Here is a 144,179-nt window from a genome sequence, read left to right as displayed (position 1 = left end):
ATTAATACAAAAACACCCCTGCTAAGTGCTTTCATCTAGTAAATTCAGACTTCATCACAGCATGGGTGTTGAACAAAACAGTCTGTATTTTAAAAAAAGTCCCAACCAATCAAAATCATCCAAATCTGATTGATATTGTTAATTAAATAATTAGGTAATTAAAATACAAAGTCTTAAAGTAAAACAAAATACACTGGAAAAGCTGATTCAAAGCATATATAATTTCGACATTAACACTGAAAGGACTGTTGTTGTTGTGTCTTTCGGCTTTTCCCGGTTAGGGGTCGCCACAGCGGAACTCCGGTCCGCTAATGATTGGCAGCAGATATTTACGTGCCGAGTTGCTGGCCCTGACGCACAACCTTCAATGAAGGTACGCCCATTCGCGCATGTCTCCACACAGAAGACGCTCTGACTGAGAATCGAACAGGACAACGTCTTACTGTGAGGTAACAATGCTACCGCAGCACCACCACCGCAGTTGTCTGTAATGTTGGTAATCAAATAATTTGTGAATAATTGTTTGTCCTGTTCCACTTCTATATACACACAACATGGAATGACACTTGACGACCTTTATTGAACTTCCATAAAGATGATTGTTAACCAATAATTATACATTTCAACCAAAAACATGGCACAGGTGATAGCATCCATGAAAGAAAGACATAAAATTACCATAAAGGCAGCATAACCAACTCACCCTTGATAAGATGTGTCCCCCACTTGCTCACTTACCTTTGCACTAACAAGGCAGCATTACCCCGCTCACCTTCAATTTATTGAATTACTCCACCATCCAAATAGGCAGTTCAACTTGTTTATTAACTTATCCAAAAGAGCATCTGCTTACTTTCCTTCCCAACTTATTGAAATGCACATCCAACACCAGAGGGGGAACAGAAGAGGGCAAGCCTGCCCCTCTTCTCCACCCACCAGCCTGACCAGGCTGCCCACCCCTCTCTTTGACCAAACTTCCAGCAACCTAACCACCAGTAAGGCACTAGGTCATACATCATTCGGTGTACCCATCCTCCCTAACCCAGCTAGATCCAAAACATTACCTCCTAACCCTATACATAACCCACAAAAACAGTCGAGTACCTAAAACTGAAAACAAACCACTGACCCCTCACCTATGCTAAGGTAGCAAACCATAACCTCATCACCTATCATAACTACTGCCATGATGTAATTAAACCATACCACCCAACCACAGGAAGCCTCACAATGATACCAAAAATCCTTACCAGCCACTGGACCCACTACTATGCCCACCGCCACTGAAGTTATGCTGAGGCAACTGCATACCATCGTGCCACATTGCAACAGCATAGTACTGCCCAATGAAACAATTTTTTTTTTGCTGTCCACCGAATGTAATACCCATCTTAAATCTCTTCTAAATTCCATTAGTAAAATTCTAACATCACACCAACTACCCATTATAAACAGTAAGACACTTAAACCACCATCATGGCCAGTAGCAATTTGACACACAATAAATCAAACCAGGCAAAACTAATTCAACACAATATACCAACAAACTAGAGAATGCCTGATGCCACCAGATTAGAGAAGGTCCATGACACACTATTATTATCCAGGATGTAGTGAATAAACCCAGCCCAGTGCCTCCAGAAACTGCAGTAACTCAAAGCTGAATCATCCTATCAAATCCCCACATCTAGATTACTAGCCTAATTTACTTAATGCAACTCGCTAATCCCCTACCCCTGATGTCTGCCACACTATCTGACCCCTTCCAAAGAAGACCCCCACTACGCTAAAACAGTGTAAAATTCAACCCTGGTTCTCTCCACACAAGATCAAACCAAACAGCATTACCATGTGACAGCAGGTAAGAAAAAACATTAACAAACCAAACAGCTCCATATTCAGCTGCACTGCTGGCAACCCATGACCTTTCATACCGCTCCGTCAGCCAAATCCTTATCACCATCTACTCTCGCCTGTCGAGTCCACATTTCTTCAATCCCCCAAGCAATACCAACTCTGCAAATTCCCCATTTGCACTCAGTGATCTGTAAAAGAAAAGACTGTAAGTATTCCACACATGCATAATCCAATTTCTTAATGACCATTAAGTACCACCAGTGGCATATCTCATTCATCTGCCTAAAATGCAGACACTTACATGTGCAGCAACACCCCTGAAAATTAAGATGTCGTAATAAGATCCCCATAGAAAAACCTCCCAACTCACACAGTAACTTTACACATATATATGAAATAAAGCATTGCATAACAAGTCTTATTCAATAAATAAAATTATTGCTGTTCTACAACGAAAGAGTTCACAACAAAACAACAATTAAACAAAGAAAATTAAAGCCATCCCCACTCCTGCTACCACATACTGTCATCTCATGAACCTCCATTTCCCAAACCAACCCCCGCAACAAAAACTTATCTTTAACACCTCCCCAATCATCCTTCCTGACATCCCACAAACAGTAAACCAACCCCTGATTATGCTCCCTAACCCACACCTCCTGCCACATTTATAAACAAGTGCTAATCTCCCTGAACAAACCTATCCAAAACCCATCCCAAGGCACCACAATGGTAAACAATGTACCCACTTGTTAACTCTCACCCAAAAAGACCCAAACATCCAATCCCCCACAAGTATGCCCTGACCCACTCCTCCTGCCACACACTCACATACCTGCAATACTCATCAAGCCCTCCTACTTTGAAACCTGTACATATAACATATCACCTCCTATTAGTCCTAAGAAATAAATAATGAACAAACTAACTAAATGCCTTACATAAATCTTCTAGTACTGCATAGCAGACAAAGGACCCAGGTCCTCCAACCCACAATGCTCCATCAACCCCACCTACTTTAAAGTCATACATATGATCCAACACCTATTGTAATCAGTCCAAAGTGCAAGTCAAATGCCACACATGAGGGGCACGTTTGTCACAGATTTGATACAAACCACAAATACACCCCAGAGGTTCCTCAGATAACCCAGTAAACCAAATGCCATAGATCCTGTATGCAGCACTTGGCTAGCTTGTGAGAGCCCTAGAGCCAGTAGCATAGTAACTTCCTATGGTCATATGAATGTTGTGATTCCAGCCCACCTGTGGGAACCCCATACACCCCCTAAACAATCCCCAGCCCTGCTTTACTATGCCCTCAACATGCCTCCTCACTTGCCCCCAGACTACCCCAAGGTATCAACTCTGACATGCCTTATGAGCACCAAATAAAACAGGACTACCTGCGATCTCATTGTGCACACTCCAGCACCAAAAACATCTATCCCAACAGAATCTCTTACCTTTCAAAGCAACTTCCTTCAGGCCACTGACTGTTGCTCACTCTGCACTCTCCCATCTGTGGTCTCATTGGGATATCGACTGCAACAGCCTCCATCTCCTTTTGCCCACTTACTTCTGGTCATAGTCTGATGCATGCTCTGCACTTCCCCACCTTTGAAATGCACTTCTTTTGCTCCCTTTACACTCCTCTTTGCACACCTTTCTAGTGACCAGGACATCCACTGCAACAACCTCCATCCACCGTCTGCAACCTCACTGCGTAGCCCTGCGGCATCTGAAACACCCATCATAGTACCATCATCTGCAAAGAAAAAGGCAAATGTAAATCCCCAAAAATGTATTAGTCAAGGTTTCACCTTTCAACCATTTATTCCATATTATAGAGGCAACACTCCTTATCTTGACAATGGAAGGAGAAACGGTCAGGGCCACGGAAATTTAAACCATCCCTAATTCTGCCAATACAGCAGATCACAGAGCCTGTGACAGCATTCCTGTTAAAGTAGAGACTTACCTCACATAACACCCCATACCATTACCAGACGTCCAGCCCCATAACGATACCAGACTTCCAATGGTTTTCAGATGAGAATGAGAAGTGTGAACATAACGGCAGCACTCGCTGTTACAGAAAAGCCACCAACTTCTCCAACCACACAAAGACTCCAGGTACGCTGGTATAGTCAATGAAATATATAGTCACTAAAACTGCAACCTCCCCCCACCACCACCCAAAAACAGCCTGCCCCTCCTACTTTTGACCCAAGAAACCCCTCGACCTATAAACCCCAGACATCCATAATGGTGAAAGCTTGATATGAAACTACAGGCACGAGAAGCAAAGTCTAGTAAGATAAATTTGAGTTTGCTTTTATGTAATGCTTTTATATAGTGCCTTGATAGCATTGCATTAGCTACCAGGTCATTCAACTACCTTAATCATTCCTACAGTATCACCCCTGAATCAGATGTCCTCCTTCTTCAACAGCTTGCCTTCACAAATACCTTCATTTGCACTGTTTTCCATATATCATCAGACAAGTTTCCACAGTCTAAATCCAGTAATGTGGCTACAGCTTGACATATATTATGTCTAAGCTAACTCTACCGTCTAATTAGAATGGAATTTCAAAAATAACACTGCTAAGGATGTCATATAATCACATGGAAAACATACTTGTTTGATATATACAGCATTCCAAATAAAAGCCTACCATACCGCATATTTTCAAATAAGTAGATATACAATATATTATATGTTTGCTGTCCAATCAAAATACACATATGACCTACCAAAAGGGGTATGTTCAGTTTATTCAAGAAACCGTCAAATTTCAGAGTTTGCTTGTTCTGTCATGTATTATCTAAATAATTTTTTTTTGTCCTGTGACAAACCAACAGTGGAATTGTACTTGCCAGCTAGAAACCTGCTACGTCCCCACCCTGCACACAAATACTGATCAGCGTTTAACATCAGACAGCAAGATCATCTGATCGAATATGATGAACACACTTGGGCATTCTTCAGCATTCAACCTGTTTTTTTTCTTTTTTTGTAAATACCCACAATATTTAACTATTGATTCCAGGCGTGTATATGTAACTGCTGAAGGAGCAATTGCCAGCTTATAGTCCTGAGTATGCATGGCAAGAACCCATGGTAAGAAGGGGAAAACACAATCCATACCCTAAACAGAGGCAAAAGTCCTTCCAACACAGCTGTGAATGCACTAGAACTGGTAGACACAACCTCCCTCTTCCTCCTGCTCTCCACAACCGTGAAAGAGGAGCATGGCCAGCAATACCACTAACCTCCAGTGGAACGCAACAGGAGGCTTCACCTACCGAGATCCTTACCACCCTGAATTAAAAGTAACAAGGCAAGTGGACATATTCTACATGATAAGCAACACTTCAAGTAGTTACAGGAAGCGACTCCCGCTTCCCAAGGCCCCACTCTTGAACTGACTTGCATAACCTCATCTCAAAGCAATCCTGGGCCCTAAACACCAAGGATCACCACTCTAAAGGATTTCTAACTCTCCTGGCCCAAAATCTGAGCAACCAAATACAGGGAGGGGGGAAAATAAAAAGGATTTAAAGCATCCTACCAAACACAACCAGAACAAAGGTCTTCCGTTACCATGCATTTTTAAAGGATGAAAAGACTTGACTCTCAAAAACTCATCAACCATACCAGGAACCTAGTCTTCCCTGTCTTGGCACAATGCCAAAGTACCTTGCATGTCTTAAGTAACAAGACCAATAAAAAAAAAAAACACTCCTTACCCATAGACACAAGCCGACCAGCCACACACCAGCACCAGAAAACAATAAGCTCCTTACTCATAGCCGAGACAGAAATCACCCAAATCTAAACTCAACTATATGCCATTGTTTAACAGATGAAACAAACCCTTGCTGACAGTGCACATGCTTTAAACCTCCGCAACCTGGAACAAATTATCTTAAGCACTCAGCCCACGAAAGGAGGCACTGCTTGTGATTTAAACACCAAACCACCAATGGAACCAAAGGTGTACTCCATCCGAATTCAAAGCAGTGTATGCCCATCAAGAGAAAAAAAAAAGTTCACCCATGAGAAGGCACACCACTACTGCTCCCAGCACATGCTACATAACCACACAACACCCCTAACCAAGATCCAGACAAATTAACCATCCACCAACAAATTCCCTACAATTTCACCCACAAACTACCTAGCTAGTTACACCAACATAATAACCCATCAATCTCACTGTCCCCAGCCACCTCACACTGATCATGGCTACTTACCAACTTTAAGCATTCATTGATGTTACTCATCAGAACATGCACTTCTTATTAAATTTACTGCTTATAAACCACCTTCCTCAACATCCAAGGCCTACCTGCTCCAAAGTACCTACTGGTCATCATGGACATAACTTGCAGTAGCAAGTTTGCACCTAAAATGTGACACCTACCTCAGTTACACTTGATAGAACCCTCAAAGCCCCACACTACCCTCACCTCATTTCCTCCTAAACCATCCCTCCATCCAAATTAACCCTGTCCTCCCCTTATTCTCTTAATTCTTGATAACCTATGTATCTAGCCTCACTTGAAGATGTCCCAGGACAAAATGGTCTGTTCCAAACCTGATTTATAATATATAGTAAAATAAAATACTTCAAAGTTCAGCAGCCTTAATTTTCAAAACATTGATAATGGAAATCTTATTGAAACCTGGCTTTTGAGTTCAAATGCAACTTCCATTCTAACTCCTTACTATCTGAGTCTCCCAGTCACCACCTCTCAGGGATTTGTTAACTTTATCAATCACCCCAAATCTGCATTTAACCCCATCTTTGGTTGAACAGATTGTGGTACGTTTATATAAAGTATTTTTCATATTCTTCCATCTGAAATCATATAACTGTTCATAGACCCTGCTTTTTAAGTCACCTTCTGTCTTTTCACTATAAGAAATGGAACCTGAATCACATATGGCAATATAAACAACACCCTTGGAATCACAGTTAGCTCTAAAGGAAGAATGCAAGGGTCTACCTTTGTAAATAACGGGGAAGGTGTCCCCTTTCCACATACAACTTTTTAGTGGCAAGCTCCACATCACCAAGCACCTGGGGTCCTAGCATTGTTGCTCAAAGCTTTTTCTGAATATTCAAGAATGTTTTTTATATTGTAATACCTCTTGTATGTGAAGGAGAGTGTGCTTCCAAGACATTCCTCCAATCTTACATCTGTCTTAAAAATGTTCCAGTTGTTATGAATAACTTGTTTAATATCTCTGCTGATAGAGCTGTACCTTAAAATCATGGCCCTAGTGAAAGTCTTATCCCCCTGGAGCAGTGTTACTATTAACTAAAGGTGCTGCTTCTTTTCTACCCAAAAGAGGTGGACATCTGTCATTTCTTCCCAGTGACACCTCACATTTGATTTTTGTTACCATCTAAGGGGGGTATCCTCTGTCAAGAAACATGTTAGTTGGTTTGTCTATGTCTTTTGCAAAACAGAAGTTGTCCGATATCATTCAAGACAATCTAATGATCTGACCTTTAACCAGATTGTTTTTCAAAATTCTAGGATGGCTACTACTGTAATGCAAGTAGGAATCTGAAAAAGTAGGTTTTCTAAAGTTGTTAGAGAACCCCCACCTCTCAGATTTATATATACTAACATCCAAATAGTTGATAACGTTCACAGAGCAACTACTAGTAAAGTGAAGAAAGTCATTGGATTCCAATAATGTGTTGTTAAAAGTATTGAATGTTTCTTTATCTCTTGTCCAGAAAATACAAATGTCATACAAAGTTTCCCATTTCCACATAACTATGTTAGCATAGATGAGGGCACAAGCTGCCTCCATGGCTATGCCTGTAAGTTGTTTGAAATATTCCCCTTCAAAGAACATGAAATTATTGGTTAACATCAGTTCTATGAGATCCACTAATAAATGAATTTTCCTAATGTCTATGAATTCACAGGACATAAGAGGTTATCTAAACCACAATAAACCCTCATGGTGGGGTATACTGCTGAACAAATCCACCACTTCAATGGCAACTAAAGTTAAATCTTTGTGCCAAGATTCAGGAGAAACATTGGGTAAAAAGCTCCACGAGTCTTTGAGCAAGTGAGAACAGTAAGTAGAGAAAGGCTTCAAAGACCCATCTAAAAAGACAGCTAGGGGGTGTGTCTTGGACCCCTGAGCAAAGACAAATGAAGAATCGGAGGGGTCCTTATGAATTTTGGGGATCCCAAAGATGGGAGGTACTCTGGGGTGTTTAGTAAACAAAAAAAGTGTATTCTTCTCTTGTAAAGAGACCTTGTGTCAAAGGATCATATAAAAATAAATCAATTTTCTTGTAAGCAATGTGTATCTCATTCATAAAGGCTGCACTGTATTTAGTGTTATCATAAAGCAAATTCAGCATTTTCGCAGAGTATAAAGTACTGTCCATCAAAACAGTTCCCCCTCCCTTGTTTGGTTTCATAATTCGTAAAGATTTGTCATTAGACAGCTCTCTTAAAAGCACAAATTCATCTTATTCAAGTTGTAATATTTCCTATTATTGTTGGCACAAATTTTACGTGTCATTTTCACAAATCCTATCAAAAATGTTAATGGTGGGGTGCATAGAGGGATTGAATGTACTGGGAATGTGAAACACTTCATAAGGATGATTTCTGGGCTGGTCACAATTATTGAAAAACAAACCAAGATAAATTTCCTCACAAATAATTTCAATTCATTAAGCAAGTTTACAATATCAGTTTTTTGATAGAGAACACAAGAAAAACCTTTTTGAAACAGATGAAAATGATTGGAAGTAACCTTAAGACTGCTATAACTGAAAATATGATAGTCTCTGTAAGTCAGCAAAGTTCCATTCATACAAGTGGAAATCAAAGGTTACACTATCTCCTAGAACCTCTTCTTTTCCCCTGACCCTTTGTAGGTTTGTTTTTCACAATGTTCCGACCTTGAAAAACATTGTTGTTGGATATTTCTTGCTGCAAAGATAATTGGGTCAGGTTGTCATTCCAAAGACCTACTTCTGATCGTATCAAATGTTAGAAGTTGTTCCCTGATTAAAAAAAAAAAAATTGTCCTCTGTACCCTGGTTGTCAACAATATGGTCAACACGATCACTGCCACCAACAGGGGAATGAGCCATAATTTCACGCCCAGCATTTAAACTGTAGTTGTAAAATTTATAGGGCATCTATTACCCAAATAGGCATTAAACAACTCAGGGGGAAGAAGGTATGTCTTGCCACTGGTGTAATCTCTAGCATTTCTGTCTAACTTTTTTGGTTCCTAGAAGCTACTTTTTCCATGTAGCAATCCACTCTTTTAAAAATAGAATTGTATTTATCTAAATTAAACTCAAAAAGCAAATCCTTTCAAAAGTTATCTAAAATATCTGCCTCCTGAGTAATACAAGCAATCTTTGTTTCATTATTTTTTCACATTCATTTGTCAAAGGAAGGTAATGTCTACTTAACTTTTTAGACCTTTGAGAGGGCCAGCAGTTAAATGGATGAGGGGGAAAATGGTTCAGACCACACCTACCTAGCCCTGGCTAAGGTGTTCATTACAACATTCCACTCAGGAATTGTTGACAAACTCAAACAACTTTGTATAAATCCCTACATGACTTGCTGGAATGACAGCTAGCTCACAGATAGGATCTTAGAAGTCAGCCTTGGTGAGACCACCTCCACCACAATGTAGAAATTGCCTCATGTTTACTGACAACCAGTTAATTCTCAAACAAACTGATATGGTATGTGAGAGATGTATTTACACAATTTCACTGGAGGCAAACCTCTCACATAAAAGCACTTCTAATATCAATAAGGTTGTCAGTAGTACACATGCTGCACCCATCACACACAAATTGCTCGGAGAGCAAGACAGTGTGTGATTTTGAAGGCAGATTAGCTGCAAATCTAGCTACTTTATTGTAGGTGATTTCAAGCTTAGAAAGTAGTGAGGATTGTTAGTTAGGATTTGTGAGCTGCAAAAGAGGTTAAGGAGAAGGTAAGCTTGGGCAAGAGAGATTCTGTAGTTGGGTGTGAGGAGCTTTTTGTTTCTGTACAGCAGGCCCGAGCTTTTGGTGGATTTTCTTGACACAGTGATGTACATGAAGGTTGAATTTTAGATGGTCATTTATTATTGTTCCAAGGAGCTAATGTGGGTTTCAGCTGTGATAGTAGTGTTGTTAAGGGAAGAGATGGTGAATGAGGATTTGAGATAGTAGAGGGATTTAGGGAGGAAGAGAAGAAGTTTTGTCTTTTTTAGGGTTAAGTATGAGTTGGTTGTTAGTAAGCCATGTTTCAGTGAAGTTGAAAGATGCTTGTGTCAGATTGAGCAGGTCAGAGGCGTTATCAGCAATGGAGATTGTGGAGTCGTTTACACACTGTACTTGTAGCAGGATTAGCCCAGGAACTACTTTCAATGGATCAGTGGTTATTTTGAAATGCTGGGGGAGGGGTGTAAGAAGCAGCACTGGGTGAAGGTAACTAACATTGTTAAACAGGATGTGGAGATTTGAGGAGTTCAGGGGCATTTCTTTTTGGCAGGAGAACTGTGTCTGTAGAAGAGTTACAGTTGTTCAGTGATGTGGCTGAGAGTGTAGGCATGGAAGCAATGTTTAAGGAACACAGATTTGCCACCGTAGAGGCTGGCCAGAGGAGAGGAAGAATGGCACAGCCTAAGAATCTATGCCAATTAGGGCTGCTGTAGTAGTGCGGTTGAGGAATGAGAGAGCAGTATTTTATTTGGATAATGACACAGTGTTGCATGTGCTGCTGAAGAAGTCAGTAATGTCTGTTTTGTTAATATTGTTTGTGGAAGTTAGTTTTGCTTTGCTCATGGATTAATTTCTCATTTTCAACCAAACAGGTTCCAGGTAAAACTAACATATTAGCTGACAGCCTGTCTCATTTTCAGTTTGACAGCTTTCATTCAATGGCTCTGAATGTGGCATCTCAGCCAGTGGCAGTAACAGAAAAAGTATGGAACATTGGTAGTATGAAGCAGGATAGCTGTTTTCATAGTTTTGGTCTATAAGATGGGCTTACATTTCAGTGTTGTCAGCATTCATGGATCTCAGGCAGCAACTCCAAACAGATCAAAGAGCATGGTCTGTATATTTAGTGTGTCAGTATTCAGTTTATAGATGGGAGCAGGGTGAGGCAATGGCCACAATTAGGGTGCATATGGCAGCACTTAGCCAATGTCTCAATTGTTGGGTTTTTATATTGCAAAACGTGGAAAGTTTTATGAATGTTGAGAGGGTGAAGCCAGTGGATTTGAATAAAAGACTTCCATTGGGTAAATTATTGTTGTGAATTGTTTTATCAGGTTTTCGAATAGTTGTACTGTTTACAAAAGACTGTGTTTTCTGGTCAGTGTTGACTGTGTTTATGTAGCTGGCAGCCTTTTAGGTCAGTGAATTCTTGGGCAGTTTATACTGGCATGACATTTTTATCACCATTTGATACCGCAATAACTGTTTGGCTCCATAGGCCAAAGGCCAATCAGAGAGGAAAAGGTCAGCAAGTGGTTTTACAGATGATATGTGGTGATTTGTTGTGCCCAGACAGGAGGGCCATGTTATGGCCTAGAAAGAGTAATTCAAGGGATGGTTATTTGTTTTTTTCAAGATGTTGTGGGTAAGGCAATAACAGTTTGTTAGAGTGGTAAGGAAAGCCTTGACGAGTTATGGGATTAAGGCAGAGCACTTTTCAAGCCATTCCCTTTGGATAAGAAGAGCTTCAGACTTTGGGACTAGAAACTTCTTCCAACAAATGTTTAAAAAAATGAGGAGGTAATCTGATGCATTTTTAAATTATGTTAGATAAATGTGGTCAGTGTGCTTAGTTTGTTTTATTTTGATTGTTTTTCAGGGTGGAGCTATATTGTAATTTCTGGACATTCCTTTGTTTACCAGGTAGCTAAGTGGGCATTGATATTACATCATGGCAGTAGTATAGGTTTTGGCCCTTTGTAATGGGAAGGAATTTAGAATGGTTGTAGAAGTATGTAGTTGAATCAGTTGCTTAGCAAGGTTGATGTGAAATGGTAACAGGAAGGTAAGGTTAAATTACTGGTTATTCATTTAAGTGTTTTGCAGAAAAGAGTATTGGCACATATTTTAACAGATTTGGATTTGTTGAAGCAGAGGTTTCCTAGGGTTATAATTGTTTGGTTGGAGATAATACCCGGTTTGGTTTTGAGATAGGTTCATTCTTTTAAGGGTATTTATCTAGCTGGATGTTTTATTAATCATAGGGTGCCACAAGCTGTATCTTCTCTGGATATTAGAAGTTTGCCTCATTGGGAGTTTGCAGACAGGGACCCAACGTGGTTTAGATTTGATATGATACATTTCAGTGAGGTGGGACTTGATCTGTTTAATTTGAACATGTCTATGCTGATTAAAGATATTCTACTTAATTCAGATGCTGCTTGACTGAAGAAAGAAAGAGGGAACTGCCTGTGAGGACAGACAGGTAAGCTTTTAGAGGGGGTCTTAAGGGAGACCTCTATATTCCCTTTTCTTTCTGGAATGGTTTAAGTTCATTTAAAGTGGACAGTAACACTCTACCTCACAGGTTGCTACAGTGAGAGGTTTTTAAAGTTGCTGTTTAAGTGTTGGTTAGTGGCCCTTAATGTGTCAGCAAAATGCTATGAATGTTTGATTGGTTACCATGAAGTTGATATACTATAAGTACTGTTTTATATGTTAAATACACTGGACACACTGGCTTTCTTGGTCTTGTTTTTCTGTTTGGCAAGCTTATATGTACAAATACATGGTTTGCAAAATGAATAACTTTCCCGCAAACAGAGGAAATCTAGTTTTCTATGTGAAAGGAAGTTCCAATGCAAATTAATTTTAATATGTCCAAAAGAACAGTTTGCGCTTCCTCCTTCACCAGATTCATAATATGAATTTTATTACATTGTTACAACACCTTTACCTTAATAAACATAACTTCCTTAGACTGGTAAAAGCTAAAAATAAAATTTCATATAAGATCAGGTAAAAGCCACTTATTTAGTAACTATAACTGTAAGCATGTGCGCGCACACACACACACACACACACACACACACACACACACACACACACACACACACACACACACACACACACACACATATATATATGTATATATGTTTTGATATCTTGTTAGGAGGTCCCTAAATGATATTTGCTTATTAACAAGTAATGGGAGAAGGTACATTAAAATCCAAGATGCTCACCTTTAAAGTATGATGTTTATTCAGAAGGGGCCATCAGGTTTTCAACACTTAATGTTTATAGAAGTTCCTGCATAAATTGCCCACATTAAAATTTGGACTCCTCAAGCCATTCATTTAAAATTTCACTGAAAATGTTTTTAACATGAATGTATGCCTCCATATTTTGTACAAGGCCTGTTTTGGCTGCAGGCTGATATGAAGAAAATGACAGCTATTCTAGCAGAAATAAATTAAATTTCTTGTTATAGCTCATCAAATGATATTGTTCTATAATTACGGAGAGGAAGGAAAGTCCAGAAAAAGGAATCTGCTCTTTAAGCATGAGAGTTCCATAATTCAGACTAACTTAATTTACCTTCCTGGCATTATTAAACAAAATAACTTAAGCATGCAGCATGTAGACAAAAATTACATTTCAGCTGTTTTCCTTTATTATGAATGGTCATAAATTTTTATTATAACAGTACTCCCACCCCAGTGTTGAATAGTGTGAACAAGATTCATAATCCACTGATAATGGATGTTTTAATAATCAGTCTCAGACACTGCATGAAGTCACTTTTTGACAATTCGACCCTCCGGCCAAGTTCAAAGTTAGACACAAGCAACAATCAGTGCTAAATGAGCAGAGTCCATCTATAACATATGTTTTTATGTTTCTATTTGTATGTTTATTTATCTGTGTTTATTAATCTTGAAGTTTGGACTAGGCAGGAGACATTTTCAGTTACTACTTCAGAAGAAGATATTCAAATGTCACAAGATGCAAACAAAACTTCAAATAAAGCCTAAAGTAAAACTAAATTACTCAGGGGGACATTCATTAAATGTATATGTCAGCTATAGTGGACTGTTGTGACTAAGTGCGAACCAATAATTTCATGGTTAATTGTGAGTGACAGAACCACTAGGCATGAAAGTGTAAATAGCTTTCAACCCAAGCAGTCTGATCTTAGCACCTCCTATAGACTCAATCCATTAATCAAAATAGTAACAGATGCATACTAATTGAAATATTAAGTGGAGTGTATGGCTCATACTTGTGCAATAAAATTCTTAGTGCAACAGATTGTTCCACATACTGCATGCAACATTCTTTTGAACAGCTGTTGTAACTGCTTTGCACATTTGCAGAAAGTTTCAGCTTTCAGTATTCTTTACATAAGGTGGAATATTTTTATGCGACTTATCCACTTATAGGTCCTGCTGCTCAGATACCTACATATCTGGCAATATTGCCAAAATACCAAGTTGTAAGGGGCAAAAGTGCATCCTCTAAGCATACCTGTCAACAGTCCATATATTTGCCTCATATTTTTGGTACATTCCTCATTAAATTTGACGTTTTCTGGCAAATCAATGAGGACTAAAGTCACTAAATAATGAAATACATTTGAGTTTCAGACTTTATCTCCTTCAGAAAAATGCATCCTAACACAAATCTTGATATTTTTATAACTTTCTAAGTTTATAAGAGCAATATTTAAAATCTGTCCTTAGTTTTGGGCCTTTGCCCCGCATTATTTGCTCAAAACCAGGATAAACTATATTCCTAAATATTGAAGACATACCTTTTCATTCCTTATACCGCCTTACTTCCCCCCTTCTTCACTTACAGTACTTCCTTTCTGTTATCTGATTCTATTCCTTGACTTCATCTCTAAATATATCATAAGCCTGTTTTTACCTCACGTCATATTGCAATTCCTATTTGTATTGGACAAACTTACCTTTAATTTCCTTTGTTGATTCTTAACCAATGTTTTTATATTATGACTAATTTGTTATGGTTATTTAAACTGCCAGCGTTTTGCTTTATTTTTAAAGATTTTCAAAATTATTGTTTTTAAAATGTTTTGTAATAATTTGGAGCTTTTCTCCCTGGGCCTCCACTGAGAATGTATTTCTACCCAGTCGGACTTTCCCGGTAATCAAATGTCAATAAATAAATAAACAAACAATTATTTTAAGGTTTATCCAGATGTCTTGTGCTAAGAGTTTGAGAGGTATGACTTAAGGGAGGACTGACCGAAGCCAACCTGCCTCATAATGGTATATTGATCTCCTTAATTAATAATATATTAAATGATCCAAATTGAACTCTCATTGTAAATAACAAAATATGGCTAAAGGAAAGCAGTGGAGGCAGTCAGCCAATGCACAGCTGCAGCAAATTTCGGTAACCAGAATTAGACACTAATGCAAGCTACATTGTCAGTTTTATACATTATGCATATGTATATACATACATACATACACACACATGGGCATGGTTATAGAGTACTGGCATGATAACATGAAACTATTTGTTTTGTGAAGAAGAAAATTACATATGTGTTGATGATAGGTGTTATGAAACCCTTGAGAGACACAAAGAAGTAGATTTGAAGGGATAAGGGGAACAATAAGGGGAAATGAGCATATAAAAAAGTTTAAAAGGAATAGGAGAGAAGTCAGGTAGAAAAACACATAACACTTTAAAAGCAGAAACATTTGCGGGAGACTTGTGAAAAAGATGCCATGGGATATCAGATGATGACAATCTTGTAAGGCAACTACATGAGTAGGTGTGACTTAGCTGCTTGCTGGAAAGTGTTAATAACAAACATGAGGACTGCATGATTTGGAGAGGCAGTTTCTGAAAGAATTGCCAACATATGGAGGAAATACAGAGTCACTGCATTGTTGTTTTTTGTGTAAGTTTAGTTAACAGATTTTAGATGTATATGGCTTGTGTGTTAAGAGCTGGGGCATCCTGAAATGGGTTGACATCCTGTCCAAGACTGGCTATTGCATTTTCACCAGTGCATGCCAGACAGGACTCAAGCTTCCTTAGATCCTGAACAGGAAAAATAGGTAGCCAATGTGGATAAATAGGATGTATGAGCAGAGGACAGAAGTGGGGACATAACACTTAAAGAACCTTAGTGTCCCGGAGAAACTACTAATTCTTGGGATAGCTTGAGTAGAAGGGAAACAAGATAATATGTTGCCTCAAGCCGGCCTACACTGCAGAGATGTAAACATATTGACTGGAATGATGCAAACAATAAGTTTTATTATGTGCCATTTTCAGTCTGGGGTTTGACTGAAGGGTAGATTAGTAAAGATCTGTGAAGTACATAAAGGGCTCTAAAGAAGAATGACAAAGCAGTAATTGAGTATCTGTAGTCAATTATAAAAAAAAATGTTCTTTGCAGCATACCAAGTTTTTGATTCATCTTTGAGATAACTTTCTTAATTTATATGCCAGATCAGATTTCTGTGTGAACAACATTTCCCACCAACTACTACTTAATAAACTAGCTTCACACAATCTTAACTCAACATCCCTAACATGGTTTCACAGTTATCTGTCTAACCATCAACAGGCCACCAAATTGGATAACACTTTCTCCCCACTGTTGCCTGTATCTACCGGTGTACCCCAAGGATCCATACTTGGCCCCCTACTTTTCACCATTTTTACCAAGAATCTAAACTCATCAACCCAACATGCATCGATCATACAGTACGCAGACGACGCATCCCTTATCTTCTCCACCTCATCTCCACCTGAACTTCAAACTAAGATGCAAAAATCATTCCTAGAAATCGAAACTTATCTATCAAAGCACCAACTCATCCTTAACTCAAACAAGACCAAGCTAATTATCTTAGCCCACAAAACACGACTGCCCTCCCCTATGCATTACATCAACTAATGGCACTATAACTGAGCCCAGTAATCAGGTTAAACTCCTAGGTATGACAATTGATAACAGGCTAAAAGTTGATATTAACATCTCCCAAACTATTAAAAAAGTCCATGCAAAACTCGGTTCCCTATATGGGGCCAAACCCTACCTAACACCCCAAGCCAGATTATCCACAGCTAGATCACAGCTTCTGTCCACCCTTCTCTATGGCTCACACACACATACACCAAGCTACATCACTCTGACCTCCATCATCTTGAGTCCTGCTATAACAAAACAGCAAAGTTTGCCACCAATCTCTCCCAAAAGACTCATCATTGTACGGCTCTTCAACAACTAAAATGGCTAGAACTCACCAACCTATTAACCCTCAATCAACATACCTTCACCCATAATATCATCCACAGCCCCAAAAACTGCCCAGCCATATCAACACTAGTCCAACTACAGGTTAACAGCAGGTCCCTTAGGTCTTCAGATAAGCCATTACTCAAAAATCACTCAATCTCACAACTACCACGGAAACTCTCTATACTCTTAACAAAATAGTTAAGCTCTCGAATGCTCTCCCCGTAAACATTCAAAACACTCCCTGCCATCCTTCCTTCAAAACTAAACTAAAGGATCACCTCAGACAACTGGCTTTGCCCCTGCTGCTCACCAGGCTAAACCCAGACCGTTTCTAGTTCACCCCTCTCTTCATGCATGTATCATGTGTTTTACTGCTCAACTATCTTCCAAAACCACTACTACAAAGTCCATTTTTCTTTCTGCTCCTCTGTATGACTTTTTTTACTACGCATTCCAAGCCACACACCTCATGTACAAGATGCTCTGTTCTGTTTTTCAGGGTTCCAGAACCCTTGAGTCCAAAGTTTCCATACTGCCTCCTCTGTAGCAATATACCCTGCCTGTAGTATATGTAATAAGTTACCAATATGGTATCATGTATTATTTTGTAATAAGTTATATCAGTGTTTGTATGCTGACAATTATTGTATGACTTGGCAACTTTGTATTATGTAACCAAAGGGAGGAAGAACAGCAAAGTCCACTGTAGAAAACACTCCTTTATTAAATAAAACCACAGTAAAGCGCTTTCATCCCTCTCATATGGACTTCTTCAGAACAAGGCTCTAAATAAAAACTAGGCTCTAAATAAAAATCTGCCTAAGCAGCAGAGACCTCCAAAGCAGACACCCAAGCAACCGCTACCCCAAAACAAAACACGTGCAACACATAGCTCACAAAGCCAGTGTGCCGAACAGTCACAGCCCTTAAGGCTAAACAACACACCTGATGCACTTGTAATAGGTGACTCTATCGTCAGGCACACTGACGTCCCGCTCACCAGGCTGAACAAGGAGAAGGTCACGGTGAGCTGCCTGTCGGGCGCTAGGATCCGCCACATAACACAAGCACTCAGGTCACTCCAAGGCAAGTACAAATATGACTCAGTCATTGTCCATGCTGGTGTGAATGACCTGAGACGTACCTCCCTGGACTACATGAAAAGAGACATAGAGGAGCTCTCTGAGCATGTAGCCCAGGCCGGTATGACCCTGACCTTGAGTAGCATCTTACCCTCACCAAGAATGATGCCACAATATGAAGACAAGATGATCAATTTCAACAATTGGCTTAAGTGTTGGTGTCATTCAAAGGGGATCCAATGCCTGTCAGCCTGGGATGACATGCTCGACAAGCCACGATGCTTCGCTAGGGACGGCTTGCACCTGTCACCCTGGGCTTTCAGATATTGGCAAAGGCTCTTGCTACCCCCATAGTGCCTTTTTTAGGCAAGGCTCAAAAGACAAACCCACCTCCATAGGTATCACAAGGGATAAGAAACTAAGAGTAATGCTACTCAACGCCAGAAGTCTAAACCTCAAGATGCATGCACTCAAAACTCTCCTTAGCATGGAGAACATCGATATCTGTGCAGTAACAGAAACCTGGTTCAAGGCTCCCGAGAGCACCCCAGCACTACCAGGTTATACCTCATACCATGCTTTTCGGCCCCAAAATTTGGACCGAACCACAAAAGGAGGGAGTATCAATATTCACAAAGATACCCACACCTCCAGGTTGGTGGCACAGCACGAAGCATCAGAGACTATCCATGTGCAACTAACTGTGGGTAAAACTGCCTTCCAGTTTATAGCCTGCTACAGACCACCCTCCCAAACACAGGAACCCCACTTGGCCTTCCTGAGAATACTGGAAAATATGAAGGTCTCTCCAAACACCATTATATTGGGCGACTTCAACTACCCAAACATAGACTGGGAGCATTACTCTAGCTCCAACACCCTAGCCCAAAGGTTCCTAGAATTTATAAACTCAAATGCTATGGAACAACTTGTTACCACTCCCACAAGAGGGGAAAACATACTGGACCTGATCATCACCAACATGGGGACACTATGCTCCAGACCAGAAGTGTATCCCTCACTGTGGTAAGATCAGACCATAAACTAATCTCACTGGATATTCACATCCCGACCCCACCCCCTGCCCAGAAAACCACAGTGAAAAACTTCTCTAAAGCAAATTTCACATGCCTCAAAACCGAGGCGAAATCCTTCAAAGCCCCTGGGCCTGTGGAAAATACGGCCCAGACCGCGGAATCCTTTATAAACGCATTCTATGAACACCTTCAGGAATGCATGGATCATGCAATCCCAAATAAAACCAAGACCCAATCCTCCAAAGGCAGACGTCCTGTCTGGTGGACCCCAGCCATAAACAAACTATACAATAGAAGGAGGAAGCTACTACATGATAGAGCAAAATCCCAAAAAGGGAAGGCATCTCTGATCAGTATTAGCAAAAAACTACGGGCACTCATAAAATCGTCTAAGGCCAGCTTCGAGAGAAACATTGCACAGGACACTAAGGATAATCACAAGGCTTTCTTTAGTTATGTTAGGAACCTGGGTAGGAATTCCCAGATATGCTCAGAATTAGTCCAAAATGACAAAAAATACACCAAGCCCACAGACATTGCCAACATCCTAGCAGACAGGTGCAGTGCAAACTTCTCCCTCCTCTCCCCACCAAAAGGGCAAATATCTATCCCAACAGAGTGCTGCCCCCCTGACATCTCAGATGCTCAGGTAAGAGCCGCCCTCTCCAAAGCAAAAAACACAGCATCAATGGGACCAGATGGTGTCCCGGGCTGCGTCCTACATGAACTCCAAGAAGAGCTAAACCCAAACATAAAACTACTGTTCAGTCTTAGCCTTACTACAGGATATGTACCCAAAGAGTGGCGTACAGCAACAGTGGTCCATCTCCACAAAGGTGGTATCTCAACGGATCCTGGAAACTATCGCCCCATAAGCCTGACTAGCTTGGTCTGCAAAGCTATGGAAAGGATCATCATGGACCTCATAAATAAAGATATTGGGGACCTACAGTCACTTGATCCTATCCAGTTTGGCTTTGCTAAGGGCAGATCCTGCCTCTTAAACCTGGTTGATTTCTTTGAAACAGTCACCAAGGCCATTGATGAGGGGAAGGTGGTCCACACAGCCTACCTGGACCTCGCAAAAGCCTTCGATACAATACCCCACTCGGGCATTATAGATAAGCTCACCAGCTTAAATATAAACCCCTATGTCACTAGATGGGTTGCAAACTGGCTCAAGGACAGAACCCACATGGTTAGAATTGCTGGAGCGATGTCAGACTCCAAACCAGTTACAAGTGGCGTCCCACAAGGCTCAGTCCTGGGACCTCTCTTGTTCGGTATATATTTCTCGGTACAGGCCAACACGGAAGGACTGTGGCTGACCAAGTTCGCAGATGACTGCAAACTGGGCGCCATAATCAACTCTCCAGCCGACACAAGCATCCTCCAAAAGGGCCTCATAGAAACAGACAACTGGTGCCAGAGCCATGGCCTCAAGCTAAACGCCAAAAAGTGTATAGTCATCCCCTTTGGCAAAACAAAGTGCCCACAAATTACCACATAGGTGGTAATCCATTAAGTACAGAAGAAGTCATTAGGGACCTGGGGACCCAAGTTGATAGCAATCTCTCATTTGACAACCACGTGTGGTTAGAAAAACATTTTATATAGCTCACCTAATCATGAAGGGATTCACATCTAGATCAGGGGAGGTCATCGTGCCTCTTTACTCATCCCTCATCAGGCCCATAATTGAGTACAATGCCCCTTTTGGGATGTACCTTACCAGACACCTGCAGCAACTGGAAAGACCCCAAAAGTACCTCACCAAGAGGATCAAAGGGCTCAAACAGATGCCATATGCTGCCCGGTTAAAGAAACTCCAGCTCTACTCAGTGGCATACCGCCTGCTCAGAGGCGATCTGTGCCTGACGTATAAAGCCATGTCCAACCCGGAATTAATGGACATGCTGCACCTCAGAAAATCCAAATCCCATCGAGCTACGCACTCAAGAGACTTGAACCTCAGCACTGAAATAAATAGGACATGCTGGAGGGACAGATTCATAACCCAGAGCCTCCCTTCACTCTGGAATAAAATCCCAGTCCAGGTTAGGCAGAGTCCCACATTGACTCTCTTCAAGAGGAATCTTGATGAGTGGATGGGAGATCGTAGGTTTACCCCGGCTATCACTTCTGTGTCACTGTTAGACAGAGGCACAGTATACTAACCTCAAAAAAAGGCATAGCAAAATTAATTTAAATGGGTGGCGAAAGCCAAACACACTCTGGCTAGGCTTATAAATGCCCTAGGGCAGATAGCCTAGTATGAACCTATGAACCTATGAAAATTACCCAGCATTCCTATACATCTAACAATAAACCAATTAATACCTGTTAATTGCATTATTTAAAATTTACATTGTTAACAATTAAAAGAAACATACCCTTGTATTCATGCTATGTACGTATATATTATACAATAATGTTATTGAACTGTGTAACCTTGTTGAATAATAATGTTAACCCAAAATGTGATTCATTTTTAAAAAACTATTCAAATTCACCATTTCATTTATACCTGGAAACCTAGTGGCATCCAGAGTCAGTTGCCATTTTAATTCGCAAACATCTAAAAATTCATTTAGTGTCCCCCCTTGTTGATTCACTTTAATTTGTTGTATTATTAAAAACTTAAATGAATGGCCTACATTTTCCATAAGATGCCTACTCAAAGCATTTATATTCTTACTATGCCTTATGTCTTATAGATGGTTATAAATCCTGTTCCTAAACCGTCTACAAGTTTTCCCTATGTAGAATGTTGGACACAGGGAACATTTTGCAATATAAACTACATTCTTGGTTTGACAATTATAATGACCTCTTATGAATATTTTCTTACCATTTAGTTTAAAAATATCACCCATATAAATATATGGGAGCACCGGGAACACATCCCACATTTTAAGTGCTTTGAATCACATTTTGGGTTAACATTATTATTCAACAAGGTTACGCAGTCCAATGGCATTATTGTATACTATATATGTATATAGCATAAGTACAAGGGTATTTACCAGGATTTGCCAGGATACTTGAATAGCACATTCACTGTGAACATTCTTCCAGCTTCCATGATGTCTTTACTCTTAGTACTTCTAAAAAGAGCTATAGATGACATGCAACTTCAATAAGGTCTTAGCATATTTACCATTATACAACAACCCCCCATTAAGATTCCAAAACCTGCATGCTGATTGGTCAGCGTGCACATTGTAAATCAGAGTTATAGTAATGGAAAAAGGTCTGATTGCCCAGACTTTTTCCATTAGTATAACTCTTTTTTTTACAGCAATGGAGAACGCAAGACCTCCATTGCTTTTTACACACTGTCTAGCTATGTTAAACAAGTTTAACATAGCGAGACAGCTTTAAAAAAAGTAATGGAGATCTTCCTATCTCTGTTGCTTTTTATTTTAAAGGTGTCACGCTATATTATATGGGTTTAACATAGCGAGACAGCTTTAAAAAAAGCAAAGGAGATTCTCCGTTGCTTTTTTTAAAGCTCTCGCTATGTTAAACTCCTTTAACATAGCAAGACAGTGTGTAAAAAGCAACGGAGATCTTGCTTTCTCCGTTGCTTCTGCCCACAGCTCTGATGTACTGCATAAGCATACGCATGCGCAGTACATCAGAACTGCCAGAGAATACCAGACAGCTGCGGAAGGGCAGCAAGGAGGCATTATACAATGTCATTATTTAAGAAAAGTAATTTTTTTTTTTCTTAAATAATGTCGTTGTATAATAGCAATAACCCACTTCTGGGTGTGGGTAATGCTGGATTTACCCATGGTTGGCTTTGTTTGGCCACTTGGGCTTCACCCTCGTGACCAAACCACACCAACCATGGGTAAATCCAGCATTACCCACACCCAGGCGTGGGCTATTGCTATAATAGCCCATATAGCTGTCTAGATTCTTCATTGGTCTTCCAAACCTGAAATGTTTGATAGGTGTGTTCTCTCTGGACATCACGTTTTCATTTTGGATCAGTTCTTGCTCATGGAAACTTGACCTGGAGAAACAACTAGAAGAACCTTTCTGTGTGATGTATAACCAGTGAAGCTCTCTCCCGTTCTCTAGTCACACTACTGGCTGATCCTCTGCCTTGAATTTTGATGATTGCCTTACGCAGAGGTTTGCATGTCTGCAGTTCCTCCTAATCAGCTCATGAATAACCTAGGACTTTGGTTCAGATACTTTACAGACCACTCAGCTTCAGGTTTCAGGTGGCTTTTGTAGTCTTACTTTATCTTATACCTTTAAATCTGGCAGCACTCAGGCATTTCTTTCATAATCATGATACCAATTTGTTAACGAGGTAGGCCCCTGGACACAGAGTCCCTTTTCATGGGTGACCTAGGAGCAGATATCTGGTGAAGAGACTTGCTTGAGGTCACACAGTAAGCAAATAAGGGCATACGAGAATTTAGATTCTTCTGATTGTTTCTGGCATTTCCTTCATTTTATATTGTTTTACAGGCATTAATAATGTTAATAAAGTAGTTCCTTTGATTTTCAACCTTTTGTCCATTAACAGCTGAACATATATACAACTGAAAGATAATAACACATATAGCTAATACTATGGTTCTCCACATCCTTCTCATAGGTTCATAGGTTGGTACTAGGCTATCGGCCCTAGGGCCTATACAAGCCTAGCCATAACAATCCCCTGGCTATTTCTTCCCACAGTATGTATTCCCTGGACCCTGTCTAGCAGGGCGACTGACATGATCCCTAGGCTGAATTTCCTATTTCCCATCCAATCATCAAGCTTCCTTTTGAAGAGGGCCAAAGAGGTGCTCCGCTTGACATGCATGGGCAGTCTATTCCAGAGTCTGGGGAGTCTCTGGGTCAGGAACCCATTCCCAGTGGGTAACAAGGTATGTCTAGGTTTAAGAATACTGGCCACAGGTACCTTCTAAAGACCAACTAGGGATATCATGGGGGTTTCATGAGACATCAGCATCCAGGGTACTCCACCAGTTCCTGGATGCCATGACACCACACGCCATTGAGCACATTTATTTCCCCAACACCTGTGAAGCATATGCATCTCTTCCACCATATAGTAGAATTTTGTGACAGCGTGTGGGAATAAATATTTGGTATAACCAGTTTGTTTTTTCTTCACTCCATACCTACAGCTTTCTTTTGGATTAATAGTGACTTTTGAAAGCTTTCACTACATTTGGTCATATAGCAGAATACCCTGAGGTACTTGGTGCTATAGACTGCATGCACATCCACATCAAAGCACCACTGGGTGAGCGGGGTAGGGTCTACATAAACCACAAGGGCTTCCCCTCTATCAACTGCCAGGTCATGTGCAATGCCCAGGGCATTATCATGAATGTGTGTGCTGGCAGCCCTGGAAGCTATCACAACTCCCACATCTGGCATTGCTCACAGCTGTATCAGGCGTTTGCCAGTGGGGACATTCCATATGGCCATCTAGTGGGGGATGCTGACTATGCAATGGAGCCATGGCAGATGACACCCATCAGAAATGCACACACACCTGAACAAGAACACCATGATGCGGCACACACACAAACCAGGATCATTGTAGAGCATGTGTTTGGGATGCTCAAGTCACAGTTCCGCTGCCTTGACATATCCGGTGGAGCCTTGCAGTACTCTCCGGCTACATGTACACAAATGTTCATAGCATGTGCCATGCTACACAATATGATCCTGTGGAAACAGCTGCAGCAGGAACAGCACAGGGCAGGGCCACACAGCCCCTAATCATTTCCAGGGCCAGCACAGGTACTGAGGGACTCGGAGGAAGGAACATCCTGAGCCTGCCCCTGTAGGCAGAAGGAGGCATACCCAGTATTCCCAGGCCTTGGCAAAGAGGTAACGCATAGCACACACACTGCCACTGTAGGGACCCAGGGACTGATACCTCTCTTAGTGTACGAAATCTGGACAGAGCCTGACAAAATGGGGGGACAAATTTTAAATATTGCTCTTATAAACTTAGAAAGTTGCAGGAGTAACAGGGTTTATGCTAATATACATGTTCTATAGGATTTGAAGTAGGAAACTCAAAATAATGTCATTATTTATTGATTTCAATCCTCAGATCATCCCAGTGATTTGTCAGAAAAAACACACATTTTATGAGGAATAGACCATAAATATGAGGCAAAAATCTGGATAGTTGAGAGGTATGGCTCTCTCTGATATCATTATTCACTGTTATAGGTTTGTCCATAAATTTCTATGAAACATCACTTGCCTAATCACTGACAAAAAGAAAATCATGCCAATGGCTTCTAAAACTGAAAGTATCTCAAACTTAAACAGGTGAAATGCAAAGGGCTGTAAAACACACAATACACTTCTTTGTCTCCTGCACTCCCACATTGTGGGGGCATGCCCCCTCATCTCTTTAAAAATTAAGTGCAAGATCACATTATCTCAAAGAAAAGGGAAGAATGAAAAGAAATACACACTCATCTCATAATGCATATCAACATTCAGTGCTGGCTAGGTCAGCACTGATATTCCTTTACCTTGATGCTAAGTAACTACGATATTCCAGGTATGATTTTTCTGATCATCAGTGCAATAGGACTCAAAAATAGTTGGTTTCTCTATCCACTCAATCACTGTAGTAAAACTGGATGAATTCTATATCTCTGTATTTCCGCACATACATGAATCTTTTGAATCCCTGATGTTCCTGTTGCAGATCATTGTCAATCACAGTAGCACCTCCCTCAAGGATATAGGCCTTAATGCACAAATCACACTTATATTTGTTGTGTCTGCCATTTTGATCACTTCAGTAATTTATACGAGATACATGACTAGCTTAAAATGAAACAAATGTCTGCTTGCTTGGCTTCATGGATAATCTAGCATTAGGTACACTTTAACCTTTGCATCATTGTTATGATATAAACTACCCCTGGTGCAGTTCTGTATTACTTGTTCTATGAGTCTCTGTTGCTAGTACTTATCTTACTAAACCTTTACATCTGACTATACCAGGAAATTGCTCATAGATAGGAAATTCACCCCGGGGATCACTTCTGTGGCTCTGCTCAACAGGAGCACAGGAAAATAATTTTCTTGGGTGGCGAAAGCCAGGGTACCTTTTTGGATAGGCTTATATAGGCCCTAGGGCCAATAGCCTAGTACCTACCTATGAACCTATATATCCTCTCAAACATATGTCTTTCTAGTACATTAGGAATTCTTACTTTTTAACAGAGATTAAAATCCAGGAGGTTGGGAATGTCACAAAAATTATTACATGTCCCATGGTTTTAGAGTTCTTGGAAATTGTCAGGTATACTTTTGGATTCATTTGAGAAAATAGTTTCCTCATCAAAAACACAAGTTGCTTTTTATTCCAGTACCAGATTGTGTACTATTCTCCCAGTAAGCATCATCTTTGAGTCATGCTGTGAGTCAGAAAAAAACATAAAAACAAAAACATGTCAACAAGTTAAGGAAGAAGAAGAAATAATTGTCAAAAAAAAAGTCACCTGAACTAGCCTACCTTTGAAACACTACATCTTGGAAACAGCAAACACAATGCAGTACACCAGGCAGACCTATGAAAACTTATAGCTGAAAATGAATAATAGTCAGATAGTCTTAAAAAAAAGATAAATTGGAGAATGGGAAATCATGACATGGATGCATTTAACATCAGAATCTCACAACAAGAAGTATTTATGTCGATGAACCACTGTGGTGAACAGGATAATTTATAGGTATTCACTTATTTTTCTGGAGTAAGATTAATGAAGAAAAAACAGTTACTTGCTATTTCACTAGTGTTTTATTCTGCATTTATTAGTTGCTATCTTGTGGGTGCTTGCAGTCTGACTTTGCTACATCAGTGCATTGCTCTTTTTCTCTTCCGTCATTTCTTGCTGTCTGTTAGACGGAACCACATTGCTGTAACAGCTGACATTGCTGCCTCACACAGCTTGGCTCGATGAATTAGATCCAGGTTGGGGGATGCTTGAGTGGAGTCTGTGTCTTGTCTGTAATCATTCAGATTTTCACTCCTACAACCAAATTATATGCTAACAGTTTAAATTGCTCAGCCAACAAAGTTATCCTAAGTAGGCTGAGTAAGCAATTGTGTGCATATCTTGTGATGTATTAGCATTCCATTAGTTTCATGTCTTGCAATCACTGTCTTTAGCAATAGGGTTCATCTTCTATAGAACCCTGACCAGATTAAAGCGTACTCTAGAAGTGAATCAATGAAAGAAGAACAATTGAAACAATTAGGACCGAAGTATAAGCACGTAAGTAGCTTACAGGAAATGTCAGCTGATTTCATCATTTGTGCACTTACAATAATGCTCTCCTTTGACATTCAACACCTTTTGTTTAGCAGTTTCCTTACTATTCTACCTGATGTGTTAAAGAATGTATTGTATATGCATACAACAATGGCATAAAACTTGTTTTTTTAGGCCTGTATTAATTTTTTTGCTATCATTGCACTAATGACACAAATTAATTTTATAACACAGATGAAAGATGCTGTGCTACACTTTATATATTACTGAAAGCCGCCAAAGTAAGTATTAGATGCCCTTGTAGGCCAAGTTATGCCTAGCCAAGCTCCCTTAGTGTGAATCAAACCATGTACCTTTTCTCTGTGATGTAAACACCTTAACCCTTATGCCAACTCACTATAATCATTGTGCCAGACTCCTTTAATCGGAGGTAGTGAAGGGACATAAGTTCAGTAACATTAGAAGAGCTTGGCTAAACCCTTTAGAGGCATTTTGTTAGGGCCCCAGTCCACAAGCATTCTTCCATTATGGAAACACATTCCAAAGAGTGAGAGAGAAACTTCTGTGTAGAACTATTATGTGGAGAATGTAAAAACTAATTTTGCTTGTATGTAGTATATCATTTGAGAGAGAGAGAGTGTGTGTGTGTGTGTGTGTGTGTGTGTGTGTGTGTGTGTGTGTGTGTGTGTGTGTGTGTGTGTGTGTGTGCGTGTGTGCGTGTGTGCGTGTGTCCACATATGCATTTAATCAACATGTAAACTGCTGGGCAAAAGACTATTTGATTTCCAGATACAAGTCATTCAACATTCCTTTTATTTCATATTATTTGACAAAATGACTAACAATATTTATAGCTGACATTTATTGGTCCAGTGGCACATTAATTGTCATGGTATACTGATGGCCCCCGATAAAGACAAACTCTATCATCTGTTTGTCATGACTGGAGGGGTCTATGTTAAATCATCGAACACTTAAAAAAGTGAACGATGATTTACCGAACCCATGTAAGTGAAATCTTACAATCTCAAATGCTTAGAATAGCGTTTTTTTCCAAGGGAAAAAAATCACTGTTCCACAAAAAAAAAAATTTAAAACATTACATAAAGTGGGGGGCTTCGACTCCCACACCCCCCGATGTGGGGGGCTGTGCCCCCCACACCCCCATACTTAAATATACCAACTCTGAAATCACACTACAGTCATGAAAACTGAAAAGTAACAGAAGTGGCCAAGCAATTTCTTTCCCAGGGAAAGAATTTGCTTATATGCCATTTCGTTATTTTGCCTTTTTGTGATTTCAAGTTCGATCAAGACGCATTCGAAACAATGCATCTTTGATCATTTAATAGGAGCCCGATTAGAGTACCTGACTGAGGGCTTGGTTATACCTCAGTGCATGCAATATGAACAGCATGATAACAAATATTTCTAATATTTCTGTTTGCAGTTCCACATGAAAGGAAAAGTAACCAACGGATAACCCGGGCCTACTAGTATCTATTTTATTGGTCTATGAATTAGGAGAGATGAGCAGAGTGCTTAAGGTTTTTAACTTAATTACAGACCAGATGCTTATACGACCATCTGTTCCACCCTTTTCAATTATGTATTTATTTATCCTTCATTTACTGGTTTATTCGTACTAGAGAACTTGCCTTTTGCAAGTGACACTCAAGGTGGTATTCACACTGACTTGAGGACATTTGGCCAGGGCATCTTGGGAAAAATATTTTGTTTAGCAAGTGCTGTGAGATATTTAACACCCTCTGGAGCTACCACCAGCTCAAGCAGATGGTACCTCAGTTCAACGTGTCATGTGAAGTACGCACACTCAGGAGTGCAGCACCCCCCCCCCCCCCCCAATACTGATCCTCAGTGTCACTACTGGAAAATAAATCCAAGCACCTAGGGTGGGAAAAGACTCCACAGCCTTCTGATATTCAAGTAACAAAGGTGCGTGTGCCACCTACTGTAACACTTGCAGTGCAGTAAGTTAACTAACATGATCAAGGTGAGTCGGTAATGAAATAACTGTTATCCACTTATGCACACTGTTACACTCATAGGTACTAACAATCATCACTGTAGTGCTGTTTGCTAAAGCTTAAACCTTACTTGCAATGGGAGGACCTCCTCTCTGCACTATTCTTTTCATAATAAGTGTTTGTATTTATCATGCTGTGGATGGTAATTCATTACTGAAACTAAGCAGAAATTCCTTAAGATTCCAAGAGCAGGAAAAGTTATTTCTTACACTTATTTCATTGAATTGCACTTCTGTAATGCTTATAATTGTGCTATACAGTTAATCTGCTACATTTTGCACTGTTATAAAGCTTTTTTACTGTTTCACTGCATTTATGTACTGTTTTATACTGTTTTAACTGTATGTTTCATTGCTAGATACTGTTTCATTACTCTAATTGCATGTTTACCGAATTATTTAACTGTAAACTGCTTTTTCATACTGAGAGTTGTATTTTTTGTTTGTGAGTGCTCTATCCATACTTTTCTATGCATTTTTGATTTTTTGAGGTTTCTGTGTTCTAGTCTAGTCTGTTTGCAGTTAAAAGCATTCTCTAGAGTCTGTTTGTTCCTTGATCTGTTTAAAACTTTTGTTTAGTGGCTACAGCTAGTAGCTGTAATAGTTTTAATATCCAGTTCCCCCCTCCCTATTGTTGTGGTGTTCTTATATTTGGTGGCTTTGCAGTTACCCGCCCATACTGTATATTTGGCCTCAGACACTCCTCCCAGTCTAGCGTCACTAGTTCATTCAATCTAACAGAGAGAGAACATTTGTGAAGGCCAACCCACTCAGATTCAATTAACTTCTGTTCCAGCTTTCTCCATTTCCACTTTGCTGAAAAAAAATTCTAAGCTTGTTTCCCCCCTTTCCTGTAACAAGTGTAGTCCAGATACAGATTTGCTGTATCCAGGACTGTTTGTAAGCTCCTGAGCACCTCCCCCGCTTAACTAGGGTTAAACTATTCCCAGTGCCATGAAGTCTGCTCTTCAAATTTTCCCTTACAGCTAGCCAGCTTTTTAATTTTAGCACTCAGATCTGTTTCTTTGAGCTCAGCACTTATTCAGAACACGTTGTAAGCACTAAATAAGCTACAGATTACTACAGCACTCAACTTTCCTCACTTGTCTAGAGGAAAACAGTTTTTAGTACTTAATAAATAAGCACCTATCCAGGCATGTCTAAAGGTCAGCTCCCGGTGTATTCTCCTGTCTACCTGATGAATCTGGGCATCTTGGGGCAATGCAGCAATTGCCTCATGTACACAGACAAGCGTCTCCTCCTACCACCCAACACTACAACCTTTGAGAGATGCACTTATAAAACCAAACTGGAAGCAAAGCTCTTCACTGAAGACTGGACTAGACAGTCAAGAGGAGAAGGTAAACACTTGCACCTCACCACACTCATCACATAGTCCCTCAAAACCTACACCACCAAAACACACACATAGAAGCACAAAACACACGCCTACATTCATAGAGGCTCTCAATAAAATCTGCCCAAACAACCGAGACCCCCAAAGCAGAAATGCAAGCAACCTCCACCCTCCCAACACAACCCAAATGACACATAGCCCACAAACTCAGTGTGCCACTCAACTACAGCTCATAAGGCATAACGTACCCAACACTCTAGTCATAGGTGACTCTATAGTCAGGCACACTGATGTTCCACTCACCAGGCTAAACAAGGTGAAAGTTACTGTCAGCTCCCTGTCAGGTGCCAGGATCCATCACATAATGCATGAACTCAGGTCACTCCACAACAAGAACAAATATGACTCTGTCATTGTCCATGTTGGTGTGAATGACCTGAGATGTACCTCCCTGGACTACATGAAAAGAGACATGGAGGAGCTCTCTGATCTTGTAGCCCAGGCAGGTATAACCATTGCCCTGAGTAGCAGCCTGTCATCACCCAGAATGATACCACAGTACAAGGACAAAATGATCGACTTCAGCAATTGGCTAAGCTTCTGGTGTCATTATAAGGGAATCTAGTATCTGTCTGCCTGGGATGACATGATCGACAGACCACGCTGCTTTGCCAGAGATGGCCTGCACTTGTCACCCTTGGGATTCTGAATACTGGCAAAGGCTCGTGACAGCCCTATAGTGCCTTTTTTAGGCAAGGTTCAAATGACAAATTCACCACTGTAACAGGTACAAGCAAGCAAAATCTGAGGGTAATGCTACTCAATGCTAGAAGTCTAAACCTCAAAATGCACTCTCTCAAGGTACTCCTTAAAATGGAGAACATCGACATCTGTGCAGTGAAAGAGACCTGGTTCAAAGCTCCAGAGAGCACCCCTGCATTACCAGACTATAATTCATATGACACCTTTCAGCCACCTAACCCGGACCGAAACACTAAAGGAGAAGGCGTGTCCATATTCATTAAGGATGTCCACACCTCCAAGCTAGTTGCTCAGCATAATGCATCCGAGATTATCCAAGTACAACTAAGTCTGGGCAAGACCGCAATCCAAATTGTAGCTTGCTACAGACCCCTCACCATGCCCCAGGAATCCTCTTTTCTTGATACACTGGAAAATATTAGGGTACAACCCAGCACCCTAATAATGGGTGATTTCAACTACCTCACTATTAACTGGAAAAACTACTCATGTACCAACTCTTTTGCTCAACATTTTCTGGAATTCATAAATTCCAATGCCTTGGATCAACTTATCCACACCCCCACCAGGGGCAGCAATATCCTAGACCTGGTCATTACCAACATGGGCGACCAGTGTTCCACACCAGGGGTCAATTCCTTGTTGATTAGATCCGACCACAAGCTAATCACCCTAGACATCCACATCCCATCTCCATTAGGGAAACAACCATAAAAGATTTCTCCAAAGCCAACTTCATGCTTAAGACAAAAGTGGCAAACTTCACGACACCCATGCAGATGGACAATAAAGGTACAACTGCTGAATCCTACACAAATACACTTTATAAGCACTTACACAAGTGCATGGATCGTGCTATCCCTAACAGAACCAAGATGCTATCCTCCAAAAAAAGGAAGCCAATTTGGTGGTCTTCTGCCATAAACAAACTCTACAAAAGAAGAAAGAAACTGTTGCACAAAAGAGTAAAACCCCATGATTGGAGGAATTCCCTGGGCAGCTTCAGTAAGAAACCGAGAACCCTCATAAAATCCTCCAAAGCTAGTTATGAAAACAAAATCATCACTGATTCTAAAGACAACCACAAAGCATTCTATAGCTATGTCAAGAATCTCAATGGCAACACTCAGATCTGCTCTGAGTTACAGCACAATGGCACTAAATATACAGAACCAACTGATATTGCCAACATCCTGGCTGATAGGTTCAGTGCTAACTTTACCCCCTTCTCACCCCCTAAAGGGCCCATCTCTATACCAGAAGAATGCAAAGTTCCTGTAATCATTGCTGCACAGGTAAAAACCTCACTCTCCAAAGCCAAGAACACAGCATCCATGGGACCTGACAACATACCAGGCTGCATTCTACACAAACTACAGAATGAACTGGCACCCCACCTAATGTTCAATCATAGCCTCACCTCAGGCTTTGTACCCATTGAATGGTGCACAGCGACGGTTATCAGACTCCACAAAGGGGGAGCCATGACAGACCCTGGGAACTACTGCCCCATTAGCCAGACGAGTCTGGTCTGCAAGGCCATGGAATGTATCATCATGGAACTCATAAATAAAGACATTGGTAATCTCCAAACTCTGTACCCCACACAGTTCAGGTTTGTAAAAGGCAGATCATGTCTCCTAAACCTGATAGACTTCTTTGAAGCAGTCACCAAAGCCATAGATGAGGGTAAGGTGGTTCACACAGCCTATCTAGAGCTCGCCAAGGCTTTCGACACCATTCCCCACTCTGGAATTATAGATAAACTCACTAAACTAGGTATAAATCCCTATGTCACAAGATGGGTTGCTGACTGGCTTACTGACAGAACCCACACTGTGAATGTAGCAGACTCCAAATCTGACTTCAGACCAGTGACAAGTGGAGTACCACAGGGTTCAGTCCTGGGTCCTCTCCTGTTTGGTATCTACTTCTCTGAAGTACAGGCTAACACAGAAGGTCTTTGGCTAACTAAGTTCGCAGATGACTGCAAACTAGGAGCCATAATCAAAACTCCTAACAATGTGGACATCCTACAAAAGGGCCTCACTGAGACAGATGCCTGGTGTCAAAGTCATGGCCTCAAGCTCAATGCCAAAAAGTGCACTGTCATCCCCTTTGGTAAAAACTGTGTACCCATGAACTACCACATAGGTGGTAGTTTACTTAACACAGAAAGTATGATAAGAGACCTTGGGACACAGGTGGACAGTAGTCTCTCCTTTGATAATCGTATTGCCACAGTGGTCAGGAAATCCTTCTACGTGGCACACCTCATCACAAAAGGTTTCTCATCCAGAAAAATGAGGTAATTGTTCCCCTCTACTCATCACTCATTACACCCATTATAGAGTACAACGCCCCTTTTGGTATGTAGCTCACAAGACATCTACAACAACTGGAAAGGCCGCAGAAATACCTCACAAACAGGATTACTGGCTTCAAACAGATGCCCTAAGCAGACAGTCTCAAAAAACTCCAGCTTTACTCCATCACATATCACCTACTCAGAGGTGATCTCTGCCTAACATACAAAGCTATGTCAAACCCAGAGCTGTTGGACATGCTCCACTTAAAGAAATCCCAATCTCTCCGAACTACATGCTCTAGGGACCTAAACCTTGTCACCACAATAAACAGAACATGCTGGAGGGATAGATTCCTGTCCCAGAGACTTCCCATATTCTGGAACAGACTACATATCTATGTCAGAGCTCCTCATTAGCACTCTTCAAGAAAAATCTTGATGATTGGATGGGAAATAGGAAAGTCACCCCGGGGATCACTTCTGTGGCTCTGCTTGGCAGGGGCACAGCAAAATAATTTTCTTGGGTGGCGAAAGCCAGGGTACCTTTTTGGCTAGGCTTATATAGGCCCGAGGGCCAATAGCCTAGTACCTACCTATGAACATAGCCTGGCTTAAACAAGCTTGTTTCTCCTTTTATGTGAATTTTGGAATTAGTTATATATTCATGGGCATTTAGAATTGTGGAAAAAAGTGCCTTTGTGAGGACTAGTCTTCAAATAATGAAGTGACTGTTGCAGTTTTATTTAAATCAAGCCTGCATAAACTTTAATACTCTCTTACTCCTGTCTCCACATTTACTTCTAGGTTTGTAGACTAGCAGGTAAATGCCTTACCAGAATTTGCGTCCTTCACATCTGAGACTGTTTCATTTTTTTTCACTTACTGTAAAGTATTTCTTGATCCACAACAGTGACCTTTTGCATAATTCTTTCTGGTACTCAAAATATTTATTTTAAGACTGACACAGACAGATGGAAAGGGATTAAGTGACTGAAATGGTGAAAGGACTGACACAGTCTATGCTAAATAAATGAAAAACCAGGATTACTGGCATGATCTAAGAGTCAGAGATGTTTTATGCAATGTATCTCAGCAGGATTTCAAATAATTGATTAACACTTTACTCAAGGAAGTGCTAATCAACACCAAACAGCTTGTATATACATGTTCCAGCATTTTTAACTTTGTTAATCAAACTGAGGTGAGTGCTGTGCATTTTCAGAATTGATTGCGCTTTTCCAAGCAAAAGTGCTAATCAATTTTACAGTTATTTAAAACTGTGATCAGTTAGAAACAGTAAACTGAAGCTTAGGGGTAGCATATGCAGAGGTAAAGCTGACAGGCGCTTATCCAAAGAAGCATGTTAACATCTGGAGTTGCTTTAAGCAGAGTACTCAGATGTAAAAAGTCCACACAGAAACAGGTGGAATGCAAAAACCACACATTTGTACATCAGTGATAAGAGGCAAATTGGTGACTTCATTTTAATATCTTGGCTCTTAGATCCAGACTCTGGGGTTCGAGTCCCAAGTTCTGATTACTGTATGTGGGGAGTGTACACAATGCCCCAATTTGCAAGGGTTTTCTCCCTTTATTCCAGGTCCTGCAACTTTCCAAAATCATAGTTGCTTCATTACAGCTAATTTCATATATGTTATATTTACCCCTTCTTTCTGGCCCTAGGTCATGAAATAAAAATAAATAAAAGCAGGAAGTTGAAGTATATTCTGTGTTCTAAAGTGACTAATAGCTCTCTGCAAAAATAATGTTTATTGATGCAGAATTTGTAATGATTACTTCATGTTGCAGTGTTAACCTTGGGATTTATTTTGCTTTTACATTATTAAAAGACTGAATTGGCTATGTGACCCTCTGAAAGTAGTAACAAAGGTAGAGCATTTTTTCCTTCTTGTATTTTAGTCTCTTACTTTGCTTTAACTTTTCTTTTGAAGCATCCAGGTTACTGTCACTATGACATGTTACTGAAGTTGTCACCAATCCAGAAGCACAAGTAACTAGTCTACAGTTTATCAAAGTTAGACCTTGGGTATGCTTGCATCTTGAGCAATTAAATCATTGTGTTTTTGGGTTGCTAGAAAATGAACTAGGTTAGTTTTCCTTATATTATTATGGTAAAGCAAGTTACAAATTTTAGACCTGAAAATGGGAAAAAAAATCATTATTGCTTTGAAATGACCTGTGAGTATCAATGAGGTATAGATGGTCTTTGAGTGTTCTGGCCCAGGCTGCACAAGAAAACCATTTAACACCTTAAAATCTTTTGCAAATTATCAGGATATTGCTGGGTGTTATGAGGAAAACCAACACCCTTTACAGGGAAAGGCTATAATGCCATTTTTGGGCAGCTCAACATGAAATGGCAAACTTTATTTTTCATGATGTTGACCTTTTCAAAGTTAGATGATGATTTTTTTGTGATGACCAGTAGTACATTTGCTGTTCTTGCATTAGTACCAATTTAACGAGACCAAAATGTTCTTCTTTAAAAAGCAACCTGTATATTTTGTAACAACCATCAAGAGTGTCTTCACATTAATGGGAACTTTACTAAAGTGTTGAAAAAGACAAGGTGGGGACAGACTTGGTTCCCTGATACTCCTAAACATTTCAGCTGGGTTTACAGAAAGAGGGCAGATGATTTCCCAAAAGAAAGGGAACAAGGCCTTTGCTTTGGCTACACATAGTAACAAGGGATTGTATTTGTCATATTAATATTGAAGTCTAAGGGGGCAAAGTAGCTTCAGATAGTCTCAATATCTTATTGGTTCACAATTTGTGATAATCTTGTGACCCAATGACCTTCAAGAACCTTCACTGTGATTACCCTGTGTTAATACCTTAAGTGAGCCATACATGTGGGAAAAGTTTCTTTTCAATTATTAAAATACTTCCCTTACTACACTAGGCAGCTTATTCCAAAGACATCAGTGGACACTTTGCAATGTAACTGCATTTTTTTTTACTATTACTAAAGTTTAATTTAAACATCACATGACCCATACTTGTTTAAAGGTTCAAATACATTTCTTTAAGATTAGGATCTCTGACATTAAGACAAAGGTAACCCCTGAAAAATCAATACCTTTCTCAAATCAGTGATAACTGCTAAAACCTTTTGCAAAAGTAATATTTTTCTGAAATGAGTATGCAAGTATGTGAGAGGTTCAAGTGTAAAATGAGCATGTCCTGTGTATACAGTACAGTCCTGCTGTCAAGAAAGCAGAATCTTAAACTCTTAAGACAAACTGAAATATTAGATATAATATTCAACTTTTCACTCATTTTTTTTTCACACATCATTCTGACATTTTGCCATATTCTGCATTATTTCATTCTGGTATTTGTCACAACATTAGTTATTGTTTTATGCAAGTTAACACAAGCATAAGGAGATGGATAACTGCATCTAAAAGTGTATAAGTTTAAAACATATTGTACTTAAGTAGGTAAGTGAGTCTAGCTTAAACAATCTCTAGCTTCCAAACCAGTAAAATGTTAAATTTAAGTACAAGGAAAATAGGTGAGGGTTATCAAATATGGGTGACCAGTTTTATAACACAGATAGAAAGAGTTGCTCATTGTTATAATCATGAACTTGAACAAAAGCCAGTAAATTAACAACTTTTAAGTTTAACACAAAAGTCTATCTGAAAGGGTTCTTGCAGTGACAGCTGTGACCATAATCAAAAGGATTTATTGGAACAGAACAAAGGATGCTCTTATCAGCTGTACTAAAGGACCATCACAGACAGAAACAAGAAAAAAAAGTGTGTGTGAGTGTATTTTATATATATATATATATATATATATATATATATATATATATATATATATATATACCTTACCATGAAGTTCTACACAGTCCAAGTCTGCAAAGTAACTACTTATTGCTAAATTTATTTTTTCCAAACTCTGAATATTTCTTACTCATAATGCACTATAAGGATGCATCTGATGAAATTACAATGCCCTACACTCTGTGTTGTTATGTCCAGTTCTGTTCACTTACAATGGAAGTAGTGAGAAATGCTGTCAAGTCTGGTAATCTTCAGTAAAAGTATTTGTGACTTTTTTGGCAATGATTCTTGTATTTGTATTTCCTACATTGCACCACAGGTATCAACATGATTCAGTCATATCCCGTATAGGTATAAATAACCTGAGGCATACCTCCCTAGACTACATGGAGTGAGGAATTATGTGTAGAGCACTGAGCAGCATTCTACCTTCACTAAGGATAATGCCACTATACGAACAGAAGATGATTGACTTTAATTGGTTTAGTTTTTGGTTTCATGCTAGAAGATGCAAAATCTGTCAATGTGGTAGGACATGGTTAGCAAACCATATTTCTTTGCCAAGGATGGTCTTCACCTGTCCACTTTAGTCTTTTTTATACTAGCTAAAACATTGACCTCCCCATAAAGCCTTTTTAGGCAATTGACAAACCTTCTAACATAGCAAAATTTACCCATGGAAATCTAAAGGTTTAAGTGCTGAATTTTAGGAATCTAAACAAGAAGCTACACACCCCACAAGCTATCCTCACAGTGAAGAATATAGCTATCTGTGCCATTACTGAGACATGGTTTAAAGCCATAGAAAGTACTCCAGCAGTGCAAGAATACAGTGCCTTCCCCACATTTAGACCATCATCTACATAGACAGGGACTAAAGGGGGATGTGTCTCTATCTACATTAGCAACAAGCATACCTCAGATTTGGTTAAAAAGTATGATACCCTAGAATTTATCCACATGCAAATCACCTTAGATAGAGTCCCGTATCACATCTTAGCAAGCTATAGGTCACCATCTGTTTCTCAAGAATCCCTCAATTTTTATCCAGGCAACATCCATCCAACCAAACACTCTGTTCATAGGTGATATTAATATCCCTCGATAGACTGGGAAACGGCCACCAACTTGCAGACACAATGTTTCCTGAACTTTATTAACACAAATGTCTTTGATCAGTTAGTGCATACTTCAACCAGATGTTCAAACATACTGGACCTTGTTCTCACTGCTATGGAAGAGTGCTGATACCCTCCCCCCCATGTCACATTCTCACTATTAAAGTCAGATCTCAAAACTGTCTCATTCAAAATAAAAACCAACTTGGAAACCCAACAAAACCTATTACAGTTAGAAACTATTCTAAGGCAAACTACATCCTACTGAGTGTTAAAACTGAATACCCCACCTAACCCAGATCTCACAACACCCTATGCAGAATTACAGAATCACTGTACAATCTTGTAAATAGCCGCAGAGAGGCTGCTGTGCCTACCAGAAGTAAGCCCAAAAGACCCCCCCCCAAAAAAAAAACTACACTGGTAGAATCCTCATCTTAACAGGGTATTTAACAAAAAGAAAAAAAACAGTAATGGCCAAAGTCAGAAACAGAAACCCTCATAATGACAAGAGTTCACTAATAACAGTGAACCAAGAGGACAAATTAAATCCAGCAGGACCACTTATGAGGTCAAGATCATTTCTCAGGCTAAAGATGACTGCAAGGCCTTTTACAGCTATGTCCAAAACCTCAAAGGTAACATGCAGCAGTGTGTTGAACTGGTAGTAAATGGTACTACCTTCACTGAGCAGAGTGAAATAGCAAATCTGCTAGGTGACCAATTCAGCTCAAACTACAAATACTAATATTTTACAGGGAGGTCTAACACAGACAAATTCAATGCTAAGAAATGCATAGGAATACCTTTTGGGAAATCAGGCATCCAGGCAAACTACCTCATTGATAAAACTCACTAACACAGTAGTCATGGATTTAAGGACTCATGTAGACAGTAACCTACCTTTTGACCAATATGTTTAAGGTAATAAGACAATAATTCTATGTCACTTAACTTATAAGTAAAGGCATGGCATCTAAGTGCAGGAAAGTCATCATGCCACTGTACTCAGCCCTCATCAGACCCATTACTGAGTACAAAGCCCTCTTCTTTATGTACCTGACCAGGCACATGCAACAAATGGAATGTCTGCAGAGGTTCTTCACAAAAGCAATACATGAGAAAACATTTGGTTATTATATTACCTGATTTTTAGAAAACTAAAAACAGAAGAAGAACATTTAAATGAGACTATCAGCATGCCAACACTTGGTTAGGGACGATGAATGGTAAAGTCAGAATGGTGCATAAGACAGGTCAGGATGAGTTAGTAGTTAAAATTTGGACTTGCTGAGGGTTTAATACAGGTACATACAATTAGGGTCTGTGCAAGTTTCCACATATATGGCCATTTTGTGTGGGCCTTCACAGCAAACTATGCTGCTGGCAGAACAATTAAGGCCATGTTGGTCATGTGGCCTTGGCTTCTCAAGAAACCAGTAAGCTCTTGAGTTGTCCATGAAAGGAAAGAGTAGTAATAGGGTTTCAAGTGGATTAATACCCTTTTGAGGAAGGGCTGGGGGACCAGGCCTGACATTCCCCTAGCAAAACTGATACATTGTTAATTTACAAGGTTATCTGCAGAAAAACATTGTCCATGAGCTGTTTAAAGTCTTTATTTGGAGATTTTTGATTAAGTCACAGGTAGGAGGGTGTGAGCAGTTATGGCACAATTTGTAGTTGGTGAAAAGTAAGGAAGAGATTGTGCAAGAGCTATGCAATGATGAGTTAAGAACCAGTAGGTTAATAGGCACTTTAGAGGCTGATCTCTTCTCAGAATGCAGGCTGTCTCATTTGGGTTTAGTTCCTAAGAAAAAATGGGAGAATACAGGCTTATCTCTGATCTTTTCTTCCCAGAGGCCTCTACAGTCAGTCAATGATCATATTGACAAAGGTTAGGTTTGCATGCAATACTTGCATGGGATATGCATCATTGGATGATGCATAGTGTCTGATTAAAGGGTCTGAGGACACTTGCCTGGTGAAATGAGATACTGAAGTGACAGTTTGGTTACTGCCCATTACAAGGGAGAATTGGCCCATGTTAGGCATGATTCTAACGAGTAAACTTTATTTTGATAAGGCTATGCCTATGGATTGTGCATCTGCTTGTACAACCTTAGAAAAGCTTAGTTCAGCTTTTCAGTGGATGCAAAGGCAAGTGGTCTAATGGCAAAGACTCTGTATTGCTTAGATAATTTTTTGCTGACTAGAGAGGTATGTGAGAGCGGCCAGTAGGTGGTTCAATGTTTCCTGAGTCAGTGTAATGAGCTGAGATTCCCCTAGTGGAAGAGAAACGGGGCAGTCAAGTAAATGTACTTTTCTGACTTTACTATTTGAAGCATCTTTGGGCTTATTTTGTTTACCTGAGGATAAATTAGCTAAACCGCAAGCTAAGATAGGATTGTTGTCATGGTAAGGTGAAAGATAGAGTCAAGGAAGTTATGGAGTTGTAAGAGTTGTTCAATGTTATTTTTAGAGTGAGTGGTTCAGGGAGACCATTTACAAGGGTCCTGGGAAATTTCTAAAAGGCTGAAAGAGAACTTAATGACTTGAAGTATATTCTAGACATAGTTTAATTGTGTGTCGATTTGGCAAGAAAATTGAATATCTGCAGAGGAGTTACAGTTACAAACGGATGTAGCAGAGGGTATAATGATGGTTTCATATTTGAAGGACCAGTGGTTTGCAACAACATGAAGGGGTCCTTGAAGAAGTCATAAGTATATACAAAAATATTGTTAAAAGTTTATAACAACCATATTAACTATATAAACTTATATAATAACCACATTAAATATATAACCATGTCCATAGGCATGCAAACTATAAGTATACACAAAATAAATATTGGTAAACGTTTATAATAACCATATTAAATACATAAAATTGTATAATAACCACATCAAATATATAGCCATGGCCATAGGCATGCAAACATGGTACCATCACTGTCATTTCTAGATATCTATTTAGCAGCAGTCTCTATATAACATATAATAAAGCTAAACAGTGAATTGCTTTGAGCAGAGCAATGTGCCTGTGAGAAGCAACTCCTGCTTCTTCCTTGCATGAAGCCAGCACCTAGATTTGACATATATTTTGAAATATTCTTGTATTTGTTATTTAATCATCTTTTCAAGCAGTTTACCTGTTGACAGAAGGGCAGATATTTGCTTATGATGCTCTGATTCAGTGAATTATGCTAACAGATTGTTAGTAGGGCAGGGTTATGGTGTGATCTGATCATTCATATACGCAGCACATTACCAAAATCAATAATAAGAGTGAGGATGACAGCTAATGACCATAAAGTTAAGTGTGTCATATTACATCATGTGCCCAGCAATGCAGCTACCCCATACGGACACAAGTGCAATGGTACCTTATGCTGCAGAAACATACTAGTCATCAGAGTCATACAGCAGTGTGTACAATAGGAATAGATGCAAATACAGAAATTCACACAGCCTATAGTTTTATACGTAACAATGCAACCTACATTCAGACAAATACTATAGCTATATATAAGCATTCCAATAAGGTCACAACACTATGCCATGTTACACTATATGTAGTAACTAGCTGATGAGCTTTATATAACATGAGAAACATGCTGACACAACATTGATGTGCAATCACTATTAATATAAGAAGTTAACATATTCATGCAAGCCTAGCTATAAATATTTGCAGCATGCAAAAGAAATGAAAACCTAAACAACATCAACATGCATGGTCAAAAGACACATTCATATACATCATGTATAGATATCATCATATATAGTTATTTCTACTTGTCAACATCATGGTTCATGGTTAGATTGTTAGGCTTATGACTACTGGTCCCCAAGAAGCTTAATTGCTCTAACCCCTTCTTGATATTTCCTACTCCCCATCTATGCTTCAAAATCCTGTAAGGTGCCACATAATGAATCTGTCACTTTTTTCCACTGGTTATATTTATACTAATATTAAGTTCCCTGACCTTGTATTGTCCAAGCTGTATATGTATAATACAGTTTCAGGCAAAAGCATTCCAAACCAGACTTTACTCCAAGATCACATAGAGATCACTTTAATATATCCTGGGATAAACAGTATAATTATCATGAAAGTGAAAGTTTTCTAAATATATATTTTGTTTGTAGTAAATAATCTTTATAAGTTTCACATTGTATAATGTAGTTTATTCAGTGGATACAGAACAAAACATTGACCTCAATAACTGATTTTATCAGAATGGTATAGCAGTCGCTCACAAGTGACTAGACGTGCATTTTATAATTATATAGCTACTCAACTTGCCTTTATAAATTTGCTATATATACACATCCTAGCAGTTGAGCATTGTCACTAGCTCTTTGATTCTGCTGTCATTTCTTTCAATTTGTTCATATATTTTGTAAACATAATTTCTGTACTTTTAGCGGATCTCATGATGAGGGAGGTTAGCAGAGTTTATGTTTCCTGAGCAACTGCTGTGTGTAAAATGGCAGCCACTGAATACAGACAGAATCCTTTGCATTTTACACAATAAACTTTAATCAGTAGTAGAAATAACACAAATACCTGATGTTCCTGAAAATAATACACTTCCCATGAATCAGTTGCAAGTATATTTTGTAAACAGGCAATGGATGTTTAACTGTAAAGACAAAATGGACCCCGATTTATGGGTATTAAAAAAATAAAATCCCATTTTCATGAGTTGAAATTCCTAGAATTATTACTATGAATGTTGAAAATAATTAATTGTCATTACTATGATTTTGTTATAATGTTTTACTATGCGTATATGTGTGCAAGTGAATATAATACGCAGTCACGCATAGACAAATTGACAGTTTTACAAATAATATGTTTAACAAGCGATACAGGTTAAATTGAGTGAGTGTTCTGGCCTAAAAATTACAAACACTACAACAATCTCATATCTGAAGTATTTAATCTAAATTCTATAATTGTGTGGTATTTGTTTGAGAAACGAACAACTTGGGTCTTTGATGAATATGTTTTTGTAATGAACACGACTATGGCGTTTGGTGAAGTGTTAAATGAAGAAAACACAGGCTTTGCATCTAAAATATCTTCTTGTGTTTGACGTACTGCAGTGATATTTGACGTATCCCAGAAAGTTCATTAAACCTGTGATGTGTAAGACACCATCTGCAGTATACAGAGAAGACATCTGCAGACTAATCCATTACAAATTCATAGTGGATTTTTTTGAATTTTATTCTAGTAATGTAATGAACTTCACCATTTTCTTATATTGTTCCTTTAAAAACACGAGGCACACAGGGTAATTCTACTTCATTGGACATATGGTTGCAATGTGTGGGTTTGAGACTAGGTTAAACCACAGTGTTATGCCAGCATTTGAAGCAGAAAAATAAATTGCTAATGTCTTTGAATATGCATGTCCAGACCTGCACTCTTTTCATGCAGATAGAAGACAGAGTTCCATTTTTAGGTACCCAGGGAACACAGTGGGATGATGATGTAAGATGCCAATCAGAGAAAAATGTATTGCATCTCAGATGGCTAACTGCAAGTTGGTTGTTCCCTCCTAATTTCTCAAGGTAAACAAAACAGAATGGAGTTTTGATAGAATCTATTTGGTTTAAAGTTTTATTTAATCAAACATCTCAGTCTTCTTTCTTTGTGAGGAATAAAGTGCCATTCCTCTCCTTTTAGGGGGTTGTACTCTTTGAACTCTTAGTAGCAATACAGTCCAATTTAAAATAATGCACCTTTAAAAGTATGAAGATAACCCCTTCATAATGCCTCCATTTGATAAAATTGGCATTCATTTTGCTTTAGACAGCTGCAGGATCTGTACAACTACTTGGTAAACATAGATGGAACTTCAGGTGGGGGGTTTCCTTACACCAAACTCCCATTTAAGGTGATACATTTGAGCAACCTAGTCCTCTCACCTGTAACACTCTTGAGACAACAAGATGCTTCATCTGGGAAACAAGAGCAGACATCTGGTACTTAACTTATAGCATGTTTAGGATCATAGGAGATTACTAGGCTATTGACCCGGAGGTCATTTTAAGGCTAGCCATTTCAACCCAATGTAATACCATAGAGGAACTAGTCAACACCTAAGATTGCATTTAGTGATGACTGCCCATGTCCAGGAAGGTTGTGGGCACTATCCCCAGAAAGAATTTACAGTGCCCCATCCACTCATCCAGGTTCCTCTTGAACAGTGTCATAGAGGTGCTCTGTTTCACATTAATTGGTAGCCTGTTGCAAAGACATGACAGTTGTTGGGAGATAAATCTGTCCCTCCAAGTCACAAGCCATATTTAAGCCCCTGGAATGGGTGGCACTAGACCCATTTGATTTATGGATATGCAGTAAGTTCATTAGGTTTGGGTCTTGGATTGCTCTGCAGACCAGGCATAAGTCTCCCCTAAGAAGTCTATATGATATGGAGTATAGCGATAAGGATTTTAGTCGGTCCATATAAGGCACTTGCTGAAAGCCCTTGATCTTCATTGTTAGAAATCTCTAAGGTCTCTCTAATTGCTGTAGGTGCTTAATAGGGTACATACCCAATGGAGCATTATACTCAATTATGGGCTGGATAAGTGCTGAGTATGGGGGGGGGGGGTTATAACTTCTTTTGCTCTCATGGCAATGCCTTTACTAATCAAATGAGCTATGTGAAAAGTTTTCTTTACAATGGTAGACACATGATGAGTGAAGTTAAGGTCATGGTGAACCTGTGATCCCAGGTCCCTTACCACTTCATTATCACTTAGGGTATTGTTAGTGATTTGATAGTATGAAGGGACATTGTTTGTGCTTAAGGGAATGATGATACATTTCTTTGCATTCCGTTTGAGACCATGACTAATACACCAGTCGCTGGTCTGTGTAAGACAATCCTGGAATATACTGACATCATTTGGGGATTCACTGACTGCACCTAGTTTACAGTTGTCTGCAAACTTGGTCAACACAACACTTTAGTTTAGACTTGAATGTCTGAGAAGTATATACCAAACAGTAGGGGGTACAGCACTAACCACTGTGGCACCCCGCTGATAACAGGTCTGCTGGTCGATGTGGAGTCACACACTTTGATAGTGTGTGTCCAGTTTGTGAGCTAGTTGGCAACCCATCTTACAATGAAGGTGTTTACATTCAGATTGCTAAGTTTATTAGCAATGCCTAAATGTGAGATTGTGACGAAAGCCTTTGCCAAGTCAAGGTATGCTGTGTACACAGATTTGACCTCATCAATGGCCTTCGTCACACTTTCAAAGAAATCCACCAGATTTAACAGGCAGGATTTGCCCTTCATGAAGGTGAATTGGGTAGGATATAGGCTTCAGAGGTCACCTACATCTTTATTTTATGAGGGCCATAATTATATATTCCATGGCCTTACAGATGAGGCTGGTCAGGCTTAAAGGTGTGTAATTCCCTGGTCTGTTGGTAGGCCACCTTTATGGAGGGGAATGACTGTAGCTGTTCTCCATTCTGCAAGAACAAAGCCTGTGGTTAGGCTATGATTGAAATGGGTACTTAGTGGTGATACTAGTTCATGTTTTAGCCTGTTTAGAAGACAGTGTGGGATGTCATCTGCTCCTGCTGAGGCCATGTTCTTTGCCTTGACAGGGCTTTGAGGACCTGCTCTTCAGATATAAGGTGGGGGAAAGTTTGGAAGATAGTTTGCTGTAAGTTAGGAGGGAGTAGGGGGTGAAATTTCCGCCAAATCTATCCACTAGCAGGTTTGCTATCTCTGTGGGGTCAGAGCGTGTGTGATACTGTTGGCCACCAGTTCTGCACATGCTTGGGTCCTACCCCTTAGGTTACATACATACCTGTAAAAGGCCTTATGGTTATCCTTGGCAGTACTTGCTAGGTTTCTCTCAAAGGAGCTCTTGGAGGATTTGATAAGTTGTTTTATTTGCCTGTTAAGGCCAAGGAGAGTGTTTTTCCATTGCTGTGCCCTTGTCTTTGTTTTCTTGGACAGCAACTTTTTGCATTTATTGTAGAGTTTGTTGATGCTGGAAGTCCATCATGGCAGTTTGATTTTACTTGGGGGTCTGGCTTTGATTCTATCGGGTACAGCCAAGTTTGTACACTTATGCAAGTGATTGTACAGGGCTTTAGTGTAAGCTTAGGCACACTTACCACTTTCATTTTGGTGTGAGGCTTGGAATGCATTATACCTTCACCTAGGAGGGTATAGTTTGCCTTGGTGAAGTTTTTTAGTCTGATTTCACCCTTTGTGAGTTCTGGTGTTAGTGTCTGTTCGAAGGTGACTGATTAGTGATCAGTTTTATCTAATGAGGGTTTAACAGTTGCAGCAGTGCACCTATTTGACAAGTTAGTGAGGATCAGATCTGGAATGTTTGTTCCTCTTGTTGGGGTATGGTCAATTTTCTCCAGAGCATTTGAATTTGCAAAGTCAAGGAACTTTTGTGCTAGTGAATTTGGGCTAGAGTAGGTTTCATGGTTGATGGTGGGATAATTGAAATCCCCCATAACCAGTGTGTTCGATAAAATTTGGATTGCTTTCAGTTTGGTTAAGTAGACTTCTTAGGTGTTGTGACCCATAGAGGGGGATCTATAACTGACAAAGACTTCAATGGGGATCTCACTCACCATAAACTGGACCTGGAGTAACTCCATGAAATTGTCCACTCTAACTAGATGTGAGGTGACTTTATCGCTAATACAGATTGAAATACCACCTCCTTTGGTTTTCCCACATTCATTTTGCATTCTAAAGATGTGGAAGGCATTGTAGACTTGCAGGACCAGGGTACTATCTGAACATACCTCTCAACCTAGAGACATCAAAAATCTGGACAAAGGCCCATGAAAAATAGGTACAAATCTGTACGCCTATTAACATAACATTTGCATACATAATTGTTTAACCCCGCCCACTTCGATGAAATTGTGGGATACCAACATGAATGATGTCACTAAATAATAATAAATAATGACAGATATTTGAATTTCAAACTTCATATCCTCAGAAAATACATAATAATGAAAAACCTATTACTCTAGCAACTAAGTAGTTTACAGGAGCAATATTTATAATCTGTCCCTATTCTTGGGTCTTTGTCCCACCATTATTTTTGGCTTTGTCTAGATTTCTTGCTGTGAGAGATTGAAAGCTATGACTGCAGTACTAATCCAATTATATGGAATATTCCTCATAACCAAGTTTGAAGATTATAAGGAAAAAGGACGTCTAGGAGAAAAAAAGTAAATTTGAGAAACAAAGTCATAATCCTATTTCAAAATCATGGCAGCTGACAATAAGCAAAGAGATCGAAAGATGGTATAAGTACAATTTTAGTCACTAAACCGAGCAGTCAGTATTACCGATAAAGGCCCTTCACATGGCTGTTTTCCACTCCACTCCATTAAAAAAAGACCATACACCACAGTACTGCTGTTTAACTGTTCCATCTGGTTAATGGTTTAACATAATTTTATGTCTATGACAGGTACAGCATTTGTAATTCAACATTTCACACAGCCTCAGTTCAAAAAATGATACAAAACACTAATGAAAAGACACACTCTGAGTATCCACTGTACTTGCAGCTGCAAAATTCTAAACCTTGCCTTTTAAGCTTATCTGCGACTCAGTCACCTTATAGCATGATGGCATGTGCACTCTGAAGGCAGAGAAAACAAACATCAACACTGGATAAAAGCTACAAAATAACATCGCAAATTACCAATAAAAAAAGTAAAATAAAGTGCTTCACATCACACTTACCAGCTGGTGTAAACACCACAGGCAGGCATCCTACCCCGTCATTACACACCATAATAAAAGACTCCTTTCCCCATAATATTCAAACTGTTAACCATACCTGACAACCTTAATCAACCTCCTCCTACAGCCGTTAAAAAAATAAAACAACTTCAGCATAACTGAATCCCGCCATCAACCCTTCAAGAGTAATCCCGGTATCTCTAGGTACACATAACTATTGGTCAAGTAAAAAACTGACCTAGCCAGTCATTTACAGCAAAAGGTGGGACTCCCATAAGGAGTTGACTTTATCAGTTTCCCTCTACCTACTCTCTTTTATCTACTTTTACTCCCATTTATGACATCTGTAACCAAACTGTCCATACAAACTTCTACAAAGAATTCACGGACTCTTACAACTTATTGCCTGCAGTTACTAAGGTTAGCGATATTTTTACTTGAAGTTTGGAGGACTGGTGGTCTCTTAAAGTTATGCAGACAGCCAGGGATACCTACAAAACATAACACTCGGGATCGGCATTTATACCAACAAGGGTATACTATAGGTCTATTTCAGTACACTCGACTCATGCACCTGCTCCTGCAAAGTGCGAACTGATGACTTAAATTGCTAGACTATTGGTTCGGCACTCGGCAGATCACTGACACAGTTTCTGTTAGGCAAGGTGGTGCGATAAAGAGTGGACTTTTTTTTTTCTTACCCGGAGCCAGAGGACAGTGGAGGTGGTAGTGGTAGTTATGGTCAAGCCACCGGAGAAAGTAAATTCCTGAATTCTGGTTGGGACAGTGAGAGTGACTGGTGGTGCAGAATCAGATCAGAATTCAGACCACAGGTGGGAGCTGGGCGGACCAGACAGACTAGTCTGCACTACAGTGCAGAACTTGAATTAGTACAACAATGTTACGTACTTGGCAGAAGTTAGAACCAGAACCTAAAATGAAATTGTAAACAGTGTGAAACACTGAACAGCCTTGGCTGTAAAACAAGCTCCTCTCACTGCTGTGCCCGGCTGCCGCTGCTACTGCTAATCCATTTCCTTACGTTTCTGTTCCAAATTCAAATTCCAAACAGGCAGACATTACAGTCTGCCTCATGTAGTTAACACCATCATGTACACTCCTACGTGCCTGCAAAAAAAAAAAAATATATATATATATATATATATATATATATATATATATATATATATATATATATATATACAGCTGAAAAATCAGAATTGAAGGGGGGCATTCAGGAAATCGTGGCACCCAATTATTTTGCCCTCAAAACCAGTAAATGCCGAATAATTTGGTATGGCTGAGAGGTATGTATCTGAGGCCTTAAACCAGGTTTCTGTGACTGTGCAGACATCTACATCTTCTAGTAATAGAAGTGCTTCCAGGGAGTGCTGGGTTTTGGTTTAAGCTCTTAGCATTTAGCAGCATGACCCATATTTTATTCTGGCTGGCTAATTTCACATTGGTAATGTTGTTTTTGAGACCTTGCCTTAAAAGGTACTAATGGGGAAGGCAAGCGCCTTTGCCAGCAGCTGAAATCCTAGAGGTGCCAGGTACAAACCATCTCTGGCAAAGCAGCGAGGTTTGTCGACCATGGCTTCCCAGGCAGACAGGAACTGGATCCCCTCGGAATGACACCAGTATGAGTAGTGGTATGTGTATAAGTAGTGGTACTACGTGAATATGTACTGGTGGGTGAGCTGACAATCTTCTCCATGTTACTGTTTTGAGTGAGAGAGAGCACAGAGTGTGGCGACCCCTAACCGGGAAAAAGCCGAAAGACAAACAAACAAACTAACTCTGCAGTAGACTGTGTTATTAGTAAAGGGTCTGTCTGTGTACATGAGGCAATTGCTACACTGCCTCAAGAGACCCAAGTCAGCAGGGTTGGCAGGAGAAACTAAGGTAGTCCAACTGTGCATAATGCTAGGTTGAAGACTGTTGTCTCTAGGGGTGGGTTTTCAGAAACGATCACTGCGGAGCTCGCCGAATGGACATTTCTGCCTGGGTTTTAAGGGAAAATTTGTTAAATTAAAATGTCTGGCCTTTGCGCATATTTGCATGGTAGTGAGCGGTGCTGAATGACATGCAAACAAGCAGAAACCTGCTCAGATGCAGGTCCTAAATACCAGAAACTAAAACTTGAAAAAAAAGCTCTAACAAAATTCAAAAGGACCAATGAGGATGCTTATTCTAAGCCTTAGACTGGCTTCCGTTTACCAGTCAGGTGCTAATCAAGCACACTTTTCTCACAAAAGTGCAGATAGGCCCCTTCCAATCCAAGATGGCCTGGAAAATGTGCTCAGAACAAACAAACCACTACAAACAGTTCCAGAAGCCGCAGGCCTTGATCTGGACTATGCTACTGCTACTAGCTACCACAGTTTCAGCAGGAAACACTAGAGAATATTTAACACATCAGAAAAATTGCAGTGAGACACTGAAAAATGTTTAAATTAGTAGAAAATCAGCCAGGAGGCTCTAAAAAATGACTTAAGCAGTTAACAGATCAGTTAATTAAGTACTGTATGGTGGGAAAACAAGAGCAGGCAGAACAGATAGCTTTAAAACAGTGAAAAAATACCAGTAAATACTTAAACAGTGGAAACAACAAAAATGCTTGCAAAACAGTGAAAACAGCAATATAATTCAATTTTACAGGCACAGTGCAGCAGACAATTGCAGTATAACAGTGCAGTTTAGTACACAGTAAATAAATACAGTATAAAAGTAGGCAGGAGGCAATAAAAAGTGCAGTAAATAGTACAAATAAACCAAAAACAGGCAACTTATACTTTTTATAAGCTCAGAAGCTTCTAGTAATTTGATATCTCAGTTCACAGTTGTGGCTGGTAGCCAACTCAGTTCAGCTCAGTATAACCAAGCAGAAACCTGCTCAGATGCAGAGCTTAAATACCAGAAGCTAAAACTTAAAAAAAAAAAAACTCTAACAAAATTCAAAAGGTCCAATAAGGATGCTTATACCAAGCCCCAGACCGGCCCCTTTTTACAAGTCAGGTGCCAATCAAACACATTTCTCTCATAAAAGTGCAGATAGGTCCCTTCCAGATTGCCTGGATTCCTGAAAATATGTTCAGAACAAACAAACCTCTACAAACAATTCCAGAAGCAGCAGGCCTGGATATGGACTATGCTACAGCAACAAGTTATCCTAGTTTCAGTAGGAAACACTAGATAATATTTAACACAGCAGAAAAATAGCATTGAGACACTGAAAAAATGTTTAAAACAGCAGAAAATTAGCCAGGAGGCTCTAAAGATTTATTTAAAAACTTAACAGATCAGTTAATTAAATACTGCTTGGTGGGAAACCAGAGCAGGCAGAACAGATAACTGTAAAACAGTGAAAAAATGCCAGTAAATACTTAAACAGTGGAAAGAATAAAAAAGCTTGCTAAACAGTGAAACAGCAATAAAATAAAATTTTACAGGCGCAGTGTAGCAGGCAATTGCAGTATAACAGCGCATTTTAGTACACAGTAAATAAATACTGTATAGAAGTAGGGGCAGGCAGTAAAAAAATGCATTATATAGTATGGATAAGCAAAAAAAAAAAACAGGCAACTTATGTTTTTTTGGAAGCTCAGAAGCCTCTAGTAGTTTGGTATCTCAGCTCAGAGTTGTGGCTGGTAGCCCACTTCAGGTCAGCTTGGTACAAACAAGCAGGAATCATAACTATTTCATGTACAGATAAAGCAAACTCCACTTATATCCTTTTATTAAAGAGGAAAATAAATAATTAGGAAAAGAGTGGAGTACAACTAGGAAAGAAAGGGACAAGGGGGTAGAACAGAAATCGGCATAAAACAACTCAGGCTTGCCTTGGGTATGGTTCAGATCAGGCCTGCCCTGGGTATGGCTGGGATCAGGCTCACCTCAGCTATGGTTCACCCAGTAGCTACAGTTGGAAGTAGAAGTTATATCCTAGTCAGTTGCAGGATTACCGTTTTGCTTGCTAAAATACAAAGTTTATTTAGGCATTCAGTGCTCCTGCTCTCAGTGCTATCATCTGATTTTTCGGAGGTCATGTAATATGTAGTTATTTTAAAGTATAAAAAGGTATACATTTTGTACTGATCATATATATTGTCATTGTGTTCAAGCATTGATTGTTCTGTTTTCCTACTTTTGTATTTGTAAATAAGTTGTAATACTGTTTTGCAGTAAGATGTTCCAGTTTTATGTGTAAACCGATACCACCAAACAAAATTTAGTTACACACAAAAAAAAACTGCTAAAAGATGCTGTCTTAGTTAAAACAACAGCAAAATAAAAAAGAAAATCTCCATATTTATCATGAATCGTTGCAGTAAAAAAAGACAACCCCACTTAGTTTAAAAATAACACATACATAAGTGGTCGGAGAAGACCTATATACAAGTCAGAAATCAGGTAAAGCATGCTATCTCAAAATGTGTATAAATGTCAGTATAAGCCTCAGTGATTGGTGCAGTTACCTCCCACAAATAAACACTATAAAGATATCCAAAATAAAAACAGCATTTCTGCAGAAGGTCTGTTGGCATGTCATTTTTAAGGCAGTTGTGAAAACAAAGTCATTTCTGACTGCACGCAAGACGTCTATAATGAAGGAATGGAACAATGGCAAGGCTTTCCAAAGAATTGGGTTCACAGTTAATGGTGAGAATGAAAGAGGTTATATTACAATTCAAATATAATCAAGTATTGACTATAAATTATGCCATCTCCTATCCACTGACATTTCAAAAGCATGAAAGTACATTTTAAAATGTGGTAAAAGCAGAAACTTCTGAAGGTTTTGTAAAAGACATTAACAGTAGTAAGAAAGTTAATTATATGAGCGGCATAAAAGACAATCATTCCTGGCATTATAGATATAGATCAGACAGGCTTCATTGTAAATAGAAATACTTTTGATAATATAAGAACTTTAACATTAATTGATTTTGCAAATAGGAAAAAGAAAGATTTAACACTTATTAGTCTTGATATAAGTTCAGCATTTGATTCAGTAAGTTGGGACTATCTGTTTATCTTACTGAAGTGCACAAACTTCTCTGATGCATTTGTAAATCTAATTGAGCATTTATACAAAGGAACGTTGGCTTATATTAAGGTAGGAACATATGTTTCACAAAAAATACCCATTCTTAAAGGTACAAAACAAGGATGTCCACTTTCTCCACTATTATTCACTTTAGTAATGGAGCCTTGGGCTAATTTGATCAGAAACAGTACTGACATAGAGGGTTTTGAAATAGATGAAAATACAACATCCAAAATTCAACTTTTGCAGATGATGTTCTAATTACATCAGCAGGATCTAATTCTTCTATGCAGTCTCTATTTGATAAAATGATGAATTTTAAAAGTATTTCTGGTTTAATATTCAATGAAGAAAAAACTAAAATACTACCTATATATACACGAAAAAATATTCTCATTAGTGATTTTACTAAATATGTACCCAATTCAGGTCAGATAACTTATTTAGGTATAATACTATCTAAAGATATTAAATCTCTGTAGAACCTCCGGTACCAACCAATAAGCGAAACAGCTCCAGTAGACTCCAAAAGACACCACCCAAGTTGTTATTAATCCACAAGTTTAATCCACATAACGCCAGCACAAACGATACAAACAACATAAACTAAAATAAAAACAATACTCCAAAACTAACATAAAACACTAGGACTGGCAAAACGCTGAGCAGTTAAGCGCTTTCAACCAAATCACACTGGTCTTCATCAGAACTGCTGTAGGAAGCATTCAAAACATTTAAATTAACTTTTTGGCGCCAAATTACTAACTTCTCTTAAAGGCGCTACAACTAACATCCTGTTAAATAACTGCATAATAACTACATATTAAAAATGCATCTATAAGATATTAAATCTATTATATATAATAATTATAATACCTGTTTTCTTAATATACAAAATCTTTTTAATACCTGGAATAATATGTTTCTTACTATGGAGGAGAGACTTACAATTATTAAAATGATAATATTCCCCAAGATTTTATACTTAATACAATCAATAATACTTCCACCTACAAAAATAATTATCAAGAAACTGAATACACTAATGTTAAATTTCCTATGGGTACCTAATAGACCTAGGATTGCATTAAAGAAACATACTAATAGCTGGTCTCAAGGGGGTATTTCTTTTCCAGACTTTAATTTATATACTATCTCTTCTATTGTAAAAGTTATTACTTTATTAATAGATCAGTCATATGTCGCAAAATGGAAAGATTATTGGGAGCTAATTAGTATGCACTTCATGAAAATCTCCTTAACACATAAAAATATGATTGTAAATTACTCCATGTTATGGTTACTAAAGGAATTTTGTACTTCACCTATTACACCTAAACATATGGTTTGTTACCCATTAAATATTATTATTAGCTATCGTAACTTTATATTCACGCACCCTAAGTATAGGGAATGGAATTTTATTATATTCCCTATAATCTATACTCAGGGTATGCTTTTGTCATCTACTTCTGAAGGAACTCATTTAGCTATAGATAATGATCTAAAGTACTGGTATCAGTTGATATCTGATAATAAAGTTAAAAATCTAGATTTCTTAAAACAAGAATTTGATCTAAGAGAAACTTGCTGGTTAGAGGTTTAGACCTTTAGACAACATCTCATTGATAGAATAGATCTAATGTCTATAACAGTTAAAGAATATATTCCAACACTGATTGATTACTTGATATTAAATTTACAACATAATGTTTCTGATAAAGGTAAACTTTCATACATACATAAAATTATCAGACAAGAAACTTTTTTACAGTGTAGATACATATTGGAATTATTTCACTTCTATTAATGGGGACCCACCAAATCAACAAGATAAGCAATATATATTGGAATCTGCCTATAGAACTACGTCTTCCATTGTCTGGAGACTTTATACATGGAAATTTTTACATAGATCTTTTTATACACCTTTGATGATGAATAAAATAAATAATAAAGATAATCTATGTAAGAGATGTAATATAGAAATTAATGCTGACTGGGCTCATATGTTTTATGACTGTATAAAATTGAAAGAATACTGGAAGTCAGTTAATGAATTTTTGCAGGCTCTTTTTACAGATAATTTCATTATTTCTAAATCTCTTATATTATTCAACACACCTGTACCTCAAAGTGTTAAAAAGGTTAAGCTTCCCTTGTTATGGTCTATTCTAGCAGTGGCTAGGAAAATAATAACCAGAAATTGGATTTCAGATACACCTCCTTCGTTCAATGAATTTAAAAATGTTATGAATATAGTGTGCCATATGGAAATAAACACAATTAGGTCAAGAACAACTAGAAAAACATCTTATTATATTGTATGGGATAATTTACAAAATTTGTTAAAAAAATCCTAATTTCAATAGCATGGTATTTTACTTTAATTAATTGATCTGATTGTAGTGGATGTCTTTGTAAATACTTTAGTTGTTTTGTTGAATGTTATAATCATATCTATTTTTAATTACTTGTATAAAATTGTTATGATATTTCTCTTGTATGTTAAAACAATAAACCTGTTTTGAAAAAAGATTACAGCATCTTATCCATGTGTGACAACTGCCATACCCTATTCTGTCCACTACAGTCTTTATTATACAAGTCTGCAATGAATACTGTTGAGTTGTGGATCACATGCATTAGGCATCTATCTTTAATTAGCAATTAGAGTAAGGTAAATGGTTCGCAATCCCATTTAAAGTGTTATATTCCATAGATGCGAGTCTTCCATCTACAGACTCCAATTAGCTTTTAGGTCACACTTGATAATATAAATGAAAACAACTAACCACAGTCAAAACTGAAGATGTTTCTTAACCAGTGGTCAGCAAATGTAAGAGTTACACCTATTTATATTTAGCAGAAAAGCAGTACACAAGAAAAGAATGGCGTAGGGGAAGTAGAGGAAAAAGATGATGAAATACCATTGAAAATAAAACTGTAGATGATATTTCAAAATATTCCATCTGCAAGCCTAGCAAAGTGTTTTCCCACATGCAAGAAGTTACTGCTCATAAGTAAAGATATGTCTACTAAGGAACATCTTCCTCTACGACGAAAAAAGAAAATGTATGACTGTGATATGGCCAAAAACACGCAAAATGATGTTTTACTAAAATAATTATAAAACTATATTTGCGAAAGGCACTCTCTCAGAAATCACACAAAAGCATAATTGGTTGTTCATATCCATAAATAGTGTGTACAATGCTGGAAACCATTCCTGAAAGGCTAGAACCATTAAGAAGCATTACCTCTGTTGTATGTCACATTCATTACTTTATACCACAAGTAAGTGGCATTCCATTGTTTACTACACTTAGATACAGGTTTGATAAAACATTTTTGTACCAAAAAATGCAATAATGTATTTTAAAATAATAATTCTCAGCAGTCCTACATTCTCACATAAACTAGAACCTGTTGATTTCATACCACAAAACTTATTTTCTGTGCTAGTGAATTAAAATCATGAAATTCAAAATAAAGGCAGAGATTCAGACAAGAGGGATAACACCGGACCAGCTGTAACAATACAGCCGTTTGTCTGTATGTGATTCTCATTCCAGGCTACCATTCTAAATGTGTATACTTTGTTTAACATTACTTTTAGAGAAATACACAGATAATTTATGATAAAGGAGAGACATTTCATCTGCTCTTCACAACTCGCTGCTTGATATGCAAGAAAATGGCATTCAAAACCGTCAAACGGCCCCCCTGCTAACTACTTTTCTTAGCATGTGAGTGATACTCTGCAATTCTTGTTGTTACTATAGCTGTAAGCAGCGCGATTCTGCAAGATACATTCAGAATAAACAAACAGACCAGGATGACTCCCCATCTGAAGTGATTTCTCTTTTCCGATGGATCATATCTGCTGCTGTTCTGGAGTAATGAATCAACAAGCTTCTAGAAAAATCATTAGTTTACATTATCATTATCATGAAATAAAATGACAGAATGGTATGCCATTGTCTTCCCTCTGAATATTTGTTACGCAACTCAAGTACTGATCTCAAGGCTGTCAAAATTCTGATATCCATTTTCCAGTTATTGCCCACTAATAGGCTATGGTTCAATTAGTAAGTAAGTAACTCACCTATAACAAGGACAGCCATCTTACTGAAATATTAATATGGCATACTGACTTAAACAATTAATAAAAAGATTGATTTCCATTCTATCCGGCTGGAATCACATGTAGTAACATTTCTGCAGTTCTGGTTCAAATCTGATCCCTATAACCAGTCAAACTTTGCAGTCTTTTCATAACATTTAGAAAAAATATTCAGTTATTTCTTAACATGTTCCTACATAAACATTGTATTGCTGATCTCCCCTTCATGCTTATTTCACTGTTTATTGTTACACTGCATATGCACTTGCAAAATTACTTTCTTTTTTTCTTTCCTGGCTTATAAGTGCACCTTCATTCCTTCAAGCTAAACGACAGACATACCTTTTAACTTTCCAAAATTTTGCGGAGCGTCCAGATTTTTCCCTCATATTTTTATTTTTTTGCTCATAACATTTGTGCTTTTCTGGCAAATTACTGAGGACTGAGGTCTGCAAATAATGGCAGACATATTGTGATTCAGATATCATATTCTTCAAAAAATATATGCTAATGCAAAACCTTTTAGTCTAGTAACTTTCTAAGTTTATAATGCAATACCTTCAAATCTGCCCTTGATTTTGGGCCTTTGTCCTCTGATAATTTTGGCTTTGTCCAGATTTATTTGCACAGAGAATTATGACCACAAGTAGGATTGACATTGTGCTATACAAAAATAATACTTCCAATATCAGGATATTTATATGGCCTTTTCAACTGAAAACAAAAGCTTGACTATTTTTGATAACTTGGGTATGGTGTTTACAATATACATTTTTAATGGGATTTCATCCCAAGAGCTACAGCAGTAAAGGGAACATTTTCTTCTAAACATATATTCCACCACACGGTTGGAAAATAACACACAGGCAAGTGTTTCCTGTAATGCAGGGATTTATGTACTGGTCATGGTGATAATTTCTACTGCAACAGTACCACCAGTGGGCAACATAGTAACTACAGGTAGGATGTAGAATGTAGGCACATTACAAGTCCAGCAGTGTCAGGAGATAAGTGTAGGCCTCTAGTCAGCCAGGTGCATTGCACTCTCACCACCAATGAGAAGGAATGAAAGTTAAATTTAGAGAAATACTCATCAAATTACAGTATGACACAAGCAACCCTTTCTATCAGAAATTAAACCTGGAATAAAGATGTTAGGCTTAGTTGGCACTAACAGAAGCAATATGAGATTGCAAGCTAAGTAAGAATTTGTTACAAAGCAAAATATATTTCAATAATTGAGTGGTGGAGTGATTAGTGTTGTCACCTCACAGCAAGAGGTTCTCCAGTTCAATTCTCAGCTGGGGTTCCTTTTGTGCGCAGTCTGCATGTTCTGGATGTTGTAGATTAGTGGCTAGTGGGTAACAGTGAGTGGGAATGTTTTGGAGTATGCATGCATGGGTGTCTGAATGTGTGTGTTTGTGCACGGGGGCTGTCTTTGCTAATGCAATACATGTGCTGGTAGGGAGAAAACTGGCATAGACGGGTCTGATAGTGGACTGTTTGATTCAGAGACAAGGTAATGAGTCATTAATGAAGTATTTCTCATTATGGTTGGATCACATATTTGATTCAAAATTCCTCTCTGTCATACTAACTGACCAGTTCACATTGGGCAATTAGCAGGAGTGGAGACCAATTCTCTGAATCCCAACTGATATCCTTTCCATAAGAAATTTCACAAGGAAGCCATGGAAACTGTGCCTGATATTTTCCCATATGGCAAGACAATCACTCACTTATTCAGACCTTTTTTGTTCTGGATACAATCATCACAGACAAATTAGGCAATAGCAAAGTAGAACTGAAGCCCTCGACTAAATAATGTAATGATATCAAAATGGCAGCTTGTTTGTTCCATTTATATATGTGTTCATGGTTTTGTATTTTTGCATTCTTTTAGAAGTTATTAGATACATATACACTTTTAGGTATATTTTTAAGTATATGTTTATACATAGTCTTAGTCAATGTCTTAGTATTATATGTATGTTTTTGGTATATTTAGTTGTGCTGCTGAAACATTTGCTTCTTTTAGGAATAAATTGTTTTAGATAGGAATAAGTGCTCATATACATATAATGAATGAGCCCTTACCATGGAACAAAATGGCATAGGGACTATGCTACAATAAGCTTATTTTTAAAGCTTTTTGCAGAAAGAGTTTTTGTAGAATAGGTGATGTATATTTTCTTGTTTTTGTTCTGTTTGTTTTGCTTTTTTATTTGCTTTGTTATTATATAAGAACATGTTTTTATACATATTGTATATTGTTTAATTTTATTTCTTCTTTTGAGCAGTTAATATTGCCTTTTAAAGGCATTTTCTTAGGTGGTTAAAAAATTCCACCCTTCAGTTGCATATTTAATTAATTATCTAATTAAGTCCTTGCTATTTAAGTGTCTTTGGAGTAAATGTATGTTAAATCTGAAGAAGCATGCCAGTGGAGCATGTGAAAGCGCTCATTTCGATCTATTAAACTGGATTTTATATACGTTGTGGTGGTCGTGTCCAGTCTTTTCATCTTCAATGATATCAAGATCTAAGAATGTGCTACAGCAACCTCTGGAAAGAAATAGAAAATGGGGGTTTGGTACCTTTGAGTACAGCATAAAAACTTCAAAGTTGAAAGGAAATGTTCTTATCTAATAGTCTTTTTCTATATAGCCTCTCAGGGTGTACTGGAATACATTTATGGGGACCTATTCTACAGAGAAAAAGTTGTGAACATTGTATAATGTATCCCCTCTTTCAATTCAACATATTTAAGGTTGAACCATAAGTGGTATACCCCCCCCCCCCAGGAATAAAACAGTAGCAGCAATCTAGGACAAATCTCTGCATGTTATTCAAGGTGATCCAGGTAGATAGTTTATGAATGACATGAGAATTTCCTGGCATTTCTCATCCTTGGAAAAATGTTAATGAAGTGGCAGAAAAAGAGAGAGAAGACAATCCATTCTAAAAAAATGTCAGATCTAAAATGTTGTTTGTCATACTTCTGGGAACCACTTCATACAATACAATAGTCAAAGTTTGGGTAAGGAAGATCACCCAACCTTTTGGTGCTACAATATGACTTTTATATTATAGAGTGCACTGCATGACCTATATGGTGAATTCCTTCTAACCACATTTGAATAAAATAATTTAAACTAATTCAGCCTACTTTAGCTTAATGGCTTCAGTTTTTAAACACTGAAAATGTAAAGGACAATGTGTTATTCATAATTTATGATTATATGACGGAAAGCAGATGAAGAAGTAAGATATATTTTCAGTTATTTTTCACACTTATTGAAATGTTTATTGCATTTCTCTGTTGTCCTTTAGTGTATGATCCATAATGTGATTTGGCACAGAAGTTCAGGTTGTGAGCTGTAGTTCCTGTGGTACAGGGTATGATTCCCTCAGCCCTTATTTGCCTACTCTGTGACCTTGAGCAAGTCATTTACCTAGACACTGCTCTTGGTTTGTCTCTGAAAAGGGATTGTGTGGCCACTGGGCCTACTTGGTTAACAAATACTATTTTGATTCACTTACTCTTAGTAAAGAAGCTTGCTTTAAAATAAAATGATGGCAATGAGAACAAATTAAAAAGGCTGCAGTACATCATAACGGGCAAAGATCATACGCATAAAATGCGGCCATTTTAGGTAAACCTGTGCAATTAAAAATGTTCAACAATAACTGGAGGTAAATATTTAGAAGACTGATGGTTGTGATGTTTAGTGACCTGGCAACACAAAAGCCTGGTCTTCGTTAAAAAAAAAAAATTCAGAGAGATTGCTACAATTCTAAAAGCAGTGGTGAGGACAGGGCTATACTGTATTGTTAGTTTTAAAATGTTGGCAAACATTGAGTAATAGCAACAATACATGTTTTAGATACATGTTGCCTGATGTCTATTAGTTCAGATGTACTAAGTTATGCAGTCATGCAGGGGAATAGAGTCTATGGAGCATATAGGCTGTTTGCATATGCATTGAATCTGGTCAGCAAAGGGAGTTAGCTGTGGTGTCCAAGAATGCTGAATAAGATTATTTTGGTAATTTTCTTATTCCTAGAGTATGTCAAGATAAATACTGAAACAGTGAAATCAGAATATTTATGTATATATTCCTATTTATTTATTTTTGTTATGATTTTGTTATGTATGCTATATATGATTTGTTATATATCCCTGCTAACAACTCTTTGAGAACCTATTCTTTACAAATTAAAACTTTCAATATCTAATCACACCAAGTTTATTATATTTCACACATCTTATCAAAATACAAAAACAATAGTTATTTCATGCATAAAGGCTGTGTTCATTTTCAAACAAATAGGAAAACAAACCTAATGTGCCCAGGACCTACTATTATGCAGCATTAATTTTCAAGGCTATGTTAGTATAACTACTCTGCCCTAACACAAACAAAATGGGAACTTCTCTTTTTGCAGTCCTTTTTCAAATGTTCAACTCAACTAGAGTATTCCTCTTAAATTAACTTAGCTTCTCCATTATAACATGTAGCCGGACAACAGTTATCAAGTATACAATACTTGGCTCTCTTACTGAAGTTATTTAAAAGATGGGAAAAGCATTAGTGAACGGAGCACCCTCCTGCACCTGGAGTTCAGTTGCACTACTTCAGTTCTACAGCCAGTTATCTTACCTCCATTCCAAACTGTACACATCGCACTTGCCATAAAGGATTCACCTGTTAATAACAATTGAGTTTCTGTAAATTAGTTTAGTATTTCTATTCATAATTGTTCACAGTCAAACAGTGTGTGAATGTACCCCTCCCCCCAGCACCATCTCTTTCCTGTAGAGTTGCAGAGAACACTGTTCCTTTTATGTTTGGATCCTGGATCAAGATTCAAAAAGAACCAAGTCACAAGCAGTAACTGCTGAGGCAAGAATGATAATTTAATGTGATAACAAAAACAGCGACTCATTACCCCCAATGATGAAAAATCTCATTATCTGCCAATTTGTATGTCTTTGAATCATGTATTTACTGCAAACACTAATGCATCTTTTGCTGTGGAAATCATTGCTGACAGTCCATGTATCATGCTGACACAGGCACCCTCTCATTCAGTCCCCCACATGCATGAAAACATTCACACGCACACACACACACACACACACACACACACACACACACACACACACACACACACACACACACACACACACACACACACACACACACACACACACACACACACACACACACACACACACACACACACACACACACACAAAGAGGGGCACATCCTCATTCCTCTCAGTGTTCATGATTTTGCTTCTTATAACTACCCTGTCCTTTGTACTTCATGAATCATTACAGTCACTTAGTTGTTGTTGTGCCTTTCAGCTTTTCCCGATTAGGGGTCGCCACAGTGGAACTCCGGTCCGCTAATGATTGGCAGTAGATTTTTACGTGCCGAGTTGCCAGCCCTGACACACAACCTTCAACAAAGGTACGCCCATTCACGCATGTCTCCACACAGAAGGCGCGCTAGCTGAGAATCAAACAGGACAACGTCTTACTGTAAGGCGACAATGCTACAGACATTAACTGTATATTGGACTTACAGTAATATTTAAAGAGTTTCCCTGGTGTCTAATATCCTGCTCCATGCTTCTTATTGTTAAAAAGCTGTTGCCTTGTGCAAAATGTGTTGTTCTATTAATGTATGTCATTCTAATATGATTCTATCACCCAATCAGTTCCTGGATAAAAAAATATATATATATATATATATATCTATATATATATATATATATATATATATATATGGATCTACCTGACTACGTCGAAACAGCAAAACAGCGAAAATGACTTCACCGACACCACATAATCGACAGTTCACAAACACGACACCTCATACATACACATAATCGACAGTTCACAAACACGACACCTCATACATACACATCATAACAACAAACAAAACAAATCCCCTATCCAAAACCCACACACACAACACAAGCACACCAAAATCCTTACAAACCAACAATAACCCATACATACACAACTATCTACAACCCTAACCCAAACCCTTACCCTAAGGTCCGTCACTATCGCACACTCTCCTAACCCGCGCCCTAACCCTAACTCACTTAACTCGCCCCTAACCCAAAAACTATCACTACTGCACCCTTACCTAACCCGCGCCCTAACCCTAACTCACTTATCCCACCCCTACCCCTACAGACCACCAACATCGCACACTTACCTTACTCGCACCCTCACCTAACCCGCGCCCTAACCCTAACTCACTTATCCCACCCCTATCCCTACACACCGTCAACATCGCACACTTACCTTACTCGCACCCTAACGTCCGTCACTACCGCATGCTTACACATCCTTTCCCCATCTCAGTGTTCTCAGCGTCGGTGTCTTCCTCCATCGGTCTTCTGCCTTGTCGATCTTCTGGCGTCAGTGAAGTCGTTTTCGCTGTTTTGCCGTTTCGACGTAGTCAGGTAGATCCATATATATATATATATATATATATATATATATATATATATATATATACATAAATAAACTTTTTACTTGACTTACAGTAATATTTAAATTACCCAGGTGTCTAGATTTTCCCCACCCCAGTAGGTTTTGCTTGTTTTAGCCTAGGGGAGTTTAGAGTGATAACAACCCACCCATACACACATGTTCTGACATTCATACATTCACATGCCCTCACACACAGGCAAGCATCATAGATCAGCCATCACACCCACACACACACCATCTCCCATTCATTCATACACATAGGCAGCCAGACACACACATTTAGTCTGCCTATCCCATAAGTAACCCCTCCTACTGCAACCACCCAGGTGCACACATGCACATGCATGATACAGAATCTCTCGTAAAAACCCACACCACTAATTTTCCACTAAACTGCTTGACACTTAACCTCTAATGTGATTTGCCCCATTGGAGTTACCATCAGCATTAAGTAGCTTATTTAATATCCAGTCCTAATATTTTAATGTAGTATTAAATTATTTTAAGAAGGCTATATATTTTGAATTAATGACATTTCAGCCCTCATCCTATCTCTTAAAAATTAAATCTTTAAAGAATGATGGATAAAAGCGTAACAATTCTACTTTAAAATAATGTACCACTCAGCTGCAGAACAGATTGTAATTTTATCTTGAGACTAAACACTGGTTATGTATTGACAAGGCAAATAGTTTTAACATACTTCAGACTATCTTCCAACATGATAAAGTGAAGACCTCAGGACTTCCATTAATGGTAACCAGAGTACAAGTAGGAAAATACTGCTCAGATCACTACATATCAATAATTTGTGATCAATAGTCACGAGATCTTGAACTAGTCTGGACAGCAGAATTTGTGTTTGTTATTGTTGTGTGACATTTATAGTTTAATAGTGCTGTTTTCTTTAAGTAACAATTCCCTTTTCAATATTCTGTCCATCGATATCTCAACTGATCCATTATTTAGAATGTTAAGGTGTTTGTTGTTTACGCTTCAAATCTACTTTGTAGGAGCTATCAGAAGCATAATGCTATGCCTACAGCAATATCCCAATTTATTTGCAATTGAGACTTCTGAATTTGCCTACTTTTAAAGAATCTGTATGTGGTAGACCTGATATCATGTCTTTGTAAAAGGAGATACTGGATCAATGGGTTTTACTTTCTGCATGTCGCCAGAGAAAACAAAACTGATCACCTGAAAGTATTCATGTTACTTTTAAATTATCTCTTCTTGCAAGTAAAGTTGCCACTGTAAATCCTCCTTTCAGAACCATTATTTCTCACTGTATATATATATATATATATATATATATATATATATATATATATATATATATATATATAGGAGCCCTTCATTTGTTCGAAATTACAAATGTTCGAAACTCATATGGCAGACACCATATGAGCGAATGTTTGAAAGGCTGACAAATGATAGTGGAGATCCCGCTACAGTGCGGGACTGGGAGATTCCCCTTTCCTGCACTGTAGTGCGATCTCGGAGTGAGAATATTTAAGTAGCAGGGGATGTGGGGGTGCAGGGGGGTTTGCCCCCTGCATAACACAGTTTTACTGTGTTTACAGGTAGGTAAATGGTGCTATTTCAGCATGACGGTCTTTTAGAATGTCGATCATATGGTGTCGGCCATATGAAAGTCAGTTTTCTGAACGGTCGACATTCTGAAGTAGACCCATATATATAATATAATATATATATATATATATATATATATATATATATATATATATATATGTGTGTGTGTGTGTGTGTGTGTGTGTGTGTGTGTGCGTGTATGTGTGTGTGTGTACGTGTGTGTGTAAAGTGAATATAAAATGAAAATACATACATAAAGTATCTTTCTCTCAGTTCCATTCATGCCATTCAGCACATCAGGCAATGAATGTTTTCCAGGCATTTGTTGTTTCTGTAGTGGTTACAGTTTTATGGGGACAGGTTGCTAGCTTGGTGCCCAACCTTCCTCGGAGGGTATATCACACATTTGCACACAGACTCACATCTTGAGCCAAATTAGTATGTTAATCCACTTATTGCATATATTTGGAATGTGGGAGGAAACCAAACCCATGCAAACACTGGGAGGACATGCAGACTCCGCACAGAAGGCATCTCTGCTGAGAATCGAACCAGAGAACCTCTTGGTGTGAGGTAACAATGCTTACCGCTGCACCACTGCACCACCCACTAATGAAACATGGACAATGATATTTAGCATGAGGTATATATCTGCTCAAAGGGAGTGGAAGCAGTGTATGATCTGATACACTGATTTATGCCATGAACCAGTAGGTTATATTAAAGTATGATTAGTCAGTATATTATTTAGCAAGTATTTATGCTTTAGAAGTTTTAACATCTAGCAGAAAATGAGTGCCTGTAGCTGGATGAGCCCAGTCTAATAGTACATGAAGGGGAAGATTAATGTGCTTAAGTTGTGTTACTAATGTCATGATGATTGTCGATTAAAACACTGATCCAAATTTTGGCACAGAAAGTGATTCATTTCACAAAGTTAATTTTATAAATAGGAAGAAAAGAGAATTTTTAGGAAATTGTATAACAACTAGTTTCTATTATAAAGGAATCAAAGGAATTATTGGGAAGATAATAAGAAATAATGACCAGTGAACATGGAGTATACTTTTTAGTGAGAAAGGTATATGAGCAAAGACCATAAATGAAAGATGGCCTAGAAACTGATTAGGACTATTTTTTATGGTCTTTACATTCTGTTAAATAGTTGATATAAACATACATATGTGACTAGGCCAGTGAGTGTGTGTGTGTGTGTGTGTGTGTGTGTGTGTGTGTTTTAATAGGGAATTGCATGAGATGTCTGCTGACAACAGAGGCATGACAAGTTGAATAAACTGGAACAATCTGAAAGTGAAAGATGAATGAACTGTCAGTGATATATCAGGAGTGCACTCAATATATTCCATCAATAAGATCAATCTGTAGTGATTTGGGGGGACACCAATAGACTGCAAACATCTAGAAAGATGGTTATAAAAAAAAGATTTGAAGATTTAATATAATTTATGGAAAGGGGAGGTACAAGGGAATAACAGAAGTATTCTCTTATTTTTTTGCCGTAACAAAATATGTTGGCATGACAGCCTTTACAGTGACTGAAGGCTTAGAGGAGATTAGATTATGTGCACTAAAGAGAGAAAATTCAAATTAAATTACTTCCGAGATATGGCAGAAGTATAAAATGTGTGAGCAGAGATGAAATAGGAAAATAAAAATGTGGGATATTGAAAGGTTGTTCATCTTTAGCATTTTGGTAAAATGCATTGATTTATTTGTACAGTAAAATGAAACGTAATGTAATTAATTGTATTTATGGATATGAGTATTTTAGTTTATGCTGTATGTTAATGGAAGCACCCTGCTAAGGAGTCATACACAAAACATAATGCTATGTATTTCAATAGCACCAAAGAAGGTATCTTCAAAAAGACTATGGCTCCAGCCCAGAGGTGCAGAGAGTTAAAATCCTATCCTGTACCTCGGATGACCCAGTTTCAACTTGCAACATTAGTTCTGCAAGACCAGGCAGGGGAGGGAGGGACCTTACTGAGGCTCTCTGTAATAGTAGCATTAAGACCATAACTATAGCCGGCCTTAGGCATAGGCCAATTAGGCGTCAGCCTAGGGCGCCGCTCTAGCAGGGGTGCTTTTTCAGTGTTTATTTGGTGTAGGTAGACCAGGATGTGGGCACCGTGTGGTGTGGTGGGGGCGCCGTGGAGCCTTTTTGCGTAGGGCACCAGTTGACCTAATGCCACTCCTGACCATAACAAGCTCCAACCTGCATTGGATATACTGCTTGGTCAGAAGAGTGTTCATGCAACTCCAAAAGACAGCCATAAACAAGTTCATAAGGATGCCACAGGTGGTGGTGGTGGTTATACTGCTTGGTTAGAAGGGTGTTCATGCAACTCCCAAAGACAGCCATTACAAAGCTCATAAGGATGCCACAAGTTGTGGGGGTTATACTACTTGGTCAGAAGGTTTTTCATGCAGCTTGCAAAGGCAGCCATTTTGAAGCACATAAGGATGTCCGTGGTGGTGGTCAGAGTTAGGGTGCACTGCCTACAAGGAGTATAACATGGCACCAACATCCTCAGGCTTCTCTCCAGCCCTGAATAGTTAGTTAGTTAGTTAATTTGTCTTTGTTGACTGGGAAAGTCTTACTGGGCAGAGCCCCTTTTCAGCGGATGCCCGGGGAGAAAAGCTCCACCACAGTACATTTATATTAGCAAGTAAACTTCAAACACTTGTCAGAAAAACAACAGTTGAAACAACAAAAATAATTACAAGATAGGTATATACAGTAAAAAAAAATACACCAACAATTGTAAGTCTCTACAGTTGTTCCAGCTGTAAAATCTTGCATATGTAAATGGATTGTTACTGCAAAAGTGAAACATTGTAAAGACGTTTAGTATTCCTTCATTACAGTAAAGAAAGATTTTCAATGATTTTAAGACAAGTAATGAAGTTAGTTATAAAATTGTGTAGGAAGGGAGATTTTTGTATTGCATAGGTTTGTAAAGTGTTAGAGAGATATACTAAAGTAAGCTGTAAAATAAAGCAGGAGGGGCTGGAAGATATAAATATTATATGGGAGGAGACTGATAGTAGCATAAGACATAGAGATATGAGTTGGACTGAGTCCGGGGAAGGCTAAAGGAGGTCAGATAAACTCAGCAAATAAGGACAAGAGGTGGTTGTAGCTGATGCAGGAGGAAATAAAAAGATGGTAGACTGCGATATTTGTTGAAATGAGCTGTGCATCTGAAGAACTGAAAGAAGGTAATTGTAACAGATGCTGGCTTCACATGATGAGAGTGTATAATTTTGTTGTGATGTATCGAGTTCAATAAACAATGTATTCCAGGAATGAAAAAGTTGCTGTTTGGAATGTAGTTAATGTGGTGAGATATAAAGATGAGTGGCAGATCTGATGGTGAGAGTAGGAGGCTGATGGTTCTTCCTCCCCACTCTACTGGAAACCGTTAGTAACTCCCAAGAGTTACAGATTGTCAACAGCTAAATACTGCTATAACAGGTTACTACAGTATATGTAGACAGAGAAAAAATAGTCACTGACAAAACTCGATGTAAGTATGACAGTAATATTATAGGCAGGCATTCAGCTAGCAACTTCCACCGAGGGCAGACATAAGTCTGTCAGCTGATGTTAGACCAAGAAAACAGCACACACTGCTAGTGACCCCCAAGCAAGTAGAACACACAACAAAAGCAAACACCTATGGGCTGGTGTAACAATTCATAGTCCATATGGAGAGCTACTAAACATCTCAGGCATATACCTGAACAGCATGGAAAACAGTCAATTTACAAATAATACAACATCAAATCAGAAAATAGTATCAGTACTGAGAGCGGAATATCTGTACTGTCACAGAGTTTTAGTGAACAACTCATAAAGAAATATTTTGACAGGGCTTGTTTCCTTTATTTAATTATTTTACAGTGATTTGAAAATCTCATGCAGAGCAATTTAAGAAATTAAACAAAGTAGCTGAACCATAGTTATATAACCATTGGCTAGCAGTGAAACACTTTCCAGATCATTCTAACATGCATGGGCTAGAATACACAAGGTGTGAAATGGACATTGTCATATTCCTGGTTACAGCTTAAATTTGTAACAAATGCAGTTTTAATTGGTAAAAGGAACCCAGCTGATTTACTTAGGAAATATAAGCTTAAAATATAAACACCACACTACACACTGCGTACAACAAGGCCTGGAGGCAGGTATTACATTATGTTTCTGTGCTGGTCTCACCATTACACAAGCACAGCTGATGCCAAATTAAAGCCACCATCAAACTCATTTTTTCATCTTACAGCTGAAGATATCAAAGTGCATTTTTTATCAAAACTTGAGAAAATGAGTGCCTAAGGGCACGACAGTGATGATGCTCATTGCCACCCAATACTTTTGATTCAGATAGGGTTTTAGTGAAGACTGGAGATCTCTGTTCTACAGTACTACAGTGTTCTATCAGCAAGAAAAAAGAAATGCCAGCTGCCTAATGTAAATTATCATTTTGGACCAACTTATTAGAAGACACAGCTAATAGAAGTCATCACAGATGTCTGCACTGTCATTGCACGGCAACGTTCAAGAAGATGGCTTTGGACTGACCACATCAGTTTCAAATTGGTTATATGAAGTCACCTTTTGTGATGTTCCCATATAGTGACAGTGTCACAGTTAATAGCATGATGCCTCATATGTAGTTTGCTGAATTTTTAAATGTAGGGTATAAAAATGACAATATTGTTAGGAAATTTTAAATTTTCACAGATTAAAACCATGTTTATGCACCTAGCAATTATGATACGTGTTTGTACCAAATATTTATATGCTCACCACCATCAACTTTGTTAGAATGACTACACAATTCCGTACAAAAGGTGGTTTTGAAGTTAATGTAAGAAATGACCTTTTTAAATGAAGTGGATGACAGTGCTCAATATAGTATGATGAACACACTAAAAATTAGGCTTAAAATAATAAAAAATATAATTATGTTTCAGTTCACAGTCATTTTCAGAACCCTGATGACATCTCTCAAGGCCAGGTAATTGTTCATAGTTGTGAAATTACATGTACAAGTTACTGTGGCAAGGGTTGCTGATGGCTGTTCTTTTTCAAATGGCTATTTGTAGGGGGTGCATGAGGATTTTGATTTTAAATGAAAAATAAATGTCTGGAACTGTGGTCACATAGGTGGAGTTGCTTATCATAGAGCCTGTGTCCCAAAGCACCAATAAAAATGATGTTAGGCAGATGGATGATCTTTAATCTGCAGAAAAGCAATGGTTTGAGAATCAAAATGATTGTACTGTCCTGTGGCATTATAAAGGTTATTACTGTTACGAGAGAGAAGAATGAAAGTGTTTAGACCTAGAGGAACAGACATTTTCTGTAAACATTATCTGAAGCCACAGAAGCCTATTTTCTGTTTTGTGGAACAGAGCAGTAGAAATGCTAAGATTTAGAGAGACCCTGTACCATAATTCTAAAGGAGTTGGGTGCCCAGTGCCATGGAAAACTACAGTGAGAGGGCATCAAATCTGTAAAGTGAATGGTGATGCAATAAATGAATTTCTATGCTGTAATGTAAATAATGTGGAAATGTTATGCATATTTACTATGCCTATGTCATATGGAAGGTCATGTAATATTTCTTGTTTGGGACAGCTTGGTAACAGACTGCTTTGCTATAGCCCTTTTCTGTGAACTGAAACTTTGTAATTGTGCTATGTTGCTCTCCGTCATTAAACTGTTAATAAGAATTCCTCACTAAACATTAACAAAGCTATTCCTGTTTAAGCAGATTGAGACGCTTGGTGAGATGCATGAGATGCTGAATACAGACTGATTAGCAGTGCAGACTTGACCAGAATTATAATCTCTAAAAGTCTTCTTTTTTTCTGCCTCTTTGATTTTTTTCAAAGGCCTTTGATAGCAGTTTCACCTCAACTTCTGCCTGATTAAAACAGATAATCCATGATATGTCTGCTTTATTACAAAACAGGTAGTTTTCTTTACAACTCACAGTTGTTTTCCCAAAGTGAAACTGTTAGCAGTAGTTAATCCAAGAAGACATTTGTGTGCTGTTATGATTCCCAAGTCACTAATGTCAGCTTCCAACCTTTGTGCAAATAAGGGTCCCTATCCCTGAGGACTTTCAGCTTAGGCTGGATCATTTATTTGTAGTTATGAAGCCTCTCAGCTTAGGTTGGATCAGTTTCATTGGGTAAACCTAGAATTGTGCATTTGTAAAGCAAAACTATACTTTTTACCTGTTTACGGACACTCTCAGTATTTCAGTTTTGCAAGTATTTTTTGCCCCATCTGCATATTTCTTAAGTTGAAGTTTCTTTGCCTAGCTCTGCATTCCATTTTACTCTTTACATTTATGTAATTACATCAGTGCCCGATGCTTGAACATCTACTTTTACACTTATTTGTACTACTTATACACTGTTTTTCTTTTAAGTTTTTTTCTGCTTTCTTTTGAAAATTTCTGAACTCAAGGCATCTGTTATGGTCTTTGGTGGTCCAGTTTCATTCCTGTTCCACCCCTCCCTCCTCAAATTAACTGAAACTGCTGTGTCCAGGCCACTTCAGGGCCAGATAAACTGCTATGTCCAACAATGTTATAACAAGGTGTATTTTGTCTAAGAAAAAAAGAACACTACCACTCTTCTTAATCTCACTAATACCCTATACAAGCTTTCTCTTACTCTCACTAATACCACACAAACGGTCCCAGTTACTCTTGCTAATACTGTACACAAACTGTTCCTCTTACTCTTGCTAATACTGTACACAAACTGTTCCTGTTACTCTGCTAACACCATACACAAACTGTTCCTCTTACTCTTGCTGATGCCGTGCAGAAGCTACGCCTCTTACCCCTGCCAATTCCATACACAGACTGACCCACTTACTCTAGATAATACCGTACACAAACTGTTCCTGTTACTCTGCTAGCACCATACACAAACTGTTCCTCTTGCTAATACTGTACACAAACTGTTCCTGTTACTCTGCTAACACCATACACAAACTGTTCCTCTTACTCTTGCTAATACCATTCACAAACTATTCCTGTTACTCTTGCTAATACTGTACACAAACTGTTCCTCTTACCCTTGCTGATGCCGTGCAGAAGCTGCGCCTCTTACTCCTGCCAGTTCCATACATGCCGTACACAAACTGTTTCTCTTAGTCTCACTAATGCTGTAGACAAACCATCCCTCTTATCTTGCTAGTACTATAAACACATTTTCCTTACTCTCACTAATATCATATACAAACTGTTTCTCTTACTCTCACTAATATTGTATATAAACTCCTCTTACTCTCACTAAGGCTGTACACAAACCATCCCTCTTACACTTGCTAGTACCATACACAAATTTTCATTACTCTCGCTAACATCATACACAGACTGTTTCTCTTACCCTCACTAATACTGTATACAAACTGTTCCTCTTACTCTCACTAAGGCTGTACACAAACCATCCCTCTTACTCGCTAGTACTATACACAGTTTTTCCTTACTCTCACTAATATCACACTCTCGCTAAGGCTGTACACAAAGCGTCTGTCTTATTTTCACTAACACCACACAAAAACATGTACAGACATTCTCACTGCTGATGAACATCACTGGACCATTTGACTCAGCTGACATTCTTCTCCTAGGACATCTGAAGTGTTGCCTTAAGAAAAGCCATTGTATGACTTAGAAGCTTCATTGCTGACTGACCTTTCATAGTCATGCTTACACTCTCTCTTACTACTATTTCATGAAGAGCTGTAGACAAGAACCAAAACTATGTCCACTGCTATTTTCTTTTTTACCTAACCCCCATTTCCACAAAAAGCTGTAAGCAGTTGTGTGTGCCAACAATCTAGTACAGAACAAAAGGCACAAGCAGTTGTGTGTGCCAACAATCTAGTACAGAACAAAAAGCACAAGCAGTTGTGTGTGCCAACAATCTAGTACAGAACAAAAAGCTGCAAGCAGTTGTGTGTGCCAACAATCTAGTACAGAACAAAAAGCACAAGCAGTTGTGTGTGCCAAGAATCTAGTACAGAACAAAAAGCACAAGCAGTTGTGTGTGCCAACAATCTAGTACAGAACAAAAAGCACAAGCAGTTGTGTGTGCCAACAATCTAGTACAGAACAAAAAGCTGCAAGCAGTTGTGTGTGCCAACAATCTAGTACAGAACAAAAAGCACAAGCAGTTGTGTATGCCAACAATCTAGTACAGAACAAAAAGCACAAGCAGTTGTGTGTGCCAACAATATAGTACAGAACAAAAAGCACAAGCAGTTGTGTGTGCCAACAATCTAGTACAGAACAAAAAGTACAAGCAGAGCTTGGAAGGAAATGTGACACAAAGAGGACTATTGTATAGTGGTCAGCTGTTCACTGAGAAGGCTAAAAAGGATGCCAGTGACTATATGTATGTGCAATGGGACATTGGGTGGAGGAGCACCCAATCTCTTCTGTGAGATTCCCCTCCAGGTCTTACCTGCACATATGCTCATTCTTCATTGACGTTCCTAATGGCAGGTCTCCAACAGCAAAAGGACAATGCCATGCCTTTACAAAATGTCTTCCTTCTTCTCTCTTCAAAGATAATGGTGACAAAATAATGTCATTTCTCTCTCCATCTGGGACAGACTCTCTCATACTTAGCCAGCTAGCTGTACTTAAAATGTCTGAGTCACAGGTAGAGCTTTAGCTATCTGTGTCACAGACTCAGTGGTGTTTGCATGTGTGATTGATAGAGCTATTCGTTAGGAAAACCTTTGCTGAGAGTGAATAAAAGAAAAATATATATTTCATTTAATTTGTTAGTCAGTAATTTATCTAGTCCTAGTTTGTAGGCTGACTGTAGATTGGCTAATGGTGTCAACTACATTCAGATAGCTTTTAAAGGGTGTAGATTTATAAGACCATGATTCAAAGTCATCAGTGAAGTCTTTTAAGAAATGCATGTAAGTAATTTCCCTGTAGTGGTAGATGGAGTCAACTATTGATAATATGGTTATATCTCACTACTAAACAAATGATTACAGCTTAATATGAATATATGGCAATGCCAGATATGTAAACAATGTGATGGTGAGACAAAGCTTGGATGTTGCCAAGTAGAATGCTCATTGACAGACAATGACTATCATTCTACATGTACTATATTTGGGTAAGGCATTTTCATTTCATATTTGTAGCAGTTATGATTAAGAAATTACAAGGGTGTGTGATATATATGTGTGGAAAGGATATAACTTAGGAAAACACGTAAACATGAAGGCAAATTTTAATAAAGATGAATAGGCATTAATGAATTTCCAGAGGTGTGTTGTGCAGTATATGTGTGAAAAAGAAGAGAAAATGGATTTCTCAACAGTGGATTGGCATCAGTAGAAGTGTAAATCAGAGAAGTATCTGATAAAGGAATATATGTTTAGGGTTCAGGAGGAAGCAGGAAATAAGCAGAAAAGTTAAGCTATTTTGGAAGGTGGAAGTTAAACATGTATGTTAGATGGAACTGGGTGAGAGGCAGCTAGGATAGTAAAGAGGTTAATGTATGGTTAATGTATATAAGGTACATGAGATAAGACAAATGATGTGGAGAAAGGGGTGGGATGAAGATGGGAATCGGAGAAATATTACAGGCCGCAAAATGTGGACACGACATTGTTTCACTTAAGCAGTTCAGGGAGATGGGGGGAGCAAAATACATTAGGAGAGGTAGATGGCAGGGTAGGCTTAGGACACTATATCACAGACTACATGAAAAATCAGATTCCTGCCTGGGAAAATATTAGGGAAGGTTGAAATAAAGAAGGTCCTGAGTGGAGAATAAGGAATATTATAAGCTCTATGGTGTTTAAAGGGAGCTCATCCAGGAAAACACTAGCAGAAATTCTTACTTACTCTGTGATCTATAGCTCCAGTTTGAAATGGTCAGGATGAATGCAAAAGGATTTTTAGATGAGGGACGAGAAGGTAATTACTTGGGGCTGCACACATGATGGCTGTGAGTATATGAGACAGCTATGTTAGTCAGGCGTTTAATGTTTGAATAAAAACGATAGTCGTTCAGATGGGGAAAATAAACCAGTAAAACAAAGACTGCACTGGACTTTATTTCAAGATGAACAAAAAGGGAAAGTATAAGATGAGAGAAGAGATAATGAAGAGTAAATACCTTAAATCTATTGGGCGAGATAAATGGTCAAAAGTCTGAAAGTTGGCTTGAGTATGGAAAGTATAATTAGGGAGTGGGGAGGTGGCTGTGTTACCTAGAACAACAGATTAGGGAGTTTGGAAAGGGTACAGGGAAGTCAAAGTGCCTGGCCACTATATTAAAGCCACGTGTAAGAAGTAGAGATTAAACTTAATGTGTGGTGTGAAGGGGAAGAAAGAGGTAACTGCAAACATATTTTCTGGGAGTGTGGTGGGTTGGCAGACTTTAAGTATTCCCTGTGAATGCTCTGTCAGAGATGTCGGGTGGGCAGATTGGTCTGACAAGACAGATGATTTTTCTGAGCTATGATATAGAATCATTACCTGGACTTGGTAATGCCTTGCTGTGTCTAATAATGGCACTGCCATTAGAGCAATTACTAGAAAACGGAAATCAAAATCTAAACCAACTATACTGGAAGCAGCGAATACAGTAACAGAGATAAAATAACTGGAATTGAGATCTTTAGAAAAGGGTAGGAGCAAACACGTGGGAAAAATGGGAATTGTGGGAACAATACATACAGGGGAGGAATGAGGTTTAAAAGGCAGCAGGACTTAAATGAGCTATGCAATGTTTGAGTGAGAAAGATTGGGTAGATTATAAGTGGTAGTATTTAATGTTTGCAACTGGGAATGTGTCAGTATGGTTTGTGATGTAAAATGCTTGCAACTAGGATTGAGTCGGTGTGGTTTGTTTTCATTTATATAAATGTATGACTGCTTATGTTGTAAGTGATGGTTTAATAAATAAGTTTCTTGTTAACAAAAGGGCAGGAATTGAATAATTTCTATAATATTGCTTAAGTTATATGATATATAGCAATATATGTGAGGTATAATATTTGTTATGTTAATTATAGTGTAATTCCTTTATATAAATATAAATTTGCCTATGTCACTAGTGATAATTCAATAAAGGTGTTTGAAAAAAAGAAAAAAAGTTAATGTGTGGCAAATGAAAGTGAAGGCAGTTATAAAAAAATGTTTGATTGCATTTTTGTCTACTCAGTACTTACTTCTTATAATATTTGCTTTGCAATAATGTTCACAAAACAACTAGAAAAATAGATTTAGTACAATATCTAACTCAGAATTAAAAGTGGAGCTGTAGTTCAACGCAACTCTCATCTCCTGTATATAATATTAGCGAAGGGCGTTTTCTTCATTCCACATGTGGAACATGCCTTACAATGTATGCGGCTGTTACACATTGTGAACAAAAAGCTGAACTGTACAGTCTTCTTCACAAAAATGTTTACCTAGCAACAACAGCATGATTACAAAACAGATAGCTGAGCCAAATGGTCACCAATTTCCCTATAGTCTCCATAAGCCAAATGCATGCTCATCTCCAAATGTTCTTTTTTTACATTTCTCTATTTCTTTCAGTACTCATTTCCATACATTAAAATGGCTACACAGATTTTGCACACAGGTATTCCGTCTATTATCAAAATATTCTCGACATTCAGTAAAGTTCAAGCCTGGCAGTAAAGCTTGCTGTATTAAATGCACTTGCCTCTATTATAGAAAGGACTATATCAACATTTTAATCACATCCTACTCTAAAACAAAGCAGTGGAAATTTGCTTGTATTGATGAGTATCAGCTGCATGTAATGTGCCAAAAACATTTAATTAGTGGTTTTGTTTTTTTTTTATCACAGTTTAACGGAAGCGCTTTTTCGATTAAATCGCTTTCATTAAACTGTGATCGGTATATATGGATTCGGACACTTGCTTTTTCAAGCAAGTGTCCTAGATCCATATATACACATACAACACACACACACTAGTTCAGAATTGAAACACATATGATCAAACTTGCAAAAAGAAAAGTGTTTCTTTTTGCAGAGACCTGGACTGTGCAGGCCTGCAGCACAATGGGGATTGGAGTATTGATCCTCTCTCCACTGTGTTGCAGTCTCGGAGCTGGAATATATAAGTAGCAAGGATGTAAGGGCAAAACCTCCCACAAGTAGGGGTACAGGGGGTTTACCTCCTGTAAAAGCAGGTGTCCCATATGTTGTTTGTTTGTCTGTCTTACACATTTCAAGCATTTCTACTCAATCTTCTACCATCTGAGCATTTGGGCTTTAGAGGTTCTGAAGTACAACCATATATATATATATATATATATATATATATGTGTGTGTGTGTGTGTGTATATATATATATATATATATATATATATATATATATATATTTATATATATATATATATATATATATATATTTATATATATATATATACATATATAATATGTATATATATATATATATATATATATATATATAAACATAAATTATGTTTCTTATATGGCAATAATAAACACATCAGTGTGTTCCCTCTTGATTGCAGACACCAGAATGGCTTTTTGTTGATGACAGGCATTGTGTCCCTCACACAGTGTTGCTCAGTAATGGAGGTACCAACACATAATGACAAACATTTAAAAAGAATGCTTAAACTCAGCTACTTAAGCTATTTAGTTGACTTCACCTAGTAGTATTATACATGCCATCTGAAATAAGAAAAGGTTAAAATATGAAAAGAACCTGGCAACTATATAACTCACACTTTACAGTGAAACAACTATATTATTAGAGTTAAATGATCTGGATTTTTCTTTTCGTATCTGCAGCACAGAACTGTAACCTGGTATCACTTCCCACAAGGTGAGAAATGCAATGTGTACAGTATCCACAGCAAATTGCAATTATGTCAATCTGAAAGTTAATTTTAGTTAAGACTGCAGATCTCCAGAGCTTTGTGCTTCTCCTATCAGTAATGTTTTCATTCCAGTGGTATACAATTTATAAAACTTTTTTTAGGTCAAAAAAGACAGTTCAGTAAGTTTCTAGTGCAATTATACCTGATGTGTTATGCAAATTATGATACTGAGACACGGTTGTCTAGTTGCTTTCTCTCATACTTTTTCCTTCTCAGGTTGCATGTCTTCTTGTTTTCATTTACTCATACCTCTGTCTGTAACATAGGTTCATAGGTTCATAGATTAGTACTAGGCTAACTGCCCCTGTGGGCCATTTTCAGCCTAGCCACTTACCCCAAGTGAGAATCAAACCTTTCACCTTATGTTTGTAAGATAAACGCCTTAACCATTATGCCAACCTCCCACCCTAAAAAATTCCCACTGTCAGTCTCAAACCCAGGACCTTGGTAACATTAGTCTGTATGACCTACCACTAAGCCATGCCTGCTTTTGCTCCTTTTGCTTCCTTAAGCATTCGGTGATCTAATGTAAACATGGTGACAGACAAATGACTGAAACATGGTTGAGAAAGCTGACACTTCAAATTAAGTTGCATGCAAACTCATCAGTTTCCAACTATCATTACCAATCTCAGAATTCTACTGAAAGCTTGATATATATCTGTTGTTTCTCATTTTTCTGTTGGTTATTCCCATTAATCCATTAAGAGTAAACTTAAAATTAAACTTTAAATTAAGATTAAACTTCTCCATAAACCAAAACCATGCACCCCATCAGCTGATACATTGCCACCTCTCTTCCTAAAGACTGCTGCAAAATATATAGCATACCCAGTCTCCATCCTCATAAACCACTCCATTAGGGAATCCACTGTCCCTACTATCTGGAAAAAATTCCACGTAAACCAATCCATAAGGAAGGGAATTCCATAGGACTCTCTAATTTTCATCCTATAGCCATACTCTGTCCCCTCTGCAAAATGCTTGAACACTGTGTTCACAGACAATTCTTAGCCTACCTCACTCAACAAAACTTGATCACCCCTTTCCAGCATGGCTTCTTCCCCCACCATGGTACCACTACTGCTCTTATCTCCTTTATGAACTCCATCTCCCATGACAGAGATAACAATAAACTAGTGTTCTGCCTCTTTTTAGACCTCTATCTAAAGCCTTTGACACTGTCTCTCACCCCATTCTCCTCTTCAGTCTGTCCCAACTCAACCTATCTGCAGAAACTTTCTCTTGGTTCAACAGCTACTTCACAGACAGGCAGCAATCTGTCAAATGGCTGTCTGCCTTCTCGCCCTTTATCCCCATCAAAATGGGTGTCCTTCAGGGCTCAATCTTAAGTCCCCTTATCTTTAACATCTTTACCAACAAACTACAAAAATCCTGTCCCCAGTCCTCCCTCATACAGTATGCAGATGACTCCACTATCATCTCCATCGCTGATAAACCTACTGACCTCCTCTCCCTTACACAGAAATCCTTCAACCTCACTGAATCCTGGCTTATTAACAACCATCTCATACTCAACCCCAAAAATACTAAACTCCTCCTCTTCCTCCCTAAATCCCTCTACTACCTCAAATCATCATTTACCGTCTCTTCACTTAATAACACTATCATCAACCTTGAAACATACACAAAGCTCCTTGGTGTGACCACAGATGACCAGATCAAATTTGATCTGCACGTACATCACTGTATTAAAAAAATCCACCAAAAGCTCAGCCTACTATACAGAAATAAAATGTTCCTCACCCCTGACTACATGCTTACCTGCTTTCCAACCTCTTCTATGGTTCTCAAATTCTAACTAACCTACAGTCTTTACTTCTCTTCAACATAGAAATCACCAACAACAAAGTAGCCAGATTCGCTGCTAATCTGCCTTTGAAATCTCGCCACGCTCTGATGATGCTCAGCTGGCTAGCGCTTCCTAATCAACTCTTATTTATTCAACTTCTTATCATCCACTCTGTCCTGAACAAACCCTCCTCCTTCAATAGTATCTCATCTCTAATCTCCGTCTGTACCCTACCCCTTGCTCCCTCAGACACTCTGAACAATGTCATAAACCTAAAAAATTAGTTGGAAAGAATCTTTATAGCTATTATCCTGCTACCCAATGGAACAAGCTTCCCATGCCCCTCAGAAATATTACCCATGTCCATGAGTTCAATAAAACACTCAAACAACATCTAAACAGCATCTGGGTATGTCTCTGTCACCATCCCACCTGAATCCTGTTCCTACTCCATTTCTCCCTGCTTACTCTCCCTTCCTCCCCAACTCCCTCCCTTTATTCAAATTTCTCTTCAAATAGCCCCAAACCTGACTTTTGCTATTTCTTTCTTTTCTCTGATGTTACCTGTTATCCTCCATCTCTGTATATTTCTTTTTTTTCTCTAATTATGGATTTGTTGCCTATCTTTTCTAATATACATCACACTATCATGTAAATTTTCTTGCATTGAAGTAATGTGGAGCTTTACTAATGTACATTACTTTTCATGTTAATTTTCTTTTATTGTTGTAATGTGGAGCTTTTCTCCGCGGGCATCCGCTGAAAAAGGGCATTAGACCAATCTGACTATCCCCATCAACAAATGTTAAATAAATAAATAATAAATACAGATCTGGTCCAGTTTTATATTGCCTTTTCCTATTAATCCATTAAGATCTGTTATTTGTATTTCTCCCTCCTACTAGCAGAATAAATCATGCATAACATTTACTAAAGTCTCCAGTGATACTCATGTAATAATAGGTTTTCCGAAGTATAAGATGCTAAGTATTTCTCATGCAGAGTAAACAGTGAATGATTTATGTTATTGTACCAGCTCAGAAGAAAGTCATTAGCAGGCATCTTGTAGTTTCCCTCCTATGAGACTGGTATTCAGCTACAGACTGTATTTCAATAGCAACTAGATATGTTGGAAAAATGTTTGTGCTTGTTTGTGTGTGTGTGTGTGTGTGTGTGTGTGTGTGTGTGTGTGTGTGTGTGTGTGTGTGTGTGTGTGTGTGTAAGAAGCTACTGAAGAATATGGAGGATACTTTTAAGTAAAACTTATTTCCCATGAAGATTCCAACACAAAAAACACTTTTAACTTAAATTTAAGAGAAGTATACGTCTGCTTTAAACTGCATCAGATTACTCACACTTCAAGTTTGTTTAGCATCTTCCCATAAGAAGATTACAATTTCCTGTAGTCTACATCCTCAGTTCTGTACCTGAGATAAGCTGATTTGTGAATCTAAGGATCATCCACAGACAACATTCTGTTTTTATTTAAGAACAACCAGGTTCCTGTTATTCCCTTGGATACATCCACAGGCAAGTTAATGGTAATCCACTGCTTTTTATGATCAATGCTCACACAAGAGTCTCCAGTCACTGTTACAAATCCTCACCTTGTAGATGCCAGCATTTTTCTACCTCTGTTCCTTTCTTTCCCTTTTTTTTGTATAAAGGGAGTATGGTTTCCTCCATTTGGACTATTTTGCGAGTATGACCTTCTCATAATGCCCAGACACTATCTCCATCCATCCCAGAGAGACTGGCAGTAAGCACTTTGATTCAATATATATATATAACTATATGGATTTGCTTTATAATCCCGAAAACCTGAAATACAGAATCTCAGAATTTCGAGACCATAAAGCCGAAAGCTCTAAATACTGAAATCCCAAAAGCGTGAATTTTGAAATCGTGAATCCTACACTAACCAAACACCACACGCATATACAAACACGCACCTTCCCCCCACACACAAACACACAGACCTACACTACATACAAGCGGGGGGCAAGCCACACTGCACCCCAAATGTGGGGGGGGCTATGCCCCTCGCAACCCCCTACTTAAATATACTAACTCCAGGGTAGCACTACACAGACCAACACATAAAAACACCACCACACATCTACATTCCCCTTGCACACACATATCACAGTCACACACATACTGAAACACACTAAAGCCCCTAACCAACACCCTTAAACATACACACTTACCTGGACTTCCATTCAAACACCGCAACACCAGAAGCCCTACTTCAACATCTCCGAACATCGGGATTTTGAAATTCGTGCTTCTGGAGTTTTGGTATTTAAAACTTTCTGCGTTATGATTGGTATTTCAGAATTTTGACATTATGAAGTGTTCTCATATATATATATATATATATATATATATATATATATATATATATATATATATATATATATATATACATACATACATATATATACATATATATAGATAGATATATATATATATATATATATATATATATATATACATATATATACATATATATGTATATATATATATATATATATATATATATATATATATATATATATAGTGTTCCTATCAGCAGCCCAAAGGCGCATGTTTCCAATGCGTCTTGGTCGAATTGACAAAAACCAAAACTGCAAAATATCGAAGCGGCATGTAAGCAAATTCATTCTCTGGGAAACAATTTGCTTGGCCGCTTCGGTACTTTGCCATTTTCGGCACTGAGTGCGGTCTTGGAGTTGGTATATTTAAGTAGAAGGGGGTGGGGGGGTGAAGCCCCCTACTTAATCTCATGTTTTAATGTGCTTACTTTTTTTTTTGTTGGAACAGTGATTTTTTTTTCCCTTGGAAAAAAAAATCGCTGTTCTGACAGAATGGTTTTGTAATCTTTCGCTTACATGGGGTCGATTAATCACCGTTTGCTTCCTTAAGCGTTCGGTGATCTACTATAGATCCCATATAAACATATTATATTATCTCTCTCTCTCTTGCTGTTTCTTTCTAAATGTTTGTATATATATATATATATATATATATATATATATATATATATATATATACACACACACACACACACAGACACACACACACACACACACCACATAGATATATGTATATCTATATATATATATATATATATATATATATATATATATATATATATATATATATAAGAACCAAAACCACAGCATGTCTCCATGCAGCCGAGATAATATTAAGAACATCCAAACAAAGGTTGTGTGAAGGACAGGAACCAAAAATAAAACACTTTGATGTGATATGAAGATATTTAATAAAATTGACCAAAAACTATAAAAATATTACAAAGCGACTTAGATGTAATGGTGCTTTCGCCCTCAGTATAGGATTTCATCAGAATCATTAAAAACATAAAAGTGCTAGTATAAATACCAAAAGGAAGTCATGTGCAAAGGTCACAGCTGACAAAACAAAATTTGTGTTTCTGGTTTCAAAATGGTTAAAACATACATTAGTATAAAATGTTTGCTAAACATATACAATGTGCTAGTTCATCTTTGGGATTTCTATTCACATTTCTCATTTACACATTTACAGTCTGTGTAAAATGTATCTATGTATTGTTGTGTCTTTAGGCTTTTCCCGGTTAGGGGTCGCCACAGCGGAACTCCGATCCGCTAATGATTGGTAGTTGATTTTTATGTGCTGAGTTACCAGCCCTGATGCACAACCTTCAACGAAGGTACACCCATTCGTGCATGTCTTCACACAGAAGATGCTCTAGCTGAGAATCGAACCGGACAGCGTCTTACTGTGAGGCGACAATGCTACCGCAGCACCACCACCGCGGGTACAAAATGTATCTATGTCTATTGGTATTTATATATCTATCTGGCTCTTTATTAAAACATCAAAATTTCAAAACATACAAGATTTAACACAAGTACTCAATCTGCTTGAAAAACAAACAAAAAACCTACACAAATCATGTTTTTGTAGGGGGAGACAAGCCCCTTTCACCCCCCCCCCCTCCGCTACTTATATATTCTGACTCTGAGATTGCTGTACAGTAGAGAGAGGATCAATACCTCAATCTGCACTATGCTGTGATCATGCCCAGTTCAGTTTGTAGTAAAAAGAAACACTCTTCCATTTCCTTTTGCTGGTTTGGGTATACAAGATTCAAGCAGTTGGGCTTGATCTCATAAGCTTTTCACTTTCCAGAACTCAAGCTTTTAAGGAGGAAGCATCTCTCTCTCTCTCTCTCTCTCTATATATATATATATATATATATATATATATATATATATATATATATATATATATATATATATAGAGAGAGAGAGAGAGAGACATATAGATATATAGATAGAGAGCAAGAGAGAGATAGAGATCTGTCTCAAACACACAGACACACAAACACAAACTAACTACCAATTCAGTGGAACTTGGTTCATGATTATTATGTGTATTTTCTTATTTGAAGCTTCAGGGGAAAAGGTATAGCTAATGCAAAACTGTACTACACTGATTTCAAGAGACTTCAGCCAAGGACATAGCAAATAGAGGTTGGGAGATCCCTAAACAAAGACAGTTGTTTATCATATAGCAAATCTTGAACACTTTAGCAGAAATGCACAAACCTGTTGTAAGATTGTGAAGTATGAATGACAATGGGCAATTACCTGGTATAATTTATGTGGGACTCCCATCAATCCATGCTAATTATCTTCAACACTGCCATAACATTGAGTAAAGGCAAATACTAGCTTTTTTCACAAACTCTCTTTCTTTGCAGCATCATGATGGAAACGTTTTAGTCTACTCTAATTTCTATGACTAAAACACTGGTCTTGCAGAAAATGGAATGGTGTCTTATAGTCAAGCATAGGTGTATGTCTATCCAGTCAACTGCACATCTGAGAAAACAAACACAGAAAACGTCTGCCTAACATGGTTTTAATTTTAACATGCATTACTGATGTTGAACTTGAATTATTATTAGCAGAATAAGGATTCATGCAAGCGTGGCAGTTATTAATGACTACTTTCAAGATGTGTTATAACTAAACATATGGCCACGTGCAGAAATTGGCAATCATCTGGTCACCCTACGGCCCTGATTTCATATACCACAACAGATAGATCAAGTATCTAATTATGCAGATAAAACATGTTTTTTGGCAAAATAAGTTGACAACAATTATAACCTTCTCCAGATTTCACTGTGCACCATTCATGCATGTTTGAAACCAAATCAGTCCTGCTCTGCTAATCTATCCATGGTGGCTAATACAGCATTTACAACCATGTCACCATCATGCTTATCATACCAAAACTATCCACTAATCAATTTTGATTATTTTCCTCTTGCAAAAAATACTGCTTAGAAGACTGCAAAAAACAATAAACCAAAAATTGTCACTGGATGATCACTTTTTACAATGTATATGCAAAAGTCTTCCCATCAGTAAAATTGTCATACATTGTCTTATATGAGACAGACAGTCAGAACTGAAGTATTAAAGATGTAACTACAATTACTACTGTTTTGCTGCAATTGTGGACACAGTCCCTACACCCTCATCTTATAATCTTAAGATCTGAATGAGGTCACTGCATCCTAGAAAAAGGAAACATTTTCCCCATCAGCATCAGACAAATTCCACACCATTTCAGCCATTGACCCAAATGGTATTACCAAAATACTATTTTCAATCACTGATTGACTTGTTAATTATGTTACGTTTGCCTTCAGCTGCACACATTACACTTTAACTAACTCCAATATATAGTAACAGAATGATACGTATCCCATATGGCTTAGTCTTCTTATTCTTTACAACATTTTTCCTTCCACAGTCTCAATCCATGTGGTGGTGCTGCTGTAGTGTTGTCGCCTCACAGTAAGATGCTGTCCGGTTCAATTCTCAGCTAGAGCGTCTTCTGCATGGAGACATGCGTGAATGGGTGTACCTTTGTTGAAGGTTGTGCATCAGGGCTGGTAACTCGGCATGTAAAAATCAACTGCCAATCATTAGCAGACCAGAGTTCCGCTGTGGCAACCCCTAACCGAGAAAAGCCGAAAGCCACAACAAAGTCTCAATCCATTTACTTCCTGCAAGATTTTATTGCTACAAGGACTGTATAGATGTATACTTGTTGAAGCAAATACTTTTCTAAATATGCCTATCTTGCAATTTTGTTTGTTCTTCTGAGAACTGGCTGAAATTCACTTGTTGGTATAAATATACTGTGATGGAGCTTTTCTGCCCGGGCCTCCTCTTAAAGTGGGCTCTGAGCAATCAGATTTTCCCAGTCAATAAAGGCAAATAAAAAATAAATAAATTCTTTCTGGATGTATACCTTCCCATCTAATTCTTTAGCTTTCTAATCCAAATCTGCAAGAACCTATAAATACCATTCTTAAAGAGAAACTATACATACTGAGAAAACTCGGCAGTGGACTGGCTAAAACATTCTAAGGTAAATTCACAATTTAGTGTATAAAAGGCATTAAATAAAAATTTACCATGACACCAACTAATATCACTGTGCCTAAACCGATCATGGATCATAAAAATGACTGTACTTTTTATATAAAGTCCTCATATAATTCTTAAATATAAACTTTTCTCAAATTATTAAAAATAGTAACAAAATAGGCAATGTTGTTAATTGTCACACTCTTCCTCCCAACTCAAATGAATGATAAATATCAGTATTATATTCATTTAGTACAACTGTTCTTGATAAACAACTATAATTCATTCTGTACATTTCCATGTCATCCATCTGCTGTCTTAAACCTGCTCAGCATGATAAATAAACCTCATGCTGTAGAACAGACCCTTTCTTTACGACTATAAGCAATACTGCATCCTAAGAGGGAACATATAAAAACATTGAATTAACTTTCTACAATATTGCACATTGACAGACTGATAAACAGAAATATTATATAAAAAAGGAGGACTCTGTGGTCTTTCCTATTTAGTGATCAATGGGAATGCCTGTAAATTTAAAAATATAAGCAAAGGTGACCTGAATTGCTGCAGTTCAGAAGTAAATAAAAACACCAGTGAATGATAAAATACTGATTCATGTGAACTCACCTCCCAAAACGTGGAAGAAGACTCATAAGCAGGAATCAAACCGTGAAATAACATATAAATGTAGTGAAAGAAATGCATGCAGTAAAATGTGTTACATGCGTGTTTTGTAGGAGTAGCCTCTCTCCCACACCCAGCACCAAGTAATGTGATGACATGTGATCAGATACCTGCAACTTTCCACTTGCTAAATGTAGTCTCTCTGAAGTCACACTACTTGAGAATAGATGGGATATTTACCATTCTAGAAAAAAGTGAATTGTTTTTTGTAGTCTAACGCTGTGTTTCAAATGAGTTAGTATATTTAGGATGCAGGTGTTGTTAACTGATGTGGATTGGGTGGCAGACATTACCTACTTGGCACAGACTTTTCTGTTTCACTTTTAGATTTGATATAGGTGTTTTTGACTTTGTAAGTTTGAGACAGTAGTTGCAAAATATATATAAAACCACAGGTTTATTTAGTAATTCCACATAGTCCAGTGGAACATAAGATGACTTCTAGGCTTTCATTCTGAATTAAAAAAAAACACTCTTCATTGTTACTTCAGGGTTATCCACATGACCTCTAGGCTTTAATTTCAAAACAAAAAACTGTTCATTGTTACTTCAGGGTTATCCACATAGAACCTCCAGGATATAGGCTATATTTGGAAAGCAAAGTACAAGGTTTTATTCCTCTGACAGGTCAAGATTTCACATCTATAAATAAGTACATACACAAGGTACGTGTCACATTATTAACCCTGGATTGGGCTATCCTACTTCATGCTTCCAGGGCCTTCCTTTAGTTAGTTAGTAATTAAGATGTTATCTAGCCAAGCTAAACAATTAGTCATGCACTGCTCTGCATTTTTTATCACAGCATTTTGAAATATAAATTATATAAGGTGTATATAACTTTCTACTTAACCATATTTATTTTGCATTATTTACAATCACACTATTACATGTATACAAGCTAAGGTTTAAGAAAGTGTTTTTGTCTGGTAACACTAATTTTTTGGCTATCCTACAGCCATCAGCTTACTCTAAAACATACATCAGAGAAGGACTTGAACATGGAGATTTTGTTTGATACTTTTTGTTATGCCAATTTCACAAAATCCACAGAATTATTAAAGGTATGGTGCTAAGTGGGATATATTATAAATTCATATCTGTATATACAAACTTTAATTATTTAATATTAACTAATTTAAATCACTTGTTAAATTTTAATTTTTAAAAGTTACAAAATAATAAGAACTCATTAAAGTTTTTATTTCATTTATGTTACCCTTTAAAACTAGCAAATTAAATACATGCATTTTAATTCTATTCCATTAAAGTGCAGTGTGTTAAATATCAAAAGACATTTTAACTTCAATATTCCTAAATAATTATACTTATCTCCACGTTAATGCACCTTTGGTGATTCCATGACTTGCACACATATGCTCTACTGTTTCTTATTTGTATTGCATTCCTCATAAAAATGCATTGCTGTTATAACTATCCGATTAATTGTCTTTATGTTTCTAGGCTGCAATCTCAGTTGTCGCGGTGGTGCAGTGGTTAGCATTGCTGCCTCACAGCAAGAGGTTCTTCGGTTCTATCATCGGCTGGGGTGCCTTCTGTGCAGAGTCTTCATGTCCTCCCTGTGGTCATGTGGGGTTGCTCTGGTTTCCTCCCACATCCCAAAGACATGCTGTAGGTGGATTGAACACTAAATTGGCCCTAGGTGTGAGTGCATGTGTGTGACTTCTGTGGAAGGTTGGGTGTCGGGCTGGCAACTCAACACCGTAAAACTCCACTGCCAATCATAAGCGGACAGGTGATCCACTGTGGCGAACCCTAACTGGGAAAAGCCAGAAGAAGAATCTCAGCTGTACTATTTTCTTTCATTTTGATCCTACTTTAGCTCATACAATATTATATAAACAATGACCAACATTCCAGTGCTGAGGTCATATCTCTGTCCCAAGCAAAATGTGGAATATTAACATAAATGTTTATTTCAAAATAAGCTCACATAGTGAACATTTCCCACATAAACACATAACTTTTATTCCTAACTAGTAATAATAGATTACTAATCAACATCTGCCAAATAACCTAGTCTTTGTTTGCTTAACAAAACATTTAACTATGTCATACATCTATAGATCATCTGCCGTGGTTAATTATAATGAAATGTATGCTTAATGTCAATGGTAGATGTATGTGTGAACTTCTAATAAAAATAACACATACACACTAAACCCCCTAAACCCCATTAGCATAAATGACTGGATATATAAATGTACACAGCTTCTGTCAGTTTTACAGTGGTTTAGAAAAATTCTGGTAACATCCATAACACCTGCAGAAGTAAATGAACTAAATGCTTTATTAAGGTACGCAGCACAAAAGAGTGATTTCTTCATATGCATATTGTTTTGTTTATTTTTCACAGAATAATGAATTAGACATCATAACCAATGCTTTACTGGAAAATGCTTGAAGTCCCACTAATTGTAGTTAGCCTTTATGCTTTGGAGACTATTTATCCTGATTTTGAATTTAGGCAGTTTGGGGTATTTTGCTGTGGGATATACTTTTCTTTATTTAATTGTGCTACAGGATGGTTTTACAATTATATCTTGAGTGGCAATGCTACAAATATTCTTCACAAGTATAGCTTCTGTAAAATACAATGAAAAGTATATCAAATATCCTTATCACTGGTTTTCCTATTTTCGTGGGTAAGGTATTATTTTGTAGGAGTATAACGAATTTGGAGAAAACAAGGCAAATGCAAAGGATGGGAAAACTGGGTTACATATTTTGTCCATTTACATGTAAATACAGGATATACAGATAAAACTGTATTCATTTTGCAGACAGATACAGGATGGCCTTTTGTGCTTGCAGTACATTGTCTTCTATATTTTATAACTCTGGAAATGACTTTTCATGATACTCTTTCTTTCATTACGGTAAAATGTTAAAGTGTTTATATTCATGAAAAAAATATTTTACAGTGCTTTGTTAGCTATGAAATTTTGTCAAATTGCCCAGAGATAAAAACTCTGTCATACAAAGGACATTGTGTACACTCTGATATTTAACAGCATATTGCTATAGTACAAACCTCCCTATGTTATATATTAAGTAATTTAACTTTGAGTAAGGCAAGTACTACTGAAGTAAATGCAGATATAACGAATAATGCTTTTGTAACTAAAAACATTTAACTGCATTCTCAGAATCTCATGATGCTGATATAATGATGCTAGCATGTTATAATTTTGGTAGTCATGATGAAATATATTACAATTTAGCACAGAAAATGCATATCTAATTCCAAGGTTAGGCTAAAAATCTGTATACACACACACATGCGCGCGCACACACGCAGACACACACACACACACACACACACACACACACACACACACACACACACACACACACACACAAAAATTACAGTTTTCCCTCTTGTGCTGCAAAGAACCTGGATACCCAATTATAGTCATATATTTTAGCTGTGGATTGTGGTAGTAGTTAACATTTTTTTCTGAAATGTTTTCTATTGAAAGCTTGAGTGCACTTTTCCATCATCACTGATAGGACATGACAACATGACTGACAGTTTTTTGCGAGGGTAAGGCTATTAGTTATCAATGAATCTCTTCCTCTGGTTCGGGGTTTGATTCTCTCAATTTCCATTTTCAAACTGTTTGAATCTAAGTAGGTCACTTAACCTGACAGTGTTCCAGGATCTTCCCTGAAAAATGATACATGCTCAGTTGTCTTACCTTAGCAAAATAAATAAATAAATAAATAAATAAATAAATACATAAAGTGACTTAGTATAGCAAGGATTCTGTTGTAAGGCATTACTCAACACAGGTTAACAGAATGGCAAAATTAATGCCACCCTGTTTTGGATTTAATAACTGACTGACTGAATAATTTTTATTAAGCCACAGAAAGTTCATATGGTGCTCAGCCACCATCATCTTATTTTAGAGACTCTGTAAAATACTTCATGCTGTTGCTTCTCTCATTACCCCCAAAATCCACAAAAGAAACGCTGAGTTTTCCTAATGATTAACTGAGGAAAATCAAGTTTTCATTTAATCTTTTCTATGACTGTACTCACCGGACATCTGTAAACTACATTTATCTATCTATCTATCTATCTATCTATCTATCTATCTATCTATCTATCTATCTATCTATCTCTCTTTATATATATATATATATATATATATATATATATATATATATATATATGTATATATATTTATAGACAGATAAATGTATATGTGTGTGTGTATATATATATATATATATATATATATATATATATATATATATATATATATATATATATATATATATATATATATATATATATATATTTATAGACAGATAAATGTGTATGTGTATATATATATATATATATATATATATATATATATATATATATATATATATATATATATGCTATATTGCTATTTAAACTATTTATTATTACCAGCATTTGTGCATTGAAACACAGACACACACACACACAGACACACACACACGCACACACACACACACATTTTCACACACACACACACATACGCACACACGCACACACATACACACACGCACACACGCACATGCACACACGCGCGCACACACACACACACACACACACACACACACACACACACACACACACACACACACACACAGTTTTTGTGTACCCATCTTCAATGGCAGACTATTTTTCAGTCATAAGTAAATTCACTGTATTATTCTATACTTTTGAATAAGGAGTATGAATTATTATCAGATTCCTCTACACCATATATTTATTTTGCATCTTTTATTTTTTTTTTGACAATTTAATGGATTAACTCCAGTTACATATGTAGAAGCAACTTGTAAAACAAAGCAGTCTATAAATGTGGAGGCAGATAATCCCTAATGTGTGAATGTGCATTAAAGGGCTTTATTTGAAATAAAAGACAAAGTGTAGTTTTATATTGTGACACGATATTCTGAGAATCTCAACAGATATTTTTGAAACTGTATTCATTGAATGGATTTTTCCTCACTGGGGTACATAACCTAGTGAAAGATACAGTTCCTATACTTTACAACTTAAATTAGCAACTTTGAGATGAAAATTTATTGTAAAAAAGTAATCAGTGTAATTTGTGGTGAATTCTTCTCTTTCCCTTAATGTGTAATTTTGCTTTTTGAATAAATGAAGATGGGTATGAGCATACACAGAGATGAATTCAATGACCTATCTAGAAGCAAGGTGTTGTTCCATGAGACTGTTGATATAATATATTCATTCCACCTCTACCTGTTGCTGTGTGCTATACAAGACAGGTTGCATTTTTAATCAAATGCTCATTTGTTCCTTGTTCTTGCTATACCTGGTCCACACTTCTGAGAATAAGGAAAATATATATCATATTATTTTTGAAACACTTTAAATACTTTATTACTTCTCTTTTAAGGTAAAGGCTTCACAGAGGTATGACTGTGCTTTCATAATGCTTAACTGGTGCTTTAGATGACTGTGATTTCTTTATCAATATCTAGGATTAATTTAATAATGGAAATGGTTTCCTTGGTAGTTGATAACTTCATATTTTTGAATGTGAGATTTTGCAACAGATCCATGGCATAGCCATGGGTGCTTTTTGCACCCCAGTTTATGCCAATTCTGTTAGCTTTGAAGAAGCTTTACGTGTTTAATAACCAATTTTCTAAATGGTGCAGGCTTTACTTGAGGTACCTGGATGACATTTTTATTTTATGAGAAGGTCCTGATAATACCTTTCCCAGTTTTGTTGATTATCTCACTAGCACAACTAGTTACTTCAAATTCACTTTTAATTTTGACAAGAACGTTATGAACTACTTAGGCACCATGATCAGGCATTCCAATGAAGGATTTATATCTACAATTTACAGGAAACCTACTTGTAGCAGCTTCTACTCAGATTACAAAGGTGCCTTCCCTCTTGGTTTAAAAACAAATTAATAAAAGGGCAGTGTATAAGAGTTATCAAAATAACCTCTATGTTTGGAGAGGCATGTAAAGAAATTGACAACCTTTGTGATATGTTTTTAAATAGAGATTTACTCAAGTGACCTTGTAAGAAATATTAGTAAGGAAAAGTTGTGGTAATGGGGTGAAGATAACACCTTTCAGGTATAGAGTTGTTTGAAAATCAAGAGCCCGATACTGTGCAATCTACAGAAAATGATTCAGTTTTTGAAAGAACCCTGGTGATACAGTATAATGACAACTCAAAATATGTAAAAATATTGTTTGTAAGAATTGGAGTATTATGAGGACAAAATTAATACTACAAGAAGTGGTGGGACCATACCCTCATTTTGTGATTAAAACAGCATATAATTTGAAGAACATTTTTGAGGATAATAAAAGTAGTAAAGTTATTTAAACTAATTTGAAATAAAATGGGAATGACTAAATGTGGTTCCTGTAAGAAGTCTTCATTTATTTTGGAAGATTAATTTTTAAACACTTGACAATACATTTAATTCTACCTTGTTGTTTCAAAAAGATAATTGTTCAAATGTGGGCATAGTGTATGTGGCCAAGCATACAGCCTGCCCTATTTATTATGTGGGCAAGACTGAGGGGTTACTTAGGAAGCGAATATTTGAGCACTACAATAATATAAAGAATATGAACAATAATAACAGTCTACTTAAACATGTGCAATTGAGTGGTGGACATAATGAATTAAACTTTCCCATTTTAGAGAAAGTTAATATGACCCTGCATGGAGTAGACTGGAAAATGACTCTTGAATATAAGGAATTATTTTGGCAGCTCAAGCTTAACATTAACTCTCCACAGGGTTCAAATGAATTTTTGTACATTCAACTAGTGCTGGAACTTCAGCAAAATTTTAATTTATTACTTTTAATGTTTAACTATTTGATATTTACTGACTTATGGTATATTTTTATATAATTTTTTACTCATATTTTTGCTAGTGTTCCATATTTTATATCAAAAGGCAACGCAGCTTTAAATGTCTAAATAAAATGACATGAGGTACTAGTATAAAAGGAAGTCAGGTACTAGTATAAAAGTAATAGATTCTTTGATTTAGGTTATGATGGAGTCGCTTGGTTGTTTTCCGATGAAAGTGCTCAAACTGGATTCATTAAAAACTGCTATTTCAACTGTGCCATTTGTTGTGTGCAATCCCCCTTGTCTCACAGAGCTTACTTCTCTACAGGGTATATCTTTATCTGAAACAACTGTTGATCAGAAAAGAAATATCTTTGTTTCTTTTCCAAATAAATTCACAAACACACTGCATCACAATAAAATTAGAAACACACCATTTACATGAATAATCCCAGGCACACTATACAGCACAAGCCTTTCTTAGAAGTACTGATCATAAAAAATGCATCTGTTTCTGTTGTGTTCAGAAGTACAAATTGAAACATTCAACAAATAATATCAACATTTTTATACATGGGGCTCTGCCCTCTACCTCATTATAAATATGTAATATCAAGCAACGTAACCTAGTACCATGGAATCTAGTTTTCCAGCCTGAAGGTTAATGAACATTTTCCTTTAGGAATAACGGAACACAAAAAAGGGAAAACTAATTGTACAGGAATAATTACTCTTGATATCAACATCCAACTTATTAAAAGAGTCTATCATTAAAAGTTCATATGTTTTTACTTAGATTTCTTTTCTATCACTATAAATCAGGCATGTTTGTGCATCTTTGTGCTCATCCCACTGAGCTCAGTTAGTTTACGCCCACACCTATGATTGAGAAGTGTTTAAACTGCATGCCAGCCAGCCAAAGATACGTTATTGTATTTTTTTTACTCCACTTGCACTTCATTCTTTAACTGATTTCTAATGTTTTACTGCATTTAAGGGGCATTTAAATCACTTTTGGTGTAACAATTGCCTGTCTTCTCTAAGTGTTGTTTTCTACACTGCATTTAAATCGCCTTGCTGTTGGGTGATCTAGTTGATTTGCTGTTGCAATGCACTTAAGTGTTCCATTTTTGTTGTGTGTTTTTACATTAAGCGGACCAGATCATCCATCCTGCAGCAGAATTGTCTTTCTAAGTTGGGAATCATTCCAGAAAAGCTCATAGTGTAGTCATTTACTGGATAGAGGGTTCAGAAGTTAGATTTCAGTTTCTTTTCTGTTGCTATAGATTAGACATGTTTGCACAGAGCTGCTTACTGTTCAGTGGAGGTTGTCAGTGCTCTGTGCAGATGCACACACTTTAGCAGTAAAGTTAACCTGTATAACTAGTATTAGGACTGTAACCTTTAACTTAGTGAGACACTGCATGAAGTTGAGCTTACAGCAGCTAGCTTGTACAGCTAACAGTACCAGTAGCATATCTTAGCAGTATCTAACTCTAGTCTCTAACCTTAGGGACCACCCCAGGAAACCTCTGTATAACCCAGTCCTCAACCATAATAGCTTAACCTGATACAGGTTTGGTCAACATGGATATGCACATTCCAAATATCTCTGTAGCTGACTTGGTAGATATCGGCATCCTGAGACAATGAAGCAATTGTCACATGTTCACAGACAACAATGTTATCTTTAGCAAAACTAACACAGCATACAAGAGATGTAGATACACAAGTTCCTTGGAGGCAAAATCATACTTACAAACAAGGTTATCAAGAACACACACTCTACATTCACCACATACATAGACTATCCTAAGCTCAGTCACTAAAAAAAAAAAAGAATCTTCCTCACTGTCAAAGGCTTTCTAAGTCTACAAAGGGCAATGCCTATCCTTAGCACTCTCTAAACACACACCAAAACCAACAACAAACCCCACATATTTGCCTGCATGCAATAGACCCCAAGAATGAAGCCATAAGGTAAGCTAATGCTTTGCCCAGGAATTTTGTCACAGAGGACTCCACTGAACAACATACAGATACCCCACTCACCAGACTGCACAAAGAAAAGATAACAGTTGCTTATTTGGAGCCAGGATCCACCAGGTTATGTATGTTCTTAAGTCAATGCACCTCAGGTACCAGTATGATTCTATCATAGTCCATGTGGGTTTAAATAATCTGAGATCTACCTAATTGGACTATATGATGAGAGACATTATTGATCTCTCTGAATGTGTATCTCAAACTATGTGCCTTATATTAAGCAGCATTCTACCATCACCAAGAATGATGCCACGGTATGAACAAAAAATGATTGACCTTAACAACTGATTTAATTTCTGGTGTCATTCTAAGGGAAATTCAATATTTGTCAGCATGGGAGAACATGGTTAACAGACCATGCTGCTTTGCCAAGGACAGTCTCCTTCTGCCCTCTGTGGGTTTCTGGATATTGACTAAAATGTAATCTTTAGGCAATGCCAAATTAACAAAACTACCAACATACCAAATAAAACCCAAAGGAATCTAAAGGTGTTACTGCTTAAAGCTAGAAGCCTTAACAAGAAACTGCATACCCTACAAGCTCTCATCAGACTGCCTTCAAATTGCAGGCAGAATGTTTCCTGGGCTTTATTAACACAAATACCCTTGACCAGATAGCGCAGTTCAAAAATATCAGGCCTTGTACTCACCAATATTGTAGGGCACTGCACCCGCAGCCACCCCTCTCCACAGAGTCACATCCTCTCTGGTAAAATTAGATACTGAAGCTGTTTCTTTCAAAATGAAAATCAACTTGAAAACACAGCAAAACGTAAGTTAGGAAATATTCTAAAGCAAACTACACTCCATTAAGTGACAGTTTGTCAAAATGTATTGCCACGCTAAACCTCAAGTTCATGTCAACCTATTCAGAATTGTCACAGAAACCTGGTATAACCATACATATATGGGTACAGAGAGGCTCATGTACCTACCAGAAGCAAGCCCAAAATACACCACCCTGGTGAAATCCTAAACTTTATGGGGTATATAACAAAAGGAAAAAAGTTTGTTTGTTTGTGTCTTTCGGCTTTTCCCGGTTAGGGGTCGCCACAGCGGAACTCCGGTCCTCTAATAATTGGCAGTAGATTTTTATGTGCTGGCTTGCCGGGCCTAACACACAACCTTCAATGAAGGAACGCCCATTCACGCATGTCGACACACAGAAGACGATCTAACTGAGAATTGACCAAAATCAGAAAGACCAACTGTCATAATGACAAGAGCTCACTAATTAAACTAAAAAGAAAACCAAAAGATCTAATTAAAACCATCAAGAACAATTACAAGGTTAAAGTATTGTTAACAATACTTGCCATGTTAGGTATCATCTCTGTGATAATTATAGATAAAAAATAAATTAACTACTATTTATGTTGTAATTATTTTTCATAAAATAATTTCCTCCTGTATGTAACCAAATGTTTTGCATATACATATGCTATGCATGCCATGTTCTGTTTTGTTACTATGTTTTTATGTTAAGAATTTGATTTTCTCCCTGGACCTCTGCTGAAAATGGGTTCTGTCTCAGTCAGACCATCTCGGTAAACAAATGTAAAATAAAATAATAAAATAAATAAAAATATAGCCTATCAGGCTAAAGACAACCACAAGGCCTTCTACAGCTATGTCCAAAACCAAAAAAAAAAAAAAAACAACATTCACCTATGTAGTCCTTCAGAGCTCAGTGCTGTGCCCGCTCCTGTTTACCATTTACTTCTCAGAGGTCAAGGCTAATGTCAAGGACCACTGGCTCACCAACGTTGAAGATGACTGCAAATTGGGAGCCATCTTAAGACCCTCTGCATGACCCTAACCTCCTGAAAGAAGGTCTAGCACAGACAAATGACCGGCAACAAAGCCACGGATCAAAGTTCAATGCCAAAAGGTACATTGCAGCACCTTTTGGGAAAACATCCACCCAGGTTAATTACTCTATCAATAAGGCACCACTAGGAGATGAAATATCAGTTAGGGATCTGGGAACATGCACAGACAGTAATCTGGCTTTTGTCCAACATGTAGCCAAGGTAGTAAGAAAACCATTCTGTGCTGTCCAACTTATAAGTAAGGGTATGGCATCCAAGACCAAGGAAGTTAGAATACCATTTTACTTGGCCCTTATCAAACCCATCATGAAGTATAATGCCCCATCCTGTATATACTAATCCAGGCATATTCAGTAGCTGGAATGTGCACAGAGGTTCCTCCCAAGAGAATCCAGGGTATTAACACACTGTACTATACAGATTACCTTAAATCACTGCCTCTGTATTCAATCCCATACAAGTTACTGAAAAGTAATGCATGCCTAAAATATAATTCATCCTTAGATCCAGCCATGAAGGGCCTTTTGTACAACCACAAAGCAAACAGCACCAGAGACACTAGATTCAAGGATTTAAACTTTGCTTGCAACATAAACAGAACATGCTGGTGAGACTGATATGTGTCTCAAAGGATCCCCTTGCCCTGGAATAGGTTCCCTAGTCCTGAGAAGCAGAGTCCATCTCTAACCCTATTCAAACTTTACCTTGACCATTGGATGGGAAATTCAAAATTCACCCTGGTCTGGTCCCATGTATCTGATAGACAGAGACCAACTGTAAATATTCCCTAAATAACATACCCCAATAAACCTTTAACAACCTCATAACTAACATACCTCTCCAAATGGATGCCCGTGTTACATGGTGACACAACTGGGTTGGGTTGCAAGACTAAGTTTATAAAGGTTTTGGTAGATGTTATTCTAGTATATACACATATGTGCTTATGAACCTATAAGGAGTACAAATTCGCAATCACAACAAAGGTGCAAATTATGTATGCACCACTATTCCAGTCACTGTCACTGAATGTGTTCTGTTAATTGTACTTGGATTAAAGCCTTTGTTCTAACCGACACATTTTTTTATATGGAAAATAAAAAGTATATATTATTTTTACTGCTATATATAGCTTACATCTGATGAACCTCTGACAAGGGTGAAAGCACATCTTGTTTTAACCTAATAAACCATGATTTAAACAATAAATACCAGCCTGAATCATGTTTTCTTATTTTTAATAAGAATGCAAAGTGATCTATAACATGGATCTTATATAAGAAGTCTTGACAATGACCCTTTTTAGTAATTCATATGCTGATAAATAGAGCAATTATTCCTGTACAAATACTGTTATGATATATATATATATATATATATATATATATATATATATATATATATATATATATATATATATATATATATATATATGGGTCTACTGCTTTACATAGAAAATACACTTCTTCGAAATAGAGTCTTCGAAATAGAGTAGTAGACCCTACACTTTAGCAAAAGTCCACTTAAATGAAAGTGCACTTTCGCTGAAGTCTAGTTCCTCGGGCTATCCAAAAAAAAAAAACCCACTAAAACATGTGCCCCCCACACCCCCCCTACTTAAATATACCAACTCCAAGATTGCACTACAGCAGGAAAAGAAAATATTCCCATTCCCTGCTGTAGTGTGACTACTGAAGTCAGTGTTCGAAGTTTCACTACTTCGAACAAGTGGACTCGGTGAAGTGGGGTTCGAAGTAGTGAAACTTCGAACATATTGACGGATCCCATATGTGTATATATATATATATATATATATATATATATATATATGGGTCCCATTCAAAAAAGACGAACTAATCCCCCGAAAATCGGAAATCACCGGCCAGATGACACGCGATATACCCGACAGATGGGACAGGCGAGAGACGAAACACCGACAAGGGTAATCATAATCTGCGATCTCGTAAGTGTGCGACAGTGACGACAGTAGAGGAGGTAGGGTGGGTGTAAGTAGTGTTAGGTGGTAGAGGTGCAGGTAGGGTGTGTTAGTGCGTAGGTGTTAGGGTGTAGGTGTAGTGGTGTGTGCAGGAGTTAGGGTGGTGGGGGTAGGACGAGGCGGGGGTTGTGCGTTTGGGGCCAGGTCAGGAGTTTTGGTATGGCGTGTCGTCGTTGCGGTGTTATGTGTTGTGCGTGATGTGGTGTTGTTTTTTATTGGGTCGTTGTTGTGTCGGGTTTGTGTGTTGGTTTTTGTTTGTTTTGTGAGTTTTGTGTCGGTGTTTGTTGGTCGGGGGGTATGGTATCGTTTTGTGTATATATATATATATATATATATATATATATATATATATATATATATATTGGATATTGATATAGATATATTTGCTACAGTTCACTTAACTGATACACTTTTGTATGACACAAATGAATTGTTTGAAGGGCAATTTGTTGTGAACAATTTCAAGTTGGTCAATAAATGTAAGTGGAGAAGTTGGTAGTTTGGGAGAGTGTGTGGATTAAAATGGGTGAGGGGATAGACTTATTGTGTGCATGTGTGTGGTGAGTACATAAGCTGCTGTGTGCAGTGGTAGTATTATGGAAAAGGCTTTTGTAAGATAAGCTGCACATTAGGGCTAGGGACAGTGTTACCAGGCATTAATAAGGTGGAGTGGGGGATGAAGCATGCATAGCCATAATGTAGATATTCTATTGTCCACAGTTACTTCAAGGAATGCAAAAGTAACATAAAAATGTGTTTAATTTTTCAAACATTGGCAAAAGCATGCTATAAGCTGCCATTGAAAATTACACTGAGTAATTCTATAGAGCAATTCAAGCATTTATTTGGAGCCTGCATTCTGATTGGCCTCTGGCCTATCCCCACTTAGTTTAAACTAGGTAAACTAAGAATTTAAGCTATATAACATAGAAAAGTGTAATGGAAAAGTCAAAAGAGCTAACAGTGTTTGTGTACGGCCATCTAATATATATAAAATAAGTATGTCAACAATATCCAGAACTGTATTTTTACACCAAAGCTTGTTGAGAGCTTGAATTAGAAATTGTGTTTTTATCATTACTGATTTCTAATATGTTGTACTACTATAGGCAATGATTTTGTAAGGTGTAAGTCAGATAACATCTAATTCTCACAGGTAACATATTTTAGTGACAATGATCCCAAGATGAAAAAGGAAAATTATTTATTAGGAATATACCTTTGTAAAACAGTTAAAAAAACAGACTAAAAATGGGAAAAGGATGTAAGAAAACAGTCTGGATGTTTCTTTGTATTATACAACTTGGTCATTGTTTTAGTTTTGAAATCTTGATATACATCAGAACATGAGAGTGCTTTATAAATAATAATAAAGCAGCCCACTGTTCCCTAGCCAGAAATGTTCTTCTCCCTAAATTGGAATATGGCCTTCCTCTGATTAACTTTGACTAAACACAAAGTTCCCAACATTTCTGGTAACAGAAAATAAACTTTGCAGATTTGCTCTCCTTACTGAGCAGCTCCCACTATTGTAACATTCTACAATGCCCAAAATGTCTTCTGCTCAGTGAAAGGTCAACTTATCTCCTAGATACTCTTATTCAAAACGTACTAAACGGTGGCTATTGTATACCCATGAGGCAGAAACTACCCATCTAGGGCCAGGTTTACTCCCTAAGAAGTACTGCAGGAAAGCTATATAAAACAGCTAATAAAGAATGTGCCTTCTCTCAACTAGGGCTGGCATTATGATTGACTCGCAGGGCCATGGACTCTCTCAATGAGTTCAAAAAGATTCTTGAACTTTGTCAATGCAAGTGATCTGGAACAACTAGTCAGCAAACCCACAAGAGGCTCAAATGTCTTGGACATAGTTCTCACTAACATGGTAGCGTATTGTACCCCCCTGCGATGTCATGCCTGGTAAGATAGAACCATAAATCAGTTGTGTTCAATGTAATTATAAGGCCAGATATCCCATCAAGGTCAAAAGTACTTAATTTTTCAAAGACAGATTACCTCCTACTAAGTGATAGTATAAGAAGTGTCAAAGCCCCTGCAAATGTAGATAACACAGACTCCTATGCATGCCCTGTATAGCCACTTAAGCAGTTGTATGGAATCGGCTGTACCTCACTGGATTAAAACCAGGTCTTACTGAAGAAACAAGCCACCCTTTTGGTGCCCTAGTATAACAAAAAAAAAAAAAACTAATGTCCAAAAACAAGTGGGAACTGGCTCAGCAGAAGAAGAGATCCCTCTCTTGTTTAAACAAACAAACTAGAAATCTAATGAAGTCCTCCAAAACTAATTACAAAGCAAAAATAGCATCCCTAGTTAAGGATAATCACAAGGCATTCTTTACCTATGTCCAGAATCTAAAAGGGAATACCCATTTATGCATTGAACTAGTTGTGGATGGCACCACCCGTACTCAGCTGAAGGTAACAGCCACCTGCTAGCTGACAGATTTAGAGGAAACATCAACCCCTCCCCATCCAGTCATCCCCCAAAGTACACCTGCCACCATTCCTCAGCATATTATCTAACGAAAGCAGGTCATCTCACCACTCTCCAAGGCCAAAAACGTGGCATCAGTTGGACCAGACAGCATCCCAGGTTGCCTCTTAAACAACTTAAAACATAACCTAGCAGACTCACTTAAATCTCTGAATAGCCACAGCCTGTGAACTGGTTATTGGAAGGCAACAACAATAATCCCTCTGTACAAAGGGGGACCATCAACCAACCCTGAGAATTATAGGCCCATAAGCTTGACTAGCCTCACTGGCAACACTGTGGAAAAAATCACTATGGACCTTTTTAACAAGTACATAGGTAATCTCCAAACTCTGGACCCAACCCAGTTCGTATTCATTAAAGGTAGATTATGCCTGTTAAACATGGTTGACTTGTTTGAGAAAGTCACTAAGGCCCTTAATGAGGGAAGGACAGTGCATACTGCCTATCTTGACCTAGCCAAGGCATTTGACACAATTCTCCACTCAGGTATTATACAGAAACTCTCCCAATTGGGAATTAACCCCTAAATTACCAGATGGGTAGCCAAAAGAGGATAGCATACAGGACGTGAAGCTGAAATGCAGTTTATCTTTCCTTTTTGTTTCTTTTATAACAGTTCAGGTTTTACCATTAACATGTCCTGTCATGATTATTATTTTTTACTTTTCTTCAGGTTATTATTAAAATATTAAAAATACAATAAATACTCATACTTGAAAATCAACTGTGCTACAATGTAGTGTTGCAGTTAAAATTGAAATTCAGTAACTTTTCTCCACACTCTCAAACCAAATTCACATGGAAGCAAATTGAATTGGCACAAATCAGAATGAAAGAATAGCATACTTTTAACCTTTTTGACTAAGCATCCTTTCATCTTCTTGAAAGTTAAACACACTATGTGTTTGCATGAAGTGTCAGTATCTGTACAAAACTTTTATTTCTTGGAATGATTTAGAAATATGCCTCTCAATCTCTTAGTACAAGAATTCTGGACAATGTCAAAAGTACTTGGGGTGGGTGGGTGGCAAAGGCAAAAAGTCAGGAAATGATTTTAAGTATTGCTCTTACAGCATAAAAAGGATAGTTGGAGATGTTCCAAGTTTCTCTTTTAAGAATAAGAGAAACTTGAAACGCATGTTATGTTATTCAAGGAATATGGAATTTTGAGACAAGACCCCACCATTATATCTATTTGTGGAAAATGTAGAAACTGTGTACATATTGACTCATCTGGACAATTTGAACATCCTGAGATGAATAAGAAGTTTAAATTTTATGCTAGGGGTAATTCAAACACTACAGATGTTATTTATCTGGCTATCTGTTCTTGTAAGTCAGTTTACATGGGAAAAACCAACAGGCGGTTTAAAGACAGAATCAGAGTATTTATATGACATAAAGAAATGTAATTCTACAAATGCGTTAGTAAAACATATCAATACGTATGACAGTTCACATATATTTAAGTGTGTAATAATGGAGAGAGTAGAGTTTAATAAATGTTTAGGTGACATCGAAAATGCCATGGAGGTACAGGAAGCTAGATGGATTATTAGGTTAAAAGCACATAAAGGGAAGGAGCTAAAGGACTTTTTTGAGAATGAGACAAGCCCATAAGTAATGAAGTTAGGTTCATTTAAGGCATGCAGATTTTTAAAGTGGCGTCCCTTTAAGAAATTATCTTGGCTAATAGTCCTGACTGACAGAAATCCATAATCGGTTGTGATTTTTTAACATCATTATTTAAGTGTTTTTGAAATGGAAGTGTTTTAGTGTCTGAAGAAGCAGTATCATTACTGTGAAAGTGCTAACATGTTGTTCATTGAATAAATTGTTTCACAGTTTTTATTATTTTGGACCACCTCATTGTATTTAATTCACTCATTTGTTTGCTTTATTGTATGTACTTCTTTTTGAGTGAATCATTCATCCTCCTGACCACATTTTGGATTGGTCTTACAATCTTGGAGGATTTCATGTACCATTATCAGTTACCTTAATGACAATGTCTTTTTGTAAAATGCATGATTATGTCATTACATTGCCAGCACTTCAGACAGAGAAACTTGATATAAATTTTCAGTTCTAGTGCAGCTTCCTGAACACCATGCAATTCAGTTGTAAATTAATGTATCTATAAAATCAGAGCATCAGGCCTTCAGAGTTTTTAGTCATATCATCTTTGCTTAGCTGGTGTTGATATGATACATAACTGGTACTTCCATCAATCCATGTTTCTCCTAGACGCTGGCACACTAGCCAGGGTTTGAGAGAGCATGATGACATTCTCCTGCTATGGCTCCCTGTCTAACTGTGGTGGACTGTAGTTTCAGAAGACAGCTTTATTGCATAGCAAGGTTACCTTGAAAATGTAGTAGCACTTATTTCTGTGATGTGAATTTCTTTTGCATCTCTACTGCATATCAGTCGCCTTCTTTGTTAGACAGAATCTGTTGATCCCACTAAAGTAATGGGTACTTCACTTTTTTTTCTGAAATATTTTTTATTAAATTTTAAAGAGAAAAATATAACAAAAATGATACATTTTCATATATCCTACAATAAAGAAATACAATGAGTTTTAAATAGCCAACAAAATATAACTATTTATAATATGTACAATAAGCCTAAGACCAACAATGTAATAAATAACACAACACAATTTCGTAAAAACCAATCCTAACAGTCTAAATAATTATGTAGATGAAGATGATTCAATATGGGCCAAAACCTTCAACCAATTAAAGGAGGTTGCAATTAAAAAAATTAAAGTAAAAGAGAGAAGAATATATGGGTACTTTACTTTGAAGCACACAGCAAAGCTTTAGCACACACTGCCTCCATGCAGTATGAACTATGTCATCGATTCTCTTTCTTCGAGAAGCAGATTTAGCTGTAGAATGGATACACCAGAGATTTACAGGCAAAAGCACACACGTCTGTTGAGTGAATGATATGTCTATCAGTTCATACTATGACAGATATTCATCTGTAATGGTGAGTTCCACAGTTCCACATTCGCTTACACAGCCTGGGGAATTCCAGAGCCCTTTCACAGACGGGGTATGGAATTCTGCTTGCAGTTTCCTCAAGTGCAACTTGTTTTGGTATCAAGTCCAAATTTATTAGTGGTATTTTACCTTTGTAGCTGACAATCACATTTGCTTCATTAATTCTTGTCTATGCCAGTCCTGTTTTCATTATCTTAGGTTCCTGACTAAACATAACACTAACCCAATTGATAAAAGTATATGTGTTATAACGAATAAAAGATGGAGCAATACAAACCAACACTTATTAATTCATACTCTGAAAACAATTTATGAATATTTTCAAACCCTATGATTTAAAAAAAATGCTCACAGCTTCTGCTAGTTGCCTAATGCAGGTTGTACAATTAGCATAATGCTGAAGAAAATGTGATTCAGACACAGGTATCGCCAGAAAGAGAAATACCTCATTAACAAGTTATTACCATGTATTTGAAATGAACAAGCTCTGTCACATATTACCATGCTAGTGGTTTTCGCCCTGGCAGCTCATGCATCATGTTAGCAAAGGCACCGCTCTACATGTACTCCTACTCCTAGACTTTCATACACACTCACATCCATTCATCAACAAGCAAGCCCCTCCACAGTCTCTACAACTCAAGGAAACATTCACTGATACACACACATGAATACACACACACACACACACACACACACACACACACACACACACACACACACACACACACACACACATGTATACACACACACACACACACACACACACATGTATACACACACACACACACACACACACACACACACACACATGTATACACACACACACACACACACACACACACACACACACACACACACACACACACACACACACACACACACATGTATACACACACACACACACACACACACACACACACACATGTATACACACACACACACACACACACACACACACACACACACACACACACACACACACACACACACACACACACATTTATTCCCACAAAGACACACACACATCCAGACTTGCAATTGCCAATCTAACCCCCACCCCCCAGTGTGATCACCCATGTAGACAAAGACACACAGGCAGACTCATTCATGACCCAACAGACATAGACATAGACAGACTGACATCCCTAGTCCCTAAAACTTAGCTTTGCTGGACTTACTTGCACTTCAAGTAGTCCCATAGAAGTGAGCAGGAGACAGTTATCTTTTGACAGGAGATACTTTTTCCTACTAGAGTAAAATTTTGAGATTGAGCAAATGGGGAGCCAAGGGTATTTCTGATAGAGAGCCATGACTAATTAGTCTTAGCTGCTCCACCAGACTGCTTTATTAGCATGCAACATTAATTACTCCGGACTGCTCTACATGCTGAGGTCCCTGCAAGGGTAAATCTCAGTGGTGGAGCAGTCTATTAATTCAAAATGCTTATTATGATGTGGAAAGGCTTGTGGGATAAGGATCAGTGCTCAGTCTTTATGAATCAGCTGATGTGACATCACATAAATGTAAACATGAACAGAATAGCCCTGTAGTACTTTCATATTATTGTCTTTAACCAGTTTTATTAAATGTGAAACCAAAGTCACCAACAAATACAAAATGACAATTATAGTCTACATACCCATAACATGAGCAAAGAAAAAAAAACACTACACCATTCATAGGGTATCTACCAAACTAAAGTAAGACTGAATTAAGCATTTTATATGAAAGTTCTCTGTCCAACACCACTGCCTTAATTACAATGATAACAAAATTAACTCAGCCTAGATAAAAAAAATACAAAAAAAAGCAAAAAAAAAACATACAACTGTCAAAACTCGTAACTATAACTAAGGTGGGGTGAAACGGGGCTACCATGGGTACAAACTGTTATAGGGCATGACGGAGAAGTGCAGTGCTGGGGGAGTGCAGTACCTGGTTTCATAAATGAATGCAGATACTGCATTTGTGGTCAGCTTGTATAACAGAAGACCTTTTTAAGACAGCAATATTTTCAGAGTTTGAGATGTAGCTATAGTGCTGTCCAGTTGCAATCCTTATGACAGGGTAGATATTATTCAAAATATAGATGATTTTTCTGCATGCTAGCTAAGTTTTCCTTATACTCTTATATCCTTATCTGTGACTACCTTCATATATTATTCCATTTGCACTACCCACGCATTTGTTAGTAACCAGGCAATGAAGCATATACGTAATGAACTAGTGACTAATGCTGATAAAGCAGTGTGCTTATAAATTAGAATTTATGTATGCAAAATCATTTCAGAGTGAATTTGAAATGGTAGCCACTTCAGGTGCTGGTGAAAATGCAGAATATTATTATTAAATAGTGTTACAAATAAAAGCCCTTTTTTCCTAATGATCTTGTCAGCTTACACCATGGTTGTAACTTTCTGTTTATATACAGAAACATAAATATACAGCCCTAAGTAAATTATTAAAAAAAACTTCAGCTGCAATTATAAATGTTCAGCCCATTATTATTGCAACAGAGTACTGTTACTTCCATGTTAGATTATTCAGTTTGCAATTTAACAGTTTCTTCTAAACACAGAAATACCAGTGTCTAACAATGACTCAGCTAATAAGTACATTTATAAATCATTATTAATATTGATTAAGATGTTCAATAGCAAAACACGTTAGTATTAAATGAAAGTTTTAGATGAGGTAAAATGTCAACTGTCAAAGTTAAAGTTATGCAGTGCAATATAAAGAAATTAAGATGATGAGAAAATGCAGTCTGAAATTAAATATTATCACGGGTACGAGTCTATGATTCAAAATTTGCATATAGGTTACATTGCATTTTAATTAATTTACACAAACACATTGCCTAATTTTTTTCAAAAATAAAAATCCAAAAAATGCATCAAGCACAGAACTTACAAAATACAGTTATTAATCCTGCTAGCCCATTGGTTAAATAAACAAACAATGACTGACATAACTACTTAGATGATGCAGATTACAAGCAGTTTTCTTTCTTTCCTTTTTTTGGTTTAATTTCTCCATGGTGTCAGCTGTGTGTATTTTAATGCCTGGATCCATTGCTGGTCTACCTGCTTCTCCTTAAGCACTCAAGCATCTTCTCAAAACAGGTTGGGGTAGGCAAGAAACTTAAGTCCTCGCAGGACCACATGGCATGCTGCAGGCATGGGAGGTTTTTCTTAATTTGCTTACAAAGATTCCCCGTCCCTGGCATATGTGCACAATACCCAGAGGAGGGGATGAGTAATGATTAACAGTGTCATACTGCTCTATACATCCACAAGGAGCTGATGGTAGTAAGGCTTCCTATCCACCACACAGAAAGTGCTCTGTGATTGACTATCCTGCCTCCATTAGGAAGTTTCAACCAATGAGACTCCCCACCCACCACACAGAAAATGCTCTGTGATTGGCTATCCTGTCTCCATTAGGAAGTTCCAACCACTGAGGCTCCCCACCCACCACAGAGAAAGCACTCTGCGACTGGCTAGCCTGTCTCCATTAGGAAGTTCCAACCAGTGAGACTCCCCACCCACCACACAGAAAATGCTCTGCGATTGGCTATCTTGTCTCCATTAGGAAGTTCCAGCCAGTGAGGCTCCCCACCCACCGCACAGAAAGTGCTCTGCGACTGGCTATCCTGTTTCTATTAGGAAGTTCCAGTTACTTTATGTGCCTGCACACACAACGCCTCCCTCCATGCTGCTAATAGAACCCAGGCTGCCTGGGACATAGTAAGGGTTTTGTCTCTCTACCCCATGGTGCTGCCTGTTGATTACAGGATTTGAAGTAAACAGGAGGCAATCCAAGGAATGTTATGTAATGCAGCTTTCACTACGTTGCATTTCAGTTGTCTTTTTAAAGATGGTGATTTATTTAGGAGACTCTATTTAATGTCTGTTAGACTCTTCAGTGACTATTGACAAATAAATGCAGGACATTTCCTTAAAAGTAAACACAATATTGTCAAAAAAAAAAAAAAAAAAACAAATGCAATCCCCCTCCACCCTCAAAAAAGTATGACATAAACAAGAATAAAACAAACACCCACCTTTGCAGTGTATGTAGTATATATGTATGGCTACTATTCATATACTGTGTCTTCATCATATTGACAGCTTCCCTGGAGAAGATTAAGCAGTGATATGCACTAATGTGGATTACTGTGATGGTCAAGTGACATCTTGTGGATACAAGACTTTTGTCAATTTGTGCCTTTGTTGTTGGTTGTGCAAACTTTCAGTTAGCATACATATATGCTAGGGCAGTGGGGTTGGAAACCCCATGCTGGGAGGATGTAGTGGGCAGAAGCTTTCCATGCCATGTGTTTAGTTTTGCATTGCTATAATTAGGGAGACTGAGTGTTGTAGTATATATATATTTTTAATGTTGATATAGGTATGTAGCTTGTGATTCTCATTTTATATTTATTGGTAATTTTTGTTTCATGTACTGATGATAGTGAGTTATAGAGTAGGTTTCTGTTATTTTACTGCACTGACTCCACGTGATTTAAGTTTAGTTATGCAATCAGTATAGATCTCCTTTTGCTTTTATAAAAGTCAATGGTTTGTACAAGCTGTGGTTTACTAACAACTATGTGTGTTGATATAGAGTTATACAGTCATATGTGCATATATTTTTCCACTGGGTAGTGGACAAATCCACGACAGACCCGTTTCAGCCACAGCCTTGAACATACCATAAAAGTAAACAACGCTGAGAGAGGTAGTTATAACGTGGACATGACAATGGTTTGTTAAGAAAGTAAACGTATAGGGAAAAGATCATCAATGATTAAACATCACATTTCTTTTTTGTTAAGTATCTGCATGTACACACTAATGGCAGTTACAGTGTATTGCAAGGTAAGCAGATATAGTTGATTAGTACTTGAAGATTTTTTTTTTCAATTATTCTGTATTATGCATAAAGAGATATACAGAAGAATGGAAATAGTTAGAAAAAGTCAGTAAACAGGGAAATAAGATCTATGGAATTAGGCAGCAGAGTATACAGATTTGTGGTTACATAATGGAGTATGGATATACGTATAAATGGATCTTGGGAGCTGTAGGTTTTAGTGAGTGTAGGTACTACACAATAGTGACAGGTAGTCCTTTAACTTTAGTATGGCAGTTGGGAATACTTGTACATTTGCTCTAATTTAGACTCCAGGCAAAACAATTTTATATGGCTGTCACTTAACTTGTCAGTTAGCCTCTACATTTAAGAGAATTGCATTCTATTCTCCACCCCTTACTGACCTTTAAGTTAAATGTACAACTTGAAAAAATGGATAATGGAAATCATAGTTTGCTTACACGCATCTAACGGATTACATCATTATTACGGGTGTTATGTATATTCAGCAATACATCCTCTTAACCTGCAGCCAGTTCCATGGTAACTATTTGAAATGTTGGGACCCACATAAGTCAGCCCAGAAATATGGAAGCTAAATGGCTGAAAAAATGGGCTTGCACATATCAAGTCTGAGATGGCCATTTCTCAGATTATTCTCTTTTTACTGAGGTATATTGGTCTTGGAGTTGTTATATAAGTCTGAGGGAGTGGGATGCTTGCTGCCAATACAAAAAAACAAGTTTATAAGTAGAGGAATTAAGTTTGATTTTTGACTTCATCATGCATTTTAGGACTTTTTTGTTTTTGGTGTATCAGCACTCGGTATTATCAGAGTCGACATTTTAATAGGGAGTTTTGATTGCATGCATTGTGTCATCTTACTGTGTTAGGAGTGAAATGGTATGTGGATAGCTATTTTGTTTGATGTTCATCTTTTTTATCAGTTTTATATCTGACATGGTAAAATAGCTTTGTCGGTATAAAATAGACCACATTAGTGTGAACTTTAAATATTACTAATGCAATTGGAAATTTTTGTTACCAAAATACTTTAGTACCTAGATGTATACTAGCAGTCTTATTAATTAATTTATATTGATGGCAGTGACCATAAGTAAAATTACCTGTAGGATGCAAATCACTGGGTGTTACCCTTGTTACATTTTTGAAAGTTGCTAATCTATTAGCAAATGTACTACCACTAGTAAATACTAAGAGAGGTATATTAAACAACTTTTAAGTGTTATTAAAAGTATTTTATAATTTTCAATGATCTATTGTGTGTTTAGTAATAAATCTAATATTCTCTCTACATTTTGCTTTTTTCATTTGCAGATTGTATATTTTCCTTTGAAGTGTGTGAGGCCTTCTCCTTGCATAGCTCACAACAATACCTGGCAAATAATTTACTTAGAGAATGAAATTAAACAAAATAAGAAGTTGGACATTTAAGCATTTTAGACTCTAAATATATTATTTTAAAAACATCCATGGAGTGGCAAATACTGCTACATAATATAGCCAGAAACAATGAAGCCATTGTTGTTACACTCAAAATTTAAGTTAAAACTCATTACTTATTTATCCATTGTACACTATCAAAGTCTCCTGAGTTTGGCCTGCTAACAGAAACAATATGAAAACAAATAATTACATTATACAATTTAGCTATAACTTTGATATAATGTAATTCCATTGACTTAACTGAATGATAATAAAGTATAATTTAGGTGTCAAAGTTAAGACATTTGCAGCACAATATGATTTTTGGCATGTGACTGCCATTGACCCGCTCCACCTGTTGTTGAATGTGCTAGTGGATGAGCGTGGTGAAAAATAAAGTATAACTATTTAAAAAGCTTCTGCATTGCAAAAGACCACTAATCTAGTTCTGTTCCACTTCTGGAATGAAGGTATTTCTCAAGAGAACAGTAGAAGAAGCAGTGGCCAAGTGCCACGCCAACTTCAGCTGAATGTCTGCTAGAAAAGGGAGGCGGGCACTAACCAGGCAGCAGGAAGTTTGGTTGAGTTTACAACAGTAGTGCCACCCAATTAATGCCAATTGCATAAGATCAGTGAGTATGTTTTACAGAACTAAGCATGAGACCAAGTTGCAAACCCTGTCCATGGGACTGGAGACAGATCACATAAAAGTCCTCGCTCAGTCTGATAATAATCTATGGAGGACTAAATTGATGAATTCCAGGGAAAAAATGCAGGCTGTTTTGTTGGAGATGCAATATGGAGGGATGGAAGAACATTTCTGGTTTAATTACCTGAAGTTAAATGACTGGGTGAGACGACTAGCAGGAAGAAGAGAAAAAAGAGGTGAATTAGCAAGATGAAAATGAGATCTGGGAGGCTGTAGAAAATATATTGAGGTTCCTAGAAAGAAATGAGAATGGTTAACAGCCAAAGATAGAAGAGGCAAATGAGATGTTAGGATATAATGTAAATGTAACAAAAAGTTATGAAGCATTGAGTAATGATGAAATTAATTCAATAGAAGAATATGAGGAAAGAAGTACTATGATATGAACTAGAATAAATAAAATGAAGGAAGGGTTAGTGGTAATTAGTTAATAGCACCCTTGATGTTAGTAACTTAAGTACACTGTGTTCATCAAACTCTCATGCAGTCCTTGTGACTAGAGGATGAAAGCACTAAGTTTGTTATTGATCTCATGTGACAACCATTGTTTTTGTGTATCATTGAAACCACTAAAGCAGCAAGAAAAGAACGGCGTGATAACATAACAGGAAATTCGTACAATAAATCTTAGAAGGGAATGAGAGATGAAAGGGGAACAGCAATAAGAAACAGACAAATCAGGTTGAAAGGGGGAAAAGAAAATCCATTGTTTGTGAAAGATGATGTCAAGGAGACTGCTAGTAAAGGGGCAGATGAAATATAGTAAGACACCAGTGGCCAGCATTTGCAGCATATAAACACCTCCAAACAAAAAAAATAATAAAATAGATATTTATTGAAGCATAAATGCAACAAAGTACACTGATATCAATTCAAACCGGTTTCGGCTATCCAGCCTTCATCAGTGAAAAAGCATTTGAGATTCAAAATGATTCATGAATATTTATAGAAACCACCAACCAATGGAAACATGGTTTAGTCCATCCCAAACTCAAAATGACAGTCACATTCAAATCACTTCAATAAATATCTATTTTATTATTTTTTTGTTTGGAGATGTTTATATGCTGCAAATGCTGGCCACTGGTGCCTTACTATGTTATGGTATGGCTGAGCACACCGTACTTGCGAGGCGTTTTAGTTTTTAGTGCAGATGAAATATAAATAGCTGAAGGAGAACAAAACCAAAAAAAAAAATGAAAAAGAAAATGTTTTCCAGCATATTTTGAATTCTCCTATGCAAGTGTAAGTGTTTATTTTTTCTTCTTTATTAAATCTAAAATGGTCTAAAAAGGTGTTGTTGTGCTGTATGACTTTGTCCTATCAGTCAAGGCCTTTACCTCCCTGTTCTTTTATAGGGACAGAGAAAAGTGCCCCCATGATGACAGAATCAGTTATGTGGTTATTCCTCTTCACCAGATTAAGCAGTATTGTGACTGCAGACTTTTTTGACTGTCAGCATCAGTTTTTATGTACTTTCTTGATGGTTTGGGCAGTGCAGATGTCAAATCTAAGATTCATTACTTTGCGTCCTTTGATTTGTATTTTTTGTCATCTCTGATACAACATTTTTAAGGAACATTTGAATGTCAGACTTGAAAAAGGAGTTGAATTAGTTGTTCTTTTCTAACTTAAACAATAGCTCAATGTCCAAGCATGTGAAATCTGTCCCTTGTGATTGATTGTCACTAGTTAAGTTGAACTGGCTTGTGTTGCACTCTCATTTTAACACTGTAAGAATTAATGTCTACCTCTCACCGTCCCTGATTCTGACTAAATTTTAGTTCTGTCTCTCTTAATCCCTCCAAAAACTGGTGACTTTTGGAGAAAAGGTGTTGAATTACACTTAATAAATAATGACAGTAATTAGATCTATAGACTTCTTTTACTTCAGAAAATGTATATTTATTTTACATTTGTTGACCGGAAAAGTACGACTGAACACATGTCCATTTACAGCGGAGGCCCGAGGAGAAATGCTCTATTTTACATACAATGCAGTAACATACAAGCAATACAGTAGTATACAAAGCAAATATAGAAGGATTAATAAGAATCTACAGTACTATGTGATTATACTTCCTAGGACATGTTTACATAGTAGTTTAATATTAACTATGAATACATTTTTTAGAAATTCAGTAACTTTATAAAACTGTAATGCTTTCAAAAGGTAGCATTAAAAAATAGAAACTTGATGAGAAGAGTAGTTTTTAGTATATTTGTCTTTACCCAGGGGTGTTACAGGAGCATAGCCATTTGTTAGAAAGATGGGTTATGAGGAGTTTTTTTAAATTGAGTAGTGGCGGTATTGGATGTGAGGGTGGCTGGTAGAAAGTTCTAGAGTTTGGAGATGCAGTAGCTATAGAGATACTTCTCTGCTTCGTTTTTGTAATTGGTGACCTCAAGAAGGTTAAGGGTATTCATTATTTTTGGGGTGTAAGGTTGTATAAGATGTTGGAAGGCTGGGATATTGTCTGGTTTGTGGTATAGCTTATGTGCTAGTGACAGTTGATTGAGTTGCAATAGTTGAGGGAGTTCTAACCAGTTTAAGGGCTATACAGTGATGTATTCTATATGTAGATTCAGTGGCAAATCTAGCTATTTTGTTGTAACAGGATTCTAGCCTGTTAAGATCAGATTTACAAAGTTTGGTTAGTACTGGGGAAGCATAGAGAAGGGTGGATAATAGATGTGTCCTGGCTACTGTGATTCTAGATTGTTTAGAGAGAAATTGTTTGTTACAATAGAACAGACCTAGTTTTTATGTACTTTCTTGATGGTTTGGGCAGTGCAGATGTCAAATCTAAGCTTGTTATCAATTTCAATGCTTAAAAGTTTGGTGTAGGTAGTTGGGATAATTACAGTTTTGTTGTTACAGGTGATTGAGAAATTTACAGCTAGGTGGGTGGTTTTATGGGAAGAAAAAAGTAGTAGCTTAGTTTTATTAGGGTTGAGAATAAGTTGATGGTTACAGAACCAGGTTTGTGCTAGTGAGAAAGCATTTTGTGTTTGTGAGAGAAGGAGGTCTGGAGTGGTGGCTGCACATAAGATTGTGGTATCAACAGCATACTGAATAACAGTGGCCCTGGGGGTGGAGGATGGGAGTTGATTGGTGAATAGAGTGAAGAGTAATGGACCTAGGATAGACCCTTGAGGAACTCCTAAGGAATATGGTAGTAGGGGTGATAGTTGGTTTTGCCATTTTACCGCCTGATGCCGACCTGACAGATAGTCCTTAAACCATGTGATGGAGGAGGTACTGAGGTTAAGGGTATAGAGTAAGTTGAGGAGTCTACTATGGTTGACAATGTCGAAAGCTTTTGATAAATCTAAAAATATGGCTGAGACAAGTTGTCCTTGATTTCTATGATAATTAATGGTATTGGTGAAAGAAATAAGTGCAGTGGATGTACTGTGGAAGGGTCTGAAGCCATGCTGGTTTTTGGATAGCAGTTTGTTTTCAAGGAGGTAATTCATAAGTTGAGTGTGTATGACCTTCTCTAGGATTTTGGATAAGGGTGGTAAGATAGCAATGGGGCGATAGTTATTGAGTTCAAAGGAGTTGCCTCCTTTGTGTAGTGGGATTATATGGGAAGTTTTCCATAGCTGGGGTATTTTGCACTCTGTGATTGATCTGTTGATGAGAATAGTGACAGGACAGGCTATAGCAGTTGCTGCTATTTGGAGGTATTCTGCAGGTATGTTGTCTGCAGCTAGGGTGGTAGGTTTGAACTTTTGGAGGAGTTTTAGGATGATTCTGATAGATACTGGTTGAAAGCTAAAGTGTGAGTCGCTAGTTTGTGTTACCATTATGGTTGGTGGCTCTGCTGGGGTTGGATGAGTGGTGTTAATCTGGTTAATAGTTAAAGCCTGGATAGTCTCAGTAAAGTATTTGTTAAACTGTGTGGGAATATTACTCTGAATGTTACCAATTTTGGATGTGGGTGTAGTAATTTTCCCAGGCCGCAATACCGAATTGATTGCAGCCCAGAATTTTTGGGGAGTTTTGGCATGTTTTTCTTGTAGGTTTTGGTAATAATTGTTTTTTTCTATTTTGATGAGTTTCTTGGCCTTGTTGCACAGTTCGAAGTATTTCTGCTTTACTATTTGGGTTTTGTTTTTGTGGTACTGATCCCATGCTTTGTTCCTCTCTTTAAGAATAGTTTTGGTGGGCTTAGGTAGCCAGGGGGCATGTGTAGTTTTTATTCTGATGGTTCGGGGGGAGCATGGTGGTTAACAATGTTTAGGAAGGTTGAATTAAAGTGTGCACTGCATTATCATGTGATAGTTGTTTTAAAGGTGTCCATTTGCAACTATTTAAGTAATTGTTAAAGGCACTGGGGTTAAAGTTCTTTTTGTTCCTGACTTCTTTATGTGTTACTTGACACATATGCAGAGTTTTGGTTCTTAGTAGATATGTTGGTTGTTGGTCACTGAGTAAGTCTGGAAGACATCCAGCTTGGGCTGCAAGGGTGGATGGGATGTAAGTATCCAGTCCAGAATGGACTGGTGTTTGGTTCTTTTGTCATTTCTAGTAGGGGATGCAACGACTTGGGAAAATCCATGTAGGTTAATATGGGTGGTTAGATTCTGACAAGTACAGCTGAGCCTATCTATGTTAAAGTCACCTAATATTGTTTCCAGGGGGAATGCAGCCTCCTATGATATTAATATATTTCTGGGGGGGGGGGTTCAATTTGAATTTGGTTAGAATGAATTCAGCATTATTGCTATCTGGGATGGTGATATCAGTTTGTTCAAGGATAAGGTTCAAGGATAAGGTGATTCCTGTACATTATAGCTACACCCCTCCCCTTTTTTTACTCTGTCCTTAGGGTAGATATTATACCCAGGAGCTGTAATTTTGTTATTGTGAATATCAGGGTTTAGCCAGGTCTCAGTCAGAAGGAGAATGTCTGGCTTATACAGAGCTAGTAGGGCATGTAGGTCATGGATCTTACTGAGGATTTTTCTCATATTTAGGTTGAGAATTAGAAGAGATGGTTTATGCCTATGGAGAAGAAAGTAGGTTAGATTAGAATTTGGCATGATTTATGAGGTTGGACCTGGGTTGGGGTGCATGTCTCCACAGCTTGTGAGTTTTTTAGTATAGATTGGTAGAGTTTGTTGAGTTTAATGATGATTTTAGTGTGTATTAGATAGTTGTGGGACTTACTAGTTGATGGAAGCAGTTTATGATGGTGATTATTGGTGGGGAAGGTTGGAAGAGGTGTGGAGCACATAGAATGTTTAGTGGGGCTAAATAACTGTTTAGGGATGAAGTCTGTTTGTGAGAGAAAATGGTGAGATGTAGATGAATATGGGCATGATAGTGGGTTAAGGCTGAGAGGAGGAGTATGATAGTTATGGTGAATACATAGGTAAGTCTTAGAATGGATTTCCCTGTTGATGGGATCACATTTAATTAAATAAGAGGGAGTTGGTAAATTAATTTGATACTAGGGGAGGTTAACAGTAGGTCTTTTAAGAGGTAGTTAGAGCAGTAGAGATTGATAAGTGAAAGGGGTGGTGAGAGATGGCTTAAGGTAATTGTAAGGAGTGGTCTATGGGTATAAATCAAATTGAAATGGGATGGGTGGGAATGGGGGTAGGGTAGAGGAGCAGAGTGAGCCCACAGGGCGAACAGTGCGGGAAGAACCACGTACACATTTCAAGCAAGAAGCTCTAGAAACAATCAATCAGACAGAGGTTTCCCAGGTCTAACTGTCTTTTCAGATTATCTTTTTAGTATTCCTATTAGGGAGTCATTGTGATAATCTGGAGAGACTAGCAGCTGCAGTTTCCAGCAGAGAGATTGGCAATAGTGGGAAATGAACAGCTTAGTAAGGGTAGAATTGACAACTCCTGGGATATGCAATTAACCAAAAACAGGAGGCAGGATGTAACTATATAATGGAGTTTTATGTGTATAAACATACATTAGTTACAGAAACAATTAAGGAACACAATTTTCAAGGTCTTTGCTTGGGAAGTACACTAAGGGTACCCACTAGTTGCTGTAGGTCCTCTGCAGATATCCTAAAACATGGCTGTTTGACCTAATAGTTGTAGAAACAGTCTAGGAGTACAGGATTCAGGGTTTTTGCTTGGAAAGTACACTCAGGGTGGCAACCAGTTGCTGTGGGTCCACTGCAGTTTTCCTCAATCAGGGCTGTTTCACCTCTAGTTAGAGCTTTGACACAACATCAGTGAGCATACAGGCATTTACTTAGGGGTCGAGAGAGATAATATGGCGTAGGATGCCAAGCGAGTCACATTGTCTTAATATTTCAATGTCTTAAGCTAATATCACTGATATTTTAAAAGTGCCCCTGATTGTCCCTGCTTATTTCAAGATTTGTCCTCGATTCTGTTGAAAATTTTCCCTGATTGATTGAGAGATATGGTCTTTGGTGTTAGTCACCCCTCCCCCATTTCAATGACATTTCTCAGCCAAACACTTTATATAATGTAAAACTGCTGCAACAAACCCTACAAGAGGATAACATATACTTTTACAGAAAATGTGCTGTAGAAAAAATGCAAATCAAATATTCATAGAAAAGAAAAATATGAGGAAAATATTTTTACTTCTATGTAGCAGTCTTAAGGCTTGACTAAAAAGAAAGATGATAATTTCTGATAAGAAATTTTTAAATCAATGTGAGAATACAGTTGTTGCATTAATTTATATCTGAAAACAAACAAGACACCGTCTTTTAGCTGGACTCAGAATTATAGCTGTAAGCTACATTATTTAACTATAGTATGATGTCGGCATTCTGTCACTGATAAGGCACATTACATATCCATTTTAAACACCATTATTCTGATTACCTTTAGTTAGAATCTATGACCTAAATTAAATAATCTGCCTGTCCTCATCTTTATGATGTAATAGATGAGGAGACACACATGAAAGAAAATGTGAGATTTCAAAATGGCAAACAGAAACATTTCCAAACAGAAACCATATTAAATAATTATCAAATAATACTTTCCTCTATATGTGGCAATTTTAGTGATGGATTACAGAGAAGGAAACCACTTTTGGGGAAAATGATATTTGGTTTCTGTTATTCTTTAATAAAGAGAACATGTGTGTTTTTTAATGTAGAAGAAAGTTTGGAACATGATTAATAGACAGTGGGAGGGTGAAGGAATTCTAAAGAAAGTTTGCTCTGGAATATAAAAATGCAGACTTTCAACATATGCATTTGAATATATTGATGTATGGGGACTATACAGCAAAAGAAAAGATAATGATAAAATGAATAGGATTTTGATAAGTACATTGTGAAGTTTCTGGACATATAGATTTGATGAATTATTATATAACAGATTATAGAATTCTAGTTTGGTGTCAAGAAAATACATTTATGGTTATGGAGAAAAAGTGGGAAGAGTGAGAATAAGAATTTGTTTTAAAATGTTTATACAAATATTTTAGGGAGAAACTGTATACAAAAAGACCTAAAGGAGAAAAAAAAGTAAATGTGTTGAAAGTGTGCAGATATGCTTTGATGTTGTGGGGTAACACACCTTTACTCTTTTTCTGTTGGTAGACTGTATAGTGTCTACAGGAAAGGAAAAGTGTTATGATGGAGAATGTAGAGATGATGGAAAATGTGGAAAAAGCTGCCACTGTCATCAGCATTGAAATGACTCCTGTGAATATTTGTATAATTACTGCAAATCTGGTTATATTACACTCACAAATAATAGTTTTGGATTAAAATCTGATTATGGTGTTACTCAAGGCCTAAACTTAAGAAACTGCCAAGCAATGATTTGGCTTTTTAATGATCTAAACCAATGGCATGGAATTCTTTCAGAAGGAAACAATATGTAATGCCTTTTTGTTTGTAGAAAAAAAGTTAAAGTAAAATGGATATCTTATTGGAAAATATTGAATCAGGTTTTCTGTGCAGGATAAAATTATGGATACTGTCGGTAAATATGTTAAAGTCTAAGATGCACTATAGACATTGGAATGTAATATGTGGAGAGAGAGAACTGAAACTTTAAGATTATACAGTATATGTTTTGAGGAGTTAAATAAGATTTTAAAAAATAAAGTATTCGAAGGTCAAGTGGCTTAGGATATGGGTTTTCTAAGGACATGAATGAGGAACAACCGGAAATGCTGCCTGACGTGATGAATGGATGGTTGGTATACGGAATGCAGCATAAAGAGACTTGTGTAGGAGGAATAACATTTATTTATAACAAAGGTTAATATGCAGCATAAAGAGACTTGTGTAGGAGGAATAACATTTATTTATAACAAAGGTTAAAGAATATCAAGAACCGGAGACTGTTAACTTTAGACAATTAAAATTATAAATTATTTATGAAAATTCTGAATAAACCTTTGGTGAGATGTTACCTGAATTCTGTTTGAAGATATTCATGGCATAAAGGGCAGACAGATGGACACATTAATCATTCTTAAAGAGGTTATTAAGTGCATTGCGTGAGAAAAGGTAGTCTGCAAAATAATAGCACATAATGTGACATTATGATAATTACATATAACAGTATAGAACATGACTAGATGAGGGAAATTTTTAAAGAAAATTGTCTACATGGCAAGACTGTTAATGTACTGAGTTCTTATTATGAGAATACTTGGAAAAGGGATATTTAAATGTGAAATTAGTACACAGGGAGTTGTTAAGTAAGGATGCACTATAAATGGGGTTTTATTTGCGTTAGTTATGCATGCTGTGCTAAAAATGATGTAATAAGATGTGCAACTTGGAAGATGAGGGAAGGGGTAAAATAACATTGTGTATATCTTATACTGATAATCTGGATCGTGTTGTTAAAATACAATCTGGATGAAGGAAGTTGTCATGGTAGAAAAGGAATTATCAGTCAATTGTTAATTAAGTAAATCAAAAAGCAGTTGTTTTTGTGATCCAGTGAAGCTTTGTAGTGTGTATTTATCTGCCATATAGATAAGTGCGATGAGGGTTAGATCTGTAGAAAGGAAATTCATAGCAGATCAATGGAAGAAGATTTCAAAAGTAGCTGCAATTTGAAAGTTTTTCGGATATCTTATTTTAAGAAGACATGCATATATTTTAGGTAAGCCAGAATATCTCAGAAGAGTCTATGCTTACCTATGTAGTACAGAAAAAGATGTGATTTTGGAATTATCTGGGGATCCACTTTAAGTCCCAGACATTATAAAACAAGAGGATGACTGGGTTTTACTAACCTTATTGTATTTTTAGTTTAATTTAATCTATATCAAATCTTAGATTAACTTTCAAAAATAGTGAAAGATAAAGTACAATTATTATTATCTATTATTTTTGAGAAACATGTAAAGAATTTCAGTGTAAATAGGAAAAGAAAAGATAAAATGAAAATACGATAGGACACGAATTTGGAGACAAAATCAAACTATGGAATGTTGAATTAGGTGGAATTAATAAAATGTAAGACATGGTATGGAGAAATTATGATGAGATATTAAATAAAACATTGGAATAATAAAATCTTTGAAGAAAAAAAGATCAATTAAGCAAAGGCAGGAAAGATTTCATAATATATCTGAAAGTACAGAATTTCAGTGAAAATCTACATTACAAAAGTTAGTAAAAAGATAGGCAAAATATAAACAACTGAGTGAAAGATGATATAATACTGAAAAAACATTAAACCACGTGTTACTGAATTGTGAGACAGTTTTGCCAGTTGTACAAATCAAAATATATATAGTGATGCTTTCAAACGTTGAATATCAAAAAGATTGCACATGGAATACAAGGATAAGTATCAAAATCAGACAGAGAAATTGGATAAAATTTTAGTGGTGCACTTTGGGTTATGTGGAACTGTAGATATGAAGAATTATATGATACGCTATGAGACTGTTATTTGATTTTGGAGAGAATAAAGAGATTATTGTGGAGAAAAGGCTGGGGTTTGAAACACAGTGGTGGACTTTTATTTATGTGTTATCTGTTCAAATTTATTATTTCTTCATACAAAGAATGTGGGTGCATAATTTATGATGTAGATATAAATAAAGTGGTTATGCTTTCCAATAAGTACCATGGGTTCTTTAACATCCAATACAGCTATAACACCAACACAGGCAGATGCGACCTTGGTTTAATGTCTCACCTAAAGAATAGCACACTTACCAGTGCAGCACCCCACAACCTGTATAAAGCAATGTCAGTGTTTGAAAATGAATCCAAACAAACGGTGTGGAAATAGAACCTGCAGCTTTCTGATGTCAGTCTTTGAAAATGAATCCAAACAAATGGTGTGAGAATAGAACCTCCCAAAGAGCAGCACACTTACCAGTGCAGCACCACCACAACCCGTATACTGCAAGCAATGTCAGTGTTTGAAAATGAATCCAATCAAATGGTGTAGGAACAGAACCTACAGCTTTCTGATATTCCTGCACCAAGAGTAAGTGTGCTTCCTCTTGAACAACCTGCATTAACTATTAGCTGTGCTAATGCTTCAAATACACAGGTTCATGAGCAGGGACAGTGGAGATCTCCAAGTGTGTTGTCCAAATGAAAATCATAGCAGCATTATTGTCATTGCTATTTTCTGTAGCAGTACAAACAGATCAAAAGTAAAGAGTTACAGATACACTGAAACAGGCTAACATAACAATAACTAAACATTTTACATGAGCAAGAATTTGCTATATATCTGGGCTTAAACTGAAATAGGCCCATTTGGCTCAGTGTTCTACCCTGGTTACCAAATTGAATAAAAAAATTAAATATGCTGTTGTAATATACTTTATATTATACATTGTACTGTGCAGGGCTTGTAACCTTTCTATTTAAACAGCAGCTCAACCCAAATATCAACTTGTTCTCATCAAAAAGTTATTTTCTTTCTTTGTAATCATCCACAAAGCCTATAACACAAAGCAGTAGCAACACAGTATGTTCATTTATTTCGCCTAAATAGTTTGCTCCATGCACAATCTTTGTGAAATTTCACTCATCCCTTTGGTCACATAAACTACATTGTTATGCAGACTTAGAGGGTAACCTTTACCTCAAAGTATTACAGTCCTGAAATCAACATAATTTGGTTTCTACTTTCAAATATAGTGTCAATACAATATTTTATACCTAGATACTGAATACAGTCTATCCTTTTGTGTGTGTTGTTAGTCACAGATGACAATCTTTACATGAGAGTCAAAATCTGAGTGGAGATGCAGTTCTGAGCCTGAAATAAAGTACTGGATAAGCAATTCTTATAAGTCAAACATTTTAAATACATGTTAAATGTGCTGGATAAGAAATGGCCAATATCAAAAAAACAGAGGACTTCCTCGTAAATACATACATACATACATATATACATACATAAATGATTATAATGTACACAGTGTTCTTGCTAGAGTAATCAAAGTGAGAAATTTCAGTGCCTTCACTGTGTGATGGTGGAGATATATTAATCTAATAAATGTTTTTCCACCATAGTGCACTCTTTGTTGCATTACAATTACAAAGAGGAGACAAGAACTATGATTGTAAAATGAAATAATGTGGTATGGTATCCCTCATGCCATATTGTGGTATACTAATTTAGAAAGTAATCAACATTTGGTGTATTGTATGGGCAAAAATACTGCAGAAAAGATGAAAAAAATTTTTCAGTCTTTGGGTGCAGTTTGCCCTTTGAAAACAGACAGCTCTCCATTGATATGGGGCTACCAGTATGCAAACTTTTCTTCTACCAAGTGTCTGGAAACTGTAAGGTGCTAACGTTCTTTCAGTATATAAAACTAGCTTAATGAAGTGACATTGTATGAGATTTTATTAAGGAATTGGTAGATGTTAAATCTGACACAGAAGTTATTGATGTTTATTAAAATGTACGCATATCTGGACAGACAGGGTACTGACTGGTACCTGTTAGACTCGATTACCCTATATTAACCTTAAGGCATCTGGGATTCTAAGTATATATTAACCTTAAGGCATCCAGGATTCTAAGTATATATTAACCTTAAGACATCTGGGATTCTAAGTATATATTGACCTGAAGGCATCTGAGTATATGTTAACCTTAAGGAATCTGGGATTCTAAGTATATAGAAACCTGAAGACATATGGGATTCTAAGTATATATTAACCTGAAGGCATCTGGGATTCTAAGTATATAGTAACCTGAATTCATCTGGGATTCTAAGTATATATTAACTTGAAGGCATCTGGGATTCTAAGTATAAGGATATCAAGATAACCACCCACAGAAATCACATCTGATTGTGTTATTTTTTTATCCAAGCAACTGGAGTTCTTTAGGATTACCCATAAGTAGCTAATAGACCACCTCACTACAAATAACTTCTTATCTAGTTCACAGCACAGCTTCCATCCAAAACACAGTACCTCCACTGCCCTCATAAGTTTCACTAACTACATCAATCTCCTCAAAAACAATGGACAACTAGTCTCTACTATATTCCTTTATATGTCCAAAGCTTTTGATAAGGTATCCCACCAGCTACTACTCAACACTCTAGCCTCTTTCAACCTCAACTCTACAGCTCTCAACTGGTTCTTTAGCTACCTTACTAATCGACAACAGGCAACTAAATGGGATAATAAACTCTCCACACTCCTCCCAGTCTCTGTTGGGGTTCCTCAGGATTCCATCCTTGGCCCTATCCTTTTTATTATATTCACAAATAGTCTAAACACTGCCACTAAATCTGCTTCTATCATTCAATATGCTGACGACACAACTCTTATTTGCTCTGCTTCCACACCCCAAGAACTCCAAGATAAACTGCAAAAGTCATTTCTAGATATTGAAAATTATCTAAATGAACTTCAACTCATCCTAAACTCAAACAAAACAAAATTAATGATCTTCTCTTAAAGGAAATCCAACGCAAAACCACCTCCTTTCTCCATCTACTCCATTAATGGCACTATAATAGAACCAGTTAATCAATCAAAACTACTTGGTGTCATGACAGACAACAGCCTAACATTCAACAAACACATATCACTCACAATAAAGAAAGTTCACATTAAACTTGGTACTCTATATAGGGCCAAACCTTACCTTACTCAAAATGCCAGACTAGCCAGAGCCAGATCCTACCTCCTATCTACTCTTCTCTCCTGTTCTCTACCCTGCACATATCTGATTTACATCTACTTGATTCCTGCTATAAGAAAATAGCAAACTTTACTGCTAATATACCCAACAGGACCCATCATTGCCTTGCTCTTCAAATATCACACTGGCTTGAATTTCCCAATTTGTTATCACTCAAAAAGCTCATCACAGCCCACTGTATTATCCACAAACATGAAAACTGCCCTTCACTCTCTAACCTGGTGCAACTAAATACCAACCCCAGGACCCTTAAATCATCCGATAAACTTATACTCAAGGTTACAAAGTCCCATAATTACTTTGGTTACGCTCTCTTCTCCTTCAAAGTAGCCAAACAGTGGAACCTCTTATCCCAGAACATCTTAAAAAACACAGATCGCCATAACTTCAAAAAACTCCTAAAGGAATACCTTAATCAACAATGGCTATGCTCCTGTAAAACTCCTGGCTAGTTTCTCATGCCTTTGATCGAATGTTTTCTATTCTGCTATCTTCTTGTCTTACTTCTACCAAATGTTTTTTAGTTATATATCTAATGAGTTTCATATTACTGTCTGTAATAAGGCTTAAGAAATGTAATTGTTTCTGTTTTACATTCACCTTTTTGTAAATTGTGATTGTTGGCAACTATCAAACTTTTTTGTATATTGTTCGTAAATCTTTTAAAAAATTTTGTAATCTTTTTGTACTATTGTTATGGAGCTCATCTCCCCGGGACTCCACTAAAAATGGGCTATTTGCCCAGCTGGACTCTACCCGGTCAACAAATGTAAAACAAATAAATAAATACATTGTTCAATAATGCAAATATGCAACTGAAAGGTACTATATATAAATATGTAGATAGTTGGGTATTGCCCTCTTAGTTCACAGTTAATGTATTTCTACAAATGGATCTGCCAGTTCAGATGCAGAAGACAAATACTCAAAAAGGCAATAGACCATTGTAGTATACAAGGACCTGTAGTCTTTATCCAATAACACTAATGCAGGTTATCTGTTATTGTTCTTATTATGATCATGTTTGAAAGGTTATATTAGAGTTTAGTATAATATTGTACAAATTAAAAGTGCAATTAGTTTGCTTACAGGTAGTATTACACGTGCACAAAGTGACACACGCACACACACACACACACACACACACACACACACACACACACACACACACACACACACACACACACACACACACACACACACACACACACACACACACAGCCGTCCTTGCCTGCTTCCGTCCTTCTTCCAGTCTGCACCTCCCCTCCCCCATTTCCTTGTCTCCCCTTGCTTCATCTTACCTCTCCCTCTCTTGTGTCTTTCCTTCATTTTCTAGTGAATGAATGAATTACCCAAGTAATACCTAGCTCATTAATTCACTTAGACAAATTATTTATATTATAGCAGTAAAGCTGCACTCATGATTTCTGTGCCATGGATACTGTAAAAAATACTGAGGTATTCATTACATGAAAGTTAACACTACAGGTTTACCATGGACTATGGATAAAGATGGCATTTTCTGCAAAGTCACAGTGTACTAATGACTCAGGGGGTTTCCTGAGTGGAAATTCTATGGAGAAATGATGCCTTTAACTGTACTGCAGAAATCGCAAAGGTACTTCATCCATGTACTGCAACTCTTCCGGGTTTGATAAATATTCAGCTATGGTGACAAAATGTCAGTGACTGCATGTAAATATCTCAATGTATCCTGCATATACAAGCTTATCCAACTGCTTGTTGAGAATAATAATTAAACAGATGCTGCAAGCTAACAATAATACCTAAAGTTTTGTTGTAAAATTTTGTTTTTGTCATCATATAAAGACAAGAGCTGCTGGTGACAACTGGGAAGCTTTAAAATAAACCAGCTCAATATAATTTCTTGCACATGCAAATCAATGGTCAACAGAGGCCTCAGCTTTCATATGCTGAAGGCACAGACTCACAGTGATTTGTTTGGTAGCTAAACTGTAAGTATCTTAAAGTTGGATTTATGGCTACCATTCATTCTGGGTCAGTAATCTTTCTGTGTCCTACTTCTGAGGAGTACTTCTGGGAGGGTAACAGATGTTAGACTATAAGAAGACCATTTATACAATTAGTCTGAAGAAGCAGGACAATATTTCATAAGCCACATTAAGTCATTTCTGGAGTGCAGCAGTGACTGGAGTCCTCACCTATATGCTGTCCTTACACTTGACAAACTATAGGTAGGACACTGTGAAAAGACACAGTGAGCTAGGGCCAGTTTCCTTTTATGCAGAAAACAAACAAAAAAAGGAAGGGGGATGAATTAATTAGTATAGGAGTATAATCATAAATGGAAAGGAAAGGGCCATTTATAGCTGAGATCCATCTTTTTATTTATGTCAGAACTCATGGAAAAAGTAAGATTTTTTTTTAAACATATGAAAAAATGTGGAATTGATACAAGCTGAGCAACATCTAAGGTTCAGAGACTCCCACTCTGACAAGTTTGTTTCCTAGAATGAATCTGAAAATACATGTCTGCACAAAACCCAAATCTAAAAAGGCAACAAGGAACATTACACTTACCTGGTTAAAAAGAGTGAATGAAAATAATTAGAATCTTCTCCCTAACGCATTTCACCCCACATTTGCATTTTCTGATTAGAGGACAAAGACAGGAACTAAGGTCACTAAGGTCATGCTTGGACTGGGGTCTTATTTATTTAGACTCTGCCTGTAAAGATACTGAAACGTTTTCCTGCAACCTTTTTTCTTTTTGTGTCACTGTATGCCTATAGAGATATATAGATATAAATATATATGGGAGTAGTTACTTTGGTTGAAACTCCTGAGTGTTGGCATCTGCTTGGTTGGCACACTGGTTGACAAAGCAGATGATTGATAAGTATGTGAGATCAGCGCTCTCTGGGGTTGGGGAATATGCCCCTTCTTCAAGGAATGTGTGATGTCGGAGTTAGTATATATAATTAGCAGGTGATGTGGAGTGCATGGAGGCTTGACTCCATGCAAAAACTATGCTGTCTTTAAAAAGCTCGTTATTTCCATGCAGTGATGATTTTCCTCCATTTCCAGCATGAATAGTACACTATTGACATTTGTGTTGTCAAACTATTGTGGCTGATGTTATTGAAGCTGACGTTTGGGTGTTTGTATCATGGTGTGTGTGTGTGTGTGTGTGTGTGTGTGTGTGTGTATATATATATATATATATATATATATATATATATATATATATATATATTTATATTTAATATATATATATATATATATATATATATATATATATATATATATATATATATTAGATATTGATACATCTATAGATATATGTATATATATGTTTACAGACACATGCTTGTGTGTGTGTATATATACATATATATATATATATATATATATATATATATATATTTATAAAGAAAGAGCTATACATAGATAAATAGATATATAGATACATACACACACACACACACACACACACACACACACACACACACACACACACACACACACACACACAAGCGCACAAGCAAAGTTCTAGTTCAAGTGAATAAAATGTGGAGTTAAACTCACATCCCTAGATGTTTAGTAAAGCACTCTATGTATGCAGTCATGGTGACAGGTAAATGAGCTACTGGAAGAAAAAGCTGGCCAAAAGTGCATGCCTCTTACTTGAATGATAATGTTGCTTGTACCTAAAATTACATAGTTCATCTTAACAGATACAAAGCTTGAATGGCATAGAGCATTTTCTTGATATTTGAAAACCATGTGAAAATGTTAAATGGTTGACACATATTAATCTTTTTTAATGACATAAAAAGGCATTTTACTCTATCTTCTACTTAATGAAAGTGGCTTTTATGATGTTTTAAAAATATTCACTTATCTGGATATGTAGAAAATTCATGCAATTTTTGTACTTATAATGAAGAGGTAGCCAGAAAATTTAATTTAGTAGTCATAGCATCACACTCTTACCACCTTACTTAAACAAGCTTTTTAAAAAAGTTGCATCGCTCTGTATCTTGCCGCCTATATCCTTATGATAATGCAGGTATTACAGTAAGCTTTTGTAACAAGCAGTTAAAAATCTGCCCTAATTAGTACATATAGCATACACAAGAACACTTCAGGTCTTTACACTCTGTGCTATATGAATGAGGCAGAAGCAACATAAAATGGCAGCCCTGGTTTGAAATTGTCAATATGAGGCTTAGCATCATTACTGTAGCCTCAGTGAATTTGGTGTCTCCACTGGGACATTTCCAAGGCATCCAAGACCTACAGCGTGCAATTCAAGATCTCAAAGAACAACGCTCCTCTTGTGAGGTTCTTGTGTGTTGTATTGAAATAACTGACCAGGTCTTCTTGTAGACCTGTATCTACCCTTAATTGGAAAGAAATATTCCTTGTGTCCTTGTTTGCAAAACTGTATTACAGTCTTGGCAAATTAAATCAAAATAAGTATATTTTTCCACACTAGACGGAGTTCTTGAGATAGTGCCTCTCTGTTAGTGGGTAAAATCTTTGTTTTCAGTGATGAGCAGAACCTTTTCTACTTTGTGATTCACATGCCTAGATGTCCCTTTGCACTTTTTTGTACAACGCTGCACATGGCAAAGCTAAAGAATTGCTTTTGACATCTGTTTTGTCATTCATAAGACACCTAGACTTAGAGTCTCCTGGTCCTCTGCTTCACCTGAAAGAACTTTGGGGGCAGTTAGAAGCTGCTCAGTTGAAAGGGCCAGATTTTTGTAGTTCTTCCCCTGTCCAGATTTTGACAACAGCTACAGTGGATGTGGGGTAGATCAGAGTTCTGTCATCTTCAACAGTTATGAGAGTCTAGTATCCATGGAAGTTTTCATTTTACATCAATATAATGCTCACCTTCTGACATTTTGTAGGACAACTCACAATGATGTCATATGATCACATGATTTTAGTCAGGGACCTTGCTTAATACAGTCCCTTCCATTTCCCTTATTCTCAATGTTCTACCAGATAAAAGAAGTAAACATTTTGCTTCTGGTGGCTTCTTGCCTATCAGTACAGCCATTGCTCTTCTTTCTGCTAGAGTGGACAGTCTGTGCCAGCTGCCTGCATCTGAGGAATGATCTCCTACAGCAACATGGCAGGGTTCTACACATCACTTTTGTTAGAAGATGTCATTTGAAAGCTATGATGTACTCTACCCTTTCAATAATGTTTATATGTTCTCATGTAATTACTAGGCTTGCATTCCAGTAGACCACTGAGGAGCATAGCTCAAATTCCTAGTTGCTCCTAAGCACTGACTGGTTAAGTAACATGCACAGGGTCACACAGCAGCAAATAAGGGCTGATGGCATCTAATGCTGTACCACAGGAACCACAGCTTACAGCCTTAACTCTGTGTGCCAACTGCCTTGTATAGCTATGTCTATCCTGTTGTTTTTCATTTCAGAAATTTTCCATAGCTTATCAACCAAAGATTCAGTTATCCTCACCCTCAAGACTCAGGGTGGTGGGTTTCATGCTTTACTCCAAGGAGGTAACTGGTTCAAAACAACAGGGCATTAGGACTTTTACATCCCTTTCATGATTTACACAGATTAACTTGATGGCAGGTATGCAAAACCAGACCATTTACAAATGAACTTCCAGCAGCAAGAGTTGAGGAAATATAGGTTGGTTCCATGGTGCGGATGGATGGCACCCTGACTGCAGGTCAGGCAAGTGGGGTTCAGTTAAGCAGCCTCAGTGGAGCAGCCACTTATGGAAGGGGAGGAGTGAAGGGCCAGGGCCCAGTCACTTGTCTCGGGGTTGAGGAATGTTGCGCTGTCTTGGATACACAATGGGTTATGTGATTTCCTTGGGGGAACTGGGAAAACCTTCACTCACACTTTGTGGGTAATGTTGCATGGATGCTACTCACCTTGTGGAAGTGAGTGGATAGCCTCTGTGATCGGCCTCATTTTACATCCCCTTCTCCAGTTATTCTCTGAAAGTGTGCAAGGATTAGGGCATAAAGGAAATATCTTCAAACACTCCTGATGCATGTCAGAATGATGGCCCATTTGGTCAATCTTCACATTAGCTGTGGGCAATGAACAGGCTCACTGACTGAAAAGGACTAATGACTGACTTGCAGAAGAAGCAAGCATAGTGAAAGCATGGAAGAAGTGCTCTTGGTTTCAACGTTCAGTGGTTTGAAGTACAGAAGTATAATTTTACAGTGGAAAAATGAACCAAGTGCAAATCATAGCATCATATGAAGTTACTAGGCTATTGGCCCTGAGGCCCTTTCAAGCCTAGCCAAGAATTAAGCCCATGTTTCAAAAATTCAGTACCCTATGCCACTGTCAAGCAAGGACACACGTGGAATCCAAGGGGTGTATTTTCTTCTCTACATCCAGTTATCCAGGTTGCGCTTAAAAGGTTTAATGAGGTATTCTGCTTGATGTGGAGAGGGAGTCTGTTCCACAAAAGGGGGAGTCTCTGGGACACAAATCTGTCCTAGAAAAAACGCGAATAAGAAAAAACTCACTTTAATAACAAACAAAGCTTTCAGGAATAACCCTTCTTCAGTGCTGTTAGAATAGTAAATGAACTCAGTACATACACACACACACACACACATATATATATATATATATATATATATATATATATATATATATATATATATATATATATATATATATATATATATATATATACATAATTAACATAAGCATATGACACAGCCAACCTATAAAAAACATCTAAAAACACATCAATTAAAACTTAAAACAACAGACTTGAAATAAAAATTTCATAAATACATAAATGCATTAGTATGGCCTAAACATAGAAATCATGAACCAATATATCAAATAATGAATAATATACAATATTTATCAAATCATATTATTATTACTTGTTATTATTCATATTATTTATTTTAATTACATTAATGGTATTGTTTCAGTTTGAAGTCCAAAACAGGTTTAATAGTAATCATACTATTTAAACCTGGTTTCTTATCTGCATGTAATTTAATGATCCATCTATATTCAGCAATATCTAATTTATTAATTATATCCCCTAATCGCAAATTCTTATTTATCATCTCAAGTACTTTAAATTTAAAATTATGTGTAGTATCAGTCTCACTTCTATGTTGTACTAAGACATTTGTAGATATACTTCTTCTCATTTTGGACTTGTGTTCAATTACACGATCTTTCAAAGCTCTAGAGCATTTCCCTACATAAAAACTTGTGCATTGTGTGCACGTAGCCAGTTAAATCACTATGGTACTTCTACATGTAGCTTGGTGCTTTATTCATTATTATTCATTATTTGATAATTGGTTCATGATTTCTATGTTTAGGCCATACTAATGCATTTATGTATTTATGAAATTTTTATTTCAAGTCTGTTGTTTTAAGTTTTAATTGATGTGTTTTTAGACATTTTTTATAGGTTGGCTGTGTCATATGCTTATGTTAATTATGTATATATATATATATATATATATATATATATATATATATATATATATGTGTGTGTGTGTGTGTGTGTATGTACTGAGTTCATTTACTATTCTAACAGCACTGAAGAAGGGTTATTCCTGAAAGCTTTGTTTGTTATTAAAGTGAGTTTTTTCTTATTTGCGTTTTTTCTTGGATACTTGAACTGGTGAATATAGAAGAGATAAACCCATTGGTTGAAGTTTTGTTTTGGTTTATACACAAATCTGTCCTGCCAATAAGTCCTATTGATGTCACAGACCAGCTTGAGGTCATGTGCGTGGGTTACTCGAGTGGAGCTTGACATGCGGATATGCAGCATTCCCATCAGGGCGGGGTCTGAGATAACTTTGTATGCCAGACAGAGGTCACCTCTGAGGAGTCTGTAGGAGACTGAGTAGAGGGACAGGGCTTTTAGACTATCTGTGTAGGGTAGATGTTTGAGGCCCTGGATTCTCCGGGTGAGTAACCTCTGTGGTCTCTCCAGCTGCTGCATGTGCTTTGTGAGGTACATGCCGAAAGGGGCATTGTACTCAATAATGGGTCTTATAAGGGAAGAATACAGGGATGTTATGACTACCTTGTCTCTGGATGAGATACCCTTACTAATACCAGGAATTCTCTTGCTATATTGAAAGTTGGAGAAGCAGAAGCTCTGGATCCATGAAATCAGTTTGGTTTCAGTGCAACTTGAGTGGCTGAGAAGCCTGGAAAGCTACAGTGTGCCACTGGAAAAAAATCCTTGAGTGTATCTAAGGCTTCTAAGGCCCACTAATATTATGTTTCTTAAGGGTTGGCAACATAGCCATATTTCTTTGTAGGGGTTTCAGATAATGTTTTTCTGCAGCAGGAACCAGGTCATCTGGGCACATATTCATGGAATGTTACAAACAGAATATTCATTCCAGAGTTAGTGGATGTTTTCCAACAGCATTCCTTCAAGTAACATCACCTTGGATGTCTTCCTATACTTTAGTCATGTAGCTTTTCATTCTGCTGAGCTGTTATGGCTATAAAGAGAGAGCAAAAGAAAATCTATAAACCACAGATGTGCAACAACTCAAGATGTGAGATTTCCATTTCTGTTATTTTAGTCTTTAGGTCTGCTCATAATCCTAATTTTGTGAAAGCTGAAACGTGCTTAGAGTTGCTTTGCCAGGGCTATAGCAAAGCAATCAAGCAATCTAGTATCCAGGGTTACACACATGTCTCAACATCCTTAACATCTAAAATAAATATAAAAGTTAATGGTTAGCTGTGGATGGTGGCCAACACAAGCAGGAACATGAGGACAGAGCCCCAATAGTTATGCCTTTCTTAAAGCACTATGGGTTCGTTAACAGAGCTGGTGGAATTGTTCGGTTGGTTAGTGCGTGACCTTGAAGAAACTGATCAAATATGGTTGTTGCAATATGAGATGATGGCAGCCCTCTCTGGATCCTGTGGATGTTGAAAGTTGTATGACAGTAAGCACTATGCAAACAATTCTAACACTTGAATGTGCATTTGGTAACTTTCTTTCACAAAATGATGCCTGCAGTCAGAATGATTTTATAGCAGCATAACCTAATACATCTTCTGAGAAAGGAAGCTTCATTGATGGTACCTGAGAGAGATGGAGGTAAGGAATGGTCTGCAATACTGACTATCTTTTATGCTCTGGTAGTAATAATTAACTGCTATATTTGCAATGCAAAATTCATAGTCTAATGGGGGCTTGTCAATGAAAAATCTAAAATAGTAGTCACCTAGCAGTCTTTTCATAAGCCATAATTTTAGGGGACTCTCAAAATTAGGAGCGTGTAAGGGGCACTGCATTCACTGCTTCCTTTTGTCAGCTGATGAGCTTTCTGAAGGATCTTATACTAAATGTTATGATCATAGAGAATCAGAGAGAGAAAATAGAACCTGCTTTTCAAACTTAGATGTTTATTATTTGTAACGGTCTTTAACACTCACGGTTTGCAGGAACCTCTTTACGTCTGTTGTTTTACCTATAGCAAGAGTAGTAAACTACTCATGTTTTCTAGTGATTTTCCACTGTTCATAAACAAAATCTGAACCTCATCATAAATCTGTAAATAGAATTTTTTTTTGGAGGGGGCAGTAATCATATATAGCATTTCTGTATTGTGCCCTTTCATACATTTGTAGTAGGATGACATTTGTGGCATTTTTGTGTAACTCAATGATTGAATTTGAAAGACTGGATTTCAGGAGGTAACAAAGCTTTGTTACTGCTACGTACTTTCGTATAGTGTATACAGAGTTGATCAGCATTAACAAGTAACAGGAGAATTTTTTTGTTATTAAAGGAAAGGCTTGTGTTTTGCTGACATTCTGAATGATCACTGAAGCATGAGTTGAAAAATTATGCTTTGCTGAATGTAATCAAATGAAGCACTCTGCCTGTCTGAGATGGCCTCAGACCTGATGTACTTTATTTTTTTCTCTGAGATATGGAAATGCCTGAATTAGTTAAATAATGCTGTGGAAAGCAATCCACATTGTTGTGTTATCTATTTATTTACTTTGCTGAGGGAGATGAAGGCTGGTCCATGGACCCTTTTCTGCTGTGACCTGGGCAAATTAAACAGTAATGGTGAACACTTATTACACATTATAAAGTAATGATACAATGACTTAATACATAAAGAATACATAAAGAACATTACAGTTAAAGTAAAAATAGCACAGGTAAGTAATAACTACTTCTCATAGTCATAGCTGGCCTTAGGCATAGGCCACCTAGGCATCCGCCTAGGGCACCTCTCTAGCAGGGGTACTTTCCCAGTAATCTGGATAGTGTAGGTAGACCAAGATGGGGGCAACGGGTGGTGTGGTGGTGGTGGGGGGGGGTGCTGTGGAGCCCTTTTGCCTAGCGCACCAGCTGACCAAAGGCCAGCCCTGATCCTAGTTCAGGGTTTGATTTCCCTCTGCTTACATTAGCACTCCATCATTAACCTTCTCCAAGAACATTAAAGTACAGCCATAGCAGCAAGCAGAATGCAGGTGTATTAGACAGGTAAATTAAATATCTGCTTACTGTTTGTATATGTAGGATAGCATTAATGTATTACATCTCTCATGTGTAGTAGAATGAATTATATGTATATAGTTGTGACAGTTTTTGCTTTTTATTGATCTTTGCTCATTCAAGTACTATATTACTTTTGTTTAGTTGTGCATCACTCTGTCATATGGCTATTATATTTAACTTTTCTTCTGTGTAACTGAGTTGTGAATGAATAAAGGGCCCCAGTGATCTAATTTGTCAGATGGTTGAATAATAAATACTAAGACCAATAGAAATGTACATTTCTCTTGAGATGGAATGACTTGGGCATCTCCACGACTGTGGTAAAGCAGTGTACAGTGATTGTATGATATACAGGAATGCAGTTGAGAACCTATCTTTTTATTTATTTTTTTTGTTTAGTAATTTTTAATAAGCACAGTGCCACCACTTTACTGATGGACTCTAGAACTTGGGGATGATACTAAGAAAACGGTACAATAATCTGAAGAAAATGAAGCCCTAATACACTTTAAAATCATTACTTGGTTCATTTCTTGACTATATTGCTTTAGTCAGGTCAAATGTTATTAAATATACAAAATATACAGTAGCCACCAAAAGTTAGTAAGTAAAACTGTTAAAGATAAGGTGAAATGTCTTAAGAGAGACTGCATAGTAGCATAAACAGCAGTCCTTACTTTATAGTCAAACCAAAAGTTATTTAAACTTGTTATAGTGAGAAAATAGGGAAGATTTACTCATTCATATGTCATGTCAATTACAACGATTAAGGTACATAATACTAGATTCAAAGGGATAGATTGTGATTTGGAATAACATTGATATGAGAATAAAAAAAAACTCCACACTTTGTACATAATTTCGGATCTCAAATTGATATATCAATGGGTGATAACTGCTGTGAGTGCTAACAGCTTTGAATCATATTATACTGAATACAGTTCAGTTTTGTTTGTGTCTTTCGGCTTTTCCCAGTTAGGGGTCGCCACAGCGGAACTCCGGTCCGCTAATGATTGGCAGTTGATTTTTATGTACTGGCTTGCCAGGCCTGACGCACAACCTTTAACAAAGGTACGCCCATTCACGCATGTCTCCACGCAGAAGATGCTCTAGCTGAGAATCGAACCGGACAGCATCTTACTGTGAGGTGACAACGCTACCGCAGCACCACCACCGCGGTGACTTTAATAATGCACCTGTAGGTCACTACTAAAGAGACAAATTTTATTGTAATATGGCAAGTAAAATCTTAATGCAGAAAGTACATGTGTGTCAAATTAGATACAAAAATAAATAAATAAAAATCATAAAACATATTCTAAGCATTCAGCTGCTGCATAAAAGTAGAATCATAATAAAGTCTACATTCATTAGCAAATGTAAGATACTAGAGGCATACATCAGCATGTGGTCTATACAGATTTGTAACTACCAAATTGGAACCCTCCCAGGAGACAGGGAAATCAGATCAGAAAATATCATGCATGAAATTCAAAATTAACAACAGCCTTGTCTGCTTTTCAGACCTGCATTGCTTTATTTAGTTTTTTTAATTTTCAATATGAAATAATTTTGCCTTATGTAAGCACCTCTGTCTCTGACTTGTTAATTATGTCAATTAAGGTCAGTCATTAATAAGTGATTCCAGAATGAAAAGGTCTTAGTGTCATCTTAACATGGGCATTCAGACATTCTGAGAAAAGGACACACAGTAGTCAGTAAGAAATAATGTCTGCTATTGCACGTAAATGGTTTTAAAGGTACAAGAAAAATGTGGTTACATAACGGTCACACTTTGGAGGCTGAAGCACTAAAGAAAAGCACATCAACCAAGTTTCTGTTTAATGTAAGATACCTGAAAATAGTAATAGGACTGATGGGGCTGTCGGTCATCAGAAATTATGTGATGCTTACAGGTTTTTTGCAATGGTTATCTTATCAGTGAAGTACTGTAAGTTAGGAAAACTCTTAGCATGCTCATTTAAGTCAGTCTTAGAGATTTGGTGAAGAATATCAGACTCCATCAGAGTTTAGGACAGCGTGCTCCAATGCCTAGTGCTACAATCTAAGCCACAATCAGGAGCGGCCTTAGGTCAACTGATGACCTAGGCAAAAGGGCTCTACAGCACCCCCCACTATACCATCTGGTACCCTCATCCTGGTCTACCTACACCAAATAAATACTGGAAAAGCGCCCCTGCTAGAGTGGCGCCCTAGGCGGACGTCTAGTTGTCTATGCCTAAGGCCGGCTATGGCCACAATGATCACATGCTACACTCATTTTAAAGTGCCTAAAGTTCTGACAGTGCAGCTGGGATCAGGCTGTCCTACTTGCATTCATGTTATTTACCTCCTATCAACAATGTGTGGATATAAAGAACAGACAATAGGAATGTTAAAGAACAATGCTGGCTTCTGTTTTAACATATTCTCATTTTCTTTAAACTTAACATTATTTAAATCACCATTGTTGTTTTCTGCTTTGGGAGTTCCTTTAAAGTTTTCCAAGTATACAGCTCAGCAAGCTCCTGCCTGGTGCCCTGCAGAGTTCTACAGCAGCAGAGAGACAAAAGAGAGACTTTGGAGTGATTAAGTATCATTTTTCTGCATTTTCTTGCTGCCTTTAGCTAATTCCACCTAAAACACTGATTTTTTAGAGTTTCTGTGATTTAAAAAGCTTGTTTCAACTACATATTGTACTTATTTTACTGCTTGCACTTTACCAAATTTGTTTTTGTGTTTAAATTACCTGTTTAACTGTTGTAGGCTACACACTCAAGTGTGATAACCATTTCTGTGCATTTAAAGTGTTTTTTTGATTGTATCTGCTTTATTTCCTGAAAAACCAAAAAATATATATACTTGTTTTCCTGCCTTTCTAAGATAGTATAGTCCAGTTTTCAGGTTAGTGCTGAATTCAGGGCTGTGTTACAAGTTTTTGTGTTTGCACATATGTTACTTGGATAGTAGGAAGTTTCTCTGTTCACTGTGAGAGTGGGAGCTTTGAGCAGCCTATCTGTCCCTGGAGGAGTGGTTTCAGCCTAGAAATTAGTAGTTTATTGGCCATTTTGGGCTAATTTATATCTTTCATTTCTCTGCTATAAAACCCGCATTTGCAAGGTTTTGCATGCCAGGCAGTGCTGGTTAGCTAGGGTATAATTATTCCCGGCTCCACAAAATCTACTCTTCAATTTTTCCCCTGTAACTAGACAAACTTTCAACTTAAGCACTCAAACCATTCACTTTTCATCCCGGCACTTGCTCAAAACTCATAGCATGCACTAATAAACCTTAGCACTAGACCCCCCCCCCATATTGTAGAGAAGGACAAGGTTCTCTATTCAACCTTACCAGCCAATCAGTAAAACAGTTCACTGTACCTATCCAGGCATGTCCAAAGGGCAGTTCCAGGTGTACTATCCAGTCCAACTGGTGAATCTGGGCATTTTGAGGCAATGTTACAATTGCCTCAAGGACACAGACAACCCTCTCCTCCTTCCATCAAATATTAATACATGCGAAAGATGCAATTATACAGCCAAACTGGAGGCTAAGCTCTCTCAACTCAAGACTGGACCAGGCAGTCAAGAGGAGAAGGGAAGTACTTGCATCACACCACCAGTCTCACATAGACCTATGAAACCAGCACCGGGGAAAAAACACACATAATTACACAAAAACATACTCGGAGGCTCTAAATAAAAATCTGCAAAAGCAACAGAGACCTTCAAAACAGACATCCAAGCAACCTCCACCCCCCAACACAAACCATGAAACACATACTTCACAAAACCAGTGTGCCATGCAATCACAGCCCTTAAGGCAAAATAACATACCCAACACACTAGTAATAGGTGACTCTATAGTCAGGCACACTGACGTCCCACTCACTAGGCTGAACAAGGAGAAGGTTACTGTTAGCTGCCTGTCGGGTGCCAGGATCTGCCACATTTTATTTATTTATTTATTTTATTTTATTTTACATTTGTTGACCGGGATAGTCCAACTGGATACATATCCATTTTCAGTGGAGGCCCGGGGAAAAAAGCTTCAAACATACAAACAAAAACATGAATACATATTAAGGGTTTTACAACGTAACAGGGGGAAAAAGCTCCAATTGAGTAGACAACAAAACATCCCAAGCAACAGTTAAATAAAAAGCAGATTTTTCATGAAGCAAGGTGTGTCCCTCAAGAGGGACATAACACAAGTACTCAGGTCACTCCAGAACAAGTACAAATATGACTCTGTTATTGTCCATGTTGGTGTGAATGACCTGAGCTGTACCTCCCTGAACGATATGAAAAGAGACATGGAGGAGTTCTCTAATCACGTAGCCCAGGCCGGTATGACCCTGACCCTGAGTAGCATCCTGCCCTCACCAAGAATGATACCACAGTATAGAGAAAAATTATCAAGTTCAACAATTGGCTAAGCTTCTGGTGTCATTCAAAGGGGATCCAGTGTCTATCAGCCTGGGATGACATGCTCGACAAGCCACGCTGCTTCACTAGAGATGGCTTGCATCTATCACCCTTAGGCTTTCGAATACTGGCCAAGGCTTTTGCCACCCCATAGTGCCTTTTTTAGGCAAGGCTCAAAAGAAAAACACACTGCCGTAAATAGCACAAGTAACAAAAAACTGAGGGTAATGCTACTCAATGCCAGAAGTCTAAACCTTAAAATGCAAGCACTCGAGGCACTCCTCAGTATGGAGAAAATCGATATCTGTGCAGTAATATAAACCTGGTTTAATGCTCCAGAGAGCACACCAGCACTACCAGGCTACAACTCATACCATACATTTTAGCCACAAAACCCAGACCGAAATACAAAAGGTGGGGGAGTATCCATATTCATCAAGGATACCCACACCTCCAGGTTAGTGGCACAGCACAATGCTTCAGAGATCATCCAAGTGCAACTAACAATGGGCAAAACTGCTATTCAAATTATAGCTTGCTACAGATCACCCACCATGTCCCAGGACCCCCACTCCGCATTCCTGGAAACACTGGAAAACAAAAAGGTCCTACCAAACACCCTGATATTGGGTGATTTCAATTACACAAACATTAACTGGGAGAACTACTCAAGTACAAACTCCCTTGCCCAACATTTCCTAGAATTTATAAACTCAAACACTCTGGATCAACTGGTCAACACCCCCACCAGAGGTGATAACATATTGGACCTTATCATCACCAGCATGGGTGACTGGTGTTCCAGACCGGAGGTCAACTCCTCGCTGGTTAGATCTGACCATAAACTAATCACTCTGGAAATCCACATTCCGCCACCACCCCCGGTCAAAGAAACCACTGTGAAAAACTTTTCAAAAGCAAGCTTCATGTTACTTAAGACCGAGGTGGGAAGTTTCAAAGCCCCCATGCTAAAGGATAATGCTGCCCAAGCTGCAAAATCCTTTACTAATGCAATGTACGGGCACCTACAAGGATGCATGGATCAAGCTATCCCAAACAAAACCAAGACTCACTCTTCCAAGAAAAAGAAACCAATCTAATGGACCCCTGCCATAGACAAGCTATACAAGAGAAGGAGGAATCTAGTACAGAAAAGAGTAAAATCCCAAGAAGGGAAGACATCCCTGATCAGTATCAGCAAGAAACTACATTCCCTCATAAAATCATCCAAGGCTAGCTTTGAAAGAAAAATTGCCATAGACTCCAAAGATAATCACAAGGCATTTTTTAGCTATGTCAAGAATCTAAGTGACAGTTCTCAGATCTGCTCAAAGTTAGAGAGAATGGCATAAAATACACTGAACCGACCAATATAGCCAACATCCTGGCAGACAGGTTCAGTGCAAACTTCACCCCCCACTGTTGCATCCAGATCGAAAGAGGTTACTGGGCCCCTCTATGCATCACTCATCAGACCCATCATAAAGTACAATGCCCCATTTGGGATGTACCTTACAAGACACCTGCAACAACTGGAAAGACCACAGAAGTACCTCACCAAGAGGATCACTGGCCTCAAGCAGATGCCTTATGCAGCTCAACTGAAGAAACTCCAGCTGTACTCGGTTGCATACCACCTACTCAGAGGTGATCTCTGCCTGACATACAAGGCCATGTCCAACCCAGAATTGATGGACATGCTCCACCTAAAGAAAACCATATCCCCTCGAGCCACATGCTCCAGGGATCTAAACCTCACCACAACAATAAATAGGACATGCTGGAGGGATAGATTCCTATCCCAGAGACTTCCCATGCTCTGGAAAAAGATTCCAGTCTACATTAGGCAGAGCTCCTTGCTAACCCTCTTCAAGAGAAACCTTGACAAGTGGATGGGAAGCAGAAAGTTTACCCCAGGGATCACTTCAATGGCTCTGCTGGACAGAGGCACAGAGAACTAATCTAAGGGGGCGGCGAAAGCCAACACATTCTGTCTAGGCTTATAAATGCCTTCGGGCAGATAGCCTAGTACCTACCTATGAACTTATGAACCTAAGTTTGGAAGAATTCAGTTAGGTCATTTCAAACACATCACATACCTGAGGAAGTAAAGAGGAACCTTCGCTATGTGGATAGCACAAACATAGGTAAGCATCAGGGTGTGGATGCAGGTTGAAGACTCTAGGGAAGGTCCTGAAAAGGATGAACAAGTAAACAGAAATGTTGCAGCTGAAGTTCAGTGTGCAGAAAAACTTAAGTTAGGACACTTGTGCCAAAATAATCCTGGTCTAAAGCATGACCTGCAGAAATGTATTGTAATGGAGCAGCAAAATTGATCTGAGGATGTTTAGCACACCATGAGATCAGCTATCAGAACATTGTGGTATATATTTAAGGGGAACTGATGCAATAAATGGTTATTTCCCCAGTCTGTCAGGCTCCATCCAGACACACCGTGAGTTCATTTTGCAGTTGCAGAGGCCAGACACAAAGAGGTGTCACACTGCTGGATGATGTTAAAAGGCAAGCCACCAGAAGGGTATGCAAGATGGAGGGAAAAGGGTATGACTAGAGATGAGAAGAGGCTGGATTCTTCACGAGAGACTAGAGAATTAGGGCAGATATGGGTGTAGATCATGTCAGAGAGACATGAAGGGAATCTGCAAAAGTCTTCAAGAGGGCATAGATTACATGGAGACTGGGCAGTGGAAAGGGTAGTATTGTGAAGCGGTAGACTGTTAAACTAACTTAAAGGAGAATTGCACCCAA

The sequence above is a fragment of the Protopterus annectens genome, chromosome 6.part1 (assembly GCF_019279795.1).
Source record: "Protopterus annectens isolate FY-2018-M chromosome 6.part1, PAN1.0, whole genome shotgun sequence".
Classification (NCBI taxonomy): domain Eukaryota; kingdom Metazoa; phylum Chordata; order Ceratodontiformes; family Protopteridae; genus Protopterus; species Protopterus annectens.
Note: the sequence above shows the minus strand (reverse complement) of the source record.